Source organism: Heterocephalus glaber, unplaced genomic scaffold (assembly GCF_053883595.1).
Source record: "Heterocephalus glaber isolate CG9 unplaced genomic scaffold, H.glaber_assembly_v1.0 deba00001479, whole genome shotgun sequence".
In the NCBI taxonomy this organism is placed as follows: domain Eukaryota; kingdom Metazoa; phylum Chordata; class Mammalia; order Rodentia; family Bathyergidae; genus Heterocephalus; species Heterocephalus glaber.
Genome location: NW_028258316.1, coordinates 6,469,280 through 6,585,791, shown reverse-complemented (window position 1 = coordinate 6,585,791; position 116,512 = coordinate 6,469,280). Strand labels below are relative to the sequence as shown.

General features: G+C 53.8%; 5 protein-coding genes and 3 long non-coding RNA genes across 12 annotated transcripts; 4 read left to right on the top strand and 4 right to left on the bottom strand.

Annotated features, from left to right (window-relative positions):
- Positions 1-12,857: 12,857 nt before the first annotated feature.
- Trub2 (TruB pseudouridine synthase family member 2) lies at positions 12,858-22,309 on the bottom strand. The gene is made up of 8 exons (XM_004849218.3): positions 22,123-22,309; positions 21,751-21,882; positions 21,134-21,208; positions 19,566-19,627; positions 18,269-18,350; positions 16,341-16,413; positions 15,559-15,695; positions 12,858-14,938 (listed from the first exon to the last, which is right to left on the bottom strand). The coding sequence occupies exons 1-8, from the start codon at positions 22,229-22,231 to the stop codon at positions 14,613-14,615; spliced, it is 996 nt and encodes a 331-aa protein (XP_004849275.2). The 5' UTR covers positions 22,232-22,309; the 3' UTR covers positions 12,858-14,612.
- A 250-nt stretch (positions 22,310-22,559) lies between these two features.
- Positions 22,560-31,451, top strand: Coq4 (coenzyme Q4). 2 transcript variants are annotated; one of them, XR_002396548.2, is made up of 7 exons: positions 22,560-22,755; positions 22,842-22,973; positions 24,393-24,489; positions 25,483-25,585; positions 29,753-29,882; positions 30,044-30,489; positions 30,912-31,451. XR_002396548.2 is itself a non-coding variant. In XM_004849219.4 (7 exons), the coding sequence occupies exons 1-7, from the start codon at positions 22,560-22,562 to the stop codon at positions 31,081-31,083; spliced, it is 924 nt and encodes a 307-aa protein (XP_004849276.1). In that variant the 3' UTR covers positions 31,084-31,451. The 2 variants fall into 2 exon arrangements, 1 of the variants encoding a protein (XP_004849276.1); XM_004849219.4 differs by having other exon boundaries at positions 30,396-30,489.
- A 6,100-nt stretch (positions 31,452-37,551) lies between these two features.
- Slc27a4 (solute carrier family 27 member 4) lies at positions 37,552-50,644 on the top strand. The gene is made up of 13 exons (XM_004849217.3): positions 37,552-37,818; positions 38,974-39,140; positions 40,587-40,981; positions 41,839-41,997; positions 43,348-43,417; positions 43,517-43,608; positions 44,169-44,278; positions 44,539-44,748; positions 44,855-44,981; positions 45,727-45,861; positions 46,055-46,219; positions 46,304-46,450; positions 49,912-50,644. The coding sequence occupies exons 2-13, from the start codon at positions 38,980-38,982 to the stop codon at positions 50,067-50,069; spliced, it is 1,929 nt and encodes a 642-aa protein (XP_004849274.1). The 5' UTR covers positions 37,552-37,818; positions 38,974-38,979; the 3' UTR covers positions 50,070-50,644.
- Positions 47,648-58,914, bottom strand: LOC147826058 (uncharacterized). The gene is made up of 3 exons (XR_015439831.1): positions 58,780-58,914; positions 51,957-52,969; positions 47,648-48,668 (listed from the first exon to the last, which is right to left on the bottom strand). It is a non-coding gene; the product is annotated as an uncharacterized LOC147826058 (long non-coding RNA).
- A 13-nt stretch (positions 58,915-58,927) lies between these two features.
- On the top strand, positions 58,928-75,779 carry Urm1 (ubiquitin related modifier 1). 2 transcript variants are annotated; one of them, XM_004849214.4, is made up of 5 exons: positions 58,928-59,077; positions 63,015-63,085; positions 71,790-71,871; positions 73,347-73,395; positions 73,658-75,779. In XM_004849214.4, exons 1-5 carry the CDS (start codon positions 59,043-59,045, stop codon positions 73,724-73,726), a joined length of 306 nt encoding a protein of 101 aa, XP_004849271.1. In that variant the 5' UTR covers positions 58,928-59,042; the 3' UTR covers positions 73,727-75,779. The 2 variants fall into 2 exon arrangements, with proteins under 2 accessions (XP_004849271.1, XP_087039242.1); XM_087183116.1 differs by lacking the exon at positions 73,347-73,395.
- A 5-nt stretch (positions 75,780-75,784) lies between these two features.
- Positions 75,785-77,318, bottom strand: LOC147826057 (uncharacterized). Its single transcript, XR_015439830.1, has 2 exons — positions 76,895-77,318; positions 75,785-76,681 (listed from the first exon to the last, which is right to left on the bottom strand). It is a non-coding gene; the product is annotated as an uncharacterized LOC147826057 (long non-coding RNA).
- On the top strand, positions 75,921-107,057 carry Cercam (cerebral endothelial cell adhesion molecule). Of its 3 annotated transcripts, XM_087183115.1 has the most exons (18): positions 75,921-76,587; positions 87,397-87,568; positions 88,664-88,779; positions 93,858-94,174; positions 95,875-95,976; positions 96,092-96,216; positions 96,392-96,585; positions 98,335-98,445; positions 98,577-98,694; positions 99,241-99,375; positions 99,484-99,688; positions 101,773-101,892; positions 102,163-102,239; positions 102,318-102,424; positions 103,785-103,917; positions 105,218-105,345; positions 105,425-105,628; positions 106,131-107,057. In XM_087183115.1, the coding sequence occupies exons 8-18, from the start codon at positions 98,372-98,374 to the stop codon at positions 106,381-106,383; spliced, it is 1,554 nt and encodes a 517-aa protein (XP_087039241.1). In that variant the 5' UTR covers positions 75,921-76,587; positions 87,397-87,568; positions 88,664-88,779; positions 93,858-94,174; positions 95,875-95,976; positions 96,092-96,216; positions 96,392-96,585; positions 98,335-98,371; the 3' UTR covers positions 106,384-107,057. The 3 variants fall into 3 exon arrangements, with proteins under 3 accessions (XP_087039241.1, XP_012929130.1, XP_012929131.1); XM_013073676.3 differs by lacking the exons at positions 75,921-76,587; positions 87,397-87,568; positions 88,664-88,779; ... (2 more) ...; positions 96,092-96,216; positions 96,392-96,585 and adding an exon at positions 96,707-97,154 and having other exon boundaries at positions 106,131-106,383; positions 106,569-107,057; XM_013073677.3 differs by lacking the exons at positions 75,921-76,587; positions 87,397-87,568; positions 88,664-88,779; ... (2 more) ...; positions 96,092-96,216; positions 96,392-96,585 and adding an exon at positions 97,381-97,560.
- LOC147826056 (uncharacterized) lies at positions 95,216-97,638 on the bottom strand. The gene is made up of 2 exons (XR_015439832.1): positions 97,477-97,638; positions 95,216-96,713 (listed from the first exon to the last, which is right to left on the bottom strand). It is a non-coding gene; the product is annotated as an uncharacterized LOC147826056 (long non-coding RNA).
- Positions 107,058-116,512: the final 9,455 nt, after the last annotated feature.

The window sequence follows — 116,512 nt, the reverse complement described above, 5'->3', positions numbered from 1 at the left end:
TCTGCACATGTGTGCGGGCTGTGATTGACAGGCAGGCCTGCTTGCGCAGCGGGTTTGCCACACCCTAGCTCCTGTTTAGGGGGAGAATTTCCGCCCCCACGGGAACTCTGCCCAGCGAGGGTGTGCTGCTGTGGTCTGGTCTCCATTGCACCTGTCACCATGAATGTCACCGCTCTAGGTAGCCTAGAATGTCAGGAATCCTCACCATCCTGCCACGTGCCTGAGTCCATCCGCTGCCCATGCGGCTGCAGCCCTGCTGAGCCTTCTCACGAGATGTCAGTGGGGTGGCAGCGCCTGGGGACGATTGTCAGGCAGGAAAGGAAATGGAGTTTGTGAAAACTGCCATCAAGTCCCAGTTCTGCCCACCGTGACCCGTGTGACCCCAGGCAGCTGACGTGGCCTCCATACTGTGTGGGTCGGGACAGTTAGCAGTAACTGCCTCGGCAAAAAGCCCCCAAATCTCCGTGGCTGAACATATCAAAGGTCTGTCTGTCTCCCGAACTCCTGTTTGTAGCCAGGCATAGGGGCACATTCCTGTAATCCTAGCACTGGGGAGGCTGAGGCAGGAGGATCACTGCGAATTCAAGGCCGGCCTGGGCTACAAAGGGAGACCCTGTCGCAAAACATCCATAATGATAATAATAATAAATGGGCAAACATCTGATCACAGCCCAGTAGCCCAGTATTCGGGAGCAGCCACGTGGCCCAGAGGGAGAAGGAGCTGGGAAATGTGGGTGGGCCGTGAATAATTAGGAAAGGTTCGGCTCGCTCGGCCTTGAAGACCCGGACCCACCACCAGAGGGCGCGCTGGGGACTCCGTGAGCGGCTGCGCAGGACCCCACTCCCCGCGCCTTGAGTTAACCCACACAGCAGCTAGTCTCCTGCGCCCCCCTACCCTTCGGGATACCGAACACGGATCTACACCTCCATCCTTCTAGACTGCCCTCCAGAGCCCCTGCGACCCTGGGCTCCGGCAGCAGCAGGCATCCTTATTCCTGATTTTCCTTCTCCCTTCTCTCCCTGGGTTTTTGTCTCACTGTGCGGCCCAGGCTGGCCTTGAACACTCTGTGATCCTCCTGAGGGCTGCGCCACCACACCCCGCATTCTTCCTATTATTCCTTATACTTTCACATGCTAATCTCAACAGATTATCACAAAGCCTTCAGAGGTAGCTTCCACGATTATCCTTATTTTGCAGATGAGGAAACAAAGTCAGAGAGGGAAAGGAACCCATGAAAGTCACACAGCACTGCAGTGGCAGGGCCAGGGCTGCCTGGTTCCTGACCCCAGGCTCCTGTCCTGGATGCCGCACTGAGTAGACCTGCCCCAGGCTCACCAAACTGAGGCCCCGGACCACGAGGCCCTGTCGCCTCTGGGTCCCTTCCCACCTCCTCCTCCTGGGGGCTCCGGGTTGGCCTCATTGAATGTAGCCCTCGTCCTGTAGTGGCTGGTGACCTGCCTGGATCCAGAACCAGGGCCTAGACTCCAGGTCGTCCTAGCCCCGCCCAGGTGTCCCCTCCGCTGAGGGACCAGTGCCCTGACCTGCTCCCCTCTCAGCGGAGAAGGGGGACGGGCTGGGCGCGAGTGGGGGAGCCGCAGAGGAGCGATCAACACCGCGTCCTGAGGACCCGTTTCCTCCCCGAGGTGCAGGCTCGCTCGTCTGCCTCTGCCGCGGGGGACTCGGGGCTCGGTGCTGCGGAGCCTGAATTTAGGGTCTCTGCCACCCAGGGCTCCGCTGCAACAGCTAGTCGGGGTCATGAGCAATAAGGAACCCAGAGGTGGTGGCACAGGCCTGTAGTCCCGGCACTGGGGAAGCTGAAGCAGGATTGCTGCTATATAGTGAGTTCAAGGCCAATCTGAACTACGTAGAGACCTTATCTCAAAAAGAAAAAGAAAAAAACCACTCAAGCATCCAAGGGGACATCACGCAGGGCACTCCCTCCCCAGACGAGATCGGCTCTCCCACGTGTCGTGCCGTGGCAGGTGTGGCCTAGAGGGGGCGGTGTGGGCTCAGCCATGGAGGGCTGGCCGGGAAGGGGCCTCCAGCTAGGCCTCAGGCACCCGCTAATCTTCCCAGCACCACACACAGAAGGGGTGGCTCCTCTGGCTGCTCTGAGGCCACCAGTAGAGGGCAGTACAGAGCCACCTGGTCATGAAATATGGGTACTCAGCGCTGATGATGCTGGACAGGTGAAAGGCCAATTGCCACGTGTTTATTCATAGCTTGTTTGATTATATCTGGATTATATCCCTTGTAAATGCTACTCAAAAATATCCCAGCAGGGCCCAGTGGCTCTGCCTGTATTCTCAGCACTTAGCAGGCTGAGGCAGGAGGATACCACTCCAAGCCAACCTAGGCAACATACTGAGACCATCACTCAAAATCAAAACAAATAGGGCTGGGAGTGTAGTTCGGTGGGAGGTCCCGGGTTCAACCTCAGCACTACAAAAGCAAAATAAAATAATTTTAAAATTAAAAAATCAAAAAATCTCGGCATGGTGGCACATGCCTGTAATCCCAGCACTTGAGAGGCTGAGGCAGAAGGATTGCTATGAGTTTGAGGCCAGCCTGGGTTAAATGGTGAGTTTAAGGCCAGCCTGAACTACATAGAGAGACCCTGTCCCCATCAATCAATGTAAAAATAAGATTTTAATTTTTAAAAATTATCACCTTGGACTGGCAGAGTTCACAACAGTACTGTAATACAGCCTGCACTCTCCTTCCAGGGCTCTGAAAGGGGCCGTTTCTGGGCAGCCTGATGCCACGCAGTATCACCAAGTCACACTGCTCCAGTTTGCTTAGCAGAAGGGGCCACTTTAGTGAGAGGGAGGAAGCTGGGGCCAGGGCTAACAGGGCTGGGAGGCCACACAGGAAAGCCAGGATCCTGCCAGGCAGACACGGACTGGGAACAAGGTGAAAGGTGACAGTCCCACACCCAGCCAGCTGGGAGCCAAATGTGCCCCAGAGAGGCGTTGATGGCCACGTAACCAGCGTTAAGCAATCCCACGGGCCAGGCCAATGGGCCAAGCACCTGAGGAACCCATTGCTCAAGCAACTGAGCTAGACCTGGCTCCAGATAAAACATATGTGAATGAAAAGGGCTGAGGATGGAGCTTAGCCCTCCCTAAATTCAATCCCCAGTACCGCAAAAAAGAAAGAAAAAGAGAGACTGAGCCCACCATAGTGTCACAGGCTTGTAATCCCAGCACTCTGGGAGGCTAAGGCAGGACGATGGCAAGTTTGAGTCCAGCCTGAGCAACTTAGTGACTTAGCAAGATGTCTCACAATTTAAAAGCTGGAGATGTAGCTCAATAGGAAAGACCTGAGTGCAATGCTCAGTACTGTGCACACACACACACAGAGAAGAGAAAAAGGACATGTGGGCTGGGGGCTGGTGGTGTCGCTCAGTGGAGGCCCTGGGTTCTGCCCCTGGCACCACAAAATAACAAGAAAAACAGAGAATGAGGGCCTACACCCTTTAGGGATTCTGGTATTGCAGGCCCAGAATTTTTTTTCTTTCAGCACTGGGTACAGAAGCCAGACCCCTGCCTGCCCTCCACCCTGAGCCACGCCCAGCCCCGGAAGTGACACAGGTGCCCTCTGCGTTTTCGATGTCCTGAGCCAGCGTGGTCACCTCCGGCAAGCCGAGGTGTGACAGGATCTGGCCTTCCCCAGAGCCCTACAGCTGACACACCCTGCCCTTTGCTGGCCTGGGATCCCTTGTGCCTCCTCCCTCCTCCCTGGCACCAGCAGACCTGCCCAGCTGGTTTGCCAGAGAAGAGCTGAGCCTGTTTTGCTGCCTCAGGGTTCTTTTTTGTTTTGTTTTGTTTTTTGTTTCTTTTAGACAACATCTGTCTAAGTAGTCCAGCCTGGCCACAAACTCATGGTAACCCTCCTGCCTCAGCCTCCTGGGTGAGTGCTGTTACGGAGCTCAGGAAGAACATGCAGAGGTCAGAGGTAGAGAATGTGGTGGAGAAGAACTCAGGGCAGGTGGCCCCTCTGACCTGAGCCAGTGGGCCAAAGGACATGCGGGATGACTGTCCCCTAGTCACCCTAGCTGCCTGCCTACAATGTTTGTCTCTTAGCCTCCACCAGCCCCAAAGCACCTTCTTTCTTCGAATGACTAACACTGCCCAGCCCCCGCCCTATTCTCCAGTGTCTTGGGGAGAAGCCCCGGAGTCTGCAGACTGATGGCATCACAGAGGAAGTCGAGATGTCAATGAGATGGCGCTGGTTATGGCTTCCTGTTTGTTTCTTATCTGTGGCCAAACAGCAAGCTCAGCAGGCGGAGGCAGGGAGTCAGGCGCTGGAGGCTGGGCTGTGGCTTCCCAGTTTCTTCATTTACAAAGGAGGACAAAGAATGCCTATCGTGGCCCCACACCTGGAATTCCAGCACTCAGGAGGCTAAGGCAGGAGGATCACTGCAAGTTCTACATAGTGAGCGCAGGACCAACCTAAAAATAAATAGCAAGACCCAGTCTCAGGGCCGGAGATGTAGCTCAGTGGCGCCATGCCTGCCTGGCAAGCACAAGGTCCTGAGTTTGATTCCTGGTACCAGGAAAAAGAAAAAAGACCCTGTTTCAAAATAAATAAAATACCCCCCCCAAAAAAATTCTAGGGGGGTCCAGGGATTAGCTCAGTGGTTTCGCCGTCTGCTACGCAAGTGCAAGGACCCAAGTTCGATCCCCGGTACCAAAAAAAAAAAATTCTAGGGAAGCGGGCCAGGGATTTAGCTCAGTGGTTCTGGCGCCTGCCTTATAAGTGCACATTCCCGAGTTCGATCACCGGTACACACACACAAAAAAAAATTCTAGGGAAGCAATAGTCAAGAAAACAAGAAAACAAGCTAGGTATAGTCTGTAATCCCAGCACTCTGGGAGGCTGAGGCAGGAGGATGGAAAGTTCCAGCCCAACTTGGGCAATTTAGCAACTTACTGAGAACCCGTCCCCAAATAAAAATAAATACAAGAAAGAAAAGGTCTGAGATGTAGCTCAGTTCAAAGGCCTTGGGCTCCATCACACACACACACACACACACACACACACACACACACACACACTTAGGTTGCGAGGGATGAAAAGGGCCTTTCAGAACAGTTTTTTTGTGCGAGGATTGAGTTTTGGTTTTTTGTTGCTGGTGGTGGTTTTTTTGGCTTTTTTGTTTCATTGTTTGTGTTTTGATACAGGGTCTTGTGCTTGCTTCAGCAGCACATATACAAAAACTGATACAGGGTCTCACTATGCAGTTCAGGCAGGCCTGAAAGTCACAGTGACTTTTACCTCAGCCTTCAGAGTGCTGAGATTAGAGTTATGCACCACCATACAACACTTTATTTATTTTTGAGACAGGGTCTCACTATGTTGCCCAAACTAGTCTTGAACTCCTGGACTCAAGTGATTGTCGTGCTTCATCCTCCCAAGCAGTGGGGACTATAGGTCCACATCACTGCACCCAGCTCATCAGGTACCTGTCAACAATCATTTAAATTTAGGCTTTGGCTGGGTGTGGTGGTACACACTGTAATCTCAGCACTCAGGAGGCTGAGGCAGGAGGATCACTGTCAGTTTGAGGCCAGCCGGGGCTACATATCAGGAACCTGTCTCAAAAATATAAAAATAAATGAATTTAGACTTTGAGATTAAAGACACGTGCTAAGGAAAACCTTTGGCCATTCCAAGAGAGCTGGGGAGGCTTTCCCAGTAGACCGGGTATATCGGCACAGAACATTTTGGTCATGACCGAGGGAGCTCATTTTGGGCCACCCTGATGTGGCCTTTTGTACCATCTGTGTACCAAGAAGGCCTCAAATGGGGTGGTGTGACAGCAGTCATCGGTTCAAGGAGCCATATTTCCCCAGCTTATTCAGATTTGCAAGTGTGTCCACCCCCATCTGGGTTTCTCCTCCATTGCACTGGATTCCACATATCTAAGCATTGCTTGATTTTATTCTGAATTTTCTGCTTTGTAGGGTTTTTGTTTATTTGTTTGTTTTGGTTTTATGAGACAGGGTCTCTCTGTGTAGTCCAGGCTGGCCTTGAACTCAGTATTAGTCCAGGCTGACCTCAGACTCACAGAGATCCTTCTGTCTCAGCCTCCTGAGTCCTAGGATTACAGGCCTGCACCAGCATGGCAGGCTTGCTTTGCATTTTGCTTTGCTTGCCTCAAAGCTGTAGGTAAGATATATTACATATATCCCTAACTCTCTCACGGGTTTGCATAGGTGTCTTAGTCACTTTCCCTGTTTCTAAGACACAATACCTGATCCTTGAAACAAAGGAGAGGTTTGTTTTGGCTCATGCTTCAGTCTGTGGTTGCAGACTCCATGGCAGAGGGGCAGGGTGGAGGAAAGGAGGAAAAGCTGCTCCTGGTATTGCAAGCAGGAAGCAGAGGGCAGGGGGGGGGGGGGGGTGACCCTTGCAGGCCACACCCACAGTGACCCACCTCTTCCAGCCAGGCCCGGCCCCCAACAGCAAATCCCCTCCAAGCCCCCATACCCATCCAATCTCTACTCCAAAGCCCCACCTGTGAGTGCATGAGGGTTTGTGCCTCACTCTAGATAGGACCACAGCAGTGGGGTGAGTTTGTGGGTGAGTTTCTGGCCTTCAAGGCCTGGAGAGCAAAATCCAGCTGAGGACACACCCAGGGCTGCCTCAGCCAGGCCAGGGAGGAGATAAGCGGGCCCTGATTAAGGACCGAGGGTGCCTGATCGTGGCCCAGCCTGGCCAAAGCCCAGGGTCCTGATCTCAGTTCATGCTGGCTGGGAGGCACAGGTAGGAGGTGCAGATCAAAGGGAGGCTAACCACACCCGTTCCCAGTGAGCTCTGAGCACACAGCAGCAGCCCCCTTAATGACAGCTCTTCTTCCCAGTAAGAGTGCCATCACCCTTTCTTCACATTGCCTGGCCTGTTGGCTGCCCAGTCAGCCCAGGCCCCAGGCTGATCCTGAGCCTAGGGGATAAATGACAAAGTCTGCATCAGCCCAGCCTTCCAGGAAACAGGAGTGGAGGGCGAATTTCCTCCTTCTGTGGAAGCCACTGGCAGCAGTGCCATGGAAGAGGCCAAAATGGTCAGCCCCTCTGCAGGAAGGATCGCTGTCACCCAGGCCGACACTGAGTCAAATGCACAGGTGACATTTGCCTAAGAGATTTAAAGGTCTCCCAAGTCACCCTCACTCACAGGTGGTCACTGCACTGTCCAGCATGACCCTCAGGACATTACTTTGCCCAATCAAGCTGTCATCCTTGTGTGGCCTTTCAGGCCTCATCCCTCACCGCCTCCAGGCTTTGCCATGGCCCTATCTGTTACCACCACCTCGGCCCCCTGCTCCATGTGGGGCTATCTTACCTGATATGTTCTTGGCGCCTACAACGATAAATAGTAGGTGCTGAATAAATATCTTCTGAGCGATGTAGAACCCAGGCCCTAGGGAAGGTTGGCTCATCCTAAGCAGCAGTTTGCTTAACAGGGAGGGGAGAGGTCAGGGCCTTCGTGGAGCTAGGATCTTCCTCAGGGAGCCCTGTCCCTGCTGCAGCCTCAGAGTTTGGAGGAAAGAGTTTGGGGCTACGGACAGACAGAAGGATGTGGAGAAACGGCTGTGCCTGGCTAATGAGAGAAGCAGTTGGCAGCAGCCTGTACAGTGGACCCTTGACTTACGAACTCAATCTGTTCCCGAGGGCTGGTTGTAACTCAAGTTGTTCGGTGAAGGCTCAGGCTCCTCTAAACAGCCTCCAGAGTTTCCTGTACACAGGCAGACCTCAGTGTCCTTGGAGAGACACTGGCACAGGAGTTCTCAATGAACCCCACACAGGAAAGGATGTGGTCATGTTCCTTCCAGAACCCTTTAAGGGTTAGATCTGTATCTGAGACCATCTGGAAGCACATGCAGCCAGCATTTGGGTCATAACTCAAGACTTTGGTTGTAAGTTTAAATTAAAATTCCTGTCATAACCCAAGTTGTTCATATGTCAGGCAGGTTGTAACTTCAGTGTCCACTGTATATATTACAATTTGACATTGTTAAAACAGAAAACACTGGGCTAAGGAGGTAGCTGGGTGGTAGGGTGTGTGCTTTGCTTAATGTGTATGAGGCTCTGGGTTCCATCCCTAAAACTGCAAAAAGAGAACCAAACCATACCAAAAAAGCCATTTGGGTTATCCATTCAACACATATATACTAGAACACTCATATACAGGTCATTTCTCTCTCTCTTTGCCTCTTTCTCTCTCCCTCTCTCCCCTCTCTCTTTCACCTAGGGTTGAAACCAAGGCTTCATACTAGGCTACTGCTGTACCACTAAGCTTACACCCCCAGCCCTTTTTATTTTAAGACAGGGTCTTGCTAAATTGTCCAAGCTGGTCTTGAACTTTGAATCCTCCTGCCTCAGCCTCCCAGTATCACTTTTTTATTTTTGGTACCAGGGATTGAACTCAGGACCCTGCACTTGCCAGGCAGGCAGAGCACCACCACTGAGCTATACCTCCAGCCCCCTTTCATTTTCTTTTCTTTCCTTTTTTTTTTTTTTTTTTGCGGAACTGGGGATCAAACACAGGACCTTGCGCTTACAAGGCAGGTGCAGTGCCACTGAGCTAACTCCCTGGCCCTCTTTTTTTTTTTTTCCGACAGGATTTCTTTTTTTTTCTTTTTTGGATTTCTTGATATGTAGTACAGACTGGCCTCAAACTCACATAGATCCTCCTGCTTTGGCCTCCCGAGTGCTGGCTTACAGGTGTGCACAGCATAGCCAGCTTTACATTACCTCTTGATCACTTAATACAATACATAATATTTATGTAAGGCTGTGTAAATAGTTGTTACACTGCACTGTGTGGAGGAATAATCACTGGAGAAAGTCTGTCCGCGATCAGCACAGAGGACATGTTTTTTCTAAAATTCTTAATCTGTGGATGGTGAACAGGTGGATCCAGAAGCCATGGACACAGAGGCCAACTGTAGCGACAACCACTGCTGAAGCAGCCCTGGTCCCTGCAGGGGAAGGCGCCCAGGGCAAGGAGAGCCAGCAGAGCGGGCTGGACGGCATAGGTGGGCCCTCAGTCTAACCCTTTGCCGGGGCTGTGGAGGCAGATTAGAGCGAGGCGGGCTGGCTTGGGAAGCAGGGTGAGCGGTTAACTGCAAAATCCCAGGACACATCCGCAGAACAGTTCCCAAAGCCTTGCCGATGGACCCGAACCGAGTGCCGCCTCAGTTCCTCTCGCGAGAACTCGAGCGGTTTTGGATAGGTCAGCTCGGCTCTGGCTCAGCCTGAGTGGGAGGTACAGAAGGACCTTTGGAAGGAGCGCTCCCCTGCTGTGCTCTTGCACGAGGATCCACTCTCACCCTGCAGAGTGTACTTTGTTTCTTACGTTAGTTGGCCCAAACTCACTCTGCAGAGCCTGTTTCTTTTCCTACCTTAAATAAACAGAAACCCCACCATCTTGTGCGCTTGTCTTGATCAGTTCTTTCGTGAGGACAGAAAAGACTTGGAAACCAGCTCTAGAAGGGGACACCATCCTGATAACACCGTGGGCCGTGGGGACCGTGGTAAGGAGGCACGGTGCACAGGGCGGGTACAGACACCAGCCGTCTCCTCTCCAAACTTCTGGAGACAGAAGTGCAAGATCCAGGCCCTGGCAGATTCCTGTCTGGGAAGGGCCACTTCTCACTTTGTCCCCGTGTGGTGCTAAGAGCTAATGAGCATTCTTGGGCCTCTTTTTTATTTTTCCAGCACTGTGGGTGGAACCCAGGGCCTCACAAGCGCTAGCCAAGCGCTCACCACAGCAACACCCCAGGCTTCGGGCCTCTTCTATAAGGGAACAAGTTCGGTTCGCCAGGGCTCTGCCCGGTGACCTAATCGCTTCCCCAAATTCTATCTCCTTTTTTCGTTTGTTTGAGACAGGGTCTTGCTATGTAGCCCAGGCTTCCCTACAGCTCAGTGATCCTCCTGCCTCAGCCTCCCAAGTACTGGGATTACAGGCATGCACCACCACACCTGGCGAGACAGGATTTATCAACTTATCCAATAGGTGAGTAGCCCAAACTCAGCAAGGTGAACCCAGGCCCTCCATCCAGTCCCCTTGCCCAGGGAGCACACCTCATGTTCCTAAATGAAAAAGATACCGGGCATGTTGACGCATGCCTGTAACCCTGGCTACTCAGGAGGCTGAGGCAGGAGGAATGCCAGTTCAAGCCCAGTGTGAAGGTTAACCTTAACTGTGTCATCGAGGTTGGCTTAAGAAATCCCCAGAGGACTAGTAAACCCCACTTCTGGGTGTGTGGGCAGGTCATGGAGGCATGATCTTGGGGACCACGTCTGCTCCCTGGCCTCTTCCTCTCAGGCACTGTCCCGTTTGGCTTCCAGGCTGCTGTGAACTGAGCACCTCTGCTCTGCCACGCCCTTCCGCCATGCTGGCCCTGCCTTGGAGCCAGCCAACCATGGACTGAATCCCCTGAAGCTGAGAGCCAAATAAACCTCTCCTCCTTTAAACTGTGGGTGTCGGGTATCGTGTCCCAGCAACAGGAAAAACTAATACACCCGGCCTGGGCAACTTAGCAAGACTCAGTCTCAGAATTTGAAATACTGAAAAAATACAAAGGCCTGGGTGTTAACTTAGTGTAGAGTATTCCCATACCTGCCGAGGATTTAGCTCAGTGGTTCTGGCACCTGCCTCGCAAGTGCAAGGTCCCGGGTTCGATCCCTGGTACAAAAAAACAAACAAACAATCACTAGTACCAAAAAAGTTAAAGCAAAACAAGAGTCCAGTGGTGAGTGCTTTTTTTTTTTGGTACCGGGGATTGAACTCGGGTCCTTGCACTTGTGCAGCAGGCTGATGAAACCACTGAGCTAAGTCCCCAGCCCCAAGTGGTGGGTGCTTTTAAGTTGGGTGGGCCACAGGTACCGAGATTCTGGCTAAAATATGGTCCAGATGTGAGGGTGCTTTGCAGGTAAGCTTAACATTTAAATCAGTAGACTTTCAGTAAAGCACACTGCCTACCTTCCACGTGTGGGGGCCTCATCAATCAACTGAAGGCCTTAGGAGAAAAGACAGGCCCCTCTAGGAAGAAACAATTTGGCCTCCAGACTGTTAGGGCTCCACTGGCCACATCAACTTCCGAGGCTCCAGTCTGTGGCCCACCCTGTAGATCTGGACCTGCCGGCCTCCAAACTTGCATTAGATTGCAACAGACCTATCTCTGTATGTACATCCAGGTGGTCCTGTTTCTCCAAGAAGCCTGCCGCATACACAGGGCTGTCCTGGAAACCAGAGGCATAGCTCTGACAAGGAAAGTAGACAGTCTCCCTTTTCATGGATTCCTGTGAGATACTTTTCTTACCCTTATTTTTTATTTATGTATTTATTCTTGCTCTTTTTTTTTATTCTTGCTCTTGGAGACAAGGTCTCGCTATGCAGTTCAGGTTGGCCTTGAGCTCACTATGTAGTCCAGGCTGGCCTCAAAGTCACAGTGTACCTCCTCCCTCAGCCTCCTGAGTGCTGGGATGACAGGCGTGGGCCACTGTGCTCAGCTTCTTCGCTTTATGATCTAACACCAACTGCCCAAACTTTGTGAATTCTAGATTGAGATCTGGGTATCTGCCTATATACAACACAGAATTTAATCTTACTTGGTCTCTGGTGTGAGAAACTGAAAGTGTAAATAAGGACTAAATGTATAATAGGTAATGTGAAATAGGAAGGGGCAAAGGAAGGAAGTGGGAGGGCTAGGGGAAAGGATAGAAGGGAATGGGATTAATATGAGAAAATGGAAAAATAGGAACAAAATCTTTGTAAATAGGGAGGAATGGAGGGGTTGAAGGGAGGGCTGGGCAAGGGTGAAAAATAAGAACCAAGAGAGACTATGTAAAGGTGCAAATTTCCAATGATGAATGTCATTATATTGTATACCTAAAATGTACCAGTGATTAGAATGAATAATTGATAATGTAAAATAGGAAGAAAAGGTCCAAAGGGGTAGGGGTGGTGGGAGGGGCAGGGGAAAGGAAAGAAGGGAAAGGAAAAATGCTGAGAAATGGAAAAAATGGAAATAAAGTCTTTGTAAATAGGGAAGGGTGGAGGGGGTGAAGGGAGGGCTAGGAATGGGGAAAAAATAAGAACCAAGATGCATTATGTAAAGGTACAAGTTCCCAATGAGAAATGTAATTGTGTTGCATACCTACAATGTACCAATAAAAGAATTTAATACAAAAAAAAATCTTACTTGGATATAAGAAGAGCTTTTTTGGTCAGTGCAGCGGACAACAGCAAACCCCTCTCCTGGGTCACCCACCCTACTCCTCTGAGGGCCCAGTGCCCTGCCTGTCCCAGCCTGGCATGAGGGAGAGCTGAGCACTTCGGGCCCCTCACTGTCCCAGCACAGTACCACACTGGCAGCAGGTGTGGAGGGGCTGTGCCTGGCAGCAGAAGGTGGGACACCAGTGCTGAGAAGTGGCCACTTGGAGCCACATATTCATGGAGGACACCACAGGATGGTAAGGGCAGAGACAAGGTGATTTGCAGGACAAAGGGGGGTGAGGTGGGAATGTAGCTCAGTGTGGAGGCCCTGGGTTCAATTTCCAGTACCACAAATAAAGACAACTAAGCCAAAAGGAAAAGTACACCTGGGGTGAAAGTGTCTCAGATAATGTTGGCAGGAAAAAAAAAAAGTTTGGTTTTTGGTAATTTCTTCAGGATATTAGAAGAGAGGCCTGACTGAGGGTGGTGGTGCACACTTGTAATCCCAGCACTTGGGAGGCTGAGGCAGGAGGACTCCCACAAGTGCTAAGCCAGCTTGGGGCACACGGTGAGTTCAAAGGCAGCCTGAACTACACAGTGAGACCCTGGTTCGAGAAAAGTAAAGGAAGCCTTTTGTGCTTTATATTCCATATTTATTGAACCAGTCCCTTCCTGAGGAACAGTTAATTACATTTCCTGACTCCTCACTGTCCCAACACAGCCACGAACTGTCTATATCCAGCCGAGAGAGGAACTGCGGGGGTGTTAAATGCTGGCCCACTACCAAAGGACCTGCAACACCACAGTCTGATGTCCCTCCCAGCACCCCAGGGGGTCCACTTTCTCATCTGGTCACCAACACTGGACATTCTCATGAATTTTCCCACTCTGAAAGGCAAGGCAAACTTCTCATTTTCCTCTGGTTCTCTTCCATTAACAGGGAGGAGACAGACTCTCCCTATAGTCTAGACTGGCCTTGAACTCACTATGTAGTCCACGTTGGTCTCCAACTCACAATGATCCTCCTGCCTCAGCCTCTGAATGCTGGGATCACAGGCATGCATCAACCTGTACCATTTGAATTTCTTTTGCTATATTGAGTTCAAATCATTCACCCAATCTTATCTTTTTCTTTTTTCTTTTTTTTTTTTTTGCGGGGGGGCGGGGGGGCTGGTACCCGGGATTGAACTTGGGTCCTTGTGCAGCAGGCAGCAAAACCACTGAGCTAAATCCCCAGCCCCTCTTTTTTTTTTGGTACCGGGATCAAACTCGGGACCCTGAGCTTTCAAGGCAGGTGGTGGAACCACTGAGCTAAATCCCCAGCCCTTATCATCTTTTTCTTATTGCTAAGAACCCTTTATTTATTTATCAAGGATATTTACTCCTAACAATACTGCAGTTTTGTGGGAGGTACTGGGGTGCTCTATACTGAACTACACCTCAGCCCTTTTTTTGTTTTGTTTTCTTTTTTTAGTACCGGGGATCGAACTCGGATCCTTGCACTTGCGCAGCAGGCAGCGAAACCACTGAGCTAAATCCCCGGCCCACCTCAGCCCTTTTTATTTTGAAACAGGCTCTCACTAAATTGTCCAGGGTGGGCTTGAAGTTACGCTTTTCCTCCCTCAGCTTCCTAAGCAGCTGGGACTAAGGTGAGGTGTGGTTCACCATAGCCACCAGCAAGACACTAAATTTTTTTTTTTTGGTGCTGGGGATCAAACTCAGGATCTTGCACTTGGGAGGCAGGCACGACGCCACTGAGCTAAATCCCCAGCCCAACACTAAATATTTTAGTCCTTTTTTTTTTTTTAATTTTTAATTTTAATTTTTAATTTTTGGTACCGGGGATCGAACTCAGGACCTTGCGCTTGCAAGGCAGGCACTGGAACCACTGAGCTAAATCCCCGGCCCAAAACTAAATATTTTTACGAGTCTGTTTATCATCTTCTCCTCCATACAGCAGTTTTTCCTGTTCAGCTGGGTCAAGCCCGTTGATTCTATTACAGCTTCAGTTTTACGTCTAATGTAGACAAGCCTTTTTCTCCCCCCACCCCAGTAATAGGGGTTGAATTTTGGGCCCCTACACTGACCTACATCCCCATCGCCTCTTTTATTTTATTTTATTTTTTTTTTTATGGTACTGGGGATTGAACTCGGGTCCTTGCACTTGCCAGGTAGACAACAGAACCACTGAGCTAAATCCCTGGCCCTCTTTTAATATTTTTTATTGTAAGATAAGGTCTTGCTAAGTTGCCCAGGCTGGGCTCAAATTCACAATCCTCCTGCTTCAGCCTCCCAGACTGGGGATTTGCTAAGCTTCCTGTACTTATTTTCTGCACACTTATCAGTTCCAGCTCCTAAACACTGAGCCTTTACTGTAATTGGCCTTTCAGTGCCCCACACAGCTCTCCAGCCCCAAGGCAGAGCCCAAGTCCTTGGAGCCTGAAGGCCAGCCAGGACTGGGGAGCGGCTGGGTGCCCAACTGTGGCCTCATGTTTTTCTCCAGCTCTGCTGCCACCCGGGGGGCTACAGCCTGGATAGCGGCCTGGATGCTGTGCAGGTCCCACTGGGTCCTTAGGAGGGCATCGTCCAGCGTGAAGAGGCCATCTCGCGTGCGCCGGACTTGCGAGCAGATGGCACTGGTCTTGAGCTCCAGGCCAATTTCGTGCACCAGCTTCCGGAGCTGCTGCTGTGTCTCATGCATGCACTGCACCTCTGCGGGACACACAGGGTGTACACGGTACTCAGGAGCACAGCCACAGGGTCCCACACCTCAGGACACCTCCCAACCCTGGCGTCCTCTCCAGGCTCTGCAGTGCAGGCTGAGGCCCAGTGGGGTGGAGGTTGGGGGCAGAGTGGGGCAGATGCAAGGAGCTCAGGCCCTGACCTGCACCTGCAGGGTTAGAAGCTGCCTTTGAAAAAGACCCCAGGTAACCTACAGAAGCACAGCCTTAGACTCAGTTTGCTCATCTGTAAAATGGGGCAGTGAAGCATCCAGAGCTCATTTATACAGGCTGCCTCATCAGCAGCACTTGAGAAAAGGAGCCCTTGTTAACAGGACCAACTGGCACGGAAGGAACAGGGATCTGGGGGTTGGGCTGAGAGGGGCCTGGGGGCCTGTGACAATGGGAATCACTGCAGCTGTGAAATGAGCCACAGGCATGACCTCTGCATGCAAGAGTCGAGCTCCACAGTGCAACCTGGCAGAGGCTGGGGCGGGAGGAGTTGGCCCCGCAGCCTGGGCCAGCAGAGACCAGGGTCGCAGCCCAGCTGAAGCATGGCAGCCTCTGCCACACGCTGATGCCCCCTCACCACTCACCCTCTGGGTGACTCACCTAAGAGGAACTCCGGAGGCGAGAAGTGGAGACAGCGGATGCCGGAGATGAGCATCGGAGACTTGTCCATGGGCCGGATCATGCCTCTCACAGCCATCTCATAGGCCTCCTGGGACTGCAGGTCCAGGCTGGAGTACCTGGGAGCCCAAGGGACTCGATGGGTGGCTGGAATGGGGAGGGAACTGGGCCACAGCCCTGCCCAGCCCTGCCACACCATCAGGGTATCTGCCATCACTGCTACTCCAGCCATCTTTGAAGAAGCCTCCTCTCCTTTCTTTTCTTTTTCTTCTTATTTGGTACCAGGAATCGAACTTGGGACCTTACACTTGTGAGGCAGGCGGCAGAACCACTGAGCTAAATACCCAGCCCACTTCTCTTTTTTTTGAGACAGGGTCTCATCTCATCAAAGGCTGACTTTGAACTCATGGCGATCCTCCTGCCTCAGCTGCCTGAGTGCTGGGACGACAGGTGTGCACCACTATCCCTGACCCTAAGGCAGGGATTCTTTCTGTCCCACTTACAGATAAGGAAAACGAGGCACAGGGCAGGTGAGAGCCTTGCCCAGGGCCAGGCTGCTGATGCTGAGAGTCAGGGGTTTCATGCAGGCTTGTACCAGGCCCACGCTCTCAGGACGAGGAGGACTCTGCCTGCTGCTGCCCTCCAACCTGGCCTTGAGCATTCGGTCTGTGGCTTCTTCCCCACCAGAAGCCAGGCTCGGCTGACATTTCTGAGAACAGGACACTAGGAGTCCACTGTCCCAGCACCTCCCCAGGGCCACTCACATCACCAGGGCCTTCTGGTGGGAGCCTTGGATGACGGACAGGATCCGCTCCAGCTTCTCTCTGGTCACGTGGTCTGGAAGAGGCGTGGGGTGGGGGTGGTTAGTGCACAGGATAGGTGACACAATACTGGCAATTCCTTTCCCCCACACCAGCCCTGCACTTGGAATCCACCAAAGCACCCATCTGGGGCTTTGTGGAGGACGAGAGTGTTCAGAAAAATTTTTTTCTTTTGCAGTACCGTGCACTGAGCCTAGACTCCAGAGCCTCACACATGCGGGCCAGTGCTCTACCCTTTGGCTCCACCTCTAGCCCCCCCACCCCCCGGCTTTTTTTCAATTTTTTTTTTTTTTTTGGTACGGGGGATCAAACTGGGGTCCTTGCGCTTTCAAGGCAGGCGGTGGAACCACTGAGCTAAATCCCCGGCCCTGCTTTTTTTAAATTTTATTTTGAGGCAGGTCTTGCTTGGTTGCCCAAGCTGACCTTGAAATTTTGAGGCTCCTGCCTCAGCCTCCCCAGTGCTGGGATTACAGGTGCGCTCCACTGCACCTGGCTCCAGGAAAGTCTTTATGAAAACTCTACACCTTCTTCTCAGCAAGACACAGAAGAATTTAATATTCTGAAAATATTTTCCAGGGCTCAAAGATCCCATAAAAGTGATTCAGGGGCCGCGGATTTAGCTGAGTGGTTCTGCCACCTGCTTTGCAAGAGCAAGGTCCTGAGTTTGATCCCCAGTACCAAAACCCCACCCCCAAAAATCCCAAAAAAGTCATCCAGATTACAGGTTAAGAATACTTTCTGGGCCAGGGATTTAGCTCAGTGGTTCCGCACCCTGCCTCGAAAGTGCAAGGTCCCAAATTCGATGCCCAGTACCAAAAAAAATACTTTCTTCTAAGCTGAGTGTGGTGGTGCACTGGGGAGGATGAGGCAGGAGGATTACTGGGAGTTGGAAGCCAGCCTGAATTTCACAGTGAGACTCTGTCTCAAAAAACAGAACAAGGGCTGGGGATTTAGCTCAGTGGTTCTGCCGCCTGCCTCGTAAGTGCAGGGTTCTAAGTGTGATTCCCAGTACAAAAAAAAAAAAAAACAGGACAAACAGGGCCAGGGATTTAGTGCAAGGTCCCAACTTTGAACCCTGGTACGGAAAAAAAAAAAAAAAGAGAGAGAGAATTTGGGGCTGGTGAAGAATAAGCCATCCAAACTGGGCATGGTGGCACACACCTGTAATCCCAGCACTCAGGAGGCATGAGTTTGAGGCCAGCCTGGGCTACATAGTGAGTTCAGGGTCAGCCTGAACTATAAAGGGAGACACTGCCTCAAAAAATAAATAAATAAATAAATAAACAAACAAATAAATAAGCAAGCCAGCCAGCCATCCAGTCGGGCATGGTGGTGCACACATCCCAGCACTCAGGAGGCTGAGGCAGGAGGATCACCTCGAGTTCCAGTCCAGCCTGGGCTACAGAGTGAGTTTAAGACCAGCCTGAACTACATAGCAAGATCCTGTCTCAAAAAAACAAAAACAAAAGCAAAAAAGAATGACGATCCCATCACCCATCCACCCAGCCACCTGTACCTAACAAGCCTCCCATGTCCTGGGCCCTGTGCTATGTGTGTGACCACAGGAGTAATCCTCACAGGCCCTGCTCTCACGGACGAGTCTGGTGGGCACAGATACTAGGTAATCGCTGACCTTTAGCTGTTTTCCATTCTGAGTCCATCCAGCCCAAGGCCTGTGCTGCGGCTAGACGTCCCTGGGCCAGGGGACATAAGAGCCAGGCACGGTGAGCACAGGGCAATCTGGGAGTCAGGTGATGAGGCGAAGGCCTCAGCCTGAGCTTGGCATGGGAGTAGGAGTAACTGAGCTGGCACCAGCGTGGCTGGTAAGGTGAGGAGCCCAGGGGAAGCGAACGTGCGGCAGGTGCTCTCACCATATGTCGTCTTCTCCACCAGCCGCCCGTCCTCCTGGAAGTTGTCCGTGGCTTTGCCCAGCAGGCCTCGAACTGTGTAATCCTGCGAGGATCGGGAGGGGAGGGTCCCCTCAGGGATTTGGCTCCAAGATGCGGCACTAAGGAGGTACGAGGTGGAGGCTGGGGCAGGGCCCTCGTTCTCTCAGGGAGCTCCCGGCCCCAGGGAAGGTGCCAGCTCTGCTGTGGGGCCTCAGGCAGCTCTCCCTGCACCCCAGTTCTCCTCTGGGACCTGGGGACAGTGACAGAGCCAATCTCAGTGCTGCTGCAAAGGGGGTGACCATCACCCTGCAGCCACCCTGCCTCCACAGCTCTCCTCCAGTCAAGTGTGCCCTGTCGGTGGGTGGGTCAAGCCCTCCATGCTCCAGGGACCCCCCTTCCTCTAACTCTGCACACCTCGCTTCGTCTTCCGCTAGGAAGAGGGAAGACAAGGACATGTACTGAGCGTGTACCATGTGCCAAGGGCTGTGCTAAGCACTCCAAGTGCAGTCACTCGTTTCATCTTCAGAGCAACCCTGCAGGGGAAATACCTCCTGGCTCCCATTTCAGAGAAGAGGATTTGGAAGCACAGATGCTGAGGGACCCATCCAAGGGGGGATGGCAGAGGGGTAGAAGGGACCTGGCTGGCGGAGAGGTAGGAGCTCGGGGGCTTTGTTTTTGGTGGGTGCTGGGGATGGAACCCAGGGCACACATGCTAGGGCTACAGTGGTGCAGGCCTACCACTGAGTGACACCCCAGCCCTGATGCTAGGTTTTAAGCCGAGTCTCTGATCTTCACACCAAAGGTGTGGCCCCTCTGCACACACTTCTGGGTGTCAGATCCAGGGCCCCACATCCAAGAGAAGCTTCCTGAGGACTGGACAGTGACATGCACTTCTCAGCCTCGGGGAGATAACGCAATGGTGCTGTCATCAGGCCCTAGTGTGGCACCGGCCAGCATCAAATCCCAGCTCTTAAAGCCTAAAGGCTCTGCGAAGCTGGCCGTGCATCCCCTCTCTGAACCTCAGCTCTCATCTGTGAAGTGGGATCGACAGCAGCGGAAGTGCTAAGCCTGCCACAAGGGAACCCATGTACAGTGCTGGCAGAGGAGTTGTCATGTGCTAACACCAGGGGTTACTGTCATCATTAGTGTCCCTAGCGTGGGACTATAAAACAAGCTTGCTGATGGCCTGGGTGTTCCCTATGGAAGCCCCAGCATCAGATTCTCACTAGCAACCCCCGGAAAGGACCAAAGGATGAGCGGCTGTTCCCAGGCCCCATACCTTGGTGAGATGAGCGTCGTACAGGTCGGTGAGGAGTTTGCATCCTTGTCCCACGCCGAGCACTGAAAGGCAGCCACCTCATCTGGCATCCATCACTCCCTTGTGAGCCACTCTTACCCTGCCCATGCTGCCAGAACACGCCCTCCTCCGGGGAGATGTCACAGCAGGTTTCTAGGCCCCGTTTGCATGTACTGACTCTGCCTCATGGTGGAGGGGCCTGGGGTCCTCAGCAAGCTCCCCAGGGGGTTCCAATGTACTCAGAAGGGCTGATCCAGTCCCACAGTGGTGCAGGCAAATTTAGTGGCTCTGAGCATCACCTTTAACCTCTTTGGGCCTAAACTGCCATCAGTAAACAGGGGCACGAATACCGAAGGTACTGTGCAGATGGGTGTAGTGCAGATGGAGGAGACAATGTACAGGCTGAGGGCAGCAGAGGAAGGGATCAGCAAACGGTGGCCACTTGGCCACTTCCTGCCTCCCGCCCACCCACCCCCATCTGTTTGCCCCTTGGGCTGAAGGAGAGAATGACCCTCCATTCACTCCTGGAGAGGGAGAGCGAGAGGGGTCATGAGATCATGTCTACCAGCTGCAGTCTGGGAAGCAAGACAAGGGTTCTGCCAAGGGTGGGGTCCTGGCCACCACCTGACCCCAGGGACACAAACAGCTCATGACTCAGGGATCTGTGCCTCTAGCTCTGACAATATTCAGACTCTGGCCAGAAGGGTGACAGTCACCCGCCATGGAACTACCTGAAGCCAATTCACCTAAGTTCCTAAAGCTTTGCTTTCTTCATTCACGGACCCATACAGTATCCACCTAATAAGGTTGCTGTGGTGAACAAATGTGCATAAAAGACCCTGAGCCAGGTGTGGTGGAATACACCTGTTGCCCTGGAACTCAGGAGGCTGAGGCAGGAGGATCACTACAAGTCCAGGCCATACATAGCAAGACCCTGTCCCAAAAAAAAACAGGGCTGGGGATTTAGCTCAGTGGCACTGCACCTGCCTTGCAAGCAAAAGGTCCTAAATTCGATCCCCAGTACCCAAAAAAAACAAAGACCTTGAACCACATGTCTTTTTTTTTGTACCGGGGATCAAACTCAGGACCTTGTACTTGTGCCAGAACCACTGAGCTAAATCCCCAGCCCGAACCACATGTCACATGCAGGAATCACTTGATAAAGTTGGGCCACTGTGATCACTGCCCTGTGACTCCCTCCCTCCCAATGATCAGAGTCTTGGGGTAGCAATCAGGCAAGGCAGGCAGTGGTAGAAGGAAGCTGTCAGCTAAAAAGTGGGCTGGTGGCCAGGGATTTAGCTCAGTGATTCCCGCAACTGCCTCGAAAGCACAAGGTTCCGAGTTCGATTCCCAGTAACAACAACAAAAAAGAGTGGGCTGGGGCCGGGGTTTTAGCTCAGTGATTCTGGCACCTGCCTCGAAAGCACAAGGTTCTGAGTTTGATCTTTGGTATCAAAAACAAAACAAAAAAAGTGGGCTGGACGCCTAGCAGCTCCCTAATCCTTCCCAAGGCCATATCACAGTACCCCAAGGCTGCCCACATCACCTACCAAACACCCCTGAAGACTGGACATCCAGCCGGTGTCCCACACCAATCTTCAGGCTGGTGAATGCTGGTCCACAAACTGGAAAATAAAAAAGCAAGTCCATTTCTCAACAGATCCCACCTCCAAGATGGCCCCGGCCGAGTAATGACCTCATTTCTAGAATGGAGGCCCAGGGAGCCTACACTAGGATCAGGCTAGACCCTCGGACCGCCCCACTATGGATTCTGGGGCACAGAACTGCTTCCCAGTTCTCCAGGGCAACACAGAGGGCCTCTAACCTTCCTTATCACCGTTCTCAGTGAGAAACTTCAAGCTGGGCATGGTGCCAAATGCCTGTTATCCCAGCACTTGGGAGGCTGAGGCAGGAGGATCGCCATGAGTTTGAGGGCAGCCTGGGCTACACAATGAGTTCGAGGGCAGCCCGGAATACACAGCAAGACCTTGTATATTCATTCAGAAACTGGACCTTTCCAGGAAAGTTTGCCAATCTCTCATCTAATACTTCGTCCCCACTGTGCCCCTTCAAAGGTCTGGGTCAGGAGTCTCAGCGCTGGCAAATCGACTCTGGTCAGAGATTTCCTGGGAAGTGACACCCAGGATCCTGCTTGCATCTATCATACCCAGAGGGTGGTCGGTGAGGGTGGGCACGCTGGTGGCTGTGAGGGTCAATTCCTTCTTTTCACTGCCTTCCACGGGGCACAGCAAAAAGCGAATACGGTGTTTTGGGGCAGGAGGCTTCCGGGCATTGAGACCTGAACACACAAGTAAAGAGCATCTTTCAGTTAATAAAAGACCTGGGTTCAACTTCTGACTCACCTAATGAACCATGTGATAAGGATGATACTGAGTCAGTTTCCCATCTGAAAATATGGAAAAAGTGAGGTGTAACGAAGCATACAAAACAGATGTTTAAGCAATCAGCCCAAACGAGCAGTTCACGTGACTGTCAGGAAGCGCGCAGCAGGATCCTGGGTCTGGCAGAAGGGACTCACCTTTCAGAAGCTGCATCTCTACCGTATCCCGCAGATGCAGCCATTTTAGCCCCGGGGGCTTATACACCGCAAAGAGCCCCTGCAGTCGCGCCAGGCCAGCGGAGCCCATACTCTGCCCGCGCGGGCCGGCCAAAAAGCGGAGGTGTGAACGGAAGTGCCCCTAAGTCCGGCTCCAAATGTGGTCCTCACAATAGGAGCCACCAGGTTCCGCACCCGGAAGAGGTTCTCACTTTCTTGTCCTCGGAGGAAACGTGACCCGGAGAAGGACATAGGGCCCGGTGTTGAGCCGCAGAGCTAGCGGGATTACATCTCCTTTGGAGACCCTTTCTGGGGTTTAGGGAAATGGAGAAAGTGTTATATCCGTGGAAATAGGCAGAAGACTGGTCGCGTGGGTTTCCTCTTATTTAGCCATAGGGCCCTTTCTTGCCCGGGCTAGGATGTTTCCGTTCATAGGCCGCAGCGTAATAGGGATAAGAGCCTTCTTGACTTCTCTGGCGCTCCGTCCCCGAGGAATGTGGGACTGCAACCTTGCCCCGCCCACGCTCCAGCGGACGTCCGCTGCCATGGCGGTACTGCTGCTCCGGTTCCTAAGTCCCTTCAGCCGACTCCCGGGTGGTCCTCGGCCTGCTGCGGGCAAGTGGCGTTGGGTCCCAGTGCCAGGCGGGAAGAACATGCGAGCGCTGGACTTCTCTGATCTTTATCTTTTTCTTACCTCGCAGATGTGCCCCTCCGGGCCTGGATCCATGGCGCCAGCCTGTTGTACCCGGACCATATTCCCACCTCCCCGCTGCAGAAAGCGCTGCTAGCCGCCGGCTCTGCCGGAATGGCGCTCTATGATCCATATCGCCACGGTGAGGCTCTCGAGTTCAGTTCTTTCGCTGCGGCAGCGAGGAACTGGGACACCCTCGCCTTGGAAGCCTGGGCGGGTCATGACCTCTTCAAAGACTTCTTTTCCTATGGGTGCCAGCCCAGGGTGCCCAAAGCTGCATCTCCTTATTATCAGGAACGTTTATAAAAACCAGCTTAGCTGCCTGGCTCCCACCTAAACTCACTGAATCCGAATCTGTGGGGCAGGGGGAATGGAGGGAGAGAGTGGGGTGGAATCTGAAAGTCTGCCTTTATAACTTCTTCGAGGGAGATTCTGACATCCAGCTATATTGAGAACTTCTGGATCAAATAGATGATGAGCACCCGTCATATTGTGACATTACCTCTAGAAAGTAAACTTTGTGAAGTAAAGAGCCTGACCGCTCTGGTACACTCTGTGCAGCATTTCTGGCACATAGTAAATGTTTGTTGGACATATATAGCTAGAACATCCTGGGCTTCCACGTTGTCTTTCTCATCCCTCCCAGTATTTTTTAGTTCCAAAAAGTGTTGTACTGCAACTATTAAACACAACAATGCAGGCAAACCTGTACTCTCAGCTACTTGGTTGGCTGAGGCATGAAGAATGCCAAATTCGAGGTCAACCTGGGCAACCTAGCAAGACTCTGTCTCAAAACAAAATATAAAGGACTGGGAATGTAACTCAGTGGTAGAGCACTTGCCTAGCATTTGCCCTGGGTTCAATACTCAGCATTGCAAAAAAAAAAAAAAAGAGAGAGAGAGAAAACAATAGTGTTAACTGCCTATTGAACACGGTGCTAAGGGTTTTATATGCATGATTTTCTGGATTTCTCACATGAACCCTATGAGATGTGTTACCTGCATTTCACAAATGAGGTCTCTGAGGCTTAGAAATCTTAAGTGATTTGTGCCAGGTCACTTAGGTAGGGGCTACACCTTGACTCAAGCCCTGTACTCATGCTGGAGTCTGTATCGGTAGAGACATAATAGTCTGTTGTGACAACAGGATGTGAACGTGATTCGCAGGGCCAGTCTGATCCTTTCCATCAGCACTGTGCCTCCCTTAGCTCCTCAAGCTGAAGCCCCTTTCCCATTTCCTCTTCCTTTCTAACTCTGCCTAATAACTCTGCCTGTGCATCTCAGAGAGAGAAGAGAGGGGAGAAGATGGGGGAGAGATAAGATTTATAAACCCTTAGCACTGTGCTAACCAAAGCCAGTCCAGTCCGGTAGATTAATAGCAATAATTGATCTACTGAGCCTTTGCTGTATACCCAGTGATTTGCTAAGCATAACATGAATCCTTCTAACTACTAGGCAGATATTCTCTCTGTTTTATCACATACAAACTAAAGCTCAGATCAAGAGACTTCCCTAGATCAGATCCCCCCCACCCCCGTCTGTGCCCATTTTTGTCATTTCAGACATGGTTGCAGTTCTAGGGGAGACCACAGGATACTACACCCTGAAGGTCCTCAGGGACCAGATGAGGAGGGATCCAGAGGGTGCCCAGATCCTACAGTAGGTCCCATCTCCACTTGGGGACATTCTCTAGGAATCCTGACCTCTCTAGAGTCGCAATGTGTCAGCCTTGTTCCTCTAAAGAAGCTCTGTTTGGGTTTTTTTTTCCTTAGAATTAGGGATTTTTCTTTCCACAGTCACTCTGTGTTTTACCAAAGATAATCAAAGAAAACCCAGTTTGTTTGCAAAATAAGCTTAGTGGGTTTTGTTTCTTTTTCTATTTGTGCATTACTGGGGATCAAACCCAGGAGTGCTCTACCATTGAGCTACATCCCCAGCCCTTTTTATTTTTTGAGACAAGATCTCATTAAATTGCCCAAACTCTGGGTGTGGTGGCACATTCCTATAATTCCTAGCACTTGGAAGGGTGAGGCAAGAGGATCACAGGGAGTTTGAGGCCAGCCTGAACTACATAGTGAGACCCTGTCTCAAAAAAAAAAGTTGGGGCCAGGGATTCAGCTCAGTGGTTCCGCCGCCTGCCTCGCAAGCGCAAGGACCCAGTTCAATCTCCGGTACCAAAAAAAAGTTGCCCAAGCTGGCCTCAAGCTTGTGATCCTCCTGCCTCAGCCTCCTGAGTGGCGAGGATTATAGGCTTGCCCTACCACATCCTGCTAGAAAACTCTTCTCAATGGCCTGGCCACAGAGGCCTGTAGAGGCTGGGTACTGCCCAACTCCAGGGGCGCCGTTCACATACATGTATGTGCACTATAATGACCTCTGAGTTGTGCCAGCCACAGGGCTGTGTGTCTTCATTAAGCCTCCATGACACGTGCGAGCTGTACCTCTTCCCTGTGGTACCTTTTGCAAGTATTCTGATCACATTGGAGGCCAGCCTTCCTGTGTCCTTGGTTTGTGGTAGTCTCAGTCCTGACACTGGCCCAGCTCAAGGAGATGCCATTAGCACCTGTGCTCACCCCAGGCTTGCTCTAGTTGGACCCTTTATCTCCTTGCCAGCTCCATCCCAGTACCCATGTCCTGCCTTCTGCCTTTCAGGGAGCGTCCCCGAATCTCACTGGCCACCCTTGACATGGCTAAGCTCCGGAGCCTGCCTGAAGGCTCCTTCGGCTGCGAATATCTCCGCTTCCTGGAAGTAAATGTGAGTTTCCAACTTGTGTGTTCCTGGCAATCACCAGGCCAGGCTGAGAATGGCACAGGAGTGACAGCCTGAGGCCAGAGGAGTCCTGTGCTCCCGCCATGCCATGGGTAGAGGGTGTCTCATTAAATATTATAGGTATTAACCCTGTTTTACCATGTACAAATGAAGGCTTATGCGGCCTCACCTGTCTCTACCCCAGCCTCCCTCCTGCAGCGTGTACACATCCCATCAAAGCCCTCTGCCCAGTGGGTCTGTCACCTTCTGTGGCACGGGCCAAAGAGCTAGGAACATGGCTCGAGAGGATAGCACTGGCCACTGTTTAATCAACCTCACACCTCATGACAGGCTCCCAAAAGCCCTATTGAGTGTGTCCTCTTATTATCCTCCTTTAATAGAGGACAGAAGCTCGGAGCGGTTCAGCAACTTGCTAATTGCCCACAGCCAGTATTACCAAACACCGTATGCAACCCCAGATAGGGCTTTGAACTGCCGCACTATGTTGCCCTCCTCCTGGGATACTGCTCCTCCTGGGGTGACAGGTTTGGTGCTTTCTGCAGCCTCAGGGAAGGATGGTGCAAGGGAGTTGAGGGCTTCCTAGGAGTTTACAGCTCACGGTTCCACATGCTGGGAGTGGGAGTGTAGCAGGTGAGGTCCTCCTTTCATGGAGCTTGTATTCTAGTTGCAGAAGTAGATAACAGTAGTTTTTTTAAAAACAAATAAAATTCAGGTGAAGTATTTATTGAGTACGTAGAATGTCCCATGCCCCATTCTCAGCAATGAGGTTACAGCGAACGAACCCAACGAAAAGCCTGGTTTGTGGTCCTTATATCCTAGCCATATGCACTGTGCACACAGCAAGTTCCCATGACAGAGGACGGTTCTGGTGTGGCAGGGAGCAAGTCACTTCTGATCAGTCAGGGGAGGCTCTCTGAGGAGACCAGGAGGGTGAGCAGGAGCCAGCCCTGGAAAGAGCTGGGGAGCAGCATTCCAAGCAAAGGAAACAGCATATGCAAAGGGTGTGTGTGTATGTGTGTGTGACTGGGGATCGAACCCAGGGCCTTTGCACTGAGCTCCATCTCCATCCCTTTTTTATTTTGTGAGACGGGGTCTTGCTAAGTCATTAAGTTCCTCAGGCTGGGCTCAAACTTGCAGTTTTCCTGCCTCAGTCTCCTAGAGTGCTGGGATTACAGGCCTGCGCCACCAGGCCTGACAGGTTCTGTGTGTTCCAAAAAGAAAAGTGTGCAGCTTTGGGGTGTGTAGCTCAGTGGTAGAGCATGTGCATGGATTCAATCCCCAGTACCAAAGCAAAAAAAGAAAATGGAGCAGAGGAGTGAGAAAGGGAGAGGCAGTGCCCCAGGAGCTGGCACCAGGCACACAGGCCTGAAGAAGTAGTCTGTATTGTGTCATTGAAGCAACCGGAAGGTTTGCAAGCACGATAGTAACATTACCTGATTTATAAGAGAACCAAAGGAGGGGCTGGGAATTTAGCTTGGCAGTAGAGCACTCACCCAGCATGCACAGGCCCCTGGGTTCCCATCTGCAACACCAAAACAGAAAGATAAACTTAAGATACAGCTGGCCTACCTTACTTGCCTGGCCCCAGCCTTCCTCCCTCCAGTACACACCCCTGCCACCAAATCCCTGTGCTAAGCACTGTCCCACCCACGCAGAAGCAAGCCAGGCAGAGGAAGTGAAGGGGTGACTGGAGATTGCTCGAAAACAGGGTTTCTCAACCTTGGCAGATCTATGGATCTGCTGTGGTGGATAATGCTCTGTGGCAGAGGTTGTCCTGTGCCTTGTAGGACATTTAACAGCATCCCCGGCCTCTACCCACTGGATGCTGTTAAATGCACAGCCCCTGGTGTCCCCAGATTTTGCAGATATCCCCGAGTGAGCTGCTGCAAACCACTGCTTTAGAAGGGCATTGTGCCCAAGACCACACCCCACCCTTCACCCTCTTCTTGGCAGGGCATTCACCTGCCCTGGTTTATGCCATCTCCCTCAGATTTCTCCAAGGTGCAGACTATTTCATCAATGGGAACCCTGCCAGGGTGACCCACCTCAAGTGCCACCCAGGGAAACGCCACTTTGGAAGTCCCCAGAGCCTTTAGTCATGTTGCTGTGGAGGGGACAGGAGCAGGAAGGGGCCGCCAGGACCACCCTGGGCTCCTTGTCCAGTGACTGCACTGGTTAGGCTAACAGCCCAGAGAGGTGGCACTTGTGAAACACAGGACACAGCAACCCTCAGAATGGAGAAGCACCTTTGACCAAGCAGAGATTCCAGGTGAGGACGCCTGCCCTGCGGCTGGCCTAGCTGAGGGATGTAGTCATCGAGGGCCTCCAGATGAGAGACCAACTCCTGCCTCTCGCCAGTTTTACAACCCTGGGCAAATCTGAATCTAGAGTGAGGGGACCTGGCCTTCATCTTCAGGGCACTCACACAGTGTACTGATATGGGACAGCGAGGCTGCAGGCTTCGGAATCCAGCAGACTTTGTTTCCAGTCCTAGCTCAGCCTCCTTATTAGCCATGTGATTTGGAGCAAGGTACCTTAGGTCTCTGAGCTTTGCTTTTCTTACCTATAGCCAAGGTAATAACAGTAGCCACTTCCTAGAATGTGGTGAAGGACATGGCACAGGAGCCACATGTGTCAGGGACTCCATACAAGAGACCGCCATTGCTGTGACTGCAGCCATACACAGCAGGTGAAACCCCAAAGAAACTACAGCACTGTGCCAGCAGGCCCAGTTCCGTGAAGGCCTCAGATCCCTGGGTTTCTGGACAGGCAGAATAGGCTGCTGTCACCCTGGCACTGCTGAGGACTCGGATCAGGTGAAGGAGGACACTCAACCTCCTACCCTGGGGTCAGAGGAGTCCCAGGGACTGCTGGCCCTTTACTCACACATTCAGGAGACAACATTCATTCCTCCGGGCCATGGACCAGCACCAGAGGCACAACAGCCAGTGTTGTCCTCATGCGGGGACACTGTCCACAGAAATAGAACTCAAGCTGGCCATGGGGGCACCCACCTGTAATCCCAGCACTCAGGAGGCTGAGGCAGGATGATCACTGCACATCTGAGGCCAGTTTGGACTATGTAATGAGTCCAAGGCCAGCCTGAACTACGTAGCAACACCCTGTCTCAAAAAAAACCAGACAAGGGCCAGGGATTTAGCTCAGTGATTTCCCCGCTTGCTGTGCAAGTGCAAGGACCTGAGTTCGATCCCCGGTACCAAAAAAAACAGACAACAAAAACTCAAGCCATATATGTTATTTAAAGGTTTCTACTAGCCACTATTTATTTATTTTATTTATTTATGCACCACTGGGGATTAAACACAAGGCTTTTAATTTTTATTTTGAGGCAGAATCTCACTGTGTAGCCCAGGCTGGCTTCAGATTTGAGCCATTCCTCCTGCCTTAGTGTCCCATGTGCTAGGATTACAGGTGTGCATCACCATGCTCGGCTCTATTTGTGTGTATGTGTGTGTGTGTTGTTGGGGATTAAACCCAAGGTCTCATACATGCTAGACAAGTATTCCACCACTGAGCTACACACTCAGCCCTTCTTTTTTTTTTTTATTAGTATGTGTTTGTGATACATAATGATTATATTCATCATGGGGATTTGGTACATATATACTTCTCTTCTCCTCCATCCCACCCCAACTCCTCTTTTTTTTTTTTTTTTTTGGTACCAGGGATCGAACTCGAGTCCTTGTGCTTGCGCAGCAGGTGGCGAAACCACCAAGCTAAATCCCTGGCCCCCAACCCCTCTTTTTAATTGTAGTTTTTTAAAAAATGCCCATGACAAAATTTATCATCTTAACCATTTTTAAGCATGTTCATTCGTGTTAAATATATTCATCAGGTTGTGCAACTAAATCTCCATCTTGCAAAATGAAAACTGTGCCCACTCAGCAGCTCCAACTATGCCCTCCCCACTGTGGATCGCTGCCCTCGCAGCCCACAGGCCACAGGCGTTACCTCGGAGCTGGGGTGGGTGCATTCCCCACCCAGGGCCTCCTGTGTGGCCAGTATGGGCAGAAAGTGCCAGGGTTTACTGGTGGGGGGAGTCGGATGGGGAGTGGTTTCGAGTGAAGAAGGCTGGCAGATGGGGCCTGGGAACTTCCAGGAAGGGGTGTAAGGGAGGCTGTTCCTTGGCAGAGGGTCTCCCCTGAGACCCGAGCACCCACCCGCTTTGTGGACGACGAGGAGCTAGCATACGTGATCCAGCGGTACCGGGAGGTGCACGACATGCTCCACACCCTGCTGGGGATGCCCACCAACATCCTGGGTGAGTGCCAGGGAGGGCATGGCAGGGACCCCTAGCCCGCTGTCTCCCAGGGCTCCACAGGCCAGGGCCGGGCTCACTCATCACCATGCGTCCATCAGCTGGCTGTGTGTCTGCCTTACTTTCTACTTTGCTTGACCATCATACCCTCTTCTCCGCCCCAGTGCCCCTCTGTGCCGCCTACACCGATGTCACGGCATGCAGACACCCGTGCTCCCTCGTTCGGCCCTTCAGCTGCCTCCCTGCTTGGAGACCCTCAGCGCCTCCCTAAGGTTCCCATCCTAGTCTCCTCAGCCTCACTTTTGAGGTCCTCTGCATTCTGGCCCGTGAGCCCCTCCCAGCCTTAATCTCCTGCTGGCTCCCAGGCCCTCTCCTCCACTCCAAGCTGAGTGTCCCCAGGGCAGCCCAGTCTGTGACAGGGCTCAGCCAAGCCCTGGAGAAGTCAGGAGGCCGGCAGCACCGCTGTGCCCACTGTGCCCGCTCTGGGCACCTGCTCACCTCCCCACTCACACCCAGGGGAGATCGTGGTGAAATGGTTCGAGGCTGTGCAGACTGGCCTGCCCATGTGCGTCCTGGGTGCACTCTTTGGACCTGTTCGCCTCAGGGCTCGGTAAGTTTTCCAGTGGCACCAGGGGCTGGGTTCAGTGTGGGAGAGAACCTGCAGGAGCCAGGACTCCAGGAATGGGAAGGGAACACAGACATTGCGCAGTTCCATGGCTGTCCAGGAAGCAAGGATAGGAAGACTGAGTCCGGAAGGGGAATCTGGCCATAAGCAAAGCTTAGGCCTCAGGGTCTCTCGGGCCCCAGGGTCTCTTGGGCCTCAGGGCTGGTCAGAGTGACAGGAGGCAGTAAGGCAGCAGGGCTTCGTTAGTTTCTGTAATTACAGAGACCTCTATTTCAGTCCAAGCTTTGACAAGTTTCAGGGTGCGCAACTTGGGGCACTGTCCCCTCCGGCTTGAGGCTGAGTGCTAAGTACCTCCAGGCCTGCCCCGCCAGGACCTGATGTCATCTCTTCCCTCTGCCACCCCACAGGAGCCTGCAAGTGCTGGTCTCGGAGCTGATCCCATGGGCGGTTCAGAGCGGGCGCCGGGCCCCGAGTGTCCTCAACCTGTACTTCGAGCGGCGCTGGGAGCAGCCCCTGGTGGCCCTGCGGGAGGAGCTGGGCATCACAGCACCCCCTCTGCACGTGCGGGGCCTGGCCTAGCCTGTGCCACTGTGTGGGGGGACCTGGCCTGCCTCCCTAGGGGCAGAGGGCACTTTGCTCCTCTCTTTGAACACTGACCTTTGGACATCGTCTATCATAATTATCATAACTGCTATCCTGTGGCCCTGAGGGCCAAAGCAGGAGGGTGCAGAGAGGGCAGCAGGGCCACCCAGGAGCTGAGAGAACCGCATGCGCACAAGGAAGGAATAGCAGTCAAGGAGCACCTGGGCTGTCCAGGCCTGCAGACCCTGCAGCCATGGCTTCCCAGGGGTCAGGCTGGGTGTTCTTGGAGTGAGAGCTACACCCACTTCCTGGGGGCTGAGGCAGAGGGAAGGTGAGTGCTGTCCAAATAAAGGCTTCCATCAGTCCCGGTGCCTTCGGATCCTCCCTTGGCCCAGTTCTGTGCAGGACTACGGAGGGCAGAAATCCCCTCCCCACTTGAACTACAGCCACTTATCCTTCCTCTGCTCTGAAGCTGCCTAGATCAGGATTCAGCTCCTCAGCTCCTCCTCTGTTTTCTCACAGAGAACTGAGGGCAAATCCCTTTCCCTGTGAGCGCAGTTTGGTCCTCAGTACAGGGAAGCAGCAGTGCCTGCCTCTTCCAGCTGCTGTGGGGGCTGTCCCCGAGGTGAAGTGCAGATGGGCTGCAGAGCAAGGCCAGGGAATTTCATTCCTGCTGTGTTTATGGCCACAGGAAGCTGCAGGGCTGCAGTTCATTTTGGAGTGGCAAATGGAGATGGGGACAGTCCTTAAGTCAGCAAGATGTGACGCTAAGCAGGGTGAACAGTGTCCATGGAAGAGTGAGTGCCCCTGTCTGGGGATTTCGGACCAGAAAACCCCCGAGATGGCAGAGCCTTTCGGGCTCCTCATTGTATGGCCAGGTCAACCAAAGCCCAGAGATAGGTGAGGAATTGCCCAAATAACTAGAACACGGGCCACCATCCTCCAGGTTGTTTTTCCTGTGCCTTGGTTTCCCTATCTATAATGACCACAGTTTAGCTAGGCATGGTGGTGTACGTCTGTAATCCCAGCACTCTGGGAGGCTGAGGCAGGAAGATTGCAAATTCAAGCCCAGCTGGGCAATTTAGCAAGACCCTGTCTCAAAAATAAATAAAGAAAAAGGGTTAGGGAGGTAGCTCAGTGTGAAGGCCCCAGGCCCTGGCCTTCCTCACACCTACCACATGCAGTCCAGGCTCCCAGTGGCAGAGGGATGCCTCAAGAGGCCGCAGGCTGGGAACCCTGGGCTTCTTGAGAGGGAAGATTTATCTTGAGCTCCAAGAATTTCACATCCTCGGCCCCCTTTACAGACCTGCCAGCGGTTGCCATGACTTCCCAGCACCTAGCCTCCCACCCCCACTGCAACTCAGTAAAAGGTATCAAGGCAGGGCAGGGGTCAGACTCTTGCATGGCCTTCTCTGCCCTCCTGGGTCACTCTCCTGCTCAGCCAGCTGGTGCCCAGATGACCTTGGGCCATTACAGAACTTACAGCATGGGTGCTGGAAATCTGGATTAACTGGGAATGGAATCTGATCTCCTAGTCAGAGGGTGGCATTTGGAGAAAAATAGCTACCACTGACAGTTCCAACACCGCATGTGAGGCTCTGCCAACTTCTGCCTAGAAACGTCCATTCTCCCATCTAACCCACCGTGTGTGCCTTCACCTGCTTCCAGAGCACACACCAGGCTTCCTGCTGCCTTGGGGAGCAGCGCTGTGTCCTCAGGTCGTCACACCGTGAGCTGCCCATCACATCTGTGCAAATGCGACCACCTCAAAAGGTCTTCCCTGACCACAAGGGCTTGGCACTTCATGGCCAGGCCCCATGCCAGCACCCCACCTTCAGAACCTCATTTGGTTGCCATCTACAGTGACCTTTGAGGCGAGGCTGATGGTGGCCTTGCTTCACAGTGACCCTGGCTCTTAGACTCAGGGAAGCCCAGGGCCTGAGTTCTTTCCTTGAAGCCTAAGGAGCCACCTTTCCCCAGTCATAGGTAGCAGGGCAAGAATGTGGTGGCTCAGCAGTAGAGAGCTTGCCTAGTATGCACAAGGCCCTGGGTTCCATCCCCAGCCCCAAAAGAAAAACAACCTTAGGTAGCTGACACGGGAGCAGCGTTCAAACACCCAGGGTCCAAAGGCAGGGCTAGCTCTGCCACTGAGCACTCCTTATCACTCTGCCAGCCTCTGTTTCCTCATCTGTAAAATGGGGAGAGAATTACACCTACTTTCCAGCAGGGCCTTGGCAGGCTAGGAAAATGGTTCCCAGTCAGGGCTCATTAGCATATGGTGGCCACGCAGGAAAAGGGAGCTGGTCTTTGCCAGTGAGGCTCCTGGCAACCTCTGAAGTCACTATGTGCAAAGTCAAGGGAGCCAGAGGTGCTGCTTTGCACACACCCAGAGTGGGAGGATTTCTACAGCCCAGCACTCTCAAGCCAAGTGGAACGGAATATGATAGGGTAAACACCAAAGCATCCCAGAAGCCTGGGGAGCCTGAGTGCCACCACCGTGTGAGTCTCAGGTCTGCAGAGTCTCCAGCACAGATGCTGGATCCTTAGTGCCACGCAGCAGGGGCCACATCAGGGAAAAAGAGCCCCTGAGAGGTCAGCCTAAGCTAGGCCCCTCCCACAAGTGACAACCAAGTCCCTGCCCTTCTCAAAACTCTCCGTGGTTCTTCACTGCCCCCGGATAAACCCCTCAGCCTGGCACACAAGGCCTTTCCACTCCTTCCTAGCTCACCCCCACCACCACATGCCCGCCGGGCTTCATATGCCTCTTCAGGGTATGTGCCAAATGCAGAGGCTGGGAGACAGCTCCATTCCGGCCCTGGGAGAGGTCAACTGAAGGCCTCCCTTGTGTCAGCCTCTGGTGAGAGCTTGACGTGTGTCATCCTGAATCCTTACCAGCCACACAGAGAAAACTCTGTATCTAGATCTTGACCTCGTGTGTGAGGCTCTAAGCCATGATAATAGATACCTCCTTGGCCACAGCATTCCCATTTGACATAAAGACATTGAGGGTCCATGGGGACAGTCATTTGCTCAGATCTTACAGCTGGGGCCAAGAGTACAGCCCAGCCATGCCTGATCAGAATTCAAAGAAGACAGTTAAACAATCACAATACTATGTGGAGAGTATTAAGCCAGGTGTTTTGCCAGAAGTACAGCGAGTTCTCAGTGAGAGCCCATCTGGACTAAACTTTACCCACTTTGTCCACCTGCACCGAGCAACTTGCAGGCAGACTGCTTTGTTCCCGCTATGTCCCCTGTCCCTGGCTTCCCACCTCTGGCCTGGCCCAGATCTTAGTTTCACCCACGTGACAAGTTAGGTGGGGGACAGGAAATGGTTGGTTATCAACGGCCCTCCCCAGACCTTACCTCCCCCCTTTGCAAATGACCTTAACAGTTGATTTGGAAATAATCATGCTTATTTCCATGGATTCTGGTGTGGATAAGGTCAGAGTCTCTGATTCTCTTATTCAAATCTCCTTGCGTTCATTCAGCATGTTTTGAGCTTCTGTTACTTGCTGAGCCTGTGGTTATAATTAGAAATAATGTATCTAGATTTTTGATCTTGTATGTGTTTTGTGGTCAATGAGCCTCTAAGCAACAATAATAAATACAGCAAAAGCTGGGCATGGTGGCGCACACCCGGAATCCCAGCGACTTGGGGGACTGAGGCAAGAAGATCACAAGTTCAAGGCCAGCCTAGGCAACTTAGATCCTGTCTCAAAAAACTCAGTGCCCTCTGGGTTCAGTCTCCATTACCACAAACTAAAATATGTCAAGTGCTATTTCAAACACTCCCTATGAATCTCTACCCCACTCTGTGAGGTAAGCACTATTAGCATGTTCCTTTTTTTTTTTCCTCTCGTCCTGGGAATTGAACTCAAGGTCTTGTGCAGAGCACACAAGAATTCTACCACTGAGCTACATCCTCACCCTTTTAATATATAAAAAGAAATGGAACCCAGGCGTGGTAGCACTTGGGAGGCTGAGGCAAGAAGATCACTGTGAGTTCAAGGCCAGTCTGGGCCACATAGTGAGTTCAAGGCCAGCCTGAACCACATAGTGAGACTCTGTCTCAAAAAACGAAAGAAGGGGGCCCAGGGATTTAGCTCAGTGGTTCCACCTCCTGCCTCCCAAGCACAAGGTCCCAAATTCGAACCCCGGTACCCCCCCAAAAAGGGGGGGGGCGGGAATTTTGCTCGGTGGTGCCACACCTGCCTTGCAAGTGAAAGGTCCTGAGTTTGATCCCTAGCACCAAAAAAAAGAAAGAAAGAAATGGAGATTTTGAACATCCTACCTAGAATTTAAACCCAGTTGTTGCATGGTAATGCCTATGCCCATAACCACTGCATTGTACTGTCTCCTGAATGTGATACCCCCAGAGAAAGTGGTGCTTGAATTTACCCAGGTCCTCCAAAAGGATATACTCCCTCTGCTCCAGAAGAAATAGATCCAAATACTTATCAGTCCAAAATTTCATCTTCAAGTCATGTGTGGTGATACACTCCTACAATCCTAGCATTCAGGAGCCTGAGGCAAGAGGAGCCCAAATTTTAGCCCAGCCTGGGCCACATAGCAAATTCAAAGCCAAAGAAAGTCACTTTTCAGTCTCTATAAACAGACCCTGAAAACTGTCCTCTTCCCTTTCACAGACATCTGCTAGACTAAGGAATTAAAAGAATCTATTTAAGGACAAGTGACAACTGTGGATGCCCAATTGGTTGGGTTATTGAGGAACCAGGTTTTGAGAGACTGTGAGCCCTGCAGGGCTGGGAATCTGGCTGATCAGTGGTTTGGCAAATAAGGTCCTAGGTTTCCAAATGAACTGATAACTGATACTCTACAACTCTGTGCTGGGAAGCCTATTTTTGAGTACTAGAGATTGAACCCAGGGCTGCAGCAAATGTTAGATGGCGAAGCCCAACCGACCTCCATTGCTGCTTGACAAAGTTCCAGCTGGGGGAAAGAAAGGGTGGAACACATCGTACCCTCATGTTTTATTTTTTCTTGCCATAATGTTTAAAATTGTTACTCTGGTCACAGGAGTCATTGTGTTTGTGACTAACAATAAACTCTCCATGAGGCAAATTGGCAATGATATATTGAAATTTGATCGGGCTCAAAAGTCTCAAATTCCAGTTTCTCTTAGTTCTATTGCCACATCCACTCCTAAAGAAACCTCTCCTAAAACTCCCTCTGTTTTCCCACTAACTATAACTCCCTCTCTTATTGCTGACGTTCCTTTTACTAAAGGGGTCTTATAAAGAAATTAGAAGGATAGACTTTAGATGTAAGTAATAGTGGGAAATGAGAAATGGAGAGAAAGTTAAGACAGGCAAATACATTAAGGGGGCAAGTTATTCAATATTTCTCACAGTGCTGAAAATATTTCCTGCTCATGAACTATGAACCCGAATGACACTTAGGTAAGATAGATAGAGGTATAGGAAAGTAGAGAGCTAATAGCAAACTATATTAACCATTGTGCAGTTTCTCAAGGGCTAGCTGGTGACCACAATTTTGACATTTAATTAATTAAATCTTGCTTGTACCCCCACTGATATAGAGATTTTGATTAAGTTACATTTTGTTCTGCTTAGGTATGGGAAAATAAGGGGACAATTGTAATTTTTAAGATATGTATTCATGATGTTCAATGAAATGAATCAGCTTAGAAAAAATATACTGTTTAATAAGAAATAACTTTTACCTCACTAGATATTGCTAAGGCAACCTAAAATGTAAACATGTTCCGCCCAATGCCTCTTAGCTATTGCTTAAAGATATAAAAATAAATCGGACCCTGAGACTTCTCAGAGGGAACCTGAACATTGCTTGTGCAGGTTCTTTTCTCATCGCCGGCCCAGAACCTCTCCCCTTCCTACCCTACATCGACTGCAGCTAGTCTGCGGCAGTTAGACAAATGCTTTACCACTGAACTGTATCAGCAGCGTTTTTTAATTCTGAGACAAAGTCTCTCTAGGTTGCCCAGGCTGGCCTCAAACTTGTGATCCTCCTGCTTCAGCCTTTCGAACTTTATAAAGGTACTTGGAAGTAAATAGCCAAATGGAAGGGAGAAGCGGTCAAAACGCAACACTGGTGGACTTGAACCCACCACTTTTCAGCGGCCACCCAAGAGCTCAGCTAGAAGTCCAAAGTGCTACCCATCGTGCCACAGAGCCGGTTACCCTGGGTGCTCTCGGCTCACCTCTACTGAAACCAGCCCTTCAGTGCTCCTCCACGTAAAGCGCTGAGCCTTTGTTGCCTTCAGTTCGGTCGGGGCCTCCAGCTGGCCGCGCACCAGGGGCTTCTGTCGCCCAGCCACCCCTTCGGGATGCTCAGAGACTGCAGGGGGGCCAGGGGCGGGGCGAGCCCGCAGGGCGGACTACAGCTCCCGGCGTGCCGCGCGCGCGCGCGGTGCGGCCGGGGCGTGGCGTGCGCAGGGCCGACTGGGCGAGTGGCGTGGGGCTCGCGGGGCTGGACTGCGCCTCTGTCTCGGAACCTCCCGGCCGCCGCGACCGTGCGGGAGGCGGTGCCGCGGGCCGGCCCAGCCAGTTCGGCGGCGGGAGGCTGGCGGGGGAGGAGCGCGGCGGCGGGCGGGCCCTGCAGGGCGCAGAGCAGTCAAGTCTGGGCTCTCTGCGCCAGGGCGGCTGATGCCCTCCGCGCTCCCCGCTCCGTTGCCGCATCCGAGCTGCACTAGGACGAGGCTCCGCACCGCAGGGCCCACGCCGCCGGGTGAGCAAAGGCGCGGGCGAGGGTCGGGCGGGTAGCGACCAGACCGGCCTGGCGCGAGGGGCGCGCCCTGCCGTGTGCTCTCCTGTCCTGGCTGTCTCGGGATGAGGTTTGTCCCCCGGCCTGAGGGAGTGGGCGCCCCGCCCTTCCTCGCCCCATCTGCCGGCCTCCCTGGACGGGTCCCCCCGCTGTCCTCCCCTCCGTGGGAAGCCAGAGGTCTGAGGACCTTGGAGATCCTGGTGAGGAACTTGGGGCGCTGATTTTTAACCCCCGCTCTCGGCTTAGGCTTTTCTCCAGGAGATCGGTTCGGGGCTCCCTGTGGGTCAGGCCATCTCCCATCCTTCCTTATAGCCTCCCAGGCTACTTCACGGACTTGACCTTCAGCTCCTCCCAAGAATAGGAAAAACGGAGCCCTGTCAGCTGTCCTAAGCAAGTCCACAAAGAGCAGGAATAGCGCCCCAGGGTCCTAACCTGAGACAAGCCCGTACTGCACGGTCAATCTCCTCACCTAAGCCCCAGTCCCCACAGGTTCTGTGTGTGTGTGTGTGTGTGTGTGTGTGTGTGTGTTCATGTCCGTGGGGGTAGGTGGTCTTTTAGGACCCTCTTCCTCTCCCTCAATCACACACACCTCCCAACCCCCAACCCCCGCCCCGGCGGTCACCTCTCAGCACCTCCTGGCGCTAACTGGTTTGCTGCGTCGCCCTCTATCGACCAGTAGAGGCAGGAGGCTGCGTGAGTGGGTGGGCAGTGACCGAGCAGGGCTGCCTTTCGGGAAAGCTGCACCTCTGGGTGTTGTGGCTTTCTGTTCATCCCTGGAACCCCCGTGGGTCAAGCCAGAAGCCCTTAGGTCAGTAACCACCCCAGCTATCTCGGTTGGATGTAGGGCAGTGATCTGTCCTGTTCGGGGTCCCACTGACCTCTTGCACAGGATGAGCCTGAGAACTGAGGTGGGAAAGGGACTTGCCCAGGGCCACTTGGAGAGTAGTCAGAGGCAACACTAGAGACTAGAACTGTGTCCTGCTTTTCACCCCCAGAACTCTCACTTCACCATAGGTGAGCCTTTGGGATCACGGTGGAGTGGCTGCTGGGCCTGGGAGCCCAGGAGCTTTGGGATACAGGCATTTGGACTTGGGTTCCCTGACCAACTTGTGCCTGCAGATCACAATGCTGCTCGGAGCATCTCTAGTGGGAATGCTGCTCTTCTCCAAGCTGGTGCTGAAACTGCCCTGGACCCAGGTGGGATTCTCCTTGCTGCTCCTCTACTTGGGGTCTGGAGGCTGGCGTTTCATCCGGGTCTTCATCAAGACCGTTAGGCGAGATATCTTGTGAGTACCTGGTCTGGCCCTTCCTCAGGACTCTCAATCACACTGAACTCCTGAGCTCCAGAATGTCCACAGTCCAAACCCCATGGCCCCCACCAGCACAGGACATCTGGGCCCCAAAGAAGCAGCTTCTAAGCCCCACCCTTCCCCTGCCAGCTAGCTGTGCCTGGTACCTCCATCTCCAAGGTCAGAGCCTCCCAGGGATTCTCCCTAACTTGAGGTTTCTTGGGCTGAGGCAGGCTTGGAGACCTGGGACCCATGTCAAACACCAGGTGTTTTGAGGAGACATCCCCAAGGGGTCTTGAGGATACCTTTTAGTTTATGACAAAGTGCAGAGGAAGCTGTCCTCAGGTTGGCACGAGTTTGAGAGGGCACAAAGAACTCTGAATTCTAGAGCAGGGCCCTGAGTTAGAAATCTTTTTTTTTTTTTTGGTACTGGGGATCGAACTCGGGACCTTTTGATTTCAAGGCAGGCAAAAGAACCACTGAGCTAAATCCCTGGCCCTAGAAATCTTGAAAGATCTGATTTCAGCTGCTCTACACCAGATGCCAAGCTGGCTCTGAAGCCCGGAGAGGAGCAGGGCAGACCCAGTCTGCTGAGCTCAGATTGGCCAAAAGCACAAAGGACTGTAACTCTACATGTACATGTAGAGACCCCTGCAGGCTGGCTTCTGGGCCCAGCACTGTAAGCCACATGCAATAGGCAGCTGGGCTCTTGTCAATCTGGGGGGAGTTGTTGAGTGGCCCTGCAGGAAGGGTGGCAGCAACTGAATGATAGGACCTGGAGCAGGAAGAGATGGCCTGAAGCCAGGGGCTTGGGGATTCTGAGAGGCCTCCTGGAGGAAGGAGTTGTACTTGAGAGGAGCCTTGGAGCTGTGGAGGTGAGCATCCACCCAAGGGCACAGTGTCAGCAAAGGCACAGTGGCTGGCAGGCCCACGGAGTCCAGGGGGTCAAAGGGTAGCAGGGCTGGGGCAGGAAGAGTAGCCAGGTTATTCCACAGCACGAACATTACCCTGTGCCTAACTTGCAGCAGACCTGGGGACAATATAGCTAACTGGCAGGGCTCCAGGGAGAAAGACTCATGCCTCATTGACTCTGGCGATGGGGACTGGGGCCTGGAGGTGGCACCTGGGTTTGGAAGGCTTTTGGCAGAAGAGTAGGCTTAGAGGGGAGGAGTTAAACTCTAGACCAGAGAGCCCTGGGGAGAAGCCCTGGGCAAATCATGGCACCATGTGGGCCTCAGTTTCCTTCTCCTCTGTCACAGGAGAATAATCACACAATCTAGGTGTCATTGTGAGACCTGGTGAGAGGGTTCGTGTCACTGTGCCAAGCTTCCAGGAAGAGCTGCCAGTGAGGCCCGGGCCCCAGAGCAGCAGCCTGGGCTGGGACATTGGGCCCCCATCCTCCCCATCCTGGCAGTCACAGCTCCCTTGCCCACTCCCATGCAGCGGTGGTCTGGTGCTTCTGAAGGTGAAGGCAAAGGTCCAACGGTACCTGCGGGAACGGAGGACAATCCCCATGCTGTTTGCTTCTACGGTGCAGCGCCACCCCGACAAGACGGCCCTGATCTTCGAGGGCACAGACACCCACTGGACCTTCCGCCAGCTGGATGACTACTCAAACAGCGTGGCCAACTTCCTGCAGGCCCGGGGCCTGGCCTCAGGCGATGTGGCTGCCCTGTTCATGGAGAACCGCAATGAGTTCGTGGGGCTGTGGCTGGGCATGGCCAAGCTGGGTGTGGAGGCGGCACTCATCAACACCAACCTCCGACGCGATGCCCTGCACCACTGCCTCACGACCTCTCGGGCACGCGCCCTCATCTTTGGCAGCGAGCTGGCCCCCGGTGAGCTCCAGGCTGAGGGGACAGTGGGACTCCGTGGGGTTCTACACAGACCATGACTCCTTCCCTCCTCTGGAGAAGGCTCCATGGATCCATGGTTAAGGGCATGGGCCTTAAAGTCAGACTTCCTGGGGCCTGCCAGGGCCCTGGAGGTCGTGAGTGAGGGCCAGTCTCTGAGCCTGTAGTTCCTGCCTCCCACTGATCTCAAGAAGGTGCTTACCCTGGAGCAGTAGCAGAGCAGCTGGTATTGTATTTTATTTGCTGCTCTGCATTGGATACCCAGAGTGCTGAGCTTGCTACTTTACAAAAGCAGCTCTGATCTTCCTAAAGACCAGAGAGACCAGGGTTGTCATCTTGCTTTATGGGTGATGAGCTGGGTTCAGAAGGGAGAGAAAGTTCACAGTCATGTGGCTGCAGTGGCAGGACTGGGGTTTGATCTTGGGCTTGACCACAGTGTTCCTAGTCTCTGTCCCTACACCACTGAGGTCACAGGATAATGGATGGGGTGGTTATTAAGATGCTCAAGGGAGAAGATGATGCCGCATGACAGGATTGGGTGAATCAAGAGGAAGCCTCCACTCCTGCCCTCTAACCAGTCCCCCACAGAGTGGCCTGGCACAGTGGGAAGACCTCAGCCCTTGATGTAGGACAGAGCCACCCCCTCACTCAGAGCCTGGGTTTGTTTCCTCAGCTGTAAAACCAGCCATTGTTGGTACCGTATCCCTAGGACCGCAGGTGCCTGCATGTCAGGCTCGGGCCCCAGACACAGGGAAAGTGCATCCTGGTCTCCCTACTCTCACTCATATGCAGCCCTGGCATGAGCAGTGTCCCACCTGCTGACCCGCCTGTTTCCCCCACAGCTGTCTGTGAGATCAGTGCCAGCCTGGACCCCTCGCTCAGCCTCCTGTGCTCCGGCCCCTGGGAGCCCAGCTCAGTGCCCGCTGGCACAGAGCACCTGGACCCTCTGCTGGACAGTGTCCCCCAGCACCTGCCCAGCCGCCCCAACAAAGGCTTCACAGGTGGGCCCCACCCCACACAGGGCTTCTAGGCTGGGCCCAGGGCCAAGCGCTTGCTGTCTTGGGACCAGAAGGTCTGGGTTCTTCTAACTTGTCATCTGGTTCGTGCAGGTTACATCACCTCCTTTTTTCCACAGAGCAGGGGATCAACACCCCAGTACACTCTGGGGTCACTGTAAAGGTGAAATGGGCTGATATGTTTACAAGAGCCAGATGCCAAGCTGAGCCCACAAAATCAATTCTTTGAATTGTGGGGCAGCCTTTATTGCCTGTTCTAGGAACCCACTTGACCCTACCTGGGGTTGAGGTGGGAGGTGGTGAGGGCAGGACCCTGGGGTGCTAGGGAAGCCCTGGCCAGTGCAGGGTCTGGCCTAGCTCTGTCCTCCCTGTGTGGGCTGTGGCCAGGCCCCTCCTCCAAGAGCCTCCCGGACCTCTCACATCTCCCACCTCCAGCCTGCCCTGTGGCTGTCTTCAGTCCTGCCAAGTCCCAAGCCTGCTGCATTGCCAGGTCCTTACCCTGGCGATCCTGTACCCTCATGTGACCGTGGACACCCACCTGCCTTCTGAGCCTTGTGCTCCACAATCATAAAATCAGGGACAGTAACTAGTCTACTTTATGGATTGACTTTGAGTGTTGAGAAAAACAGAGTGGGTCCAGTCCTGAGCCAAGGACGTGGCAGGAAGGGCTCAAGGAACTCCTCATTGTCCTTCTCTCCTTGATACTTCTTTAAGCAGCCTGAGGACAGGCCTGTAGCAGGTTCACCCTGGTGCTCCCGTGCCACCTTGGCACGAAGCAGGCAGCCAGAGAGCCTGAGGTGGTTGCTTTAAGTGTACAGAGTTGTTCAGCAGACCATGGTGGCACACGCCTATCATCCCAGCACTTGGGAAGCTGAGGCAGGAGGATTGCCAAGAGTTCAAGGCCAGCCTGGGCTACATAGTGAGTCCTTGTCTCAAAAAAAAAAAAAAAAAATCAAAGGCTAGAGGTACAGAGCCATCCCCGGGAGCTGTGCCTCGTATAGGAACTGTAACGTGACAGTCCTTCAGAACTGCAGGGTGGGCTAAACATGACCAGTGGTGCAGAAGCTGCCCCATTCCCCCTCCTTCTGGAAGCCCACCTGCTGCCATCTCCCCCCTCCCACAAGCTCATTCGGGCCAGGTGGTGCCTCTGGGCTTTGCCAGGTCCTGTGCTCCCCCTCCCCAACCTGGTGTTCAGTATCTGATTCACCTGGAGGCCCAGGAAGTGTGTGTGGAAGGAGTGGGTGCAGGTGTTAGAGCAGGGGGCGTGGGAGCCATGCAGGGCAGCTCCCTGGAGGTGGTGTGATGGGAGCAGGCCACCCATTTGTGTTCTATTAGATACGCTGTTCTACATCTACACATCAGGCACCACAGGGCTTCCCAAAGCTGCCATCGTGGTGCACAGCAGGTAAGGGGAAGGGGCCCAGGGTGGGCATGGGGAGCACCTCCTGCCATTCCTGGGGCCCACTGAGCCCTTCACTGAGCCCTTCACCCTGTGCCCTCCCAGGTACTACCGCATGGCTGCACTGGTGTACTACGGATTCCGCATGCGGCCCGATGACATTGTCTATGACTGCCTGCCCCTCTACCACTCTGCAGGTAGCCCTGGGGCCAGCCTCCATCCTCCAGCACCCTGTCTTTAGGGAGGTCCCACCTTCCCAGCCACCCAGCGAGTGAACTCCAGTCTGGGTTCAATCCAGGCATGGCTGGTGACTCCCCCCATTCTCCTTGTCCATGAGAGAGACCAGTGCGGCCTCACAGTATGGGGTGACATCGGTATCTTCACACATGTACAGCGTTGCTGTTGGATGTAGGGTGTTAGGGAAGACGGTGTGTGTGTGTGTCCCCAACACTAGGGAGGGAGATGGCTTGGTGAGTGTGGGGGAGCCTGGAGGACTTCCCAGAGGAGGAGGTGTGAGGTGCAGAAGCCAGGCAAGGTAGCTCAGTCCCCCTCGGCTGAATGGGGCCAGCTCCGTGTGTAAGGTGTGCACCTGATCCCTAGGTACTGAGTAGGGTAGGAGATGATTAGTTCACGTAGGGGGCACAAGACGGGAGAAGGAGACCAGGGGAAGGGGCCTGTGAAGAGGGTGGCCTGGGCCAGAACAGGCCTGGGGGACTGGTCTCTGGCTCTTTGACCTCCAGACCCCCTCTGCCCTCAGGAAACATCGTGGGCATGGGGCAGTGCCTGCTCCATGGCATGACGGTGGTGATCCGGAAGAAATTCTCCGCCTCCCGGTTCTGGGATGACTGTATCAAGTACAACTGTACTGTGAGTAAGGAGGGCTGGGGATGAGCAGTCTCTCTCCCCTCGGGCACAGACTTGGGGGCATCTGTCATGAGCTGAGATGGTTCAGAGCGCGGCCAGCTGTTGTCTAGTGGCATAACACACCACTGTCCAGATGGGGAGACTGAGGCTCAGAGAGAGGAGTCACATGGCCAGCCCCTGTGGTGGGCAGGGGCTTGAGGGATCGGGAGGTGAAATGGGGGCACTGTGCAGGCCCAGAGTCACTCCAAGCCCACCCACCCCAGATCGTGCAGTATATCGGTGAGCTGTGCCGCTACCTCCTGAACCAGCCATCCCGGGAGGCAGAGACTCGGCACCGGGTGCGCATGGCGCTAGGCAACGGCCTCCGGCAGTCCATCTGGATGGACTTTGCCGGCCGCTTCCACATCCCCCAGGTGGCTGAGTTCTACGGGGCCACTGAGTGCAACTGCAGCCTGGGGAACTTCGATAGCCAGGTGCGGTGTGGGCCGGGGGCAGTGGGCCCTGGGTGCCCCTTATCCCAGCTGTCCTGTTTGGGCACTACGGGGGAGAGAGCCTGTGCCCAAATGTTGGCCTTTGTAGGTGGGGGCCTGTGGCTTCAACAGCCGCATCCTGTCCTTTGTGTACCCCATCCGGCTGGTGCGTGTCAATGAGGACACCATGGAGCTGATCCGGGGAGCCGATGGCATCTGCATCCCGTGCCAGCCAGGTCTGCCCTGGGTGGGAATTGGGGGGCAGAGGGTAAGGTTTTGGCCCAGGGGGGAGGTCGGCCAGTGTGGGTAGATCGGGAGCCTATTCTGACCAGTGGCCATCAGTAGGCTCTGCTCTTGGGCCCACAAGGTGTTCATTTCATCAGCCAACCAGCCAGCCATCTACTGTCTGTCTCCCCATAAGCCCATTCATTTTCATGTTGCCCCAAGAGGACCTGTGTCCTGGCCGCCTGGGGCTGATTCTGCCTCAGCCCCTCAGCCCTGTGCCATGGGCCAGTTACCCCAGTCCCCGAGTCCCCTCATCTGCAGAGTAGCAGTCCCTGCCTCAGCAGGTTGACCCGAGGATCACAAGAACACAGAGCTTGTTGAGTGCACCATGGACCGGGAGAGGGGCTCAGGGTGCTGCTTGTGCAGCTGTCTAGGGAGTCTGTGCCCTGCTTGCTATTTGGTCATCTGCAGTGGACGGGTGTGTCAGGCAGGCTCTTTCCCTCAGAGAGCTCCCAGGCGGGGAGAAAAATAGGAACTACCTTCTTCCCTTTTCCTTTTTCTTTTTTTGGTAATAGGGATTGAACCCAGAGCCTTATCACCTGCTAAGTACAAATTCTACCACTGAGCTACACCTAAGCCTCCAGAAACAGGGCATTTCTGTGGCAAGTCAGATTAAGATGCAGGGTGTATTCAGTGGGGAGGACAGGTCAGAGAGTCAGCAAGGACAAATCTGATTCTGCCTTCCCTGCCCCCCAGGCCAGCCAGGCCAGCTGGTGGGCCGCATCATCCAGCAAGACCCTCTGCGCCGCTTTGACGGCTACCTCAACCAGGGCGCCAACAACAAGATCGCTCAGGATGTCTTCAAGAAGGGGGACCAAGCCTACCTCACTGGTGAGTCCCTAATCCTGGGTCTCCCCGAGGGTGCCTTCTACCACCTTCAGAGAACACCTGCCCAGGGCTCCTGCAGGCTCAGTTCCCGTGGGCTCAAACCCACCCCTGGGCTCCCAGGAGGATGACCTAGCCCTCAAGCCCCTGGACCAAGCACCAGGCAGCCTGGGTCCAGCCTCACTCAGCCCTTCCCTAGGCGACGTGCTGGTGATGGACGAGCTGGGCTACCTGTACTTCCGGGACCGCACAGGTGACACGTTCCGCTGGAAAGGCGAGAATGTGTCCACCACTGAGGTGGAGGGCACACTCAGCCGCCTGCTGGACATGGCTGATGTGGCAGTGTATGGCGTCGAGGTGGCAGGTATATGCTGGGAGAGAGAGGTGCATATTGTAAGGGACCACCAGGGTCACTGCCAGCTAGCCACTGTCTACCTCCTTCTCCCAGGAATGGAGGGCCGGGCCGGCATGGCTGCTGTGGCCAGCCCTGCCAGCAGCTGTGACCTGGAGCACTTTGCACGGGCCTTGGAGAAGGAGCTGCCCCTGTATGCCCGCCCCATCTTCCTGCGCTTCCTGCCGGAACTGCACAAAACAGGTCTGTCCCTCCCTGCTCCAGCACCACCGCTACACTCCTGGGCCCTTCCTCCCATTCCTCTCTGGAGACCTGGTGGCTATAATTGATCTCCACCCACAGCTTTCCCATAGTTGATAAGCTGTTCTGTGTGGAAAGTGTTGAATGTATGCCTGGTACCATGCTAAGCCTTGGGGATACAGGTAACATTCTGACTGAAACTTTGCGTCCTTGGAGCTTTCTTCCTTTCCGGGGCACTGGGGGTCAAACCCAGGGCTTGTGCATGTGGGGCAAGTGTTCCAGCCTGAGGCACACCCCAGCTCAGCCTGGGTGCTTTCAGAGTCCTCAGCTGTAGGACAAGGGATTCCAAAGATAAGAACAGACTACAGATCAGAAAGGCAAATGAAGGCAGGGTGTGGTAGCCCGTATCTGAAGCCTCAGCCGGGAAGATCACAGTTCAAGGCCAGTCTGAATTACAAAGCAAGACCCTGTCTCAAAAAAATAAAGAAAGGCAAATGAAGCCAGGTATGGTAGCACATACCTGTAATTCCAGCTACTGAGGAGGCTGAGGCAGGAGGTTTCTAAGTTCTTGGCCATCCTGGACAATTTAGTGAAAGCCTCTGTCAGAATTTTTAAAAGGGGGCAGGGATTTAGCTCAATGGTGCCTGCCTCGAAAGCACAAGGTCCCAAGTTCTATCCCCGGTACCAAAAAAAATAATAATAATAATAATTTTTAAAAGGGCCAGGGAAGGGCCGGCTATTTAGCTCAGTGGTTTCACCGCCTGCTGCGCAAGCGCAAGGACCCAAGTTCGATCCCCGGAACCAAAAAAAAAAGGGCTGGGGATGTATGTAACTCAGCACTAGAGCACTTGCCTAGCATGGTTCAAGCCCCAGTACCACAGGAAGGAAGGTAGGAAGGGAGGGAGGAAGGGAGGGAGGGAGGGAGGGAGGGAGGAAGGGAGGGAGGGAGGGAGGAAAAGGAAAGAAAGAAAAGAAAGAGAGAAAGGAAAGAGAAAAAGCAAGGAAAGAAAGAGTGAGAGAAAGAAAGAAAGAAAAATTTAAAAAGGAAAGAAAAAGAAAGAGGGGCCGGGGATTTAGGTCAGTGGCACCATGCCTGCCTTATAAGCGCAAGGTCCTGAGCTGGATCCCCGGTACCGCAAAAAGAAAAGAGACAGAAAGAAAAAGAAAGAAAGAAGCAAAGCAAATACACCACATGTGGGGTGACTGGGTAACTCCCCTGAGGAGTTATATTACACTTTATCTGAGACCTGAATGTACATACAGATGACTTTACAGCAGGGTAGGGAGTCATTCCAGGCTGTAGGAACAGCAAATGTGAAATTCCAAGACACCAAGGAGTGCTGGCACTGGAGACATTACAGGAAGCCTGTGAGAGAGCAAACAGTGGGGAGTGGCAGGAGAGAGCCCAACTGGAGCCACGTGCCCAGGCCCTGCAGGCCAGGGCTGGACTTGGACTCTCAGGGGCAGTAGGGAGCTACAGGCATGTGAGCCATGTAGTAATGTGGTCAGATTTGCGTCCTACGGGATGGCACATGGAGAGGACTGCAAGTGGCCCTGATGGGGAGTGGGCAGACAACAAACAGGCTGTCATAGCTGTCCAGGTGAGCACCGTCAGCCCAGTCACATGGCAGGGCAGTGCCATCCTCCTTCTGGTCCACTGATGGCTGTCACGAGTTCCCTGCTGGGCAGGAGGTGTGGAAGCTCATGTGCCCACCCATGTTCTTGCTGCCCTCCTTGCTCAGTCTCTGCCTGTGCTCACCTTTGGGCCACATCTGCCCAGCCACCTCCCACAGGGTCACCATTTCAGCCCCCAAGTCAGTGGCAGCCTTCCCCACTGACAGGGGCTTTGGGACCTGGACCTCAGGGGGCACCCGAAGCAGTGGGCAGGGCCCAGGACTCAGAGTGGCATAGGATGGGGACACTGGGCCAGGCTTGTGACTGAGACTGAGCTCCCTGAGGCTGACTCCTGTGACTTCCGCCCAGGAGAGGCAGGGAGACCTCAGGCTCCAAATTGCCTCTGAAGGGCTGCAGACAGACACACAGTTCTGTGGGTGGCAGTTCGAGGGCTAAGATCAGCTGAGTGGTTCTTCTGCTGGCCTCACCTGGGTCCCTCCTGGGTCACCAAAAGATGCCATTGCTTAGTGACTCAGCTAGGGCAGGAGGCTCTAAGGCAGTTTCACATCTGGCCTTTTGGCTGGTTGCTTCCACACAACAGAACCTTCTGTGCAGATGGAGATGACACCAGTGTTACCAAGGAACTGAAATCTAAATGTTTCATTTTAGTTCATTTAAATATAAAAAGCCACATAGGGAGAATGTAGGCCGCACGCTTATAATCCCAGAACTCTAGGCTGAGGCCGGAGGATCGCCTCAGTTCAAGGCCAACCTGGGCTACATGGTGAGCTGTATACCTGGGCTACATACATACTGTCTCGAAAACCAAAGCAAAAACTCCTAGGGTGAACCTTGGACAGTGCGGATCTAGGGGTCTCACCTGAGATAGTTCATCTCTGTTCCTAAGACTTAGACGGCTCCCAGGGCACCCCCTGGCAGGGTGGATGGGAGCAGCAAGGCCCCCTGAAACCTGGAATCACCCACAACTCCCATCACCTTGCTCCTGCCACATTCTGTTGGGCAAAGCAAAGCAGAAGGCCAGTCTAGATTCAAAGTTGGGTGATTTGAGAAGGACCCCAACTCCTGCTGGGAGAAGCAGCAAAGCCACATTGCAGGAGTGACTGGGTACAGACGTCAGGAGTCTGTAGGCCCTTTCCGTTGTCTGTCACACCCAGGTTCAAATCCCAGCTGCACACAAGCTGCCTGACCCAGGTCCAGAGAGCCTCTCTGGGTGGCAGTCTTTGTACAGCAAGCCTGATACAGTTGACTGAATGACCATTTACTTACAAAAGAGCACCTAATTAAACTATTTCAGAGATGTTAAAATCTGAAAATATGTGCATCTTGGAATGCAAACAAATCTGTGAGGCCCCTGCCTTGGGGTAAGGCACACCTGTACTCTGTAGGTGCTCAAGTAAAAGGAGCCGTCCTTCCTGCTCTGTTATCCCTGTGAACTTAGGCTCATACCTTCCTTTCTTTAATCTCAGCTGCCCCATCTGTGCACTGGGGGTGGGTAACTCAGTTGTCCCCACGTTGGCCCCTCTCGGCTTTGCCTGGGTTGCTCTGAGAAGCAATTCATGATGTCCCAGATGGAGTGTTCTTTGCACACTAATGGGTTGTACCCCTCTCTCACACTTCCCCTTCCTTTTTTTTTTTTTTTTTTATTTATTTTGACATGGGGATCGAACTCGGGACCTGGCGCTTGCGAGGCAGGCTGCGGAACCACTGAGCTAAATCCCCGGCCCTGTCCCCTTCCCTTTTTCCTCTCCACCCTTCCTCAATGCTGGTGGGAGATTCCTTCGGACTCAGGCCCCTGCCCCACATATTCTGAGTCCTCCTCTTCCCCCCAGGGACCTACAAGTTCCAGAAGACAGACCTTCGGAAGGAGGGCTTTGACCCGGCCATGGTGAAAGACCCACTCTTCTACCTGGACTCCCGCAAGGGCCATTACATCCCACTGGACCGAGAGGCCTACACCCGCATCCAGGCCGGCAAGGAGAAGCTGTGACTTTCGCCCCAGAGGAGTCCCGGGCGATGCCAGACCAAAGCAAGCAGGGCCCACACCTCAGTTCCGAGGTGCTGACACCCTCCCGCCAAAACTGCCAAGTGACGCACTGCCGCCTCCCCAGCCTTCCAGGGCTTTCTGTGAAAGCCTTGTGTCCAGGTGATGTCAGGGCCTCAGCTGAGCCTGAGGGGCCCCTCGGGACAGTGTCTGGATGAGGAAGGCAGGGAGAGGAGAAGGAGGGAACTGGCAAATGGGACCACGGCAGGCGGCCCCAGACTCAGAAAGCCAAGAGTGGGCAGGGACGTAGTGGCCCGGGGTCCGGTGGCCAGAGAGGACCCTTGCCTCAGCCCTGCCTACACCGCCAGCGTGGCCCCCATTCCTCACCACAGCAGGGCGGGACAGCACCCCATGTCTCGAAGCCCCCACATCCTTGTCCCCCAGGGGGCTGCCTCGCTGTCCCTCGGACAGGGCCTTTTGTCCGTGTGGGTCTGTGTCACCTTTTCTGTCCCAACCCTGGCCTGGCTGTGAGAGGAAGGATGGGGGCAGCTCAGGGGCCAATAAACTCTGCCTTGACTCCTGCCCTGTGTGCTTTGGCCTGGGCCCGCCCCATCCCACTCGGGTCTCCCTAGGGGACAAATGGGCCCCGTGAGATGCCAGGCCCCTGCCCCGTGCCAGCTCAGCCGGGGGCAGCTCCCACTGAGTCTAGCGACTCATTTAACCTGAGCCTCAAACACCAAAAGAGGTCTCATTTAGGAGCTTGTGGCTGTGGCCCAGTGACCAGTGTCCTTGAAAAGCGAATCATCAGTTAACATCCAAAAGCTGGGCGGGGGATTTAGCTCAGTGGCACCGTACCTGCCTCAAAAGTGCAATATCCTGAGTTTGATCCCCAGTACCAAAAAAAAAAGAGACCCAAAAGCTGAAGGGGCTCTGAGCCTCAGGGAAAACACTTGCTCTGCTGCAGCCTGCGGTCTGCTTTGCTTCTTTCTTGCTTTGCTTTGGGGCTGGAAAGAGCTACCCGGGCGGCAGCCACCAAGCCACGGCAAGGCTCCCTAACCTGCCCAGCTGCTCCTAAGGCAGCACAGCACGAGCTGGCCGTCCCAGGCTGGAAGTCCCACCGTGGGAAGGGCCCAGCACAGCCTGGGCCAGCAAGTGGTGTGCACCCCTGGGAGTCCAGTCCCCGATTTTGAGCCTCGCGTGGAGATTTCTGTCACTTGGCCAAGGTCACACAAGTACAGTAGTGGGGGGCGGAAACCTAAAGCCAGCTGCGCCCATCCCACTGCACCACCCTGCCTCCTGGTGACATTTCCATTCCAGGAGTCCCTGTGTCACCAGCTCTGGGCTAATAACTGACAGCTGAGGTGGTTGGTTGGTGGCCAGGCTGGGAAGTTGGGATACCTCCCAGGGGAGTTGCCTCTGAGAGGAGAACCTGGTGCCTCTGGGGAGGCCAGGACAGTTGGCCTGGGGCCCTTAGCCACTGTATGGGGAGCCAGAGGGTGCTGGCCACAGCTGCCACGCCAATAGTGGCCAGCAGAGGGTGCGCAGCGCTCAGAGAATCCCGTCCTGCCCCTCAGTCCTCAGCCTGAGGGAAGCAGGAAGGAGGAGCCGTGCCCCCAGTCACCCCTGAGCCTGAGGACCCAGTGCCCAGCCCTGAGGCCCTTCACTTGTACTTCTGAGGGCCTGGGCTTGCCTGACAGCATAGCCAGTTCTAGACCATGGGTGGGGTTCGGGTTATTAAAGTGCAGTGCAGGGGGATTCAGTGTGGTCTGCAGGTCAGACCTTGACGCCCTTCCCAGCGAGGAGTCCCTACCTTGCAAAACTACAGTGTGATCCTGCGTGGGAAGCTCCTAGCATGGCCTGCGGCCACATCTACTCACTGCACTATAGTCATACCTGAGCGCTCCACTGCCTCAGAACTCATCCAGTGTGGTACTCAACACTTTGGTGAGAAATACTGTGAGAAATATTGTCCAGGTACTAGACCTGCAAGCTGGAACTTGTCCATGGTGATCACATGACTCGCTACCCTTGCCAGCCAAGACTTCGTTTGGTACTCTTCCCACCTCCAAGAACCAAGGGACGAAGAATACCAAGGCACCGCCATGAAGGAAAAAGCTGGGTGTGGTGGTGCACACCTGTGATCCTACCACCTGGGAGGCTGAGGCAGCAGGGTGGCTAAATTCCAGAACAGACTTGTTGCCCAAAGTCACCGGACCACCCCACTGAGCCCCAGGCGTGGAGACACTGGTGGGCTCCTGGATGCCCATCTGGTCATCCCGAAATCATGGCCAGCGTCTCCATGCTGGAAGTAGTTGCTGGATACACACTGGTGCAGTTAATAAACGATAGCTACTGTTTATTGGGCCGTCCCTGACACGGAGTGCTTCCCAGTTCACAGTGCACAGTGTCAGCTCTCCAACTCGGAAGATTCTAAAGGCTGCCGGGGAAGCAGGAAGAGACAGAGCCCTCTTCTGCTCTCAGGAAGCCTGGTGTCGGTGGGGAGAGAAGGGTCGCTCGCAGAGAAGCCAGGGCCGTGCCAGGCTGCACTGTGCAGGCAGCTCGGGGGTGCGGGGCACTTTCTCGGAAGTTCCAGGCCGAAGTATGGAAAGATGAGAGAAAAGACTTCCAGGGATCGGAAGTACAGTTCATCACCGAAGAGAGCACCAGAAGCCAGGAGCAGAGGCGCAGTGTTCTCCTTGGTCACGCAGTACCTCAGGGTGTTGCTGCTTCATCGCAGCTGCCATTTGTCTTTGCTGACCGTCAATGACATCACTGATGATCCTTCTTCTCTTCCAAAGAGTGACGGGGAGGGTACTGTCCACCTAGCTGAAAATACTGTAAAGAGCCAAGTGTGATGGTTCATGTCTGTAATCCCAGCACTCTCGGAGGCTGAGGCAGGAGAGCAACTGATGAAAAGGGAAAGGAAAAAAAGATGAAAAAGGACATGGGAGCCTGGTGTGGTGGCACTTGGCTACAGTCCCACCACTTGGGAGGGTAAAGCAGGAGGAATGCTGTGAGTTCAAGGCCAGCCTGGATTATTACAAGTGAATGCAAGGTCAACCACAGTGAGACCCTGTCTCAAAAAAAAAAAAAGACTTGGCAGTTGGGCGTGGTGGTGCACACCTCAGGAGGCTGAGGCTGGAGGATCACAAGTTAAAGCCCAACCTGGGCAATTTAGTGAGATCCTGTCTCAGAAAAAGGGCTCTGTGATGGAGCCAGGGATTTAGCTCAGTGGTTCTGCCTCCCTCAAAAGTGCAAGGTCCCAAGTTCGATCTCCAGTACCAAAAAAAAAAAAACGGGACTTGATGGGCTGGGGATTTAGCTCAGTAGTTTCTCCGCCTGCTGCGCAAGGGCAAGGACCCAAGTTCGATCCCCAGTACAAAAAAAAAAAAACCAAAAAACCCCCACAGAACTTGGGATGTATTTCAGCACAAAAACCCTGGGTTCAATCCCCACTACTGCAAAAATGGAAAGGCGGGCAGGCGGACAGTGAGGCCGCAGGGCTAATGGAGAGGAGGTTAGAGCTGAGGCAAGATATGAAAGTGAACCCTGCAGGGCATTGTGTGTGAGCCTCTAATCCCCGAATTCCAGGAGGCTGAGGCTGGAGAATCACCATGGAGTTTGAGGCCAGCCTGGGTTACACAGTGAGTTCAAGGCCAGCCTGAGCTACATAGGAAAAGCCTATGTGGAAAAAAGAAATAACAGTAAACCCTTTAGGGGCACTACTGCACTCCCCCAGGGACTAAGAGCTCAGGTTGGAGTCCTTGTCTGTTTCGGTGCCAGGGATCGAACTCAGGACCTTACACTTGCCAGGCAGGCGCGGCACCACTGAGCTAAATCCCCAGCCCTGGAGTCCACGTCGTCTAGTCAGGTCTCACTAGAGGCCACAAGCACGGAGCATTTCCTGCATCATTTCATTAAATCCCCATCCCACAGATGAGGATTCTGAGGCTGAGAAGTTAAGTCGCTTGAGAGACCACAGGGCTGGGAATGGCAGAGCTGGGGAGAAGTTCCCTTCCCCGAGCCTCCCGCGCGCGCCATCCTGGCTGGCTGGAAGGGGCCGGCCCGCAGCGTCTCTGGAGGTCCGGCGGCTGCTGGACAGGCAATTGGCGGCCAGGCCAGTGCGTAGCTATCACTTTCAATTCCTGGGAAGAAGGTTAAATACTATTGAGGTGGCAGTGGCAAGGGAGGGGGCGACCGAGAGACTTTCAAAGGGGCCTCACTGCGTGGCCAGCCCCGCCCCTGAGGAGGGGGCCTAATGATATTCTGGGCTCGGCCCTCAGCTTTGGCGGCAGTTTAACCCGAGCCAGGGCGGATTTCTTTCTCACTGATCTCAGCTTGACACCCAATTAGCACAAGAATGGGAGGAGGAAGCCTGCGAGAGGCGCCTCCCAGCCTCCCGGGGTGCGCGAGGGGAGCGGGCGGGAAGACAAAGGGCAGCGGGCAGGGGGGCACCCGCGCCTCGCCTCGCCCGCCGACCCCGCCATTGTTTCCCTAGGTGCTTCAGAGAGGCCGGAGGCCGACGCCCCAGCTAGGCGGCGTGCTGGAGGGGACCGAGGATGGGGCCCACGGCCCTGTGCTGCGAAGATCGGAGGGGAACGCTAGGCAGGCGGAGCCCGAGTGGGTCAGTGATCAGGGCGAGGAGCCGAAGGCACACAAAACCTGGTTTGAGGCCTGACACGTAAGGGTCCTGGGGCAAGTCGCACATTCTACGTCTCAGTTTTCTCATCTGAAAAATGGCATGAGTCCCTGTGAGGAACAAATTAGATAATGCATGTGAAGTACCAGCAGGTGCCAAGAGGCAACTCAATAAATACTCTTTTTTTTTTTTTTTTTTCTGGAGCTAGGCTCTCACTATGTAGTTCAGGCTGGCCTTGAAATCATGGCGATCCTCCTGCCTCAGGCTCCTGGGATTAGAGGTATGCGTCATGGCAGGTAATAAATACTCCTTAAATGTATACCATGTTATTAAACCAACTGTGTTACTGAGGGTAAGTGAGGTAGGCTTGGAGTCAGAAATACCTCACGAGTGGCAGCTGCGGTGTAAGCCAGGCCCCTCCCCTCCCCACCTCCACTTCCCAGATCCCCCTGGTCTTGGCTCTCTGCTAGGACTTCTGGGAAGGCTTCCCTGATCCCCAGGCTGGGTCAGGGGTCTCCAACAGCCTCGCGTCTCCCCATCACCACTGCTCTTGCCATGTGGCCCATTTTGCCACTTTTGTCTTCTAGGACATCATTCCAGGAGGGCAGGGACTCGCTGGTTTCATTCACCATCGTGTCCCTGAACAGCACTGGTGCTCAGTGAATGTCAAATGGGTGAAGGAGGGCTTCAAATGCTCAGGATATCCAGCTGAAATTGCCTGAGATCAAAGGGTACAAAGTGCCCTGAATACCTTCTAGGTAGGCTCCTGCTGGCAAATACCACTCATTCTGCAAGCACTCACCAAACCCCTACAGCTGGGCATAGTGGCACACACTTATAATCCCAGCACCCAGGAGGGTGAGGCAGGAGGATTGCTGAGAGTTCAGCCTGAACTACACAGCAACACCCGGTCTCAAAAAAACAAAAAACCTTATATGCTGAGGATCTAAGGTGAATCAGGAAGAGTTTCTGCTCTAGAAAAGCTAAGTCCATGGAAGAATTAGCATATTTTGTTGAAAAGACCTTAGAGATCATTTGGTCTCAGCCACACTTTTTTGCTTCATTTTATTTATTTTTTATGAGTACATGTTTACAGTATTTTTGTTTTGTTTTGTTTTTTTGGTACCGGGGATCGAACTTGGGACCTTGCGCTTTCGAGGCAGGCACCAGAACCACTGAGCTAAATCCCAGGCCCTGTTTACAGTATTTTTGTTTTTGTACTGGGGATCCAACTCAGGGCCTTGCATTTGGAAAGCAGGTGCAGTGCCACTGAGCTAAATCCCCAGCCCTGCAGTATGTTTGAAGTATATGCAGATTACAATCATCTTGGGGAGTGGGTAAATGTTCATAATATTATAGGCAGCTAAGTTAGATAGAAATTAATATACATACAGTCAGAGAAGGCCTGGGGTCTCAAGGAAGTTGGCGGAAAAAAGAAAGACATCAGAATTGTGGTGGGAGGTGCATCTGAAGAAGGCAAAGCCTCAAAGTAAAGTCACAATGGCCAGACTTGCATACCTGCCTAAAGGATAAGCATAAATTTGAGAACATACTGTAATTTGTACCACCCAGTCTAGGAAGTCCAGATATGCATCCAGGCAGGTGACCAGGATGTCTAGACCCCTCCCTTCCCCAAATTGGTCATGTCTTGGGGGTCATAGATAAGCCACTGTTAACCATACTAGCTCTGTGCTTGCTACCTGCCTGCCCTGCTTCCCTGTTGGATCAATATTACCTAAGTGTAATCTTATTGGTTGATTATCCTTTGACCCACGCTGTACCCACATTGTGACTTTGATGTATAAATTTCCCCTGACAAAAGGCCTGGTGGCAAGCCATGCAGGACGGCTCCCATCTCTCAGGAGCTATCTCACAATACACCTTTCCTACTCTTAACCTCCATTATGCTTTGGAATTCATTCTTCAATCTCACAGGACACAAACTTGGCACATCTAACATCTAGCAAGTCAGGAACTGTTTCTCCGATATGAATAACACAACTTGGTTCTTTTTTTTTTTTTTTTTTTAAATTTTTGAGACAGGGTCTTGCTATGTAGTTAAGGCTGGTCTTGAACTCACTATGTAGCCCAGGCTGGCCTTGAACTCACTGCTATCCTCCTGCCTCAGCCTCCTGAGTGCTGAAATTACAGGTGTGCATCACCATGCCCAGCTCTAAATTTTCTTTACAGACAGGAAACTGAGTTCCAGAGAGGGCAAGCGACTTAGGACATAGCTCAGTGATTGTGGGGCTATCTCACATTCCACCAGACTCCTCTGTGCTTTTCAAGAACCAGAGCTGTCTTGTTCATCCCTGGAACAGTGCCCAGCACACTGAAAGGGCTCAGAAGTGTCCAGACCTGAACTGGACAAGGAAACTATGGCCAGAGATAAAAAGGAAGGAGATGGGGCCAGAGCAAGCAGGTATAGATGTGAGTGTCGGAGTATGAAATAGAGGGCATGGAAGTGTGCAAGAAACTGAGGTTACAAACCAGGTTAGAAAGGATTAATCCAAATTTGTTGACTGGGTGTGGGAAGAGAGAAAGAATTGAGGCCAGTGTCCGAATGTTTGGGTGCTTGGTGTTTGGCTGAGTGATAGTGGTATCTGGCAGATGGGGAAACAGCCTATACCAGTGGGGGTGAACCTATGGCACAGGTGCTGCAGTGGGCTGTATGTATCATTCAAAGCACTAAAAGGTTCACCATCAGGCTGGGCTTGGTGATACACACCTGTAATCCCAGCACTTGGAAGGCTGAGGCAGAAGGATCACCGTGGACTACCTAACAAAACCTTATCTCAAATAAATGAATGCATGAATGAATGGTTCATCATCACTGGCCTATACTAAGATCTAACTCATTTAGTCCTTACTACACTCCCCTATAAGGATGGGCTACTATCTCCATTTTAGGGAAGAGGTAAGTGAGGCACAAATATGTTAAGGGGCTTCCCCAAAGATACAGTGAGGATGTCCTGAGACCTGGATATAAAGAACTCCAAGCTCTCAACTTAATCAATGCACCCTTATCTAACAGGCTACACTCCCAGCCTCTACCAGTACCAAGTTTAGTTCAGAAAGTGCTGCAGGTTAGAGACCCACGCAGCCACATCCACTCTACTCCTTTTCTCCTCTGGGCTTTAGCAACAACCTCCTGTTGGTCTCTGTCACTTCTCTTGCTTGTCCTGCTCCAAACCATTCTCTATACTGCAGGCAGAAAAGTTCTGTTGTTGTATGGGGCAGGGCGGGGGTTATGGTGGTTTTCTGACACTGGGGATCAAATCAAGGGCCCCTCACATGCTAGGCAAACACAGTGAGCTATATCCTCAGCTGTAAAAACGATGTTTGTATGTTCACTTTTGACAGTTCTAACCTCATTGTAGCAAACTCGCTGCTCACCAACTCCCACCTTCCTCTCTGCCCTGGTTTGCTTGCCTCTTCTGATCTCAACGGACGGTCCCGCATGTCCCCCTAGTTGACTCCGGCTTTAGCGCCCAGCACGTCCCACCGGTAACTTTAGATAGTTTCTTTCCGTTTGAAATTTACACTTTTTAGTATGGTGCCATGTTTTTTGTTTTGTTTTGTTTTGTTTTGTTGAGGCAGGGTCTCCCTTTAGTTCAGGCTGGCCCTGAACTATGTAGCCCAGGCTAGCCTCGAACTTGCGGTGATCCTCCTGCCTCAACCTCCCGAGTGCTGGGATTACAGGCCTGCGCCACCATGCCTGGCAGTATGCTAGTATGTTTATATAATCACAACTCGTCTCCCTGCTAGCCTCTGAAGGCCCTAGAGGCAGGAGGAACCTTACCCGCGCCCTTTTCACTACTGAATCCAGTGCACCAAACAAGATACCCCTGGGCCACGAGCGTGTAATAAATAGCTATTGCGTGACATCTAAATCAACATCGCAAGGGGCAGGTTGGATAGCGAGTTCACCGTTTAGGAGCGAAGACTTCTGCGGCAGAAATAAAATATTTGGGGGTTGCTTTTACTTCAAGTTAGACCAGTGAATGAGCTCGCCCAAGCAGTGTGTTAGCTGAAGACATTTAGAAGTAATGCAAGATAAGCAGTAATGTGGCTCACAGTCATGCCTCAAAGACGCTGCCAACTCTCCTCGACCTAGTGATTTCTTTGACGCTGTTCCGCGCCCAAGGTCTCTTAGACTAGGAGACCTCTCCTCCTCTAACCTCGACCTTTCCTCCAATAGCTGGAGAGGACGGACTGCTGGGCTCCGCCTCTTCCGTCCGTGACACCGCCTCTTCCGCCCGTGACGCCAGGCGGCAACCGGAAATGGGCGGGCGCGCCGGAACTCAGGGGGAGTTTCCTACGAGCTAGGCTTCCTCAACATGGCAGCGCCCTTGTCAGTGGAAGTGGAGTTCGGGTGAGTCACAGAGCTGGGGCGCCGTGGGGATGCATTGAAGTCGTTGGGCCCGAAGCTCCTCTCCTGCCTTGGGGCCTGACAAGGCCGAGTTGCCGAGGCTCCGCACCCGCCATGAGCTGTACCACCAGCCTCGAGTCTGAGAGGTTCGGTCTCCCTTGGCGACAAGGCCGTATGTCCGGGAATAGAGGCGCACACAACGGCGGGAGGCGCGCTCCGGGTACTTCACGGTGTCCTATATCCTGTAGGACTCCAAAGGCACGACAGTTAGGCGGCCTCCCCCACAATCTTTACTAGTCTCATTTCCGACCAGGTCCATCTCTTTGGCATCTGAGCTCCTAGAACCTGAAACTACCACTCTTCGATGTCCTTGATTTCCTTACGGGACACTCTCCTTTTTCTTTCCCAAGAATTGAGAGTTTTAAGCAGACTGGAACTTCTTTCAGGATAGTCAGTAAACCTGCTGAGTGATTTCTGAAGATCATGAGAAATGACCAAAGAAATAGTAGGAAATTTCTTTAAGCCATTATCTCGTCCCCCAACAGAAGGTTTGTCATGGTTTCAAAGCTGAGCGTAGTGGCTCACACCTGTGAGCCCAGCACACCGGAGGGTGAGGGAGGAGGATTGCTGTGAGTTCGAGGCCAACCTGGACTACATAGGGAGACGCTGTCTCAAAACGAATAGACAACAACCAAAAAAAAAACCCCGCAAGGCTGAGAGAAAAACTGGAGAATTTAGAAATCAAAAAAAACCAAGAGACCCTAAAAATGGGTGGTTATCATTTCCAAAACACAGAGAAAGTGAGACTGTGAGAGAAAACTATGTGTGAGAAAAGATAGGCTAACGTCCATGTGATAAGAAAGGTCTGGGATGAGCATCTAAAATCTCTGTCCCCATGTTTTTTCTCTCATTGGAAGCCCCATTTCTTTCATGTTTTCTTTTCACTGGGTAGTTCATTCTCTAATCATTTATTTAGTTCCTACCATGTGCCAGGCAGTGGGCCAGATACAGAGAATACAAAGATAAATAGCACTCTGTCCATGCCCTACAGTGTTAAGCATTTCTGTCCCTTAGAATGGGGGCAGTCTCATGAATGATAAATACATTTTAATTGACGATATTGTCTAACTGCTTGGATCCAAGTACACTGGTCTGGCCTATTTTGCTTCACTGACCCTGGGCCTAGCTGTACCCTTCAAGCCTGGGGATTCTAGGAGGATCCATGCTGCCTTGACAGACTGCAGCAGAGTTGGAAAGGAAGAAGCTGCAGACTGCTATCTTTAGGGTTTATCTGTAGCCCACTTGCCTTTCGTTCTCACTGAATCACACGTAGTGTTTGTTTACCAGAGATGTCTTCTGTCTGCCAGATACATGTGGCAGTAAGGAAATAATGAGGAAAACAAAGCCCTTGCCTTCCAGAGTCTACAGACTGACACAATTTCCCCTTTTCTGACATCACCCTCCCTTACTCCCAAGAGCAGTAGTGAGCCCCAGCAAGGGAGGACAACCTTCCTGCACCCACCTTCCCACCTTCACCCACATCACAGTGCCCCATGAGCATCACAGCTTCATGGGAAATAAGAATACCCGAGTTATGTGGCAGACCCAGATCCCTTCTCTCTGTCCACGTATGTTGTACATCTGACCTTTTCATTTCATGCACCTCTTAGCAGCTGTGCTTCATCCTTTGGTCTGAACCTGAGGCTGCCGTCCCCGTCATTCCCCCAGTGGTCCTGCCTCTCCCAGTCTGGAAGGAGTCTGGGGTGTGTCTGTCTTCACTTCTAACCCCTGCCCAGACGTAGTCATGTTGGCCCCACAGCTCTTCTGTGGGCCCTGTAACACCTTTCTCTCTCTCGTCAGTAACCATTTCTGCCATCTTTTATCTTGTCCCCTGAACTGTCCTTAGAGCATTTTTCAGGAAACATGGGACTCAAAGTGTATAGTACAGATGTGTTTTGGGTTCCTTTGGTCCAGGCTATTAAGGCCCAGGTGTGAGATTGCCTTTGTCCCGTTCCATTTTCTCCTCAACAAGTTGGGGAAATATTGGCAAAGACAGGGCACACCACTGACGTCAGAGAAGAGGGCAGAGAAGTGGGCATTTTCATTCATTTGGCAAATATTTATTGAGTCCCTACTGTGTGCAAGGCCATTTTAGGAAGACCAGGTAGAGGGGAAATAAATAAGCAAGTATAAATAGATGATTTTCTTAACAAAATGAAAAAGATAAAATAGAAAAAGTGAGGGCATGGCTGGGGGTGTGGCTTGGTGGTAGAGTTCTTGTGTAGCATGCTCAAGGCCCTGGGTTCCATCTCTAGCAGTACAAAAAGGAAAAGGAAAAGGAAAAGTGAAGGAGTTTGAAGAATGTCTGTACCTGTCGCTGGTATCAGACATATCCCTCATGATGTCAGGTTGTGAGGGTGGAAGCAAGATGGAGGTATCTTAGCTGAGGGTGAATAGGAAATGCTCTAAGATACAGTGGGATTTGGCCTTGAGTCTCTGGGGCCAAAACAGGTTCCTTGTCTGCCTCCCTGAATCACTCCAGAGGCTCAGCATGTATCTTCCCCCATTCCAGATGTGCTGGCAAATGCCAGCCCCTCCCTTAGGACCCAGCAGTATCGGGTCTCTCAGCTACACTGGTCCTCCCTTCATCTGCTTCTAAAGGGAAAAACAGGCTCAGCCTCCGAGCCTGGCACCACCAGATTTGGCCACTCTCAGTTGTTTTCATGGATCCCAGTGCCTCCAGTTCACACCCTTCTTCTCTGACCCCCAACTTCTGAGCCCCTTGCCTGTCACCCTCCCCCACCCCAGCTGCTGCATGTGCCAACCCCTACCCAGGAGAAAACGAGGCTCTTGGAAGGAGATAAATGCAGGCTCTGTGCAGGCTTGCAGCTGAAATGGCCCTGCGCGCGGCCACAGATGGGCCTTTGCTCCCCCTCCACATTTCTGCATCAACAAAGCGTGACCTTGTTTGGATGACAGTCGCCCCATGTTTCCCTCATGACAATGCTTGCCTTGCCTTTGCAAGGCAAAGTCCCCAGTGGGCTGCCTTAGGACATCTCTGTTCCCTGAGATGGGGAAAGGGTGCTGGGGTGGAAGGCATCACATCTATCAAAAGTCTATTAAGACCTTCTCACTTCAGACCCTTGTGAAGTCTGGGATGGGAATAAGGAGACCCAGAGGGAGATGCTGTGTGGGACACAGGGGTCCTGGCTTCTAAACTTGGCTCTGAATATCTCTGCTATCCCACCCTTGGCCAGGTGCTGGGCCACAGAAATGAACTGAACTCTGTCTCCAAGGGGCTTTCTGACCTCAGAGAAGTCATGGGTTGTTTGTTTTGTTTCTGGCAAGGCTGCTGGAGCTGAGCGGGAACCAGTTCGATTCAAATCCTAGTGCAGCTACTGCTTGGCTGACCTTGGACAAGTGACCTAATCTCTCTAGGCTTCAGTCGGCTTCTCTGGTCAAATGGAATCAATGTTGGCCTCCTTCCTTCCCTGAGAGGGCCTGAGGGGGAAAGGAAGTGAGGAACATCTAATAAAAGACCAAGGTGATGTGAACAGTTACTCTTTGCTGAAGCTAAGCCCAGTGGCTCTCTAGGCCTCCTGCACTGTTCTGTGCCCATTTGGCCAAAAGCAAGGGACAGGGATGGGCATTTCCAACGCTGACATAGCCAGGAGAAACTGCTAGATGCACTGAGGTCTCTAGAGTCCTTCCTAGGTCTTTTTGGCATTTTGTTTCTTTGCTTGATTATACACATTCCACTTTACCACATCAGGAAATCACAGGAGAGAATCAGTCACTGGTACTCACTGTGTTCCTGCGCCTTGGTCTCTGCATCTTCCGGGGTTCTGCTGGCAGCCCCATTCTCAGTTCTTAGGCTCAGCTACCTCCTCCCGCTTTCAGGAGCTCACCTGGCTGTCTTTTCTCTGGCCTTCCTTTGCAGAGGCGGTGCAGAGCTCCTGTTTGATGGTATAAAGAAACATCAAGTCACTTTGCCTGGGCAGGAAGAGCCCTGTGAGTATTGGCTTTCTCAGTGCATCTCTGGGCCCCATTGGGCAGGAGTGGGTCTGTGGGGTCCCTCAGCCCCATTCAGATGGGAAGGGGCAGGATTTCCCTGGCCATGGTGAGGAGGAGGAAGCTGCACCAGAACACTCATCTCCCATCTTCTCTGGAGTCAGCCCCCTTCATAGGAAGTAGGTGGGGCAACTTAGTCATTACATGGGGTTTCTGTACTAACACCCTCTAGAAGTTTAGGCCAGTAAGCTGGATGTGGTGGTGCACACCTATAATCCCAGCACTCGGGGAGACTGAGGCAGGAAGAACACCATGAGTTTAAGGCCAGCCTGGGCTCCATAGAGAAATCCTGGCTCAAAAAAAAAACTTTAGGCCAATGACCTCACCTTTCTAAGCTTTAGCACTCTCACCTGCAAAGTGGGAATGGCGATCCATCCGCCAGTCACTAAAAGGAAATAAGTTGTGCCCTGTGTCTCTGTTGTGATATGGCAGTAGGGGAAGGAGCCCACGAAAGTGGCAGCCTCTGCTGAGAATGGAATGTACAAATGGCTGAACAGGCTCCCATTTCGGTATAAGGATTAAGTCTTTTTATTTTTATTAGTACATGTTAGCAGTACATAGTAATAATTACATTCATCTTGGTACATGTACGCAGCACGTCTTGATTCTTTTTACATCCCCTTTCCCCTTCCCTCCCTCCAGCTAGAAAGCCTAGAGGAGGGAGGTTGACTAAGGGAGATAGTGGATTTTTAAAAATTTGTTCATTCAAATACTTGCTAATATTTCTTAAACAAACATACACTAAGCACTTCCTGAGTGGCAGACCATGTCCAGTCATTGAAGAGACAGACATGAGCAAGAGGAGCCAGTCCCCGCCTCCCACTGGGGAGGTCCTAAAGGGTAACCTCTGGGGGTCCAGCTGGGTATAGCTTGGCAGCAGGGCCTTGGTGTGGTGGCCATTAAGGTTGGTTTGGGGTGGTACTGGAGGCTGAGCCCTGAGCCACACCCCCAGCCCATGTCGCGGTCTTTTGCAGGCCTTCAGAGCAGAATACTTGGGGCTGGGAGCCTGGGGAATGGGGTCCCTGTGGGGGACCGTAGGAAATAGTCAAGTGAGGTTTGATGGGATTTTTCTAGAATGAACACAACTGCCAGAAATCAAATGGTTATGATGGCCCAGGTTCCCTGGCTACCCGGCTATTCCTGGCCTTCCCTTAGGTCAGGGGACAGCAGCACAGGTTGGGTCTGTCCGGCAGGTACCAGGATGGAGGACAGTTAGGAGCAGGGCAGTGCTCCCCTTGAGTTGGGAATGGACAGGTGGCTGGCATTAATGTCAGGATGATGAGATTGTGTGTCCCTGCTGGGGAATACCCACAGATGACAAGATGATGTTTCTTAGTTTGACAGATGGCCACACAGCCTTGGGAGGGAACAGAGTTCACTGCCTTCTCACAGATTCAGTCTCAAAGACCTTGCCTGCAAGTTTATTAAAATATCACAATTTATGTTTTATTTCCCCTCAAGTTTGTTTGGCACAAAAACCTACACAAATTTTCCCAGTTCCAGCCCCATCTCATTAATTCACTGACTGAGTACTCAGCAAGTGCCAGGTATAGTAGTAAGTACCTTGTTCTTTCATATAATGGGCAGTATTTTTTGTGGCAGTCACTGTACTTGCTGCTGGGTGTTTGGCTCTTGCCCTGATGGAGTCAACAGTGGCATGGAAGTGGAGCTGGACAGTAAGCAAGGGAACAAATAAATATGCAACTGTAGCATTCCAAACTGTAGTGTTAGTGGGAGGAAATCAAATGGATACTTCCAGCTGCTAACTGGTCAGTGAGACCTCTTTAACTAGGTGGCGATGAGGGAAGGGCCACAGGGTTAAAAAGAAGCCAGCCTGCTGAGTTGCAGAGGGACAGCAGGCACACAAGGAGCCTTCAGGCAGTGAGGAAGCACTTACCCAGGGGTAAGAGGCCTTGGGGTGGACAAAGAACTGAAGGAAGGCCAGGATCATATGGGATGCAGGCTGAGTTTGGAGTGGTAGGAAAAGCCCCAGTTGGATATGCAAATTGTTGGCACAAACTCCTAAGAGATAGCTACCATTATTTCCATTTTAAAAGGTGGAAACCAGTCTGGGCATGGTGGCTCCAGCCTATCATCCCAGCACCGTGAGAAGCCAAGGCAGGGGGATCACAAGTTCCAGCCCAGCCTAGGTAACTTAGCAGTTTAACAAGATCTTGCCTAAAAGTAAAAATGAAAGAAGGGCTGAGAATGTAGCACCATGTGAAGGCCCAGGGTTCAATTAGTCCCTAGTACTGTGGGGGGTGGGGGGGCGAGTAGAAAGCAGGCTAAGGATGTAGCTCAGTAGTACAGCACTTGCTTAGCAAGCCTGAGACTCTGGGATCAATCCTCAGCATCACTAAGTAAATACTGGAAACCAAACTCAGAGATTCCAGGGGTCTCACCCCAAGTCATACGGCTATTTAAATGCAAGTGATGGTAACCAGAGCCAAATTCAGGATCTCCAAGTCCTGTTACTGCTACCCGCCCATCACCATTTGACCCAAGCAACTCCCCGACATCTCTCTGGCATCACTCTAATATCTCTCACTGTTAACCTATCTTCCCATTTTTACCCTTTGGTTCATTCCTTCTTGCCTTCAACAGCTACTGAGTTCAGTTTGTGTCATGTTCCCAGTGCATACTATCTGTCATCCAGGAAACCAGACCTGAGAAAGACAGGAAGAAAGAATGGATTTGAGACACAGCCACAGTTACCTAAGAAAGGAAGCTAGTCTAGCACTTGGATTTCTTGTCCTTCATCCTCTAGCCACTTGTAGTGGGAAGGTGGGAGGCCACACTCCCCAACACTCTGGATGGAAGGAAAGGAAACAGGAGGGAAGACAAAGTATCTTTAGCTCACTATTTGGGCCCCTGCTATGGGTCTCTACTTGTTTTAGCCATTTTTACCTTGGTGTACATGGAGGCATGGGTCACACTGTAGCCAGGAGTTAGTTGGCAGCTGCTAGGCCTTATCCTGGCACGTGAGCCCAGCGGGAGGGCAGGCGCTTGGTGCTGTGGGGAGAGTCTTACTCTCTCCCAAACCCATGTCCAGATCCATCATCTGGCAGCCTTCCCAGGCCAGAGACTACCACTTGGCCAAGCCGATCTTGGAGGCTTTGGCCAAAACAGCAGCAGCCACAGATTATGGATTGTGACAGGTCCCGCAAACAAGGGGATGCAGGGGTCAGGAGAGAGCCCCCAACCCAACCAACAGTGAGAGGAGAGAGTGGGTGAGGCCAAAGAGTCTGAGACCGCAAGAAAGGAGCCCTGGCAGTGTGCCGTGCATGTCAGTGATTCGCGGCCCTCTTGTTTCCCTATCTGTGGAATGGGAGATGGGCTGTTTTTTATTGAGCTCAGTATCTGTTGACATCTCCAGTTTGGAAACGTTGCTTCCAGATCCCAGTACTTCACTTCTGTGAAGTAGAGTGTGCAGAGCCAGTGAGAGCTTTCATGTGTATGCACGCGCACCAGGGTGGTTGGTGAGATCCTCGAGCACCATCTTGAAGAGTGGATCATCTCCGAGACTGGCTGGGCTTGGTAGGATCAGCACCAGCCAGCTCTGACCTCTTCCACTGCAGGGAGCTGGCTTTTATGGCTCAAGGATCCCTAGCTCCAGGCTCCCAGGCCTGGCTCCGGGTAGGAGACTGCCTGCCTCACCTTTCCCTGTCCCGCTTCCTCCACCCTGTCCTGTGCCCTCCCCTCTGGCTCAGCTCACATTAAAGGGTGACTGGCGAGGGAGGGCAGGAGCCGAGTAGAGCTCTTGGGCACTTTAAACTGCTTAGCATGCATTTCACAGCCTCTCTGGGGCCAGCTGTTCCTTTCTCTGCTCTTGGTGCCTGTTTGCTGATCCCCTCCCCACTGCCCTCCATCCCGCCCCCCCCCCAGTCCCTGTGCAAAATTGATTTTGAAAAGATCCACTTTCTGCTTAATTAAACAATGAGGAGCGTCCCCTCACACATCTGTAAACCTCCTTCTGAGGCCAGTTTAGCCCACAAACTGCTCCATTCTTACCCCCATTCACTTGTAAATGGAGCCTCGAGGTTCCCTCCACCCACTTCTCCCCCCACCCCTTGCTAGTGCTTTCTTCTCTCTTTCAACTCGGACCTGGGGTGGGCTCCTCGGAGAGCCCTGACTTGGAGCTTGGTGGACTTACTGGGCATCAAGCTGTTTAACCTATAGCAGAGATGTAGCGACTCAACATCTCCCAAGTCTGAAGGGCCGGTGGGGATGAGGGGACACATTTGTTGCTGTAGGCCCTAGGGACCAGCAGGCCCAGTGGTGGCAGCACTTCTGCTCTGAAGGAAAGCGCACTTAGAGCTGCTTACCAGGAGGTGACCTCCTGTCCCCAAGGCAGGCTGGGTGAGGGCCTCTTGCAGCTGGGATTCAATGGCAGGGAGATCTTGAGGTCATTCTCTTTCAGCTGACCCTGCCACAGTGGGAAGTCAGTTTCCCCAGACAAGAGCAAGTCCACTGGGCTGAGATTCCTGCAGGAGCTTTCATGGGCATGCTGTAAGATGGGTTTGCCACATGCTGTGGCAGCAGCCTTTACCACAGGGTTCCAGAAGCCCAGAGGACAAGGAATCGAAGTCACTTGATCACACAACAGCACTCTGTTGGCCTGCTTGTTAGTAGCATGCCTTAATCCTCTCAGCAAGCCTGAGGAGTATGGATTATTGTCTCCCTTTGTCAGAGGACAGGTAGCACCAAGACAGGTGACATGACGTCCTACTCACTGTCATCTCACCCACAGTGCAGGTCCTTCTGGCTCCAGAGTAGAGTAGCAGCTCCCATCCCTTGCTTACCTCAGGTGGGTGGGCCAGGACCCAAGGCCTCCCTACATGTCAGGGCGCTCACCTCCCTCCCCTGGTGCTGTGTGCACTGGTGTCCTGGGGGCACTGAGCAGCCACTGGTGTCTTACAGGTCTGAACATCTAAAATGCAACGAAGCAGACAGGTGGGTGCAGTGACAAGTACCTGCAGCCCCAGCTTCTCAGGAGACTGAGGCGGGCTTGCCTGAGCTTAGAGTTTGAGGCCAGTCTGGACAGTAGAACAAGACCTGTCTCAAAAATGGGGGCATGCAGGAGTTGGGGGTGGGGGTGGATAGTGGCACACACAGGCGGAGCAGAAGTTCAAGGCCAGCCTGGGAAATTTAGCAAGACCCTGTCTTAAAAAGTAATCCGTAATTAATATATTATATATCACAAACATATACTAATAAAAAAAAGAATGGATGATAGGAAGCAGAAAAAGATAAATAATTAAAAAGGGCTGGGGGCTGGGTGGGGATTTAGCTCAGTGCTTCTCCCGCCTGTCTCGCAAGTGCAAGGACCCGAGTTCAATCCCTGGTACCAGGGAAAAAAAACGGGCTGGGGGTGTAGCTTGGTGGTAGAGCACAAGGCCTTGGTTTCGATCCCCGGTAAGTAAGGAATGAAGGCTAGCCAGTGCCTGTACCCCTCACCGCTCTCCTGTTGCTCCCATTCCTGTCCAGCTTCTTGTGGGAAGGCACTGGACCCCACAGAAAACCCCAGCCAGCCCAGCACTACCCGAGTAGTGATGCACCTCACTCCCCAAAGCTGGGGGCCAGGCCAGTGGGCAGAGGATGTGGAAGCCCAGGACAGCAGAGAAGGCAGAGGAGACAGGTTCTCCCTCCGATGCAGGCATAGTCATAGCATCGCTGTCAGGCACAGTGCCAGGAGCTGTATCTGTGGATCATTTTACTCCATCCTCAGAACACCCCTGTAAGGCATTCTGACCACCCTATTTCACACAGCAAGGAAGGTGAGCCTCTGAAAATTCCTTTCCCAATCTCAAGTAATGGAAATGATGGCGTCCAACTCCCAACACCAAATCGGCGCTGTCACCGTGCTTTCTATCCCTGACTCGGCAGTTGTCCACATGTCCAGCAAGCATTCTGAGCCCAATGGTGCTGAGCCCTCTGCCCCTACTCCGAGAATGAGAACAAAACTAAAAACGCTCATGTTTGAGCTGCATCTTGTTTGACGCATCAAGGGCTCAGGGCCTTTGGAACACACTTGGCCTGGGGTTCCTGGTGCGAGTGGCCTCATCCAGAGCAGACCCCTCATGCTGAGCTGTTTGCCTTCTCTGCGCTCCCATCCTGAACCTGCCAGTTCCACCTGCCTTAGGTCTTTCCGAGTGCAGCTCCCCCACTTATCCTTCAGGCCTGAGCTTCAGTGTTAACACGCTTGGAAAGGTCTTTCCTGATCCAAAACAAAGGAGGTCAATTTATCACAACTAATTAAGTAATGTCTGCCTCCCCTGCTGGCCTCTCAGCTTGGTGAGAGTAGGCTCTGTGCCCATCTTGCTTACTGCTGTCTCCCTTGCACTTGGCACATAGTAGTTGCTCAGTAAATGTTTGTCTTGTGAATGATTCCATGGGATCCCAGGAGGAAGACGGCCCTCAGTAGGAGTACGAAGGCAGGAAGACACAGAGTAGGAAAGTGGAAGTGAGACCCCCCCCCAGCCCCCATCTATCCCAAAGCCATCCCCAAGCTACCAGCCCCTGACTCTGCTTAACCCTTCCTCCTCCCCTGGGCCCCTTTGGAAGCCGACCATCTGGCTGGAAGCCTATTTGCATATTGTCTGGGCCTCAACAAGCTGAGCAAGATGTCCCAGGGGATGTGTTTCAGACCAGGCCAAGTGGCCCTTGCAGCCTGCGAAGGGAGCCATGAGTTCCACCTCTCCCCACCCCCAAATCCAGGCATGGGGGAACAATACGGGTGGTGATGCGGTAGCCTCACCATGGTAACAGGCTATCAAAAATGTGTGCAGGCCCGGGGTGGGGGCAGGCAGAGGAGGGAGGGAGTGACCTCAGCAAACAGGAGCATCATGATAAATGAGCCAGCACCGGGACTCATCCCCCGGCCCACCCCCTGGGACTCCACGACAGTACCATCACGTGAATGACCCCACCATGACCACTGGCCCTCCCCCACCCTGGAGTCTACTCAGCATAGCAAGGTGCCCTTCCTTTGGAGGATCAGGGCTGCTCCCCAGCTGAGTCCTGGCTCTGTGGTGAAGGCCATTTAGGTCTATGGAGGTACAGCCCATGGTCCCCAAGCCAGGTGCTGCCCAGTGCCTCTCATGCCTCTGCACACACAAGCACAGCCTCACCCGCCAAGGCTGGCGATAGATATGTCAGGCCCTGGTGGCTCTATCGAGCGGCTACAAGATGTATGGGCTGGCGGCCTACCAGACAGTGGTGAGATGGAGGCCAAGAGGATTCAGGGCCAAAGGGAAGCCTCTGGAACCTCGACCTCAGGAAGGAGCCCACCACAGAGCCAAGTAGACCACAGCTGGCTGCAGACAGGCTCTCCCCACCCCGTGCATTCCAGGGACTAGGGACTCCAGCCTGCTTTGTTTAGAAGGAGGAATTAATATTGTAAGGCACCAGTCTCAGTCATAGACACTTTGCCTGTGGCCTGTGCACTGCTGGCATCAGATCCAGGGGTGTTGGCGCTGAGCAAAGAGGACCAGTCCATCCAGGCTGCATCCCTCCTGCCAGGGTGGTGTACAGGCCAAGGAGAGTGCCTTTGGCCCTGCTCAACGCAGAGGCTGAGCATGTGCCATGTCCATGCTTCGGGGCCCACACGCTGGGGGCAGAGTGAAGCAGCCTGTCCCTTACCTCACATTGGGACCCTTGGCCTAGGCTGGTCAGCCTGGCCCCTGCCGGGCCCTGCCCCAGCTCAACCCTGGAGCTTTGTCTCGGGCACATCCCTGACAGCAGAGCCCACTGAGATAGACTTGGAACAGATGCTGGTTGGGCCCAAGTCCCCCACTGGCTTCCCAGAGACTGGGTTGTCTCCTTAGAGTCTTTGTCCTTAGGTCACCTTTAAGAAAGCAACCCCCAGCAGCCTTAGAACTGTGTTTGAGGGATCGATGGGAGAGACCCTAGGTACCAAAGAGTTCATAGGGCTGGCTCCCAGTCCTGGGGAAGGAGAGGTGACCTTGGGGACAAAGGGACCCAGTGGCTGTCCCAGAACACCACTCCCCCAGGAGGCAGGACCTGGTGTTTACTGAGGAGATGCCCTTCGACCCTGAACCCCTTGTTCTTCAAGGTGGCTGTTGCTGGCCTGCGGGGGCTGTGGGAGGAGGAGCCGTGAACAGTGATTTGTCAGCATCCCTGGCCGGTGAAGGATCCTCCACTCCCTCTGCTAGAGGAAATTAACTGATGCTATCAGCTCAGTGATTGTTTTTCTCCCCTCACAAAAGGAAATATATCCAGACCCCTCCAAGAGCAGCCGAATCCCCCATGTGGGACTGGCTGGAGAGATAAAGGTGGAAGGGGCTCTTTGGGCCCTCGGAAGCCTGCCTGGCACTATCAGACCAGTTTCCAGCACTCATGCGGAGGGCTCTGTGCCCTGGCTCTTGGATGTGACAGTTTCTCCCACTGTCTGCCTCTAGTCCTTACTAGAGGTAGAGGCCGATGCTTCTCAAGGCCAGAGGCCACTTTCTCTGAAGACCTCGCGTTCATTTCCCTATCTTAGGAACACACAAGTTCACGAGCATCACAGTCTGATCTAAAAGAGGCCTTGGGACCCCCATGTTTGCTTCCTCCTGGGCCAGGCAGGGCTTTAGGGTTTAGGACTCTGGTCTGACGTTAGTTTGTTCTGTGCCTTCCTCTCCAGGGGACATCCGGAACCTCCTTGTCTGGATCAAGAAGAATTTGCTAAAAGAGCGGCCAGAGCTGTTCATCCAGGGAGACAGCGTGTGAGTCCCCTTCTTCCTTCCCTGAAGAGGGCAGAGGGAGGGAAGGATGTCGGAGCCCCTGTCCTTGAGTTCAGCCTCGGCCTCCTCTGTCCTTGCCTCCCTTTGTTCCCTCTGACTCCTCTAAGGAAGGCGCTTCCATCCAGCTCTTGTCTCTTTTCAATTTTCTCATTACCACAATGGACTCTTGGGCATTTGTTAAAAACCCAGATGAAAGGATCCTGGTAAATTTCTCCAAAATTAATAGCATTATGCCTTGTGGTTGCCACAGATTTGCTGTGGAACCTTAGGCGACTTCTTTTGCTTCTCTGGGCTTCAGTTATCCTCTCCATATGGAAACAACTAAGAAGTTGCTGCCCACTGTCACCTCAGCCCCGGAGTGTCTTGGACAGTCCTTTCCCATGAACTTTCTGTGGTGATGGAAATGTTCTGTATTTGTGCTATCCAGTGTGGTAGCTGCTGCCACGTGGGGCTGTTGAACCCTTGCAGTGTGGCTGATATGACTAAGAAATTATAACCATTCCATTTTATTTCACTATTTGAAGAGCCACCAGTGCCCAGAAGATACTGTGCAGGACAGCACAGGGCTGGGATTTCAGAGCGTCGTTGGGTGCACACTCGTACGTACTCAGGCACACACTCATGTGGTCTCCCCGACCTGTCCCAAGCCCAGCTCCTAGCAAAGAACAGGGTTCCGTGTAGCGAGAAGTCACTTTACTTCTCAAACCAAGACAGCCTCCTGTGGTAGAGAGGTGAGCAGCACAGTTGAGCAGCGCCTTCATCTGCCTCGAAGCATAGGTCACCAACAGGCCCTAGGGGCCAGAGCTGCCACCAGGTCCTGCTTCAGATTGTGCTGCAGCAGTCCTGGAGGCCACATGCAAGGACAGCAGCGCTTCTTGGGCTGCTGCCAGCAGGAGCGAGGCTAAGCTTAACATTCAGATGCTCAGGGCCACAGGCACTGTCCCTGACCCAGAACAGCCAAGGAGGCCTCACCAGGATGGGCATGGATGAGGCTTAGACACCCGAGATCTCCTTTCCAGGGCCTAAGATGTTAATATTGAAAGTGGTGGCTCCTTCTGGGCTGAGGATTTAGCTCAGTGGTTCCACAGCCTGCCTCACAAGCACAAGGTCCCGAGTTCAATCCCCAGTACCAAAAATAAGAGAAAAAAGTGGCTCCTCCTACTGGGTGTGTGACTGGCAGCATGGCAGGCCCCAAACTCATGTTATCATGGCCTTGCGGGCAGGCAGCACAGAGAAGCAAACAACTTGCATGAGGTCTGGCTGGTGGTGCTGGCATCTGTACCCATTTTCCACCTGGTCCCAAAGGTCTTGACTTCTACAGACTGCAGCCCCACTCCCTGAGAGGTCTCTGACCAGACCTCAGGAGGAAGCGCTCCCTGCACTCTCTCCCATGGCCCAAGACTGTGCCTCCTGCCTTCGCTTTTGCTCCCTGCTACTCACCACCATCTTTCCCACAGGCGGCCGGGAATTCTGGTGCTGATTAACGATGCCGACTGGGAACTGCTGGTCAGTACTGGGGACTCCTCTCCTGGCCCCTGCTGCTTCAGTGGGAGTCTGAGGCCCCTCATCAGGGCCAGCGAGGGTGGACAGCCTCTGTCCCACTGCAGCAGCCACACTGAAGCTGCTTGAGTTCCCACCCCAAGTGCAGAGGGAAAGGGCAGCTGGAGGTTTGCTTCTTGATGTGTAGGGTGCCCTCTCCCCTTTGCCTCCTAACACCTGGGGAGAAACCGGGCTCTGCCCTGATGTCCTCTCCTCTCTCCTGCCCCAGGGGGAGCTGGACTACCAGCTGCAGAACCAGGACAACATCCTCTTCATCTCCACGCTGCACGGTGGCTGAGGGCCCCTATGCCCGGGCCCTTGGAAGGGGGAGCACAGAACAGTCAGATATCTCCTTGGGCCCCGCTTCCAGGTCTCCCTGTCCCCCTTGGCTGCCTTCTTCCCTGCTCTGTCCCTTGAGTTCCCTCCAGGCAGGGAAAGGAGGCCAGGTGCTAAAAATGAGCCTTTCTGGGCACATGAGCAGGGAAAGCAGTCTCTGGGGGCGTCCCCTCCAGTGTGTCAGGAGTGGCAGGGGCTCTGTGGCCAGGTGACCCAGCTGCCTTCTGCTCTGTGTGTCTCAGTCTAAACGCTGAGTGACTGCCACCAACGAGGCACCCTCGCTGCAGGGCCATCTTGTAGGGAAGATGAATGGGCCTGAAGAACTGAAGGTGGGCCCCTCCCTTCCAGAGATCCCAGGACTCTTCGCCTCAGTTTCCCCATCTGGACAGCAGAGGGCTGTGCCTGTCCCCCACTGATATCATTATGGAACCCCAGCTGGGGTCCCCTATTCAGTGCTGACCCCCTTCCCCCAACCCAGCAGCTGCTCTCCCAGCCACACCCCTCCTCCCCTTGCTCCCCAGCCCTTGACCCTGCCCCCCCCCGGCCACCAGATGGGCTCCTGAGACCCTCCCCAGTCTTTGTACCGCTCATTCTGCTGGGAGTGGAAAGGGAGGAAGGAGCCTGACCTTGGACTGCCCAGCAGAGACCTGGCATAGGGGTCAGTGTCCGTCAGTTGCTTCCTCTGCAACAACTGAGTATTTATAGTGTCTAAACTTGGGGAGATACTTGATGACACAAGTTAGGGTTGCAAGGAAGCAGGGTAGGGGCAGGCAGCACGTGGTAGGCAGAGCGGTTTGCCCCACCTCCCTCCATGCCTTCTGGAAGTCTAGGGGTCTGGTTGCCTGCAACAGCTGGCCTTGGGCAAATCAAAGCCTAGGTTGTTCACTGGCCTCGCTGGGAGCTACCTCCTTAGAGATGGGAGGTGCCGCATCTGTCCCCTGCCACAGCCCTGGGATGACCTCCTGTCCTCTGCCTAGGGGTCTCAGAGCTGCCATGCGCCCGAAAGGCTGAAACTCAGACTGCCCTGTAGAGTGGTCCTGTAGGGGTATCTGGAGAAGGAGGTGCAGGGCCAGTCTGCAACCCAGGACACAACCCAGCCAGGCTTTGTCCCCTCACCTGCACCCAGATCCCCTGGCCCTACACTAGGAATGGCATGGAAGACCTGCTGAACCCCCTTGCCTTCCATAACCTGGAGAAAAGAGCTTTGTCTTGCCGGAGGGAGACCTTAAAAAAGAATGAGGGCACCAACATCATCCTGCCAAAGCCCAGAACATTGCTTTTCATTAAATGTCGATAATTTAAGGTGGAAATTTCTCATCCTGTGAAGACAAAAGCATCAAATGTCCTGGCATTGCTGGGGGGTGCCCCTCATTCTCTTAGGGGACAGATGACCTGGCCAGTGGACTTCTCCAGCCTGCTGCAGAGAAGGCTCCTGGGAGTGGTGGGGACAACCATGTTGGGATTACAGTAGGGGCCGGGCTCACCAACCCTCTCTAGGCAGGGCTGAGGTCAGGGTGTCCCTAATGGGGGACAGAGCAGGGGACCTGCAATGGCCCGACAGCCTCACTGCAGAGGGTCAGCCTGACCTGATTCCTGTAGGCTGGAGGTCCTGCCTCCCTCCAGCTCCTGGGCTACAGACTGGCCGGCTGTCCCACAAGGGATCCCAGGTCCTGGAAACTGGGTCTGGGATTCCTCTCCATGGCTGCCCAAGAGGGGTTGGGGCTGAGAGATGCAGGGTGTCCCTGCCCCCACCGCACTCCAGTTAATGCTGAGCAGCAGAGCAGGAGAAAGGCTCTGGGGGAAGCTGGGTTCTCCCTGCAGCAGGGATGCCTGCGCCTGGGTGAGAACTGGCCAGGGTCGAGGCAGCCTGGACCCCGAAGGTCTCCAGCCCCATCCTGAGCCAGAAAGGGGTCAGGACAGGTGACTCTGGTCCACCAGCAGCAGCTCCCAACAGCCCCCTCCCAAGCAACTCCTGAGCCCTGCTTTTGAGAAAATAAACGAATAAATAAACCCCACTATCTCCGAAGATTTGTCTTTAATGAAAAGGATTCGTTTGTCCAAGTTCTGCTTGCAGAGCCCGGTAGTCCTCCAGCTGGAGCGCATCGTTCCGTGAGCTTCTCCGCCCCACCAGTGGTTGGAGGCTCAGCCCATCCGTCCGTGCAGAGGGGCTTGTGGGAGGGGTTGGTTGGTTTGGGACTTAGGGCTGATGTAGGATATTTTTTGTTTGGGGGTGACTGGCCCGGGGATAGGTTAGAAAAAATTCGAAGCGAGTTAGCAAGCGCGCTCCCCCAGCATCTGCTTTCACCCCGACTTCCTGCGGCTCTGGCCGAGGGCGGGCTTCTGGGACCACACCGGGTCCGCAGCTGCGTGCAGCTTCATTCCGGCCGAAATTTTAAAGGGGGAAACCCGACGCAATCGGCTGGAGGACCCCGCACCCGGACGGTCACTGCGGAGGAGGGTCAGGAGGAAAGAGGGTGAGGATGGCGGTGCCGGTGGCAGAGAGCAGCGTCCCTCCTTTGCGCGGCGCACAGGGGCCGCGATCGTCGCGCCGGGGCCAGCCAGCTGCCCGCCCGGAGCTCGGTCCCCGCGGCCCTCGTCCCTGTTGCGCCCGGGGCTCAACCACAGATGTCCAGCCACAATTCTCGGTTGGCCGCAGACTCGTACAAGAATTGCGTTTGGACAATCAGTGGCGAAGCCCCTGAGTTCAGGGCCCCGGGCACCTGCAGGCTGCGCTTCGCTCCTTAAACGCGCCGGATCTGGAGGTCTGCGGAGCTGCGCGTCGGAATACCTCGCCAGTGCTGGGCGGTCGTGGCCCATCCCGCGGTAAGGTGAATGGACCATCAGGCACACGGATCCCGACCAGCATGGGGATCCCCATCACCACCGGCGTGTTGCCTTCGGTCGCGGCCCGGGGTCCCTAGAGTGGCCCGTGTTAGATCTCCGTGCTGCCCCAGCTCAGGGGAATCTCCTCTGTCAGGCCCGGGGAACCCCGACTTCCCTCTCCCCGCCCCTAGCCAGGGTTTGCTGGGAATCCAGATAGCTGGGGCCCGTGGCCAGGTCGCGTCTCGAGCTCGGGTCCGGGCTGCTGGACTCACGGGCCTCCCGCCCCCGCCCAGCCCCGCGCACGCACCGGCTCGGGCGCTCTCCGCTTCCCTGTGGCTGAGTCGCCGGCCGTAGCCCGGGCGGCGGGGAGCGCTGGAATGCGCCGCTGGGTCACCTGCAGCGCCCGGGGAACCGGACTGGGAGCCGGCGCGCTGGCGAGGCGCAGGGCTGAACCCGAGCGGGCGCCTCTGGCGGCTCGGGGCCGGGGCGGGCTTTTAGTGGGCCGCTCCAACAATACGGGCCTGGCGCGGAGAAAGGGGCTCGGCTGCAATTGGTACTGGATTTGAATAACGCCACGGGGCCATCAATGGTCATTGTGTCGGCGGGTAATGAATCTCCGCTGTCTCTCGGGCTGGCCAGGCAGCTGCAACCTGCGCTCAGGCAGCTCTTAAAGACATAGCGTGCCCCTCCCTGGGGGCCACCCCCCCTGCACCGGCCGGACCCCTCGGCCTCCCACCCCCATTCGGCGCCCTTCAGTCCTGGCGCTCCGCCTGCTCCCTCGGCCTGACCCCTTCGCCCATTCCCCCTCCCTCCTGGGCCAGGCACCCACATCTCGGCCCTGCACTCTGTGGCCCTGACGCAGGCCCCTGGCCTTGGCTGAGCTCCCCAAGAGTGCCCAGGGGTCTACAGTCCTTACAGCAGCTACATCTAAACCTACGGCCTCTGGAACCCTTCTTCGGAAGCTCCTGCCCAGGGTCTTCCAGGGAGGGTGAGGGAGAACAGTCAGGAGGTCAGAGGGTCACCCCCTTAGAAGCCTATACTGAATGCTCTCGGGTAGGAGGGTGCAGTCCCAACCCCAAGACCAAGATGCCATCTCCAGAGACCACACCCTCCCTGGGGATCTGGAGGCTGCACCCTCCCCCACGGAAGACAGGGCTTGATTCCCAGGCCCCTGCAGTCTCCTGGATACCTCACTCTAGCAGCAGGGGTGGGGAGCAGGTGGGTGTGGGGGGCGTGGAATCTAGTAAGGCCACTGTCTTTTCCTTGTCTCTTGCATTGGACAGCCCACTGGGCAGAGGCTCGGGGGAAGGGCCAATGCACCCCCGCCCCACCAACCACATCTGGCCCAGGGAAGACTCTCAGTCTCCAGGGTGAAAAGGACCCAGATTCTTAGGCTGTAACCCCTAGGAGGGGAATGTGTGGCTGTTCTACATCCTGTCTTTCATATACCCTGCGGGTCCCCACACACCCCTGCCTCTGCCCTTGCACTCCCTAGAATGCTCCTCTGTCCTCCCAATCTCTGGGCAGCCCGGCCATGTGCCTGGTTGAATTGTGATTGTCGGTTTGTCTGATTCTCCTCGCTAGGACAGGAAGTGGGTCCTACCAATCTTTGTGCCTCCAGGGTTTAGTACAGTGCCCTCCCCCCAACCAACCCTTCTGAGTCTGGGTGTTTTCGAGCTTGCCCTCCGACTTGAAAATGAACCACATAGACTTCTTAGAGTTTCTGACAATAGTTGACAAGCACAGCTTCTGGGCTTTATAGAGAGGCAGCCCAGCCCACCAACTCCTGGGAATGCTCCACTTGATAGTAATAACTAAGAGTGTCTTATGAGCCAATCGCTAAGAGCTTTAAAGGTAGTAGCTTAGCCTGGCATGGTGCCATATGCCTTCTGGGAGGCTGAGGCACGAGAAATCCAAGTTAGAGCACACCCTGAGCAATTTAGCAACTTAGCAATAATATTGTCTCAAAATTAAAAAAAAAATTAAAAGGCTGGAGATATAGCTCAATGTAAAGCCCTTGGGTTCACTCCCCCACACTCCAAAAAAAAAAAGTAATTTTCCAAGCATGATATCATGTTACCCAGGAGGCTGAATCAAGAGGATCATTTGAGGATCATTTGAGCCCAGGAATTTGAGGACAGCCTGGACAACACAGTGAGACGCTGTTTTAGAAAATAAGTAAATAAAACAAAAACAGTAGCTGATTGACCCCTCATAACGACTTTGAGAAGTAGGTGCTACTATCAGCCCCACTTTATAGATGAAGAAACTGAGATTAGTGAAAACCCCCCTGCCGGCAGGTGATGAGCCAGCGTTGGGGGCTTTCAAACTCACCACACACTGCGGCTTTCCATGCTGGACTTAGCAGATACAGAAGAGGCAGACATAAATGCTGAACTACAAAGCGAGAACCTGTCTCAAAAAAAAAAAGGGGGGTTCCAGGAGACACCTTGTGTCCCTATAAATAATAATCCATTCCCACCCCCATCCTAGCCTGTGTGAACGTGGTTGAGGTAAAGCAGGAAAGGGAGTAGGGGACTCCAGGCCGGTCTAGCTGCATCCTAGGAAGAGGGCTTTTCTGCCTGCTGCTCAAAATGTTACCATTGTGTTGTTTAGTTGAGGGAATCAAACCCAGGGCCCGCATGCTAGGCAAGTGCAGTACCATCAGGCCATGCCCCCAGTCCGATGTCAGCACTGTTTACAGGCCAGCCGCACCAGGCACAGGGGTGCACCTGTAATCCCAGCTAACTGGAAGGCTAAGGCAGGAGGATCACAAGTTCAAAGTCAGCCTGGGCGATTTAGGGAGCCCTTGTAAACCAGGCGGGGTGGTGCACACCTAGGATTCTAGCACTCTGGGAGCTGAGACAGGACTGCAAGTTCAAGCCCAGCCTTAGGCTTGACTGTTTTAAAACACCACAATGAATGTATAATTAATTTATGTTGAGATAGTAATGTTACAAGGGAAAAGTAATTCCAGGATGGATGCCTGTTGTCCCCTGCCCCAGCTGTGTTGTCACATCAGTCCTTACCTCTTCTGTTAGCTCACAGCCTGAAATGTTTCTATTTGATTCTCACGATGAATCAGCTACCATAATCCCATGGAACGAGGTCTTTTCAATTAAGCAATTTAAGCAATTAAACAATTTAATGAGACCCAGTCTCAAATTTTTTTAGAAGACTGGGGATAGCTCAGTGGTAGGGCTCTTGCCAAACTCCTGGGTTCAATCCCCAGTACCAGGGGGGAAAAAGAAAAAGCCCATCGGTTCTGGGCAGAGAGTAGCCTGGTGCCCTCACCCTCGGGGAATGAGGAAGCAAGGTCTTCCCTCCAGTCGTGGGGTGTTTATGGGACGCCTACCGTGTGCTAGTCAGGGGCTCAGCATAGACAAGACGTCGCCGGAGGAGGCAGATCACTGAGGACAGGCGCCCCAGGAGCTGGGAGAGAGGCAGCAGCGATGCTGCACGTCTCCCATCCAAAACTAACGAGTAAACTAGAACAGGGTGAGTAAGAAAAAGAAAGAGGGATTTGGTGTGGTCGGAGCGCAGGAGGAAGAGGAAGTTTCCGAGAGCTGGGGTCGACCCTGCCCGGCCCCACAGGACCCTGGGAGGATTTTCGATTTTATCCTAAACGCTGTGGGGATCCTGAAAGGTCTGACAAGTTCAGATTTACATTTTCAAAGGTTTGCTAGGGCTCAAGTGTGGCGAGTGGGGAGGGGGAGGGGTCAGATGAGCTGTCGGGAGAGCAATTAGGCTACCGCTGCTCTGCAGGTGAGCAGTGGCCTGGCCGTCCCTCCGGGTGACCCCCAGTGAGCAGCATTTAGTGACCTCATGTGTCCTCTGGTGGTGGGGGAAGCTACCAGAGTGATGTTGCCCCAGCAGAAGTAGCCCGCCAGTGGACGGGCAGACGGCAGACACACAGGTACCCAGCCAGCTCCCCCCACAAGGAGCAGAGCCAGGGGAAACACTTTAGCTGAAATCCTGGCAGCGTTCTCCCTGAGTGCAGGAAACTTCTCCAATCGCTTCCCAGCCTTTTGGCTAAGATCAAGTGTAGGAAACTTCCGAAAAAGGCAGCCTTGCCTAGGGCTTCCAGGATGAATGACTTCTGATAAGCCGAACCTGTTATGCCTTGGTTTTCTTTAGTTCCTTTTTTTTTCCTCATGTGACAGGGGCTCACTATGTAGTCCAGGCTGGCCTTGAACTCATTATGTAACTCAGGCTCATCTCAAACTTGCAGTGATTCTCCTGCCTCAGCCTCCTGAGTACTGGTATAACAGGCCTGTGCCACCACGCCAGCTGGCCTTTGTGTTTTATTGCTGCTGTTTGTTTTTTGTTTTTTTGAGACAGAGTCTCGCTATGTAGGTTAGACTGGTCTTGAACTCACTATGTAGCCCAGGCTGGCCTTGAACTCGTGGTGATCCTCCTGCCTCTGCCTCCTGAGTACTGGTATAACAGGCCTGCACCACCACACCAGCAGTTATGGCCTCTGTGAAGTGGGTTCTTTCTTCCTGTCCACTGCTTCTGTCCTCTGCTGAAGATGGTTGAGGTGTTTGGAGGCAAGAATCCAAACATAGTTGGCATTTGCTTAGAGTAAGGCAGATATTATCATGTATTATCATGTAACGCGCACACGTGTGCCCACATGCCCACACACGCACACGGCACTGTTAGGCTCCCGTGTGCCCTCAGCTCCACTAGAGAAAATTGACTCCCTTCTCCCTTATGAAAACCAGCTCTTGGGCCAGGGATTTAGCTCAGTGGTTTCGCCGCCTGCTGCACAAGCGCAAGGACCTGAGTTTGATCCCCTGCACCAAAAAAACAAAAAAACAAAAAAACTGGCTCTTAGGGCCGGGGCTTTAGCTCAGTGGTTCTGCGACCTGCCTCAAAAGCGCAAGGACCCGAGTTCAATCCCCAGTACCAAAAAAAAAAAAAGAAAACCAGCTCTCAGGAAAAAGGGACACAGTGACCTGCACTCTCCGTTGGCTTCCCTTTCCTTCCACTGAGACTGGCACTTCATCAAGAATTTGCCAAACAGCATGCCCAGCACTCAGCACATGCTCAGTAAATCTCTGTGGAATCCATGATGGATGGATGGATGGATGGATGGCTGCACGCGTGAATGCTTCATCGACAGCAATTAAATGAATGGTTGGACAGGTGAAAAAGCACACTTCAGGACCGTGGAGTGAAAGATGAGTAAGAATGCACAAAAAGGGGCTGAAGATGTAGCTCAGTGGTGGAGCACTTGCCTAGCATTCGTGACACCCTGGGTTCCACCCCAGCTCCACCTCACACACACACGGAGGATAACAAAAGTGTGGGCAAACTGCATGGTGAGGCACACCTGTAACCTCAGCACTGAGGGAGACTGAGGCCAGGAGGATCAAAGATCAGATCTCACCTGGGCAACTTACTGAGACCCTGTCTCAGAATAAAAAATAAAAATGGCTGGGGATATAGCTCAGTATGAAGGCCTTGGGTTCAGTCCCCAGTATCACAAAAGGAAAAACAAAAAAAGGACTGTGGACAGTGGGCATATGAATCTTTTTCTTTCTTTCTTTCTTTCTTTCTTTCTTTCTTTCTTTCTTTCTTTCTTTCTTTCTTTCTTGTTTGTTTGAGACAGGGTCTCACTAAGCAATTCAGTCTGGCCTTGAACTCACTGGGTAGCCCAGGCTGGCCTCCAACTTGTAGAGATCCTCCTGCCTCAGCCACTGAGTGCTGAGATTAGAGGCATGCACCACCACGCCTGGCTCCTCCTTTGAAAATGAACTGATAACCTGATGTGTCCAGTCTCAGAGACACCAAAGCCTGGCCACCTCTCCCCATGCAAAGGGATCCTAGGACCCCTTCACCCTGCACAGAACGTTCCAGTGTATAAAAGTTGTCCCTTCCCATGGGGTGGGTGACAGGGCTGAAGCCGTCCAGTCTTAGTGACCATGGCTTCAGCAGGCATGTTTGTCCCATCGTGCTCTTCCCCGAGTGAGACTTAACAGCGGTCTCCCTGGTCTCTCCACTAGAATGGAAGCCCTGGGAGGGAGGATAGCAGTCACTTCCTTTGTTTCCCACCCCAGACCTACAACGATTCCTGACTGAGAGTGGGCTGGATCAAAGACAAATAAGAGGCTCATTGACATAGATCTAATGACATAGATCATTATCATGTAATTAAAAAACAACCACAATTAAATTGGGCCTGGGATTTAGCTCAGTGGTTTCACTGACTGCTGCGCAAGCACAAGGACCCGAGTTCGATCCCCGGTACCAAAAAAAAAAAAACACAATTTTTTGTTGTTATTGCCGAAGGCTAGGAGACAATTCAGGGGCCTCCTGCTCTTTTTTTTTTTTTTTTTTTTTTTGGTAGCAGGGATCGAACTTGGGTCCTTGCACTTGCAAGGCAGGCAACAGAACCACTGAGCTAAATCCTCAGCCCATTGTTATTTTGAGATAAGGTCTCACTATGTAGCTCAGGCTGGCCTTGAACTCGAGATTCTCATGACACAGCCTCCCCAAGTGCTGGGTTACAGGCCTCCACCGCTGCCCCCCAGCACTGCTACAGTCTACTAGGCACTGAGCTAAATACTTTGCATGCATTGCTATAGCCTTGAGAGAAATGTTATCACTTTCCCCATGTTACACGCCAGGAACCTGAGGCCCAGAGTTGGGAGAATATGGGGAAAGCTAGCTCATGGGTACAGTTTCTTTTCAGAGCCATGGAAATAATATAAAATTGATGTGGTGATAGGTGGGCAACTCTGATATGCCACAAACCACTGAACTGAAACTTTCAGCAGGCAAACTATATGGTATCTGAGTTGCATCTCATCAAAATTGTTACAAAAAAAAAAAAAAAAAGCCAGGTGTGGTGGTGCACACCTGTGATCCCAGCACTTGGGAGGCTGAGGCATGAGGATAGCAGTAAGTTCTGGACCAATCTGGGTTACATAGTGAGTTCAACACCAGCCTGGACTACATAGCGAGACCTGTCTCAAAACAAAACTAAAAAGAGAAAATAAAAAGGAACTAATGAAAGAGTTGGGGCTCAGGAATCTTTCCTCAATTTGTCCACTTACTTGCTAGGCCTGTGAGGTCACACTTCTGATACTCAGTTTCCTTTTATGTGAGACAGGTTCCTACTATAGTTCATGTAGTTCAGGCTGGCCTCGAACCCACTATGTAGCCCAGGCTGCCCTGGAACCCTTGGCAACCCTCCTGCCCCAGCCTCCTGAGTGCTGGGATGACAGGTGTGCGCCACCATTTGCAGCTCTGACCCTCAGTTTCCTAACTAGTAAAATGGGCCTCTGTGAGGATTAAATGAGATAATAAGGGTTAGCTCCTGGGTGCCAGCCAAGCAGTCTGGGCCCGGGTCTCTCCCATTCCTTAGCTCTGCATTGTCCAGACCAGATCATGGCTGTGCATCCTCTCTCCCTTCACTGCCGCTCTGTTCCTCTTTTACCTTCTCCTGGGCTCCGGGCCCTGTGTCCCCACAGCCTGTGCCCAGGGCAGACAGGGCACTACAGCCCTCCAGAGCCCAGGATGTCCTCTCCCCAGCCCCCACCCTGCTCCCCTTCTGGGGCCATGATGCTGTCTTGCTTTTGCTTGTAATAAAGAAAATATCTCAGCTACCCTTCCATGGTTGCTTGGCAACCCCGAGGGGGGCCAAGTGGAGGGAGCAAGGGGGAGGAGGGAAGGGGAGGACTCTGGAGCCAATCTGCAGACAAAGGGGAGGATTTGGGTGACACGGAGCCTGTTCTTAGCGCTAACCTGGCCTGGCCGGGTGGGGCGGGGGCTTCCCCCATCCCAGTGTCTCACCCCAATAAATATGGATTAGGGAAATGGGCAGAGTTTTTCCCACGGGCCTGAAAGGCCACATCTGACCTTTCTACCCCCTTTATGTACCAACATGACAGTCAGAGAGAGCAAAGAGCAGGACCCCCTGAGACGCCTCCCCATGGCCTTCTGACTTGGGGAAACTTTTCACCATACTACACACACACACACACACACACACACACACACAGCCCGGCCCCAGACCAGGTCACAGCCCGCCGGGGCCCATCCCGGGCTGAGGAGGAGGCTGGCTTTCGGGTGGGCATCAGGAGCTCCAGCTTCAGGGTGTGGCTTGGGCCATGCCAGGCGTCCTGGGCACAGAGCCAGGCAGTGAGGCCCTGGCCCAGGCTGCAGAGGCCTCCCTGCCCCAGGAACTGTCCTCTGCCCTCTGTCACTCTCACCGCCACCACCACCGAGGCCTGGAGCCTCTGCTGCCAGGGGCCCCAGACCCCGACAGTGCTCCATCCCTTTCCTGTCTCCCAACCTCATTTTTATATTTTTTGGCTTTTTGAGTCTCGCTATGTGGGTCAGGTTGGCCTTGAATTCACTGTAGCCCAGGCTGGCCTCAAACTTGTGATGATCCTCCTGCCCCAGCCTCCTGATTGCTGGGATCACAGCCGTCCACTATTACTCGCGGCTTCCCAGCTTCATTTCTCTTTTTTCCACCGCCCTCTTCTCCATCTCCACTTGGCCTCGCTTTCCCTCCTCTGTGGACACTTCCTCTACCCCAGTCCCCACACAACTGGGAAGCCCTCATAGCTCTGTGCTCCTGTGGAGAGGACGGCAGGAAGGGCTAGGGAGGGCGGGCAGGGGGGCGCCATGTGCGTGGCTCACTGGCCCTGGCCTGGGTGGGGATGGGCCTCTCTGAAAGGGCTCAGTGTGGAGACAGGAAAAGTAAACACCTCCACGTGGGCCTGCTGGCCTGGGGCTGTGTTGGGAGAGGGACAGGGCCTGAGAACCTCCCAGGCCCCCATCCATGCTCTCTCTGCTCCTGAGGCTCCCTGGCTAACTGGACCCCCGGCCTGCGTGTCCAGAGCAGAGTGGGGCTAGAGTTTGGGGACCACCCTCAAGGGGACACCTTCCCTCCAATCTGTCCCTGCTTCTCCACCCACTCCAGCCGGAGCCTTCCTGCCCAGAGGTGCCAGGAAACTGTGGGTCTGGAAGGGCGGCCTGGCACCTAAGGGCTGCCCGGCCAAGTCTTGTCCACAGCTGCGGCCAGGCAGGCATCACTGCACGCTACCACCTTACCCTAGCACTGCCATCCCCGTCCTGGGCCCCAGGGTCCCCAGCATCCTCTAGCCGGTGAGTGCTCCTCTGGCCACAGGGCCACCCCTGAGGGACAGGAAGGGTGCCTTTGTTGGGGGTTGCCATCCCCCAGATTTGCCGAATTTTCGGCTTGGATGACTGTGGCTGGTGTGGTCCCTGGTGGTTTGGTGTGGGGAGCTACAGGGACAGTTGGAGAAGCTGGAGGTGACGTCTGGAGGTGAGGGGAGGCAGGCAGGGTGGAGCCTGGGCTGTGGGACCTCTGGATTCCAAGACAACTTAATTTTTTTTGTTGTTGTTTTCGTTTTGGTACCAGGGATTGAACTCGGGTCCTTGCGCTTGCGTAGCAGGCGGCGAAACCACTGAGCTAAATCCCTGCCCTGACTTAATTTTTTTTAAGGCAGGATTCCACCGTGTTGCCTGGGCAGCCTCAAACTCCTGGGTTCCAGCAATCCTCCTGCCACAGCCTTGGGGGCAGACGCACACCACTCCACCTGGCCAAAGCTGACTTTTTGATTGGACTTGCCAAATCACAGAGGCTACTTTAATGCCCTGGATTCTAAAAAACTTACAGGATGAGCTCAGAGAGGGGTAGTAGCTCCTCCTGGGTGAACAGCAAAGCGGTCTACTGCTGTGCAACCCAGCCAGGCCCCTTAGCACAGAGAAGGCAGTGCTGATTGTGCTGTGGCCATGGGCCCTGGCTTCCCCTCTTTCCCTTTCCACATCAAGTTTTGTCCATTTGGATTTAGGACACAGGTGGGGTGGGGAGGAGAGAGCAGAGTCCGCTCTTGGCCTCCCTTTCTGTCTCTGCTCCAGGTGCCAATGCCTGCAGCAGCCTCTGCCAGGCCTCAGAGTACCCTTGGCCTCTTCTTTTTTTTCCCTTTTCTTTTGTTTTTTCGTTTGTTTAGTTTTTAGTTGGATTTTTGTTGTGTGGTTTTTTTGGTATTGGAGATCGAACTCGGGTCCTTGCGCTTGAGCAGCAGGCGGTGGAACCACTGAGCTAAATCCCCGGCCCTTTAGTTGGATTTTTGAGACAAGGTTTCCCTATACAGTTCAGGCTGGCCTTGAGCTCATGACTTAGTCCAGGCTGGCCTTCAACTCCGGGTGATCCTCCTGCCTCAGCTTCCTGAGTGCTGGGATTACAGGGATCCACCACCACACCTGGCTACCTCAGTCTCCTCTGACCTTTCCAGGAAAGCCATACTTGGCCCTTACATTACAGATCCCAAAGAACAGGGACCCCTGTGTTCATGGTGTCTAACCATAGTCCCTCCTGCTGTAACCTAAGCCCAGCCAGTTCAAACAAGCAGTCGATGGCAGACTTCAGGCCACAGTGTCCCCTGTGGTCCCTGCAGTTAGGTGTGCTGGCTCATCTTTCCTGAGGCCTTCCTTGTCCCTCCCTGAACAGTCCCTCCACTGCCACAGGGTGAGTTCAGTTGCATCGATCCAATTGGACAACTGAGGCACAGAGAGCAGAACTGACCCATCTGTGGACACACAGCCAAATCCCAGCCCCACTCCAGAGCCCCAAGCCCTTCAGTGTCTTTCTGTGATGGCTCTAATTCCCAGGAGGCCCCACTGGAGGTCACTGTGTCTGGGGCCCCTGCATCTGGGGTTCACCCAGGCCAACCTCTGCTCCAAGACTAAGAATCAATCTGGTTTTTAAAGGCACCTGCTCCAGGGTGGGGTCGCCTTGGGGATAATCAGACATTTATTTATTCATAGCCTTCTGGTTGGAGGGGAGGCCTCCCACCCACCTGGAACTCCCCCATGCCCAGCTGCCTGCTGCCCACTCAAGAGTGGTCCAGAGAGAAGCTGGCTGGCCATGGAGGCCCCCAAGCTCCAGCCTGTGTGGCTCTGCACCAGCTACTCACTTCCTTGAGCCTCCGTGTATCAGGTGTAAAGCGAAGCTAATTATACACCTGCTCTGTGGGAGGGGGGAGGGGGAGGTTTAGATGATTAAAAGGGGTGAAGGCTGGAAGGGGCTTCATAAACACCAGGATGAAGGGGTGAACACTTCCTTTCACCATCATCATCATCATCATCATCATCATCGCTTTTTGTTTGTTCTGTTTTGCTTTATTCCCTGAGACGAGACTTCACTATGCTGCCAGTCTAGTCTCAAACTCCTGGGCTTAAGAGATCCTCCTGCTCAGCCTCCTAAGTACTATACCTGGGATTATAGGCATGTGCCATCACCCTGGCCATTATCATTAATTAAATGCTTCTGCTTAGGAGATCTGCTTTTAGCCCTGTAATGTGTGTGTTTATTTATTTGTTGGCTTGTTTTGTTGTTTGTTTGGGTTTTTAAATTTTTTTTTGGTACCAGGGATCGAACTCAGGACCTTGCATTTATGAGGCAGGTGGCAGGACTACTAAGCTAATTCCCAGCCCTGGTTTGTTTGCTTTTAATTAACAATTTATTTATTTTTATGTTTTGCAGTACTGGGGATCAAAGTTTATTTGTTTTTGTTTATTTGTTATTGTTGTTGTTTTGGTACCAGGGATGAACTTGGGTCCTTGAGCAGGCGTTGAAACCACTGAGCTAAATCCCCAGCCCAGTTTGTTTGTTTTTAAAACAAGGTCTCCCTATGTAGTTCACGCTGGTCTTGAACTTACTATATAGCTGGCCTCCAACTCTCAAAAATACTCCTGCTTCAGCTTCCTGAGTTCTGCAATTACAGATGTGCACCAGGCCTCGGCTTGTAGTTTCGCCTCCTTAATAGAGATAGGGAAATCCCAGCATTTGGGAGGCTGAAGCAGGATTGCCGCAAGTTCCAGGCCAGTCTGGGCTACATAGTGAGTTCAAGACCAGCCTGAGCTGCAGAGTGTGACCCTGTCTCAAAAAAAAAAAAAATACAGATAGGGAAATTGAGGCCCAGAGTGGAGAAAGATGTGCTCTAGGCCACATAACAAATAGGTACTGGAAAGTGGGTCTCAGCCCCCTGATTCCCAGTTGCATACCTGTCTGTCTTGCCGCTGCCCACCTTAGGTCCTGCCCAGTGTGCCCAGAGGCCGGGTCTGGCACTCAGTCTTGCCTGGGTGAAACCAGGAGAGCAGCGAGCTGCGATTGGCGGAACCCAGCCCTTTGTCTGCTGCTTTGTGATGGTAAGTGTTGCTCCTAAATCAGTTCTGTGACACTGTTATTGTTGCCCAGGGCCAGAGAGTCTAAACTTTTCCCCTGAGGTCAAGAATGTGGCCGGTCCCCAAGCCGCCCAGCTCAGGGCCTGGGTGTCGGGGGTGGGGCTGGGGCGAGAGGTGGGGGGGAGGGGTCAGCGGGAACAAAACGCTTTGAAATGCCTCCTCTCCATCACTGCCAACATTGTCCGCTGCCCGCGGGGGGCCTGGCACCACCTCGCCGGGGCTCCGGCCCCCAGCCCTGGCCAGGCCCAGCCCAGCATCTGAAAATGGACAGAAGGTTATTGTCCCTTCCCGCAGCCCTTTGTCTGCCCCAGTTCCAGATGTCTAGGCTGGGACCAGGGAACTGACCCATGGTGGGCAGCGGGGAGGGGACAAAGGGGGAGAGCACGGGTCACTGCATCCTGAGGGGTCGTTCTTCCCAGACCCTGTGATCCCACCCAGCCCAGCCAAGTCACCTTCTGGGCTGTCTTGTCCCTGGGTTGTCACTGTTCCCTTGCCCTTTCCCCAGACCAGGTTCTGGCCTCAGGAGAGAATCCCCCGGGGCGCAGAGTTAGAAGGGGGTGGGGGGCTTGGGCAGCATCCCGCTCTGACCAGGTCATGGAGCTGTGATCTGGCTTGGTGACACTCTCCCAGCCCACCTTCCCCATGTGGGTCCCCTGGATGGACCACGGTCCATTCATACCCATGTTATGGCAGCATGGCACTAAGCGCTAAAGGGCTCCGTGGTGGATCAGCCACTCAGACCCTCCGGTGTGTGGTTAGTAGTTATATGAGTAAGAGGTGACACTTCCCACTATGTCCGTCCTGTTGTCCTGGGCCGCACTTTACCTGCATTATCTCATCTTTTCCACAACAAAATCAAGGATGTACCCGGCATGGTGATGTACACCTGGCATCCCAGCACTCGGGAGGCTGGGGCAGGAGGATTGTCATGAGCTCAAGGCCAGCCTGGGCTACATAGTAAGTTCCAGGCCAGCCTGAACTACACAGCAAGACGGTCTCAAAAAGTAAAAGCAAAACAAAACAAATCAAGGACACAGGAGGCATCATTCTTACCCCCACTTTCCCATCTTGACTTTGGAAACTAACAGGTAGAATCCCTTGGCCCAGGCCAGGAAGCGGGGAGTAGGGGAGCTGGGACCATACCCCAGGCTGACCACAGCCACCAGGAGGAGGAATCTGCTCGTAAATACTTGGACGGTTTGGAGCAGAGCCTGGCACAGCGGCCAGCTCAGCGTCTGGGCTGGGTGGGAGGTAACGCCATCCCTCATTTTTCCCATTTCACAGATGAGGCTCGAGGGGCCCAGACCAGGGCGAGAGAGAGGGAGAGAGAGAGAGAGTAGATCAGGGCCTCAGGGGAACTTGAATGGTGACATGGAAGGAGATTCCAGAGCCACCAGGGCTGGCCACAAGGTAGCCTGACAAGTGACTTAGGCTCTCTATACCTTTCTTCCTGGTTCCTTTTCTTCTTTTTTTCTGTTTTTGTTTTTTTGAGTCAGGGCCTTATGAGGTAGTTCAGGCTGACCTGTAGCCTGGGCTGGCCTCCAACTCACTGGGCTTCTCCTGCCTCAGCCTCTGGAGTACTGGGATTATGGGCGTGTGCCACCACCACGCCGAGGTTCCTGGTTTCCCCTTCTGTAAAGTAAAAATATTCCCTACATCAAAGGGTTCTTGTGAAAATGAAATTAGATGATATGTTTAACGCATTTAGCACAACACCTGGCACACAGCAAACAGTTAACAGCAGCTGCTATTACTGCAGTTCCTCTGAATAAGGATAACTATCGTCCCTTTGAACCCTGGCACTCTCCTGGGTTCACCTGAGGACAGACTGGGGTGGGTAGCGGAGAGACGTATGTGGACAGCAATACCTGGTCTACTCAGGGCCCAGCCAGGGGACTCCTGCGGGTCAGGGAGAGCAGAAGGGACAGAGCTGGGAGGAGACAGAAGGGGCCTCCCCCTCCCGGGCCCAAGGAGTTAACTGCTTCCAGGCCCTGGCCCAGCAGAGCTGCCACGCTGCAACCGAGCAGGGATTTTAGCAGAGGAGCCAGGGCTGCTTCCTGATGGGCAAAACAGCTGGCTGCCCAGGGAAAACAGCTGGCCTGGTCCCAGCCTCCTGAGAGCAGAGGCAGAGCCTCCAAGGAGGACAGCTCCACATCTGGGGTCCTGGAGGAGGAGGGCATGGCCAAGAGGCAGAAGGTGGTCCTGGGAGTGTGAGGGGTTGGGTGGACCCCTGGGGGAGCCAGGGGCATGGGTGAGCAGAATCCTAGACAGAGGCCAGCGTGTGCGTTGTCTCAGCCAGGCAAGGCTGCCTCCAAATGGGACTTAGGGGTCTCAGTGTTCCCTCAAATAGGAAAGATGGGGGACAGGGGTGCATAGGAAGGACAAGCCTCTCTCTGTCCTGGAACCAAGCTCAGAAAAAGAGGTGGGAGAGTGCCCAGGCTGGGCTCCTGGATTTCCAACTGCCGAGCTGCACCCAGAACCAGGCACGGGCTGAGGGCCCATGCTCTGGCCAGGACCCTGAGCTTCCTGGGCCACAAAGCAGGACAGGGGCCCAGAGCCCCCAACTCGGGCAACATGAAGCTGGCAGCTGGTAAGAAGAGCTCCATCCGAGCGTCCTCCTGCTTTGGGTCCCCTTTCCGCCTGCTTGGCCTCCGGCCCATGAGGATCCCCAACCCGGGGGCCACATCTGCTCCCTGGAGCACTTCTGGGACCAGAGGGTTCGTGGGAGTGTGGCTGCACTCCACTGGGCCAGGGCTGCCTGCCTGGGCTACTGCCCTCTAAGTCCAGAGGCCTGGCCCTCCCGATTTCTCCCTGGCAAAAGGGGCCCCCCAGCCTACCTCCCTAACTGCAGGGGCAGCGCTTGACCCCCAGTTGGGCCGAGCCAGCTTGAGCACCCCTCTCCCTAGTGAAGGCAGTGCTGCAAAGCTCCTCCAGTGGGTGGCAGATCAGGGTCCCAGTGGGAGGAGGGCCTTGGGGAAGGGGACAGTTCCTGAGGGGTTTGCAAAACCAGAGTGAAGCCTGAGGTGTTGGCGCCGCCACCTGGCTTTGTGCAGAACTGCAAGGCTTGTGGGGTGTGAGAGTGCCCAGGGGTGGGAACCTTGAGGCAGAGGAGGTGGCTGACCCTGCTGGGCTGTGTGGGCACCACAGTCACTGTCCTCCGGGTTTGTGGCCTATGTGACCTGGAGAACAAAGCCATAGCCCTATAGAACAGCAATTTCAAACTTCAGCTTGCATCAGGCTTACTTAGAAGCTTTATTAACAACAGATTGTTTAGGCCTGGGTAAACCACTATAGCTCAGTGGTAAACTACTTGCCCAGCATGCACTGTGCTCTGAGTTCCATCCCCAGCGTTGAACTACATCGAAAACCCCCAACAGGTTGTTTGACCTCCACTCCCAGACTTTCTGATCTCCCAGTTTCCATGTGAAGCTGATGCTGCCGAACAGAAAGGACCATGCTTTGATGAGTTCCATGGCTTTAGAATTTCTGTGAATTTGGCCAATGTCATCTGTGCAGAGTATGTTTTATGATTATTTGGGGCAGGGAGTAAACAGGAGCACAGGCAGCTGTGCCAAGCGCACCCTAGGCCTGCAGGCCCTGTGCTAGGGCTGGGCAGCACAGTGAAGTGCTAGACAGGTTCCTGCTGCAGGGCTTAGTGCCTGATGGGTCTGTCATGTGCCCTCCCACCTGGAGGAACAAAGAACAGCTCAATATGAGACCCAAAACAGTGCCTGATGTTTTGTTTTGTTCTGTTTTGTTATTTGAGCCAGGGTCTCGCTATGAGTCCTATCTTTTTTTTTTTTTTTGATACCAGGGATTGAACTTGGGTCCTTGTGCTTTGGAGGCAGGCACCAGAACCACTGAGATAAATCCTTGGCCCTGGCTTTGAACTCTTCATGACCACGCCAGGTCCCTTGCCCAATTTTCACTTTCTGTCTGCTTTTTCTTAACTCTTCCCATTTCACGCCAGTTGCAAAAGCCATCCTGATTCCTCACTCTGTCTTCACATCCAACCTCACAAGGTCCATATCTCCGCCCCCGCCAAAGATCTCAGCTCTGCCTGCCGGAGCCATCTCTGTGCAGGAGTCTCCGGCCTCCATCCTCCGTCTCCTGTCTGCCTTCTGAGGGGCAGCCAGAGCAATCTTTTTCAGATGTATCATATTGTTCTCTGCAGACTCCTTCCATGTCTTCCTATCTGTTGCACTTTAAAAATTCCAGGAGCTAGGCATGGGGGTGCACTCCTATAACTGCATTGCTCTGGGAGGCTGAGGCAGAAGGGTCAAAAGTTGGAGCTCAACCTGGGCAATTAGTAACTCAGTGAGATTCTGTCTCAAAGTAAAAAATACAAAAACAGGCTGGGATGTAGCTGAGCGTAAACACGGGAGATCAACCCCCAGTACTGCAAAAAAAGAAAAAAAAATTCAAGAATTTCTGGACATAGTGGTACATACCTGTAATCTCAGCTACTTGGGAGGTTGAGGTAGGAGGTTCACATGTTAGAGATCAGCCTAGGCGATTTCCTGAGATCCTGCCTCAAGATTTGAAAAAAAAAAAGCCATTGAGTTTATAGCACAGTGGCAGAGCACCCCTGGGTTCTGTCCCCCGGACTGCAAAAAAAAAAAAAAAAATTTTAGGGGCTGGGAAGAGCATGTCCTTTGCATGCACGGTGCCCTGGGTTCCATTTCCAGCACTGCCAAAATCCTGCCCTGGCTTCCAGGCCCTGGCTGACTGGGCTGTGCCCACCTATCCTACTCTCTTCCCGATCTGCTCTCCCTTCCTGCTAGAGGCACTGGCCCTCTTGCCTGTCCCACTCCAGGACCTTTGCACCACACCAAGTTCCTTCTTAGATCTTCCCTTGGTCCACAGATCCCTATCCCTGTGCTCTCAAATGCCTTCCCTGATCCCGCTGTCCAAGCACTGCCCCATTGCAGCTCTTCTCCATTCTTGTTTGCTTGTGTTTATCTGTTGCTAGCATGTACTGTTCCTTGAAATTACCCATTCATTGACGGTTTGCTGGTTTCCTGTCTGTCTCCCCACACTAGCACTCCAGAAGCGGAGAGAGACTCCGGGGACCTGGAATTCTACCTGCCCACAGCTCCTGCTCAGGAAACACCTGCTGTGTGCGTGGGGTCACACAGGATCCACCAAGGGGTGTGTCCCCTGCACATGACATCAGCTACGATGTCCCAGAGGAAGTTACACTAAAGCTTCGGAGCCTGGAGGGCAGGAATTTTCCTGGAAGCAAGAGACCAGCCCAGACACAGGGACCAGGGAACAACAACAAAGCAGGACAGAGGAAGGCTTTGAAACATGGAGTGTTCTGGAAGCTGGAGACTGTCTAGTGTGGCCAGGGCAGAAGGTGAGTGGGGTGGGATCAGAGGAGCGGATGTCAAGAGCAGGCTGCAGGGGGCCTGGCTGCCCCCGGAGGGCCTGGCGCTGTGTGCTGAGTGCCGGGAGTGTCCAGGGAGAGAGCTAGGTGGTGGTGGCAGCAGCAGTGTTCCGTGCACGGTCCTGATGCTGGGGCGGGGCACCAAGGAGAGAGGGGCCCATGCATACACAGGAGCTGCTAGGAGGCCAAGCAGGCGATGCAGGTGGGGTTCTGCTCTGGACTGGTACCCTGTGGGTCAAGCTTCTAGCAGAGGGAGCAGCCCATGCAGTCACCGCAGAGGGGAGGCTGTGGCTGCCTCTTGGAAGTGTCTCCCAGGGGAGCAGCTGGAGGATGCAGGTCCCAGCAGGAGCCGCCTTGCCCTGGGTCAACAGTGAACAGACGCAAAAGGGAGGAGGTCCAGATTCTCTGTTCAGAAGCTTAGAGGGAGAGACAGGGCAGCAGGCCGGCTGCCAGGATGCCTCCATGTTTTCTTAGTTTCAGTTGGGGGAGATACAAGTCCTTTGGGCTTGGGAAAGAAGGATCCAGAAGAGAGTGGGGCTGGAAATACAAGGAGGGCAAGGGGGCGCATGGAGGCCCATGCTGTTCTGTTGGTGGGGCCTCTGCTTCGAACAGGCAGGATGAGGAGAAGCTGGCTTGGTGCCTTCGGGGAAGAGAGTTTAGGGTCGGAAATGAGAGTTCCAGGAGATGCTGTCTACCTTCTCCAGAAAGTGCCAGGAGACACTGTGGCATGGAGGGGATGAGCTGGGGGCTCAGGAAGACCAGGGCATTTCAAACTCAGGAGAGGGGCAGGGCGCACAGGAAACAGGGCCAAGCGACTGGACCAAGCCTGGCTGAGGTTGAAGATGAGGTCTCCAACCTGCCAGAACACAAAGTGGCTATCAGGGTTTTCCAGGCAGGGGCAGGGGAGGACCGAGGGAAGGGAGCAGTATTGGAGTGGGGAGAGGACTCCGAGCCAGCAGGAGCCCTCTTCTTCATTCATTTGGGCTGCTGTAACAAATACCGTAGACTGGGCATGTTTTGTTTATTTATTTTGGCGTTTTGAGACGGGTTGAGCCATATAGTTCAAGCTGACCTTTAACTCACTATATAGCCCACGCTGACCTTGAACTTGCAGTGATCCTCCTGCCTCAGCCTCCTGAGTGCTGGGATTACAGACATGTGCCACCATGCTGGTTTACTGTTATTTAAATTTTTATTTATTTTATGTTTAATTCTTTTTCAATGCTGGGACTTGAGCCTAGGGACTGAGGCATGCTAGGTGTCAGGCCTTTTTTAGAAGGGAACTAATCTTCTTCATGGCTTAATCATCTCTCAGAGGCCTCTCAGGACTGACACTGATGCTTAAGTCTGTTTATGAAAGTCAGGGTCACAACGTTCGGACCACAGCACCCCATGACCAACAGTGGCCAGAGGCTCTGGGATGGCTCTGGACCTTGTGAGGAGGTGGCTATCACTTGGATTTAGAAAGGGAACCTGGGGGCTGGGGATTTAGCTCAGTGGTTTCGCCGCCTGCTGCGCAAGCGCAAGGACCTGAGTTCAATCCCTGGTACCAAAAAAAAAAAAAGAAAGGGAATCTGGTCCTGGGATGGCCTGGCTTCCTGCAGAGGCTGCCTGCCAGGGAGCGGCCTCCGCACCTCCATGGACTCTGGGCTCCTCTCCTCTCGTTGCAGGGCTACTGGCCAGCAGCTGTGACAGAGCCTGGTGGAGGCTGTGGGGCCAGGTTGGAGTGCAGGACTCCTGGGCTGAACGCGTCCTCACGCCGCCCTCACCAGGTAAGGCCGTCCTTGCCTGGTCCCACTCCCTGGCCCTGCAAAGAGGCTGGAGGGTCACGTAGATCTTCCAGGTCGGGGAAAGGTGAGTGAGCGTTGGCGGCTCTCTCTGCTGCAGCTCCAGGCAGACAGAAGCTTCCGGTGCATTCTCCTGAGGAGTCCCGGCAGACTCTCCCGTTAGTGGTGTCCTTGCCCCGTTGTACCAGTGAGGACCTGAGGCTCAGCGAAGGCATCCTATCTGAGGTCAGCACCAGATACCTAGCTAGGACCCACTCCAGACGCCTCCAGGGCCTCGCGTTTTCTGTCCCTGTCCTAAGGGAGCCTAGCAGGGCCCTGCCCCCGGGGAGGCCTGTCCCCTGCTCTGTGGCTGTGTCCCCAAATCCTACACTCAGTCTGAGGAGGCTTTGCTCCCTTAAAGGGCCGGAGCAGTCCTGGTGCCGGTGACCGAGTCGAGGACGGGGACGCGCGGGGACGCCAGGCTTAGAGCGCCGAGGGCTAGCGTGCCGTCGCCCCGGGCCCAGCAGGGACTTCCCCTTCGGCCCACTCGTCTCTCCCGCCGTCTGCGAAGTTGCCATCTGAGTCCGCCAGAGGGCGTCCTGGGCAGTGGACAGGGTGGGTGCAGGGCTTCCGGGACGGCAGCGCCCAGAGGGTCCCTCCACGCAGGGTCTGCAGCTGCAGTCCCCGCGTCGCCTGCACGGTCAGGAATCGGGATCAGGAGAGGCAGGATTCCGGCGGCTGAGCTGTCAGGGTGCGAGGAGTCGATGTTCTCCGATGCCTTCAACCCGGACCCCGCCTCTCCCCTTCCTCCCTCCCGCACCGGGGGGGTAGAAGAGCGGGTACTCGCGGGCACGCGCAAGGGGAGCCGATGCCCACCGCGCAGGGGGCCTGCCCCGCCCCCTCGGCCCGCCGCAGCCCCGCCCTCCCCGCCGGGGCTCCGCCCCCTCCCCCCGCCGAGGCCCGAGCCCGGGGGGCCGCAGCCGCCCCGCGCCAGCCATGCGCTCCGCCTCGGTGTTCGCGCTGTTGCTCTTGCTGGGGCCGCAGTTTCGAGCTTCAGGGGTCGCTGAGCCGCTGCTGCCCTCCGTGGTCTTGGCCATCCTGGCTCGCAATGCCGAGCACTCTCTGCCCCACTACCTGGGCGCGTTGGAGCGGCTGGACTACCCCCGGGCCAGGCTGGCCCTTTGGTGAGCTACCCGGATGTGGGGACCCTCTGGGCATGCAGCCCTCAGCCTCGCGGGCTACCCTGTGGCTCCCTCTCCGACGCATCCCGACAGGGCCCTCCCCTCCCAGACGGGCCCTCTGCCACCCCAAGCCCAAGACAGGATCCTGTCCCCGGGGGGTGGGCCAAGGACAGACGGCTAAGCCCACAGATTCTACTCGGGACCCCCCCCCCCTTCCGGCCCTCAACAGCTCCTCTTGGGCCTCCCTTGGGGCCAGTCGGGCCCAGACCTTCTTGCCCCAGCCCTCATCCCAGACGGAACCCAGGGGACCCGTGGTTGGCTGTACTTGAAATGGAGCAGACTGGACGCTCTTGGGTCCCCAGGGGCCGCGCGTGGCAGGGATACCAGACTGGAAGTTCCTGGGAAGCAGGTGGGGGCGTCTGCCTGCTGTCCTCCCGCTGAGCTGGTACCACGTCCCCAGTGTCCTCATGGGGTGCTGGAATCAGGGACCACAACCCCGGTCGGTGAAAGCCAAACAGGGAGGAGCCGAGCCGAGGCTGGGCTGAACTGAGAGAGATGACAGACCATCTTCACAGCACCAAGGCTGGGCGGGGGTGGAGCCGTGGCCGGGGAGGTGCCCACAATCACCATAGTTTGGGAGTTAGTGAGTTCCCACCCTGTAAGGCTTGACACGTAGTTAGTCTTCAGTTCTACAGACAGAACTGGCTTAAAGGGGCAGCATCTCCCAAAACCTGGGCTCTCGGCTGAGCCCCCTCCTCTGAACAAGGCCCCTGCCTGGGACTGAGAAGCTGCAATTCAGCACTCTCAGGGGGCTCAGTGCATGGTTTGGTCCTGATGCAGCGTGGGGATGGAGGAAAGCAGTTCCGCTTTTGTCCAGTCCTGGTCCAGAGAGGGAAAGGGTCACACAGCAAGGAAGGAAAGTAACCAGCAGGTGTGACAGGCATTAAAATGCACTGGAATCTGGGCTGTGAGGGGCGGACGGCTTCCAGTTAGAGGCAGAGGGACTGCACTTGTCAGCACACGCAGGTCCCAGGGTGAGGGTCAGGACCTGGCTGTGCCGCGCCTCACCTCTGCTGGTCCCGGAAGAGGCCAGCCTTGAGGTGATGGAGCTGGGGGGTCCAGGCTGCCATGGGATGCAGGGCTGTGGCTGCGCCCCTCAACCTTTCTCCTCCCGCCTTCCCAGGTGTGCCACAGACCACAATGTAGACAACACCACGGCCATGCTGCGGGAGTGGCTGGCGGCTGTGGGGCACCACTACGCAGCTGTGATCTGGAGGCCCGAGGGGGAGCCCAGGTGTGACTGAGGGGAAGGTGGGGAACAGCTGCCGCCCAGAGGGGACAAGGGGCCGCCCAGAGCTGTGGCCTCCAGGGCAGGAGCCGGGATGCACCTGCCCCAGGACACAGCTCCTTCCTTCACCCTCTCAGGTCCTACCCAGATGAGGGGGGTCCCAAGCACTGGACCAGAGAAAGGCACCAGTTTCTGATGGAGCTGAAGCAGGAAGCCCTGACATTTGCCAGGGACTGGGGTGCTGACTACATCCTGGTAAGGAAGCCTGGTTTAGGATTCGACTGCTGAGCCATGGGTGGTGGAGCATTCCTGTAGTCAGCGCACTTAGAAGGCTGAAGCAGGAGGATTACTGCAAGTTCAAGGCCAGCCAGGGCTGGTGAGACCCTGACAGAAATCTTGGTGTAGGGCCAGATCAGATGTTGAGTGTGGCTTCTGACATTTGAGCTCAGACAGGTACGAAGCTGGGTCCCTGAGCCAGGCCCTAGGGTATATTCTGGGCCTAAATTCCTGGGGTGTGCTCCAAATTTACACTGAGCGCAGGTCTCTGGACTCGCGCTTGCAGGAGGCCTTTGCATCTGCTTGGCCAGCTCTCAGAGACTGTCTTAGATCAGCCACTCAGGTCTGGCCTCAAGGCCCCGTCCCTAGGTAGTGCCCTGGCCTGATTCTGGGTGAGGAGCAGCTCTCCTGGGGGAGGGGGGACTCACGGGAACACCCACTCGGGGCCTTTGGCAGCCTGGAGAGACCCCACCCAGCCAGTTCCTTGGGGGCTGCAGGCCTGTGACATGACATCCCACTCCACAGTTTGCAGACACCGACAACATTCTGACCAACAACCGGACGCTGCGGTTGCTGACAGAGCAGGGGCTGCCCGTGGTGGCCCCGATGCTGGACTCGCAGACCTACTACTCCAACTTCTGGTGTGGGATCACCCCTCAGGTGAGCCGGTCTGGGCCATGGGAGTCTGTGCACCACACAGCAGGGAGCCTGCAGGCTTTGGGGTCTGTGTCCGGGAGCCCTGCAGCCCAGAGCATCCCCTGTCCCCAGGGCTATTACCGCCGCACAGCCGACTACTTCCCCACCAAGAACCGCCAGCGCCGGGGGTGCTTCCGGGTGCCCATGGTCCACTCCACCTTCCTGGTGTCACTACGGGCTGAGGGGACGGCCCAGCTCGCCTTCTACCCCCCTCACCCCAACTACACATGGCCCTTCGATGACATCATTGTCTTTGCCTACGCCTGTGAGGCTGCTGGTGAGGACCCGTGCCCCTTGTGCATCCCTTGAGGCCTCAGGGCCTTTGCTATTTCCTCTGCTCAGCACACCCTTCCCACTGCGTTCTGTCCTGTGCACTCATGTTTGTCCTTCGGGTCATAGCCTTTCCTGAGCCTGTAGTGGATTAGGTGCCCTCATGCATCCCTTCACTAGGCAACCATTTGTGGACCAGCTGGCCCAGGCCAGTCCCCGACCTCCTGGGTCCTCCATTCCAGTCACTCAAATCTGTCCAGTCACAGCTGTGCCAGGAAGGAGAGCTCCTTGATTATAGGTGCTCTGGAAGCTTAGGCTAGAGTTGGCCTGGTCAGGGAAAGCTACCTGGAGGAGGTGAGCTGTTGGTCTGAGGGCTAAAATATGGGCAGATGTTGGACAAGAGCAGGAAAGAGTGTTCCAGACAGAGGGACCAGCAGGTGCAAGGGCCCTGTGGTAGCAGGCAACATGAGCAGACAGGGGACTCCTGGTGTGGTAGCACACACCTATAATCCCAGAACTCAGGAGGGTGAGGCAGGAAGATTGCTGTACTTTGGAGGCCAGCCTGGGTTACACAGTGAGACCTGTCTGTAAAACCAGAGAGGGAGACAGAGGGCAGATGGCAGAGGCACAGTGCCTGTTTATCTTATTTTCTTGGGGTGCTGATCGTCCAACCCAGGGCCTCCAGCGTGCTAGGCGAGCACTGTGACACTGAGCTACACCCCAAGCCTTTTTATTTCTTTATTCAGGAACATGCTAAGCACACACTCTACCACTGAGCCACATGCCAACCAGAGGTATTTTTCAGATGAAAGTTACTACAAAGTGTTTGGTTGTGGGGCCGGGGATTTAGCTCAGTGGTGCTGCCGCCTGCCTCGCAAGCGTAAGGTCCTGAGTTCAGAAAAAAAGAAAAATAAGTGTTTGGTTGTGGATGGGATAAATCCAGTCCTTTGGAAGAGCTGGAGATGAGAGACGGAGTCGAATGTTGGAGTCCCATTCTTTTCTTTTTGAGGCAGGGTCTCATTGTGCAGTCCAGGCTGGTCTTGGACTCACTTTGTATCTCAGGCTGGCCTCGATCTCCTGGCGATCCTCCTGCCTCAGCCTCCTGACTGCTATAGCATGCTATTCTTTTTTTTGGTACCGGGGATCGAACTCGGGACCATGTGCTTGGGAGGCAGATGGCGGAACCACTGAGCTAAGTCCCCGGCCCTATAGCATGCTATTCTTGAGAAGGCCGCAGAGGTCATAATTCAGGACCTGGACCGAGGCTTGGCCAAGGCACTGCAGCCTAGGTGGTGGGTGGAGAGGAACTCAGCTCCCGTTCAGAGTGAGAATGAACCCTGAAGTCTGGGAACCGAGCCAACAGCGTGTTCAGAGGAGTCAGTTCAAGGCCAGCCTGGGGTACATAGCGAGACCGTGTCTCAAAACAAAACAAATAAAATAAAAGTTTAAAAAATAAAAAGAACTGGGAGTGTATCTCAGTACAAAGGCCCTGGGGTTCAGTCTCCAGTACTACTAAAAAAAAAAAAAAATCAAATACACCGTGCGGGCTGCAGGGTAGCTCAGTGGCAGAACACTTGCCCAGTGTGCACAAGGCCCGTAGGAACTGTCCCTTGCACCACAAAAAAAGGAAAGAAAAAGAGGGTGCACACCTGCTCCTGAGGGTGGTTCTAGCACAGGTGACAGATACCGCAGGGAGAAGGACACTGGGCAGCAGGGGGGACAGTGAGGAGGGCACGGTGGGGATGCAAGGGAAGTGTAGGGGCGTGGACAGAAGCCGACAGTCCCCGATTAGGGTAGCACAAGAGACGGGGACCTGGGCTGGAGCCACACGGCTCGGGGGTGGGCGTCCCTCGGCTGCAGTGGGCAGCATCTGCCAGCGCCTTTCTCCCCATCTGCCATGCACAGTGCCGCCCCAGCGCCCTGCAGGAGCCCGCACTGCTCTACCGAGCAGCAGGCTTCCTCAGCCGTCCTCTGTGAGCAGAGTCCTTTGTCACTGCAGCCCACAGGTGGGGCCCGCGTCCCAGAGGAGACTCAGGTTGCCGGGCCCGCCGGGCCCTGGCCCGCTGGCTCTCACTCAGCCTTTCTCTGCAGGCGTCCCGGTCTACGTGTGCAACCAGCACCGGTACGGGTACATGAACGTGGCCGTGGGTCCCCACGAGGGGCTGGAGAATGAGAAGGTCAACTTCATCCACCTGGTCTTGCAGTCGCTAGGTGAGGGCGGGGAGCCTGTTCCGTGCACCTGCTGGGAATAGTGCCTTTCTTCCCTTCTTTAGTTTTTTGAGGATCTCACTATGTAGCTCAGGCTGGCCTTGATCTCATTACGGAGCCCAGGCTGGCCTCGAACTTGTGGTGATCCTCCTGCTCCAGCCTCCTGAGTGCTGGGATGACAGATGTGCACCACCACACCCGGTCGGTGCCCTTTTCTGCTGAGGGGGCAGGAATGGGGGGCTGGGACTCATAATGGGGCGCCTCCCTTTGCAGTGGACGGGCCCCCCATGCAGGCCTCCGCTCATGTGTCTTGGCCCCCGAAGAGGCCCAGCAAGCTGGGGTTTGATGAGGTGAGCGCCCCATCTGTGGGAATGGGCTGGGGGCACGGGCCCTCCCCTTCCTGCCCTCACCCAGCCTCTGGTCCACAGGTCTTCGTCATCAGCCTGGCCCGCAGGCCTGGCCGCCGCCAGCGCATGCTCAGCTCACTCTGGGAGATGGAGATCTCGGGGCGCGTGGTGGATGCCGTGGACGGCCGGTAAGGCTTCCTGGGATCTGGCCGTGGGGTGCTGCGGTCCTGCCCTGAGCTCCTGGAGTGGGCAGAGCAGAGGGCGTCAATGAGCTTCCTGTTCCAGGAGGCGTCCAAATAGGGCCAGAGTGGGCTGGGTGGGGTGGCGCACACTCATAAGCCCAGCATCCTGGAGGCCGAGGCAGGAAGATCCCTGCAATTTCAAAGTGATAGTGAGTCCAAGGCCAGCCTGGACCACATAGTGAAACCTTGTCTCAAAAAACAAAGAAACCAAACAGGGCCTGCATTATGCTGCCTCAGGGAGCTCTGGGAAGACAGGCACAAGAGGAGATGCCCTCCCTCAGGCCACCTGAGGGAGATGGTCCAGTGGGTAAGGCTCCAGGCCTGGGACCCAGGGGTGTCACTTACCAGCTGTGAGACACCAGGCGTGTCACCTGCACCTCTCGGCCCCATTGTGGAAATAGCTGATAACCCCACCTGCTTCTCACGGTTCCCTCTGGGCTCAGTAAGGTTTATTTATTTTTTGTTGGTTTTGTTTTTGTTTTTTGGTACTGGGGATCGAACTTGGGTCCTTGCACTTGCGCAGCAGGCGGTGAAACCACTGAGCTAAATCCCTGGCCCTTTTTTTACAATTTTTTTTTTTTTTGGAGGGCTCAGTAAGATTTAGCCAGACCTGCAGGACACCAGGAAGTCTTAAGGTTGGGTGTCCTCAGTGTTCTCCGCCTCCAATCTGGCCTTTAGTCCCCGGTGTGCAGCCCAGCTGTGTTCTCCCGGGACCTAGCACCAGGTTCCAGGGTCATGTGGCCCACGTGCCTGCCGTTGTTTGCATTAAACCAGAGCAACACCCCCCCCCCCACTCTTGCTGTTTTCCATTCTAGGGATTGAGCCCAGGGCCTTTGCACTGAGCTACACCCCCAGTCCTTTTTTATTTATTTTTTTTATTTTGAGACAGGGTCGTGCTAAGTTGCTAAGTTGCCCAGACTGGGCTGGAACTTTCGATCCTCCTGCCTCAGCCTCCCAGAGTCCTGAGATCATAAGTGTGCCCCACCACTGCTGGCTTCCCAGCTCTTTGGACTTCGGGATGTCCATGTTGTGGTTGGGACTCTGCCCAAGAAGTCTTCCCATGTCGCCCACATCCATCCTGGGGCCCCCGTTAGCCCTGCCCGCCCACCTCCCCTTTTCCTGAGGCTTCTGAGGTGGCCACGGTTCCCCAGGTCCAGTCGCTGACAGCTTCTGGCCACATGAAGGAGCCACAAAGCTGAGACCTCCTTCAAGCTAGACTCAGGTGCGACTGTCTCCGACACGTGCAGGTCAGGCTGTCTGGAGGGGTCTCGCCAGCACATTTCACCATTGTCCCCTTGTCCCACAGGATGCTCAACAGCAGCATCCTCAGGAGGCTGGGCGTGGACCTGCTCCCTGGCTACCAGGACCCCTACTCGGGCCGCACACTGACCAAGGGCGAGGTGGGCTGCTTCCTCAGCCACTACTCCATCTGGGAGGAGGTGAGGACGCCCTTCTGGGGGCAGAGGCTGAACCAGGGCCAGGCCCGGGCCGGAGTGTGTTCAGGAGCAGACACGGGAGGCCTGGGGCCTGGCAGGCCCTCAGCACTGTGGGGCCTCCACCAGGGCCTGGGGACTCGAGTGCCGGGGAGAGAACGGCCCCGCAGAGGGCACAGAGCTGAATCCTGTGTGCGCTTTCGAGTGTGTTACTGCAGGGAAACCCAGGACCTCACACATGCTAGGCAGGTACTCTACCAGGGAGCTGTAACCCCAGTCCTTTTACATTTCTGAGACTGGGTCTCACCAAGGTACTGGCCTCAGTCTCACAATCCTCCTGCCTCAGCCTCCTGAATAGCTGGGATTATAGGCAAGAGCCACCATACCTCCCTTTACTCCTTGTTTTTATTTTCTCCTTGTCTTTATTTTTATTTTATTTGTTTATTTGTTTTTTTGGCACTGGGGATTGAACTCAGGACCTTGCAGTTCCGAGGCAGGCGGTGCCACTGAGCTAAATCCCTGGCCCTTTTATTTTTATTTTATATGTGCATGTGTGTGAGCTTATGTTTGTACTTTTTTTATTGTCTCCAAAATTGAAGGATGACATAGTTCACCTTTACTGAATGGATTTCATGTTATTTTCACACCTGTAATCCCAGCTCTCAGGAGGCTGAGTCAGGAGGATCACCGTCAGTTCGAAGCTACATAGTGAGTTCAGGGACACTGTGAACTACATAACAAGACTGTCTCAAAAAAACCCAAAAGGGCTGGGGTGTGGCTCAGTGTCACCATGCCCACCTGGCAAGCACAAGATCCTGAGTTAGATCCCCCATGCCAGGAAAAAAAAAACACACAAAATTACAAAAAGTATTTTTCCCTGGGGGTGGCGGGGCTTGGTCCTCCCCCAGTCCCACCAGCCCAGCTTCCTTTGAGATGCTCAGAAGGGCCAAGCGTTTGATCCTGGAGCTCAGCAGTAAGGTTGAAGTCCCGGCCCCGCCACTTCCTGCCATGTGCCATGGATGAGCCACTGTCCGTCCCCCATATGACTTTTCCTGCCCTGGCATCCAGTCGCCTTCAGTGAGTGGAGCAGGGCAGTGGCGTCCACCATGATTATCTGGAGAGCTGCGCTGGGGCCTGAGCGGGGTCTGGGACTTCAGTCGATGGGCAGTGGAAGGCCGGGCGCTGTGTGGCGTGGCCAGGGCTGAGCACAAGGAGCCTTGTTGAGCCAGGCAGAAGCCAGCAGTAGGCAGGTGGGAAGGGGCACTGCAGATCTGCAGAGCCATCTCTCACCCTGTCGGGACCACAGGTGGTCGCCAGGGGGCTGGCCCAGGTCCTGGTGTTCGAAGACGACGTCCGCTTTGAGAGGAACTTCCGGCAGCGGCTGGAATGGCTGATGGAGGAGGTGGCCGTGCAGAAGCTGGAGTGGGACCTGATGTAGGCTGCCTGCACCCAGAGCAGGGGAGGGGTGGAGAGTTGGAGGAGCTGCACTGACCAGAGGCCCTTGGTGTCGCAGCTACCTCGGCCGGAAGCAGGTGAGCCCTGAAGAGGAGGTGGCCGTGGAGGGGATGCCGGGCCTGGTGGTGGCCGGGTACTCATACTGGACGCTGGCCTATGCCCTGAGCCTGGCGGGTGCCCAGAAGCTGCTGGCCTCGCAGCCCCTTCGCCGCATGGTGCCTGTGGACGAGTTCCTGCCCATCATGTTTGACCGGCACCCCAAGTGAGCCTGGGGCAGGGCGGGCCCTCGGGGATCCCCTCCCTGGGCAGGTTACGGAGTAGCCTCGGAGTCAGACTTGGGGAGGTGGGAAGGCTGCGGCGCCTGTGTGGCTTTTATTTTAATATTTCTTTCTTTCTTTTGGGTTTTTTTTTGGGGGGGGGTACCGGTGATCGAACTTGGGTCCTTGCGCTTGCGCAGCAGGCGGTGAAACCACTGAGCTAAATCCCCGGCCCTGGGGGTTTTGTTTTGAGACAAAGTTTCGCTGTGTAGCCCAGGCTGCCCTCGAATTCATGGCGATCTTCCTGCCTCAGCTTCCCAAATGCAGCGATCACAGGCATTGTGGCACCACACCTGGCTGCATGGTCTTTAATTTGATAACTTCCTTGTTCTGAGCCTGTTTCTTTACATGGAAAACGGGCATCAGAGAAGTCCCACTTGTCAGGGCTGTTGTGAGGAGCCCTGGGGCCTGGGTTATCCGCACTGTCCCTCCCACCCCTTCCCACAGTGAGCAGTACAAGGCGCACTTCTGGCCGCGGGACCTGAAGGCCTTCTCTGCCCAGCCGCTGCTCGCCGCCCCCACCCACTATGCAGGGGACACCGAGTGGCTCAGTGACACAGAAACATCTTCTCCTTGGGACGACGACAGTGGCCGCATCATCAGCTGGACTGGCTCTCAAAAGACCCTGCGCGACCCCCGCCTGGACCTGGCAGGAAGCAGGGGGCACAGCCTCCAGGCCCACCCCCGGGACGAGCTCTAGGTGCAGCCAGGACTGCAGTCCGGGGCCTGGGCCTACCCGGCTCTGACTGGGCTGTAGCGGGTCTGCTTCCAGCTCTGCTTCCTCCTCCGCCTCTGCCTCATTTCTGTCCTTAGCTGTCTCCCTCTCCAGGTCCCTGGCTGTTGCTCTATCTGATTGCATCAGGTCCTCTTTCTCTTCCCATCCAGGCGTCCACTTCAGCAAGTCCCTTCGCTGGGCCTCTGGATGTCCTGCCCCTCAGGGTCCCTGTCCCACCAGGCCAAGTGATGCCTCCGGAGGAGACTGACTGCTGGCAGGAGCCAGGGAGCCAGCAGAGGACTGGCTGTCACCTTAGGCTTGGCCCCATCTTAGTCAGGAGAAACCACTCAGAGACACATCCCCGTCCCTTCCGGGGTCACACGGCCAGAAGGCAGGGCGCACTCAGGGTGGAGGGCAGGAGGTGGCTCCTCAGCCTTCATGCAAGCTGGGCACACTGGGGCCTGTCCTACCTGAGGACACAGAAGCCGGGTCCCTGCCCTCTCGACCTCCCCTCTTCCCCTCCCTGACTCCAGGCTGTCTCCTGGGACCTCCTCCCCAGCCAGCGGGAATTTCAGGGAGTGGGGTGGACTGGCAGGCTGTGGCTGGCACACAGTAGGCCCTCAATAAAAGCCAGCTGCATTTGCACTTTACACTTTGTACCCACAGGGTCGGCCTCTCTTCATCTCAACTGGCCTGGCATGGCACCTTGCCCACCTGGGGTAGCACTGGGATCGGAGGGAGGGGGGCAGCGGAGGAGTCAGACCTGCCCAGCCCCACCTCTGTGCCCAGTGATTCTGGGGGGATTCGTTGCCCTGGGCCTTCCCCCTCCCTTTGGTAGATTGAAAGTAGGAAGGGTGGTGGTGACCGCCAGTAATCTCGGCACTCGGGAGGCTGAGGCAGGGCTACATAGTGAGTCCGAGGTCACCCTGAACAACCTAGCGACCCCCTGTCCAAAAAACAAACAAACAAAAAAGAGTGAGAAGTAGCTCAGGGGCTTCGTGGGTGTAAAGGGGCTGGGCGGCAAGGACTCAGCTGCTGACGCTGACGTGGCCATGGATGTCACTGCCGGCCTCACCTGCTAGTCGGAGTGGGCGCCCGCCAGACCCAGGGCTGCTGATTCCAGCCACCCTTCGCCCTTGGGGTCTGCACCTAGCAGCTGGAACCTGAGTTTCTGCCGGGAAGCCTTAGGGGGGATGCAGGGTTCCCCTCGTGGCCCTAACCGGTGGTGCCACCAGAGGGCGCCAGACGATAGAGCCGGAACCTTGTAGGTCAGGGCGCCCCGCGTCGGTACGGCCGACGCGGAAGTGAGCGTGGGGCGTTTGGGACCTGCATAGCCTCCCCCGCAGAAGCGGAGATTGCTCTCTCCGGGGTCCGGGCCCGCGCCTGACTCCGAAGGATGCGCTTGGGCAGCTGGGGTGGCCAGGGTTCGGCCTTGGCGGGGGCCTCCAGGCTTCGCTCTTTGGAGGAGCCGCTTTCCCGCCCTTCACCTCGGCTGTGTGCGCGCGCCCAGTCCTGGTCCAGGCATCCCTGAGGTGGGGCTGTACCTGGGCTCCACCGCTGTGAGAGGACTCTGGGCCCGAACGGTGGGCTTGGTGCCTTGTTCCAAGAATTGAAGTCATCAGCCTCGCGTGGTGGCGCACACCTGTAATCCCAACACCCAAGAGGCTGAGGCAGTAGGATCTTGAGTTGGAGGCCAACCTGGGCTACATAGGAGGACCTGATCTAAAAAAAAAAAAAAGCCAAGTGGGCCGGGGATTTAGCTCAGTGGTTCCGCCACCTGCCTCGCAAGCTCAAGGACCCAAGTTGGATCCCCGGTACCAAAAACAAAACAAACAAACAAAAGCCAAGTGTGGTGGCACACGCCTGTATTCCCAGCACTAGGGAGGCTGAGACAGGAGGATCTCCCTGAGTTCAAATCTACATAGGGAGACCCTGTCTTAAAGAAAACAAAAAAAGTCATTAATTTTGGTTTACTGTGACCTTGAGTAAGTCATGTCTTCAAGTGTTTCCTTCAGTTGGCATTGATTGAGCCCCTTCTCGGGACTAGGAACAAGCACTGGGTACTCAGCAGTGAATAAAACTGGTCCAGATGGGCTGGAGGGGCATGGCCCTGGGTCCATCCCTGACTTTAGGCTCTTAAGTGCTACTGAGGGGAGATGAGGAAGGGAAGATCAGCAGGTAAAATCTGGTAAGTCAGTGTCTGAAGGAGACTTGCAGAAAGTGACTGAGCAGACAGACAGAGCATGCCAGAGGGATGCTGGGAAGAAGAGCACAGCAGGAGAGGAAACAGCATGGACAAAGGTCTTGTGGCAGAGGCAGGGCAGGCCAGGGAGATAGCCAGGAGGCTGATATGGCTGGACCCCAGTGAGGAGGAGGAGCCGGTGTCTGGAGATAGTGACCCCGGGTCCGGCTAGTGCAGAGAGGGCCTGGAAAGCCGTTTGGGGTTTTATTCAGAGATGGAGCCACTAGAGGCTTGGGGCTCCACCTTCCAAATAGCTGGGTAACAGGCAGGCCCCACCACGCCCGGCTGGCTGACATTTTTATTCAATCATCCCAGCAGAAGCACAGCACGACCCAACAGTTACACGCGCACACTGACTACTGTACTGAGAACAAACCTTAGGTGGGTTGGGGCCAGAACCCAGGAGACACGTGAGACACCACTGTACTAATTCAGCAGGCACCGTTGGGCCCAGGCCAGGAAGTGCAGGGCGTGAGAAGACTGAGCTGACAGTTTCAAGCGGAGAGGAACTGCAGATGCTGCTGACAGCTTTCAGATGCAGGCTGAAGAACAGAGCTTTCTTTAGCTGAAATGGGGAAGAGTTGGGATGCTGCAGGTGAGCGGGTGACCGACACCTAGCAGGGGATGGTGAGGGGTGGCTAGACACAAACACCTGGGATGTGGGGGACCGGCTCCAGCTGGAGATGGGAGCTTGGAACCCTTGCACTGGTCCTGAGGTCCAGGCCCCAAGCACGTTGCCCATGGGGCTCCTGGGGAGCCTGTTAAAGCACTGCTTCCTGCCTCTCCCACCCCTCCGCAGGTGGTTGTGGGTGAACACAGCCACCCCAGCTCAGGGAACCCAAACAGCTGGCAACCTGAAGCCCATCCCCTTCAGGCCAATGTAGCAGTAAGGCATAATTTACATCCAGAAGCCCACCTTGGTGGAGCACGGCTGTCACCGAAGCACTCAGGAGGCTGAGGCAGGAGGATTGCTACCAGTGAAGGCCAGCCTGAACAACAGAGGGAGACTGTCTCAAAAAGCAAACAAAAACTAATTTATGGCCAGGGATTAAGCTCAGTGGTTCCACCACCTGCCTTGCAACCACAAGGACCTGAGTTCAATCCCTGGTACCGAAAAAAAAAACAAAAAAAACCCCATTAATTTATACGCAGTAAAAATTTCCCTTCCGTCTGACCAGTGTGCACAGTCCTGTCACCACCACTCGGGAAGGCCTAGAACTGGCATCTGGAATGTCTTCCTCTCCCCAGGAAGGTCCCCCTGCCCTCACTTTGCAGTCAGTTCCTTCCTCCTCCCAGCCCCCTTGAGCCACAGATTTGGTTTCTGTCCCTGTGGTTTTGCCATTGTTCCCAAACCATCGCAGGAATGAGACTGTGTAGCACCTGGCCTCTCAAGTGTTCCATCCACCATGGTGCTTTTGCAGCCATTGGTCCATTCAGGGTCTCCTTGCTTCTCACGACCGTGTCCCTCATATGGGTTGACCACAACTTACTTATTTATCCATTGATCAGGGTTATATATTTGAGTTGTTTCCAGTTAGGGGCTGTTATGAATAAACTCCTGTGAATAGTTGGACACAGGTCTTTGTGTGGACATAAGTTTGCATTTCTCCTAGGCATGTGGAGGTCACCTGCAGTCCCAGCACTCTGGTGGCTGAGGCAGGAGAATCGCTGACTGTTTGAGGCCAGCCTCAGCTATATAGTGAGTTCAAGGCCAGCCTGGGCTACTTAGCAAGACCCTGTGTCAAAAAACCAAAAATAGCAAAGTAAAACAAAACAAGAAAGTAAAAGAGACGGGCCCCACTTTGGAGCTTGGATTCCTTCTCCCCAGGGCAGGGCTGGGGAGATTGCATCAGGTCCTGGAGGAATTGTTCCTGGATGGAAACCAGCAGTAATCAGGCCCTTGGGCAAATGGAGAGGCCAGAGCCTGAGCCTGGAGGCCCTTGGCACCCCCAGGACCGTGGCACCTAGAGCAGACAGTTGTGCAGGCTAGGGCCGGTGCTGGGCCCACAGCTCCTCTTTCACCTGTGGTTATTTCTAAGCAACAAGACAAACCCAAGTTCCTTGTGACAATTTAGAAAAACAAGTAGGAAAATAAAATCACTTGCTTTATTTAAGACAAGGTCTCACTTTGTATTTCAGGCTGGCCTTGAACTTGCAGAGATCCTCCTGCCTCAGCCTGCTGAGGGCTGGGATTACAGGTGTGTGCCACCACTGATGGCTATAAAATTACTATTGTTACCATCTTGAGACAGAGGGGCTGAGGATGCATAGACACTTGCCTACCATGCTTGAAGCCCTGGCACCTTCCATCCCCAGCACCACAGAGTCATATAAAACACACCTTGAAAAAAAAAAAGACACACTGGGCTGGGGATTTAGATCAGTGGTGCTGCTGCCTGCCTCACAAGCTCAAGGTCCTGGGTTCAATCCCCAGTACCAAAAAACAAAAAAAACACACCAATGACTGCCACCCAAAACTCATTTATGACCTGCATTTCTCCCCCATCCCACGCCTAAACACAATAAATAGAGTTAGAGTTAGGAGGGGAATAGGGTGAAGGACACTTCCAATACACAGAGCCAATCAGAAAAGTGCTGTTTTCAATCCTTCAATTGAATTTGGTGCTCTACACAGGACCAATCACAAGATGCTCTTTTTAATCCTTCATTTGCATGTGGGCACAACCAATCAGAAGACACTGTTCCTGATTCTTCATTTACATATAGCTGCCAGCCACTGGGGCTTTTGATAGGACAGTTTACACAGGATGTAAGGCTAAGTGAGTGTTTCATAGGGAGACTGCCTTCTTTGCGTGAGAAGGAGATAACCTGGGATTTTTTTTGAGACAGGATCTCACTATGTAGTGGAGGCTGGCTTTGAATTCCTGAAGATCCTTCTGCCTCAGCCTCCTGAGTGTCGGGACTGCACATCCGCACCACCACATCCGGCTACCTTTCCCCATTCCTTGAGTCTCTCACCCACTTGGGTCAGGTGGGTTCTTGATTTTCCAAGGGAATGTCAGGGAGGAGCACAGAACAGAAAGAGAGTATCTCTTTGTGGTGTAATTCTGTACATCTTGATTATTTACTTAAAATGTGTGCAAAGTTGTGAAATTTCTGGATCGGAGATGTTTGTCTCTAAGAGTTTTAAAGGTTACATTAAAACAAAAGGGGATCCTGGGCCAGGGATTTAGCTCAGTGTTGCTGCACCTGCCTCACAAGCACAAGGTCCTGAGTTTGATCCTGGGTACCAAAAAACAAAAAACAAAGGTTTCCCAAAGGTCCCATCAACTTTTAACCTACAGCGGTATTTGAGACTGCTTGCCTCCCAGTGTCCATCACTAGGCTGCTATTGCCCTGTAGGAAAAAGTGGCGAGGGCCTGGGGAGAAATTCAAGTGTAGAACAAGCCTTTTGCATGCCCAAGGTCCTGGATTTGATTGACAGCCCTGGTAAAAGAAGAAGAGAAAAAAAGTGGACAAAAACATAGGTCAAAAATGATTTCTTAGCCCAGTGTGGTGGAGCACATCTGTAATCCCAGCACTCAGGAGCCTGAGGCAGAAGGAGCACTGAAAGTTTGAGGCCAGCCTGGGCTACATAGTGAGTTCAAGACCAGCCTGGACTACATAGCTAGACCCTGTCTCAAAACAACAACAAAAAGCCACAATGTGTCTATAAATTGGACCTGTGCTTTTCTTCCAAGATTTCTACCCTCAAGGAAACAGCACTATGAATTGGGTGCCATATCTTTAAACTTTAAACACAGGCTGTCTTTGTTACTTTTCTCCTTACTGAGACAAAATATACAACATATACAAGTTAAAGGAGGAAAGGTTTATTTCGGCTCACAGTTTGTAGAGATTTCAGTCTATAGTCAGCTGGCTCCAAGGCAGGGCAGCATGGCAGAGGGGTATCGCATAGGAGAAACAGTCCATAGCAGAGCAGGTAGGGGCAGGGAGCAGCAGCAAGCCTCCATGTGTCTTTATCCATCCAGGCCACAAACTTACTGGATGGGGCCACCCACATTCCAGGTGGGCCTTCCCGTTATCCATACCCAGAGCCATACTAAACCAATCAGTGGACTAATTTAATACCATACATCCTTAATCACAGTATCACACACCCTTAATATCCCAGTATTGCCTGAAAAGCCCCACCTGTGAGTGCCTGAGACTTTGAGTTGACATCTACATATAAGCCATAATATATGCAAATTTTTTTTTTTTTTTTTTTAAAAACAAAGTCTCATTGTGTAGTCCAGGGTGACCTTGAACTCACTAGCGCAGCTGGCCTCAAACTCACAGTGATCCTCCTGCCTGGGCCTCCAGGGTGCTGGGATGACAGGAGTATGCCACCACATCCACACCCACACCCGGCAATTGTTTGCATTTTTACCTAGCCTACTAATGGGTGACCTGACAGGCACTGGGAGTACAAATCTGTCTTGAAAACAGTCCCACAAAGCCATGTAAATATCCCCAGCCCCAGACCACAGTGTATTTTACCCTTGAGTTCCTGGACCCGGGGATGTTAAAGACGAGGATGGCTTTATTTTCCTCTATGAAAAAAAAAAAAAAAAAAAGGAGTTGAAGTACGGGATGGGAAAATGGCACAGGCTGGGAAAGCCACTATCAGGAGGGGTCTAGGGACAAATAGAGTAATTGTTGTGCAGTATCCAGGGATCAGCTGAGGGTGGAGGCAGTGATTTGAAGATTTTTTTTTTAGCAGAACGCACCTTGTACCTAGTGTGTCTACCACCGAGCTACACATCCATAGCCCTTTTTAAAATTTTTCATTTCGAGGGCTGGGGATTTAGCTCAGTGGTTCTGCCACCTGCCTTGAAAGTGGAAGGTCCTGAGTTCAATCCCCAGTACCAAAAAAAAAAAAAAAATTTTAATTTCAAGCCGGAGATTTAGCTCAGTGGTGCTGCCACCTGCCTCGAAAGTGCAAGGTCCTGAGTTTGATCCCTGGTACCAAAAAAAAAAATTTTTTTTCATTTTGAGATGAGGTCCCACCATGTTGCCTAGGCTGCCGCAAACATGTGATACTCTGGCCTCTCAAGTAGCTGGTGCGATTGTTGGCCTTGGCAGAACCTCAGATGGCTGGGTTTTAAGACAGATTGGGGGCTGGGGATTTAGCTCAGTGGTTTCGCCACCTGCTGTGCAAGCACAAGGACCCGAGTTCGATCCCCGGTACCAAAAAAAAAGACAGATTGGGGATATTGTCACCAGATAGGGCCTGAGGACTTCCCCCAAAGAAGAAATGGTGATGCAACTTGAGCCACCAAATATGCTCTTGACTCATCACAGAAAAAGAATCTCAGAAAGAGGCAGTGATATTGGGCATAGTAGCACACACCTGTGATCCCAGCACTAGGGAGGCTGAGGCAGGAGGATTTGGAGAGTCTGAGGCCAGACTGGGCTACATAGTTCAAGACCAAGACCCTGTCTCAAACCCCCCTCCCCGAGATGGATGATCTAAGAGGTTTTGCCTAAAACATCTGTTTGAATCTGTTTCTTCATTTTTTGTTGTTGTTTTTTGGGGGTTTTTTTTGTTTCTTCATTTTAAGGTCAGGTTGCTGCCCTTTACTGTATCAACTAGGTTAACTTCCAGATTTATAGTACCTTTAAGGGATTTGGTATGGTGGACTTGGAAGAAAAAACCAAATTAGCCCAGGGGGTAAAGATATGAAACACGTGTATGGATCGCCTTGGGTAACTTTGTGTGTTTGAGGGGCTTCTTCTTTTTTTTTGGTACTGGGGATCGAACTCGGGATGTTGTGCATGGGAGGCAGGCAACAGAACCACTGAGCTAAATCCCAGGCCCAAGTTGGGGGTTTTTGTGGGGCATGGTTGCACATGCCAATAATCCCAGCACTCAGGAGGCTGAGGCAGGAGGATTGCTTCGAATTTGAGGCCATCCTAGGATACATAGTGAGTTCAAGGCCAGCCTGAACTGCATAGTGAGACCCTGTCTCAAAAATAAACAACAACATTTTTTTTTTCTTTTTGGTACTGGAGGTCGAACTCGGGCCCTTGCACTTTCGAGGCAGGCCACGGAACCACTGAGCTAAATCCCTGGCACTTAAAAAAATACAATTTTTAGGGGCCAGGGATTTAGATAAGGGTTTTGCTGCCTGCTGTGCAAGAGCAAGGACCTGAGTTCGATCCCTGGTACCAAAAAAAAATACAATTTTTAAATTAGTATTCTCCCCCGCTCTCTCTGTCCTGTGCCAGGGGTTGAATCCAGGGCCTTCACACTGAGTTACATCCCCAGCCTCTAAAAACATGTTTTTTTTGGTACAGGAGATCAAACTCAGGACCTTGCGCTTGCGAGGCAGGCGGCAGAACCACTGAGCTAAATCCCCGGCCCTCTAAAAACATTTTGAGACAGGGTGTCACTAACTAAGTTGCCCAAGCTGGGCTCAGACTTGAGATCCTCCAGCCTCAGCTTTCCAGAATGCTGAGATTACTCCATGCCCCCACGCAGCCAGCCTGTCTCCTTTCTGCCGATCTTTATTTCTCTTTTACCTCAGAACTCATCAATTATTCAACGTGGAAAAATATGAAAACCGAAAACCAAATATTGTATGGCGTACTGTGAAATCGAAGGCAGGAAAACAGGTTCTGTGTCGGAGAGGCAGAAGCTGGAATTTAAGAATTCACAGCTGGGCCGAGGATTTAGCTCAGTGGTTTCGCCGCCTGTTGCACAAGCGCAAGGACCCGAGTTCAATCCCCAGTACCAAAACAAAACAAAAAGAATTCACAGTTGTGTGACCCTGGAGGGTCATGGCTCTGGAGCCAGGGCAGGGAAAGGGAGGGAAAGATGTCAAGGAACTGAGGCCTGCTGGTCCAGGAGTTGTCAAAGTCTCCCAGAATCCGGGAGCCCCGTGAACCACGTGGCAGCCGCCCGCGATTCTCTGGCTGACAGTGCTGCATGGGTGGGAAGATGGCCGCTCAGCGCGCAGCTGTCCCTGGAGGTCTGTAGAGAGCATCGCCGCTATGTGCTATGTTCAGGAGGGCGGAGGGCAAGATGAGCGGCTCCTCCTGCTTGGGCCCCCGACGCAGACGCAGGCGCCGTGGGAGGGGACAGTCTGGGTGGCGCGCACAGGCAGTGGACCAGGCCCAGAGCTGGTTTTTCACAGCCAGTGCTCAGCCACTGACTTGTTCCGTGGACCTGGTTTTGTAGTAACGTATCAAAGGCAGGGCTTTGGGGCTTCAAGGCTCCTCTGAGCTCTAGGAATCAGGAAGATGGAGGACAGGGAGGTGTATCTACACAGATGATCTTCTGCTATAGCACACTTTAGAGAAACGTGTGCATGTCTTAAGAATTATTTAATGAGTACATTCTTTCAACACTACAGATGAATATGGGCTGGGGGAGCAGCTGAGTGTTAAGAGTGGGTGCCTAGCATGCAGAAGCCCTAAGTTCAATCCCCAGTAGCTGGGAAAAAAAACAAAAACAAAACAAAAACCCCAACCCCTACACATGAATAAATCCAGTTCGATATCCCTTAAAGTCCTGTGCCAGTGTTGGCTGAGTTTATTTATTTATTTATTTTTGGTTTTTTTGAGACAGGGAGTCGCTATGTTGTTCGGGCTGGTCTGACCTCACTGTGTATCCCAGACTGGCCTTGAACTCGCAGCGAACCTCCTGCCTCAGCCTCAAAAGTGCTGCCATTACTAGCATGCGACAACACACTCGGCTAAATCTGAGTTTATTAACTAGATATTTAGAATTCAGAGCAATTTGTGAATAAATTATTTATAAAAATTTATACCTGCAAAATGTTAATTTTGGGGGGACGCAAAACATTGGTACATTTTAGATATACATGGTAACATTCATCCGAGAGAATTTGTACCTGTACATGA

Coding starts and splice junctions, on each gene's coding strand:
- Trub2 (XM_004849218.3), bottom strand. CDS start 22,231: ATGGGCTCCGCTGGCCTGGCGCGACTGCAGGGGCTCTTTGCGGTGTAT. Junction 21,883..22,122: donor AGAGATGCAGCTTCTGAAAG/GTGAGTCCCTTC, acceptor TTGTGTGTTCAG/GTCTCAATGCCCGGAAGCCT. Junction 18,351..19,565: donor ACGACGCTCATCTCACCAAG/GTATGGGGCCTG, acceptor CGATCCTCGCAG/GATTACACAGTTCGAGGCCT.
- Coq4 (XM_004849219.4), top strand. CDS start 22,560: ATGTTTCCGTTCATAGGCCGCAGCGTAATAGGGATAAGAGCCTTCTTG. Junction 25,586..29,752: donor TCCGCTTCCTGGAAGTAAAT/GTGAGTTTCCAA, acceptor GTTCCTTGGCAG/AGGGTCTCCCCTGAGACCCG. Junction 30,490..30,911: donor CCTGTTCGCCTCAGGGCTCG/GTAAGTTTTCCA, acceptor GCCACCCCACAG/GAGCCTGCAAGTGCTGGTCT.
- Slc27a4 (XM_004849217.3), top strand. CDS start 38,980: ATGCTGCTCGGAGCATCTCTAGTGGGAATGCTGCTCTTCTCCAAGCTG. Junction 44,279..44,538: donor GTATCAAGTACAACTGTACT/GTGAGTAAGGAG, acceptor CACCCACCCCAG/ATCGTGCAGTATATCGGTGA. Junction 44,982..45,726: donor CTGCATCCCGTGCCAGCCAG/GTCTGCCCTGGG, acceptor CCTGCCCCCCAG/GCCAGCCAGGCCAGCTGGTG.
- Urm1 (XM_087183116.1), top strand. CDS start 59,043: ATGGCAGCGCCCTTGTCAGTGGAAGTGGAGTTCGG. Junction 63,086..71,789: donor GCCTGGGCAGGAAGAGCCCT/GTGAGTATTGGC, acceptor CTTCCTCTCCAG/GGGACATCCGGAACCTCCTT. Junction 71,872..73,657: donor TTCATCCAGGGAGACAGCGT/GTGAGTCCCCTT, acceptor CTCCTGCCCCAG/GGGGAGCTGGACTACCAGCT.
- Cercam (XM_013073676.3), top strand. CDS start 96,967: ATGCGCTCCGCCTCGGTGTTCGCGCTGTTGCTCTTGCTGGGGCCGCAG. Junction 99,376..99,483: donor GGTGTGGGATCACCCCTCAG/GTGAGCCGGTCT, acceptor CCCTGTCCCCAG/GGCTATTACCGCCGCACAGC. Junction 103,918..105,217: donor ACTACTCCATCTGGGAGGAG/GTGAGGACGCCC, acceptor TCGGGACCACAG/GTGGTCGCCAGGGGGCTGGC.